This window comes from Argiope bruennichi, chromosome 6 (assembly GCF_947563725.1).
Source record: "Argiope bruennichi chromosome 6, qqArgBrue1.1, whole genome shotgun sequence".
Taxonomy (NCBI): domain Eukaryota; kingdom Metazoa; phylum Arthropoda; class Arachnida; order Araneae; family Araneidae; genus Argiope; species Argiope bruennichi.
In genome coordinates this window covers 3,445,616-3,589,794 of record NC_079156.1, presented here as the reverse complement: position 1 = coordinate 3,589,794, position 144,179 = coordinate 3,445,616, and the positions used below count along the sequence as shown (strand labels likewise).

General features: G+C 30.1%; 10 protein-coding genes across 13 annotated transcripts in view; 8 read left to right on the top strand and 2 right to left on the bottom strand.

Moving 5' to 3' along the window:
- The window catches only part of LOC129971428 (39S ribosomal protein L9, mitochondrial-like), a 26,405-nt gene extending 26,043 nt beyond the window's left edge, over positions 1–362 (top strand). Inside the window, exon 7 of the mRNA XM_056085182.1 lies at positions 115–362. Coding sequence (XP_055941157.1) covers positions 115–336 — 222 coding nt within the window. The 3' untranslated portion in view covers positions 337–362. The remainder of the gene's footprint in view (positions 1–114) is intronic.
- Positions 363–8,043: 7,681 nt separating this feature from the next.
- Positions 8,044–24,690, bottom strand: LOC129972454 (uncharacterized). The gene is made up of 3 exons (XM_056086596.1): positions 24,578–24,690; positions 19,395–20,146; positions 8,044–11,348 (listed from the first exon to the last, which is right to left on the bottom strand). Exons 2-3 carry the CDS (start codon positions 20,137–20,139, stop codon positions 10,897–10,899), a joined length of 1,197 nt encoding a protein of 398 aa, XP_055942571.1. The 5' UTR covers positions 20,140–20,146; positions 24,578–24,690; the 3' UTR covers positions 8,044–10,896.
- Positions 24,691–24,973: 283 nt separating this feature from the next.
- Positions 24,974–43,135, top strand: LOC129972283 (uncharacterized). Its single transcript, XM_056086366.1, has 7 exons — positions 24,974–25,114; positions 33,368–33,426; positions 33,698–33,801; positions 33,910–34,059; positions 36,271–36,422; positions 40,023–40,099; positions 42,177–43,135. The coding sequence occupies exons 1-7, from the start codon at positions 25,087–25,089 to the stop codon at positions 43,119–43,121; spliced, it is 1,515 nt and encodes a 504-aa protein (XP_055942341.1). The 5' UTR covers positions 24,974–25,086; the 3' UTR covers positions 43,122–43,135.
- Positions 43,136–46,176: 3,041 nt separating this feature from the next.
- LOC129971246 (uncharacterized) lies at positions 46,177–49,180 on the top strand. The gene is made up of 3 exons (XM_056084839.1): positions 46,177–47,076; positions 47,296–48,100; positions 49,140–49,180. Exons 1-3 carry the CDS (start codon positions 46,177–46,179, stop codon positions 49,178–49,180), a joined length of 1,746 nt encoding a protein of 581 aa, XP_055940814.1.
- A 163-nt stretch (positions 49,181–49,343) lies between these two features.
- Positions 49,344–50,360, top strand: LOC129971245 (uncharacterized). The gene has a single exon (XM_056084838.1). It carries the CDS (start codon positions 49,344–49,346, stop codon positions 50,358–50,360), a length of 1,017 nt encoding a protein of 338 aa, XP_055940813.1.
- A 48-nt stretch (positions 50,361–50,408) lies between these two features.
- On the top strand, positions 50,409–51,365 carry LOC129971244 (uncharacterized). Its single transcript, XM_056084837.1, has one exon. The coding sequence runs from the start codon at positions 50,409–50,411 to the stop codon at positions 51,363–51,365; it is 957 nt and encodes a 318-aa protein (XP_055940812.1).
- Positions 51,366–55,868: 4,503 nt separating this feature from the next.
- On the top strand, positions 55,869–56,732 carry LOC129971242 (uncharacterized). Its single transcript, XM_056084836.1, has one exon. The coding sequence runs from the start codon at positions 55,869–55,871 to the stop codon at positions 56,730–56,732; it is 864 nt and encodes a 287-aa protein (XP_055940811.1).
- Positions 56,733–56,774: 42 nt separating this feature from the next.
- Positions 56,775–58,160, top strand: LOC129971241 (uncharacterized). Its single transcript, XM_056084835.1, has one exon. It carries the CDS (start codon positions 56,775–56,777, stop codon positions 58,158–58,160), a length of 1,386 nt encoding a protein of 461 aa, XP_055940810.1.
- A 524-nt stretch (positions 58,161–58,684) lies between these two features.
- LOC129971240 (uncharacterized) lies at positions 58,685–59,008 on the top strand. The gene has a single exon (XM_056084834.1). It carries the CDS (start codon positions 58,685–58,687, stop codon positions 59,006–59,008), a length of 324 nt encoding a protein of 107 aa, XP_055940809.1.
- An 8,526-nt stretch (positions 59,009–67,534) lies between these two features.
- Positions 67,535–131,890, bottom strand: LOC129971187 (glutamine--fructose-6-phosphate aminotransferase [isomerizing] 2-like). Of its 4 annotated transcripts, none has more exons than XM_056084735.1 (18): positions 131,571–131,890; positions 129,320–129,427; positions 126,580–126,669; positions 125,805–125,930; positions 123,886–123,944; positions 122,688–122,816; positions 122,556–122,617; positions 121,511–121,593; positions 120,633–120,656; positions 116,027–116,230; positions 115,780–115,872; positions 115,079–115,272; positions 113,898–114,018; positions 110,592–110,749; positions 96,267–96,509; positions 92,815–92,967; positions 92,370–92,546; positions 67,535–68,088 (listed from the first exon to the last, which is right to left on the bottom strand). In XM_056084735.1, the coding sequence occupies exons 1-18, from the start codon at positions 131,575–131,577 to the stop codon at positions 68,035–68,037; spliced, it is 2,085 nt and encodes a 694-aa protein (XP_055940710.1). In that variant the 5' UTR covers positions 131,578–131,890; the 3' UTR covers positions 67,535–68,034. The 4 variants fall into 4 exon arrangements, with proteins under 4 accessions (XP_055940710.1, XP_055940712.1, XP_055940711.1 ...); XM_056084736.1 differs by lacking the exon at positions 67,535–68,088 and adding an exon at positions 88,715–89,051 and having other exon boundaries at positions 131,571–131,888; XM_056084737.1 differs by lacking the exon at positions 120,633–120,656 and having other exon boundaries at positions 67,536–68,088; positions 131,571–131,888.
- Positions 131,891–144,179: the final 12,289 nt, after the last annotated feature.

Sequence of the window (144,179 nt, the reverse complement as noted above, 5' to 3'; positions counted from 1 at the left end):
ATACAGTACAATATGTATGAATAATGTATTTCTTGAGTTGACAGGAATACAAATAATGATTTTTTTTTTTTCATCTTGATATTTCATTATAAAATACTTTTTTTTAATCCCCAGATCAATGACAGAGAGAGAGTGCCTATAAGATGTAGACTTTTTCATATCAAGCCAGGTATGGAAACAGCCAAATTATCTGATGAACTCTACTTAGACAAATATGAACCACTTTTATCTGAACAAAAAGAACTACTAGAATCTATGCCTATGCCAGAAATCTTGGATGATATTTCTGCAAGTATTTCTTTAGTAGAAAAGTACAGAATCAGGTATCTCAATTGAATAAAAGACTTTTTTTATATATATAAGTTTTGCAGTATTAATGTTCTGAATAATTGAAACAAAGAAACATTGAGGTAAAAAATTTTTAGAAAAGAACTTTATTGTGTGAATTGCTTTTAGATTATTAAAAGAAAAAAAAATGTTTATTTAGTTATTGAAAAAACTTTATAATTTCTTATATTGTGAAAAAAATAAATCCACTTATGCTAACTTTCCTCTCCCCACTCTCCATTAAACAAGGTGGCTAGCTGACTGAAAATTGTCAGAGAATCCCAGAAGATCAAGGAAACTTATTATAAAACTGGAAATATTTTTATAAATCAGTAATTTTTATCGAATATAATAATTTGCAGGTATTATTTTATAAGTACATTGAAACACTATTGGCAACTAATAAAAATCAAACATTTACTGATTGTCTTAAACAAGGACCATCTGCTCATGGACCAGGCTGCGAAAAATTTATATTTACATTCCTGAGCGTTCGAAATTTAAAATAAGTATTTTTGTCAGTGCTATATTGGTAAATTCCTTCAATTCTGAAGAACAATTTCTTGTGCATCTAGCTTATAATGGTTTCTAATTAAAATTGTACTGACTGTTTTGTGTCTATTATTTACCTTACTTTTATATTCTATATATTTATCGAAAAATTTATTTCCTTGTCCCATTTTTTGCATTATTTATGATATTATGATAATTTGGTTATTATAATTAATATCTTATTAAAAATAATTACTTCATTGTTTTTAGATTAAGTCGTAATTGAGGCAAGGTTTAGCATTAGCCAAAACAGTTTAGGTACAGTAAAACTTGATAAATTATCATTTGAATGGAAAAGAAAGATTTAGCTGTCATATGAAATTTATTGCATGTATATATAAATATTGTTACGAAGTGATAAAAACGTATCCCTGACATGGCGACTTGGCGGGAAATTTGGCGGTCTTGGCGACAAATGTTGGCGACCTTGGCGTCGAAAGGAATCTTCTAGAAGACTCCAGATGGTCCCAACATTATATCACCGAGACCAGTTTCTCCTTGAAACTTGGAGAAAGTTCTGGGACTTTCCCAAGATTACGTCACTTCCTGTGGGAAGGCTATAAAAAAAAACAAGCACTAGAGACCGGGAGGTCTTGGAGGATTAGACAGCAAGAAAGCTGCTGAACTAATGACTAGTGATTAAATGTGCTACGATTAATTGACGGTATTTGTAATAGAAGAAATATTTTGTAACATTTTGGTGTCAGAAGTGGGAATAGTTGGATTTTCCTGTATATGCCTTGGACCAGAGGAATGGATGAAAAATTCACAGAGCTACTTGCCATAATGGCAGAGATAAAAGCTGGACAGGACGTAATGAGGAAAGACCAAAAGGAATTGAATGATAAGATTCAGATGCAGGTCGAGAGTCAAGTAAAAGGAATTAAGGATCACGTTAATAGTTGCGTAGAGAAGATAGAAGAAGACGTCCAGAGTGTCGAGAGGGAGATTGGAGTAGTGAAGGACGAGGCTCGAACCAATATCGAAGCAGTTCAGGAGAGGATCGGCAATCTCGAGAAGAGACTTAGTGAACTCGAGGACAGACCAAACAACTTCCTACCAAATTCAGAATTCTCGTATACCAGACCGACAGTTAAACCATTGACATTTGATGAAGAGACATCATGGACTGTTTTTAAAACCCAATTTGATGTTGTCAGTTCTACAAACGGATGGACAGATGTTGTAAAAGCCAGCCAACTTGTAGCATCTCTCCGTGGATCAGCGGTGGAGGTTCTTCAAGGAATTCCATCTGAAAAGCTGACGGACCTAATGACAATTGAAGAAACCTTAGAATCCAGATTTGGGGACAGCCATCTAACCCAATTTTACAGAACACAGCTGAAGACAAGACGACAAAAGGCAGGAGAAAGCCTTCACGTTTTGGCCGCAGATGTGCAGCGATTAATGAGCCTGGCATACGCTGAATGCCCTCGGGATGTTCGGGAAAGCCTAGCAGTGCAGTATTTCGTCGATGCCATCAGAGACGAAGACACACAGCTTGCAACGAGGCTAACAGATGAAAAAGATCTAAAATCAGCTCTAGCTTATAGCATGAAGTATGAGGCTGCAAAAACTGTTTCCCGGAGTCCCAGATGTGTCAGACCGATTGAGATTCAGAATGAGGCCGGCAGGAAAAGTGATGACAAATTTGAATCACTCTGCAGTTTGCTGGAAAAGTTATTGAACAGTCATGGTGGAGAAAAGAATAACATCCCTCGCCGAAACTCGAATGTGACTTGCTGGAGGTGCAACAAGAAGGGGCACTTACAGAGAAAGTGCTCGGTGGTTATTTCCAACCAGGGAAACTAACTCATGGCCGTCTTGCGGGGCGAAGGCTGCCTTTTCTGAATGAAGCCCCTGAAGAAGGACTGAGAGTTTCAGCTCTTAGTGGAAATAAAAATGGACTTTACTTAGAAGGACTTATTTGCGGCATCCAGTGTATGATGTTGGTAGATACGGGAGCAAATGTCACACTTTTAAGAACAGACTTGGCCCAGAAATTAAAAGAACAATTTTATTACACAGCTCCTAATATTTCTTTAAAGACTGCTACAGGTGAAAATGCGAAAATACATGGCAAATTAGATGCATCCATTGAATTGGGATCAAGAAAATTTCATCATAAGATCTACATAGCTGACATCACCGATCCCTGTATTCTAGGTCTGGATTTCCTTCAAAAATTTAACTTTACTGTAGACCTTAAGAGAAACGAGATACGGACAGCAGGGGAAGAAATTCCTCTGTTTTCAGCCGATGTACAGAATTCAAAGTCATGTTCTGTATTGGCCAAGGAGAGAACTTTAATACCGCCAAGATCTGAATGTCTTATCCAGGGGGTTTCTGAAGTTTCTGCACCGTTCAGGTACGCCGTAACGGACTTTCCTAGTCAAGTTTCCCAAAAGGGTGTGCTTGTGGCGGCCTCACTGGTTGATTTGAAGACGGAAGCCATACCCGTTCGAGTATTGAATCTGAACAATAGATCCAAGATCGTGAGCAAAGGAACTGTTATTGCGTCATGTGACCAGTTGATGGATATCGTCGCTCGTCCTCAAGAGTTTTCTGGAGCACATCCTCCGATAATTTTGGAGAATCTTGAAGGACTTGATGAACAGCAAAAGAGAGAAGTAAGAAAATTGCTTAATGAATTTCAAAGCTAGTTTTCGATCTGTGACTCTGATGTTGGCCGGTGCAAAATGGCACAACATAGAATCGATACCGGTGACCATCCACCAATTAAACAACACCCCAGGCGATTGCCCCTTGCAAAGAAGGAAGAAACAGAGAAACTAATTAAAGAAATGGTTGACAACGAAATAATTGAGGAAACGTCTAGCCCTTGGGCTTCGCCTATTGTTCTTGTCAAAAAGAAAGACGGATCGACAAGATTCTGTGTCGACTACAGGAAATTGAACGAAATTACTAAAGAAGACAGTTATCCTCTACCGCGAATAGACGATACCCTGGATGCTTTGAACGGAAATCAATGGTTCACGACGCTGGATTTGAAAAGTGGATACTGGCAGGTAGAGATCCGACCTGAAGATAGAGAAAAGACGGCCTTCACCACCGGACAAGGCCTTTGGCAATTCAAGGTAATGCCTTTCGGACTTTGTAATGCTCCTGCCACATTCGAAAGACTAATGGAGACAGTATTACGTGGACTATCGTCTGAAGCCTGTTTAGTGTATTTAGATGACATCATAGTAGTAGGACGAACATTTGAATAACCTTCGGAAAGTATTCCAGAGACTACAGAAAGCCAACCTTAAGTTAAGCCCTAAGAAATGCTGATTCTTCCAAAAGCAGGTAGTTTACCTCGGACATGTTATTTCAGCAGAGGGAGTTAAAACTGATCCACAGAAAATTAAGGCAATAGTCGATTGGCCTCGTCCAGAGACAGTGCATGATCTTCGAAGTTTCCTTGGGCTGTATACTTATTATCGACGCTTTGTAAAAAAATTTTCTACAATAGCAAGACCTTTACACAAATTAACTGAAGCTAAATCTAAATTTAATTGGACAGACGAATGCGATAAATCTTTCAACAGTTTAAAGCAGGCTTTGACAACTTCCCCTGTCTTGACCTACCCTCGGGCTGACAAAGATTTTATATTGGATACGGATGCTAGTAATGAAGGAATAGGGGCTGTGTTATCCCAGAAGATTGGAAATGAAGAACGTGTCATCGCTTACTTCAGCAAGAGCTTGGGTAAAGCAGAAAGAAATTATTGTGTCACACGTAAAGAATTACTAGCCATTGTAAAGTCTGTAGAGCATTTCCATCACTATCTCTGGAAATTTCTTCTCGGGACTGAAATGGCTTTTAAATTTTAAAGAACCTGAAGGTCAGATAGCTCGCTGGATTCAAAGACTTCAGGAGTATGAATTCGAGATCCAGCATCGCAAAGGGATCTCTCACGGAAACGCAGATGCCCTCTCTCGAAGACCCTGTAGGGAAAGCTGCAAACATTGCACGAATGCGGAAAAAAAGTTCGGAATGGAAACGGATATTTCCGTGAACGTTTTAACAAAAACAACGGTGGATCCCTGGTCTTCAAGTGAGATACAAAAAGCACAGTTGGAAGATCCCGCTATTAAGCCAATTTTGAAGAAGAAACTAAATTCGGCGGATCGACCATCTTGGGAAGAAATCGCTCCGGAAAGTCCGGCAACGAAGCGATACTGGGCTCTTTGGGACTCCTTACATCTGAAAGACGGTGTTTTATACCGCAAGTGGGAGAGTGACGATGGAACCACCTGCCGATGGCAATTAATTCTCCCAAAGAGTAGAATTCCAGAAGTTCTGCAAGAGACCCATGACAGCCCAAGTGGAGGGCATTTTGGAGTCATGAAAACCTTGAGTAAAACAAGGGAAAGATTTTATTGGGATCGACTTCGCGTTGACGTTGAAAAATGGTGCAGGGAATGTCATGCTTGCGGAGCCCGAAAAGGACCTAAAACAAGAACGAAGGGTCGTTTACAACGGTATAATGTGGGAGAACCATTTGAAAGAATTGCCTTGGATATCCTAGGACCTTTTCCTGCTACGACAAAGGGTAATAAGTATGTCCTGGTGTTAATGGACTATTTTACCAAGTGGCCCGAAGCAATTCCCATTCCAGATCAGGAGGCCTCGACTGTAGCTGGAGAATTACTTCGAAGCTGGATCTCATGTTATGGCGTGCTTATGATTTTGCATTCTGATCAAGGAACAAATTTTAACTCCGCTCTCTTTACTGAACTTTGTAAACTTTTGGGGATTGAGAAGACTAGAACGACGGCGTTGCATCCCGAGTCCGATGGAATGGTTGAAAGGTTTAATCGAACAATTTTAAACAATCTGTCTTTATTCGTTTCGAAAAATCAGACTGATTGGGATGTACATCTGCCACTCTTTCTCTTAGCCTATAGGAGCGCAGAACATGAGGCGACCAGACTGACCTCAGCAGAAATGCTTTTTGGTCGAACGCTGCGATTGCCCTGTGATATTCTCTTTGGACGACCGAGTGAAACACCTTCCTCGCCGAATGAGTACATGAACAATTTAGAAGCGCGTTTGGGAAGCATACATGCTTTTGCCAGAGAGCGAATTAAACTGGCCAGCGAAAGAATGAAAATTCGTTACGACTCCAGAGCGACCGACCACCAATTTAAGGAGGGTGATCTAGTCTGGATGTATAACCCGAAGCGACGGAGAGGTCTGAGTCCGAAGTTACAACAGAACTGTGAAGGACCTTATACTATTGTCAAGAGATTAAACGATGTCATCTACAGAGTACGGAGGTCGCCGAATGCCAAGCCAAAAGTCATCCACATTAATCGGCTGGCTCCGTATCGGGCCACTGATCATAGTTCTATGTAATGAGACTGTCCGGGTCGTGCAGTTTTCGAAGGGGAGAGCAGTGTTACGAAGTGATAAAAACGTATCCCTGACATGGCGACTTGGCGGGAAATTTGGCGGTCTTGGCGACAAATGTTGGCGACCTTGGCGTCGAAAGGAATCTTCTAGAAGACTCCAGATGGTCCCAACATTATATCACCGAGACCAGTTTCTCCTTGAAACTTGGAGAAAGTTCTGGGACTTTCCCAAGATTACGTCACTTCCTGTGGGAAGGCTATAAAAAAAACAAGCACTAGAGACCGGGAGGTCTTGGAGGATTAGACAGCAAGAAAGCTGCTGAACTAATGACTAGCGATTAAATGTGCTCCGATTAATTGACGGTATTTGTAATAGAAGAAATATTTTGTAACAATATACAATATTTTCCCCAAAAGTGTCCCCCCCAGAACTGTAAGTTATTGATATAATTAGCAAAAATGGTTTTGTGTACTATGGGAAAAGGCAGCCGAACTAAAACCTAATTCCTGTTACTGTCATGATTTTAATTTTTAATAGATCTTTTATTTAAAGGATATATGTATATATAGCTATACCCCTCTCCCCCCCCTTCTTCCTTCAAACACCAAATCGATCATACCATGTGGTACAAAAGCGAAAGTATTCAAAACTGTTTAAACTGAATATAAAATATTGACCCATTATTATAATTCCGAAACTATTTGTTTTAATTGAATAATTATTTCACAATAATTATTCTTTCCACTTCTCGGAGATCTTTTTGTTGTGTTATTTGCAATAACATCTAACCCTTTATATTTCCATAAAACATTTTTTATTTTGTTCATTTTTAAACATTATGAATGGAGATTTACTAAATTCTTTACATGGACGGATGTTATGGACAACATGAAATTGCTAATATTTTGTGTTTGTTTAAAATTCCCCATACATTCAACAAAATGCTCTATAATTTAAATGTAAAATTAAACACAAATTAATTCGTTTGATGCGTTATAAGTACACATTTTTCAAAAAAAAAAAAGAGATTTAATTTTATTTTTTTCACACTTTTTTGAAATTTATCCATTTTAATTTTTTTTTCCATGCAATAAATAAAATAAAAAAATCAATGAGCAATTTTCCACTTTTTTCTCTGTTTAGGGGTTTAGCCAGCATTCAGGCGATTTTTTATATGTATATATATATATATATATATATATATATATATATATATAATTATATTTGGGGAGCTAAAAGTCAATGTAATTTTGATATAGATATTTCATTTTGTATTTTTAAATGAACTTTTTTTGTAGTAAAATTATTGCTCAGTTTTCTGAAATGTGTATTGGTAAACAATATGGAGAGGAGAGAACCCACTGAAAAGAAACAAATCACTTCATTCTTAAGCATACTTTGATAAGTAAATTTGGCAAGCTGTTCGGAGGTATGACTGGTAAAAGTTGGTCTAGATGGGCACGTGTTTTCTACTGTTGGTTAATATACTCGCAAAAAAGGGAAATGTTTTCAGTAAGTAAAAATGATAGACCATCTCCTCTGAACATTATATGTTATTTTACATTGTTTTTAGTTAAGAGACTAAAATAATAATTACAGTTAAGAATATATTGTGCAGTAATTCAAGAACACAGAAGTTATTAAATGCATTCAAAAAAGATCAGAAATGATGGCTACCCTGATTATAAAGCTAGTATGCATACTTGACAAACCACCATGACTGGATTAAGATAAGAAATCTATTTTAAAAAACAATCCATAAATAGCAAATAAAGAACAGCATTTATAAATAATCAAAATAAGCTTTTATTTTTATAAACTCTTTTAAACATATCATCAGCATATAGTAAAACACAGGAACTTATTCCAGATTAAATACAAGTATTTTTTTAATATAAAAAAAAGCTTCTGACTAATAGCATATAAACAAACACAATTGTTAATTTTTACCCTATATCCTAAATGTACAAGGCACTGTTGGAAACTTGCATAAATCATCTAGTAACCCTGGATCATTTGTGTAAATCCTTGCTTGTTAAAGGTAATTTCATAAATTAGAAACTTATTACAATAGAAATCAAGATACCTTAAGGAGAAAAAAAAATATTAAATGAAATGAAAATTAGTAATTGTAGGACTCGACATCTGTAAATACCAAAGCTCATTGAACATGAGATCAAAAATCAGGTCATCAATGAATTGAAAATATTAATATTATAGTTTCAAAAGTAAACTGAATTATATATTAACATAAATACAATAAATCACAATCATTTCACAGTACGGTTTTTAAAAAGGAAATTGTAAATGAAAAGGTTATAAGAAATATATTTAATTGACAAACTGCATATAAGCCATGAACATTAATTATATTTAAACAGAAAATTTTAGATACTTTGATTAGTTGATTTTCATCAGCTTAATGTCAAATAATATCTTCAAAATCAATTCTTGATGTAATGCAGTTAAAAGGGATTCTGTAACATCAGTTTACAGTTCTATTTATATTAATAATTATGCTCTAATAATGGAAGTAGAGTTACAATTATTGTTTTATATGACAGAAATTTATATTTTGTATAGAAATAATTGCATGATAAAGTTGTTTTATATTAAAGATTATCAACTGAAAAAAATACTTTAAGAATAGATCGTTGTAATGAAACATTTTGTCTAAATTATAATTAACATATTGATTCCTCCAAGAAATTTTTGATTTGAAAAATAATTTGTGGCATTATTAAAAGAAAATTTTGTTCAAATTTTTAAAAATCAATGAAAAATATAATCATTAATCTAGTTCAAAAAGTGGAGCAATTGTTTTTATTGATAGGTTAATGCTAAACAGAATTTTGTCAATTTTTAATGGATAACATGATCAAAGTAATTTCAAAATTCATTTGTAATAATTAAATGTAGTAAAACATAGACTATGATTCTTAAAATAATAATCATCATTTTAAATTTTGAATCATTATTAATTTTTCTTTTAAATAAGTAATTAATTTTATAACTGTTAAGAATCTCGGAACCAGGAACCTGCCAATCCTTTTTTGTAGTAAACGAAGGTAAAAATAAAATTCCAGTTCATAAATTTTGAGACATTTTTTAACCGGTTAAAAAAAAAAAAAAACTTAACTAGATAACAAAATAATACTTTTTTTTTTCTTTCCTATCAAATTAAACAGTCATAACATGCATATGTACATGTCTCTTTTTTTATAAATGAACATTCTACATTACATAATCATGTAAAAGTATAACTAATTTGTATCTTTTTCAGATCTAATATATATAAAAATCATCTTAATAATCATATATATAAAAATATAGAAACTTAAAAAATATTGGTCCCATATATGTCATGTTACAAATAAAACAATGGGCTTTCCAAAATTATTACCAAATCTATTGATTATTGGATAGAAAAAACAATTAAATCAACTATTATAATAATTAACATTTAAAAAACAATATACTTATTTGAGAATAGCTCAGTTACTTAGATCTAAAAAATTGCTTAAGAAATAATCACAATTTTTTCAACATGGAAACAAATAAATGATCATTATTTAAAATGATATGAATTCTCTCAATGAAACTTTTTTCTTCAAAAAGAAAATTCATATTGCAGATTAAATGCAGCAAAATATTTCATTCATTTTTAGCTTTGAAATGAAATAACTTCTAATTGCATACTGCTATAAATGTGGCCAATGAGAGTGGGCTTAAAATTGTTTTGCCTTTTTCCCCTTTTCAATGCTTTCCAAACCAACCATCTTGCACAACGAAGGAATATATATTCTAATTAAAAATTAGTATTTAAAACTTGAACACGATTTCTTCAGATACAATCCTCAACATTAAAAAATCTTGGATATCTAAGTACAAATCATATTCAAGTTTTCCTAAATTATGGAATAATAATAAAAGATCTGATTAAAAAAAAATCTGAAAGTTGTGTTCAATGCAATTTTTAAAAATGGTTATTTTTATTAGACTTTGCTACTCTATAACCTCTAAAAATTCGTACTTTGGAAACAATACTCATTAAATTTATTTTCCATGTTTTTTCAAGTTTGTAATACTAGCTTAAAAATTATTTCAATTCAGAGTTGAAGATTGATTGAAATTTAACGGATTAATTATTAGATTCACATGTAATAAAAACATACAAAACTGAAGAAAACTATTTTGTATTAATAGCATGTTTAAATTTTTAGATTATGATTCTTTAAACACATGAACTGACTATTTCAATTGGAATTCAATTTGACAGTAAAAAAATAACAAAACTGAACATTACTAGGTCATTTTAGGGCAAAAAATACAAATTGAGGAACAAATAAATTATTACTTTTTAAAAAGGTTATTTTAACTGATTATTACACAACAATTCAGTACCGACTAAAAACTGATTAAATGATGCAGATATTTTAAATCTATAATTAAAAAAATTAAAATAAGTAAAATGTTTTAATAGATTTTAATATCTTTGGAATATCTAGATATATAATGCAACATATAAAAGTAACTATATAAAGCAATTTAGCAAACTGTTTTTAAAAAATAATTCTATATTATTGTATATGGATATTATTAAGATATAATATGCAACAATGGCATTCACCACAGGTTTTTTGTTTTTTTTTTCACACAATGACATACTGATCAAGTAAAGAAGCACTTTCTCTCTCCAGGTGATTTACAACATGCTCTTCAAAGTCAGTTTGTGAAATGGATGCCCTAAAAGTAATTTGACAAATAGGGCAAACCTTTTCTGAATCTTCAATTTTCATTGCTGAAGCCACTTCAGCTTTATCTGGAAAGCAGTGAGAGCGATCTGAAGAGTTCAGATCTTTTGCAGTCACAGTCGAATCTTTTGGAAAAACACACAAGTCTGGACTTTTCAGAAAATTCTGCACTTTTCTAGCCATTTTCTTTGCATCACTTGTATTTTCAAGTTGTTTACTAAAATGAAGACGATAATCCTCTGCTGACATTCTTCTGGGGTTAGAAGAGGCCAAACTCTGTACATCAGCATATAAAGAGTCCATATCTCTGGATTTATTAAGGAATACCTGATCTTGCTTAGAAAAACCACCTAAAATATTTTCAAAAATATATTTCACAAAAATGTTTAATACAAATAATTTTTAGTCAATTTAACAAATATTTATTATATACAAATATTCACAGCTGTGAGCTACAATTAAACAATTTTTTTTTCAACAAATCTGAATGACAACAAATATGCAATATGAATGACTTTCTCACCCACTCTCTCTCTATATATATATGTATATATACATAAGTTTCAGATCTGACTGAGGCTGTGATAGTTTTTTTTTTTATTCAGATTAATATTTTTTTTAACAAAAATTATTCAAATATCTTATATTTCTTTGTTTTGCATCATTAATCATGTCTTGGAAGATAGTATACAAATTTATAAATTTCCACAAAAAAAAAAAAAAAAAAAAAATATTTTTTTAAAAACTTTTTTTAAATGTTAATTAAATTCTGGATTAAAATTTATCTATCTGTATCAATAAAAATAAGTTACTAACAAAGCTCATTAAGCTTTTAGTTCCAAGAATTCTTAATTAATATTTAATAAGATTTCTAAAAATAACTACATATTAAATATAAACTACATATTAAATATACCAAGTAAATAACACAAAACTTATTTATTTCAACATATAATAAAATAACTGAAACAAAGCAATTTCTATTTAAAATACATATTAGTATTCAAAGATGAAGAAATCAGAAGGTTTTGTTGATATGTACAATACTACAATAATGATTTTTCAGTTTCATTCACTTATCTAATCATAATATATTTTTAAGAAAAATCTACTATTCTGACACACTTTCCTCAGCCCAGTTTTAATAGCAAATCACAGGACCGGCCATCTGGTGGGTGCTATGCAGTGGGCCCCACCGTAATTAAAAATTAAAATGGTGACGTTGATTTATGAATAAAGAAATCCCCTTTAGACATGTTAAGACAGAACGGCACGACTTCTGGGCGCTAGTGGTGGCCAGAAGTCGAGGCTAAGGCTAAGTTCAAATGGACTTGTAAATCATCGCCTATATACTTTTTCCTGCATCTAATGTAATATTTTTTATGTGTGCATCTATTGTGTTTGTTTATATTAAGTTCTCAAGCAAAAAGTAAAACGAAGATAAATTAAATGATCAATTCCTAGCAATGCACATTGCATTACTGCTTCAACCAGAACTTCAACTTGACCGGAATGAAAAGAATTAAGGATGAAGTTTAAATGTAGCAATCGGCAGATTTGGATATATACGAAGCTCATATTATATATTAAAGTCTTTTGCAAATGTGTAAAATATTGTTAATATAAGATAAATAGATTTACAATCGCTTACCTTACCTACTAGGCAATAGCTTATAATATAGCATATAATAATTTGATAATTCATTCTGTAAACTGCTAAATACTGTTAGATATAACCATGTCCACACCAAGGAAATATCCCTCTGGGTGTCAAAAAAGAAAATTATCAGAAAAGAGTAAAGAAAAGCTAAACTTTAAGAAGTCAGAAGTAGATCTGTTTTTGTTTTTTTGCTACGAAGCAATTCTGGCAAACATATTGCTTCAACTTCAGAAATTACAATTCAAACTTCAACTGGAGTTCAGCGCAAAGTACACAGTCTAGCAATGAAAATGTTGAAATGGTGAAATTTGATGAAGAATCGTGTGTTTATACAAATGTGACCGAATCAGAAAATAATGACGAAAATAACAATAACAAGTATGATCAAGACAGTATAAATGATCCTGGTTTATGGTCAAGGGTTATAACTGATAAATTTAGAATGTTTGGTGTTAAAATGGGACCTGTGCAACACAAAGGAGTGTTTGCGAAAAATGCTTAAGGTAGATCATTTTCCACTACCTACTACTTTAAAAGAATGCGAAATGGTTAATTTAATCCAAAAGAAGAGGAAATGACCAAACTGCACGATTTATAGGTGGCTATAATAACTGGAGAAAGCTGTCAAATGTAATCCAAGATCTTGAACACTGTAGTTGTCATATTAATCTGTTTATTGCTTGGAAAGAATTATTAAAATGACTAAATTTAAGTTCGACTATTGATAAAACAAATCAAGTTAATATATGTAAGGAAACGGCATGACTAAAATTACTATTTAAAAAATTGATGTGATTCTATTTTTAGCGTGTAATAATCTTCCACTTCAAGGAACTCACGAAATAATAGGCAAGTCTAATAATGGAAATTTTTAAAGTTTAATCGAATTATTAAGTAAATACAGTCCTGTGCTAATGGATCATATAAACAAAATAATAAATTCTAAAAATAGAATTGTGCATCATTTAGCACATAAGTCACAAGAACAAATTATCTCTGCATTAGGAAATGTCCTTAACAAAATTACACACGATATAAAAGCAGCCATGTACTATAGTATCCAAATGGATTATACTCCTGATATTTCCCATAAGGAACAAACTTGAATCATTATTAGATATGTAACTTTTGAAGAGAAAAGTTAACTATAAATTAGTCATTATAAGGTTTATTGAAGTAACTGATCTGACTGGTGAAGGACTTGCAGAAACTCCATTGGAAAGATTAAGTGAACTTGATTTAGATATTATGAATTGTAGAGGGCAAGCATACGACAGCTGTTGCAATTATGAAAGGGAAATGTAAAAGTGTACAGTCTGGAATACTTTCTCTAAACCCGCTTGCAATTAACGTACTTTGCCTATCACACTCCTTTAATTTATTAATTTGTGATGTCGCTTCCAGCAGTATATATATTTTTTTGTTGTTGTTTTTTTATATTGCTTATTTTCTGCATTACAAAAATATGGGAAATTTTACAAAAACATTTAAATATTACTCTTAAAACAGTATATGACACTTGTTGCAAAGCCAAAATAGATTAAATTATTTCAAGCAAAAACAATTGTTCTTGATTGATTTAATTTAATTTGGTCTATAAAATTCAAACAGAAATCCAAAATTTAACACAGTATTCAACGAAACAAGAGATAGCCTGGAATTTGAATATTTCAGAACATTTTCATAAAAAACGAATTCCAAAAATATTATTCTGAAATACCCGAAGTTAGAGAAAACACGGTACAGGATAGATGTTATTTTTAGTACTGTAATTGATACTGCCATTGTACAGATAGAAAATAGATTTAAAAGTAACTCAAATAAATTAATGATGAAAAAATAATGCTTAAATGCACTTGCTATACTAAGCATCGAAAAAGAAATTGCAAAATTCTTTAGTTTTCCCATAGTAATTAATAATGAAAATAAAATAATGCATTAATAATATGCGTTCGTGGTTTTTTTTTTCACTTTACAAAAAAAATTAGGCTCCCAAATGGCTTCTTGCACCGGGGCTCCTTCATAGAGAAGACCAGCTCTGCCAAGTCTTTCCATAAACAGAAAGAAATTTGTAATTTCCAAAATAAGCAGACAACTTGAAATTAATAGTATAAGAAAACAAAAAAGATGGAAATCTACTATATGGAGTATAGGAATCCTATTAATTCGTCTCAGTAGCCTACAAATATTACTGTATGTGGTAAAGATATTAGAGAAGTAGATTTTTTTCTTCTTCTATATATAGAATGGAATAACAATCAATAAATCTTTTATAGTTTCACTTCGGCCATATAATAAAACAATGTAAGCAATATATAAAAATAGTATAAAGTTTTTAATTACTTTGAAGAAAGCTTTACCCACTGTTTAATTGTAACACTGTATAAGTGACAAATATGTTTACCACTGTTGCAGGGGGGAACAAAAAGCAATCAAAAGGGAGAGAACTTGTTTTCAAATGCAGGGGTGTTTGTGCTCCGGGGAAACCCCGGAATTCCGGGGATTTTGAACTTCGATCCCCGGAATTTCCGGGGATCGTCGTTCAAAAGGAAGTAGGAATAATAATGAATTATTTATTTTGATCTGGGTAATTTTGTTTGCTTTTAAAGCAGAAAACGCAAGGTCAGTGTGTGTGGTGAAAACTTTTCCTTTCTTTCTCCAAAGGCAGTGATAATGCGTGAAAAGGGGGGAAAAACTTCTTTTTTGTTCTTTCCTTATTGCGAGTTATGACTCATTCCCCCGGTTCTCGGACATTCTCTTCTGGATTCTTTTCGGCAAGTAGGCGCGGCAGAAAAAAAAGGGGGAGACTTCGTTCGACCAGATGTGCGATAACGTGACTCTGGGTTCAAAGGTCTTATCTCTACTGGCGTGGTGCCAATAAGTAGAGAAGGGGGATTTTTCGCCGTATTAGCTATTTGTCATTGATCGCTTCGGAACTTTTTTTTCTTCGCTGTGTAAAATTTTCGTTTCATTTATTGATGCACGTGTAAATTTTTCGTTTCGCTTATTGAAATATTTTTTTATTTATGTACGCAAGAGAATTTCATTTAGAAATTTCAGCATATGAAACAGAAATTACCCCTTAAAAATTCATATCTAATTAGTTTTACAGCATTAGATCCAGAGCTAAGAGGTAAAACCAGTACAATATTAGCTTTTGAAAAATTATCATCTTTTATGTCCCATATTTTTAGTGATAATGAAAAGTCAAAAGTAGAAGCTGAAATAAGGTTATACCAGAGTGATATTGATATCACCAAAGAAATGCTCTACACATCTGATGAAAGTGGAAATCAAGTCAAGTGTACAATTGATAAATATTGGTCTAAAGTTTTTAATTTAAAAGATGATTTCACAAATGATTATAAGTATCCTACATTGGCTAAATTGGTCAAAGCCTGCCTTAGCTGCTTCCATGGCCCATTAGTGGAAAGTGCATTCAACTTAATGGATACACTTGTCACTGACTATAGAACCTCTCTTAAGATTGATTCCCTAGATGCAGTGCAGACTATTAAATATGATTTAATGGCTTCTAAAGAAACCTCATGTGAAAAATATGGCTCAAAAAATCCAATGACTGATCCAATTCACAAAGATCTCTTACTGAATATGAACAGAAGTTGGAAAACATATCAAGAGGACTTAAAAACATGTATTTCAGATGAGTCACCTATAAAAGTCTCTGAAAAACCTTCTACATTAGCAGAAAAGCAAACTGCTTCTACCTCTGCATGTGCAGTTCTCGAGGAAATTTCTTCAACTGTAAATGAGGAAAATAAAAGTCAACCTTCCTGCAATTATGAAGTTCACCACAAAAGAAAGACAAGCCCACAAACATCAGAAAATAAAAAAAAAGCAGCAGAAATTAGATAATTTTTTTTAAAAGAATTAATTCAGGTAATTTAAAAGATTTGCATAAAATGTAGTAGTTTATATGTTTGAAAATTTATGGTTATTAATTTTGCAAAAAAAGTAATTCATTGAACTTTTATAATTAGGTCATTCAATACTTCATAATTGTAATTTTTCATTTCTCCCCCCCCCCTTCTCGAAACTCCAAAATGCCGGTAGTAAGTCCGTAAAAGTTTCCGGGGATTTTTTGGGGTCCCACAAACACCCCTGCAAATGAGAAAGGAAGATTGCATATGCCATCCCCCCTTAAAAAAAAGACACTTTATTTTCAGAAGGCATTTAAAATTTAATTTAATATGTAATTAAAAAAAATTAAATATACTTGCATAAAATGAACATTATATATATATATATATATATAAGGTAAGGTGACCATTTTTTTTTAACCTGAAACCAGGACAACATGAATTTTGACCAGCCACGCCCAAATTTTATAAATTTTTATCAAAAATTCACCCAACGGCCAACCTATATACCTAAGTAAATAAAAAACTTTTAGATATCAAAAAATGTTGCGTTTATTTAAACACAAGAAATGTGAAAACTAAAATATGATTTTACAATATAAAAATAAAACATAACATGATAAGCCATACCTAATATAATAACATAATAAAACATAAGGAGTTATTTAATTTAGTTTGTTTTTTTATATTTTTCTGAGGAGTGAATTGCGTTTTACAAATTTTTGTTTTCCTGTATATTTTCATAGAATTCCATACAGGTTGCATTTAAATTATTTTTGACAATCAACAATGATTTCAAAGTTTCCACTTGCAATTGGGTTTTCTCGCTAGTCCAGATGTTGTTTAATAAAGAAAAAACCCGTTCAGTCGGTGCATTAGTTCCTGGCATACAGAGGCAATACTCTACCAATTTGCCAATATTATTGGACACATCATTTTCTTTAAAGGCTTTAAAAATTTCAATCCACCTATCTGATATCAAAACACAATTTTGTTTCCAATGCCCAAGTTTCTCATCTGTGGTGTAGCGCTGAATGAAACAGATTTCATCAAAGAGCTCATCTACAATTAAATTTATTTCCGGATAATGTTGAATTAAATAGTCACTGCATACTTGAACCATTTGATGCATAGGTTTCATGTTTAATGTAATCCAATTAAATTCTCGATTCCCTCAAAATGGTCTTCCCATTCTTCCAGATACTAAGCCGTCTTCTAGACTTTTTAAATTTTGTCGAACTTGCAGGGGCAGAAACACACTTGCTATCCTGTCAGCAATTTTGGTTTTAAGGTCCTTATAAATGATATTTGTTTCCAACATAGAAATATCCTGTCCTTCTATCTTTAAAACCGTGTTATGAAACATTGACGACACATTATGGAGAAAGAAAAGCCAAGATTCGGTTTCAGGATTCTCAAAATAATTTTTAATAATTGTCGGAGTTTTTTCATTAGACGCAAAATACGATTTTAATGCAGGAAATATTTCCAACACGCGCTCAATAGCTGGTCGTAACGCTAACCACCGCGTAGCACTGTAACCCAAAAGTTTTTAATATTCTAAGTCTACAAAATTCTTTTAATACACTGACGCTCTCAGTATAAATGTAAAAGTAAGAGTAAATCTTGGTAATTAAAGTTTGTATATCAATTGGAAGGCAGTCCACCGTTGTTTGTATAGAATTGTTTAAAATATGCGCTGAGCAACCAATTCCCACAAGCTCCCGTCCGTCCAAAGTAGCTTTTAGCTTGGTAAAAATATTATTTTTCCCGGCTCTTCGCATGCCTCCAAAGTTAATGTTGGTGTTATCGGCACAAAACTCTAATATCTTGCTTTCTAAATTATGTTTTTTTAAGACCTCTACAATATATTCGGTAACTATGTCAGACGTTTCTCCTGGCAAATCCTTTACTTCAATAATTTTTACCTGTATTCCATTCTTGTATGAAAAATATCTGACAAGTAAAAGAATAAGTTTAATTTCTTTGTGATTTGAGGCGTCTGAATACACTGATATAAAACTTACGTTTCTCAAATCTTCATCCAATATTTGATTTGCATAAGGGACAAGTACATCGGGGATTATAGCTTCGCATTTGGTCCTAGAGCATGTGAATTTAGCATTGAAATATGTCTTAATAAGTTTACAGGTACAGTCCATTGATCGAAAAGATTGATAATGCATAACTGTTCTGTATGCCCACAAACCTTCAGCTGCAGCTATTTTCTTCTCGGCAGTTTCAAATTCTTTTTTCTTAAAATATGATGTCATACTCGAACTTACAATTGCTGCTGACACTGCTCGTTTGTGTTTAACTGTTTTTATGTGGTTTCCAATGTCGCTTTTCCCACTATTTGCAATAGAAAACGTACTTCTACATATTTCACAATATACTTCACTAGGATCAATATTATTACTTTAATAAATGCATATTTTAATTTTAAATCATCATTAAATACGCACTTTCGTCGTTTTGCCGCCATGATAATAATAAGGTAGGTACATCACAGTAGTTAGTATATCAGACCACCACTGGATTGTATGACGTCGTGGCGGTCCTACTCATGCGACACCTGACGATATCACATGGAATTATCAGGGTTGCCAGTTCTAATTTTATTATTTTTATTTTATTACTTTTTTTGTTTTAATGTTTTCTAATCTAAAACCAGTACTTTTCGTGTACTGATTTTGTTTAATGACTAACCAGGACTTATGCCCCGAAAACCAGTACTGTACTGGTAAAATCAGTACGAATGGTCACCTTAATATAAGGAATAATACACTAGATAATTGAATACATTATAAATTAAATCTTTATAAAAAGTCACAAGAAAAAAATTTGATACTCACCAGAAATAACAGTTTGAAGAATCAATTCTAATTTCTTTCTCTGCTCAAGAAATTGTTGCTTCATTGACTGTGCCTCACAGAGTAAATTAGAAAGTTCTATTTTTACTTCTTTATTATCTACATCTGTTTCATTTGAAATGTCTTGTGAATTTTCTTTTTCTAAAGCATGATACTGAACACTCATTTCTTGGAGTTCCCTCATTTCATTCTTCATTTGCTGGAGCATTTTCTGTGAAACCTCCCTCCAATCTTCTTGTGGTGTCAACCCAAATTTCCTAGATTCGAGAACTTGTGGCCGAGACCCTTCAGGTTTCAAAGAACTTTCCAATGAACTGCATTTATTAATGCTATAGTTAAGTTTTTGAAGTAAGCATGCTCTTTCCTTTTCAACATTGAAACTTGTAGATTTTAAATGCCTCTTTTCATCTTCAGCTTGCATCAGACGATCTTCTAATTCTCTAGTCTTTTCTCTCAATTTTACTACCATCTGATCAAGTTCTTTAGATTGCAGTTGGGCACAGTCTCGTTCCTTTTGTAAACGCAGAGTTTCAGTTTTCCATCGAATGACTTCAGAAGAAAGCTGAACTTTACAGGCTACTAATAGATTGATATCAGCTTCACCTTTACCTTTGACACCAGGATTTACTCCTAAATTTATATCCCTCGGAAGGCGACAGTTGTAGTTTATTTCAGCAGATTGAACTTCAGATTCTTTTAATTGAGAGTTACTGTCCAACACTTCCATATTGTTCCTGAAATATAAAGCTTATATATAGTATCCAACAATAATCTATAGAAATAGAACTGAAAAATCAATTTTTTTTTTATATATATTCTACAGATTATTTATCTTTCTTACTTCTGAAGTTTAGTGAAGGCCTTTTTTAAAAGTTTAACATTCTCGAAAACTTAACACAAACCTGCTTTTTAAAAAGTAAGCAAAAATTCTTATTTAAAAAAATTACAAAACAATGTTACATATTTTACACTTTAACATGTTCTGGTTTCCACGGAAACAAAAGGGGGGGGGGAGAACAGTTGAAGTAGTTTTTAAACAAATGCAAGAAAATATATTCAGGCTGCCTCAGAATTTAAAATTCTTATTCAGAGAAGTGCTTAAAAATTTTTCTTTAAACAAAAGCAAAAAAAAAAAACATTTCCCTCCCCCTTTTATCACAACTGACTTCAACCCTTTCAGGAATGTGTCATTAATTTTTTTGAAATATGATGAAAAAACACAATCACTGTGATTAATATACATGGATTTTGCAGTTAAAAATTTATTTAATTTGCCTCCTTTGGCAGGAGGTTAGTGTCGTCAAATGAGAACACAGCCCTCTAGAGCATCTCTGTGCAAGAAAATGTTTCAAAATAATTTTGTTAATTCCTTATGACACCAACAGTAATTATGAATATTTTAGGTTGATAGACACTTTTATTCATGTCCAAGGTAATTTTAAACTTTTAAAATATTAAATAAACAAAATATTTTTATTACAGAAATTCTAAAGTAAATCTTATAAACATAAATAATTAAAAAATAATAACTATTAAAATTTAATTCAACTAATAAAATTATCTAATTAAATAAAAATTATCTAATTAAAATTCTAAAAATAAATATTTACAATCAAATTTTATTAATTGTTAATTTTATTGATTAATAAAGTGAAAAATATCAAATAAAAAGCAAAATTAAAACTAACTTATCATTCGGCATGAAATTTCTCAAAGCATGTGAGAATATCTTTTCATCTAACACATAATAGGAAATTATTGTTCATGTTTTGTGGGCATTTTTTCAATATTGCACAGCGAATATTTTTGAGGGGGACAACTGATGGGCATATATTGAAACTTTTTTTTTTTTCTTTTTTTTTATTATTAATCTTTTGATGTAAAATTTTTACATGCTGAATACGATAATAATAAATATAAAACTAATTACTACAGAAAAAGATAGCAAAATAATAAAGCAGAACATGAGGGTGATACATTAGTATCAGTCGAGAAAAAAAAAAAGCAAATCTTAAATGTCAAATGTTTTCTGGCTTCAAGCATGAGTCTCTTTTTCCAGAATCTGGAGATAAATAAACAAAACGCTCCCTTCAACACAGAATCAACATCACATCTTTCTCTGAAAAATATAAAATTACATCTTTCACATGAAGAAAGGCAGCAGAGCAGAAGATAGGCAAGCAAATAAACAGACATCCAAGGGAGGTATCCTCAAATGAGGACATCTGTGAATCAACTAATTTGGTTTGTTTTTAAATTAATTTAAAGATTAAACAAAATTATGATTTTAAAACCTCATGGACATTGTAGGAAAATGAGTGATTTTGATAAAAGTTCATTTCTTATGAAGTCAAAAAAATTCCCAAATTTGAGGCAAAAAATCAAGGCAAAACAAAGGAATTAAATTAAGGCATAAATAAAATTAATGCCTTAAAAGAAATGAAAATTGCTCATGTTGCCATCTGAAACTAAAAGGAGACTAAATGCTATTTTTCCATAAATTTTTAGGATTTTAAAGCCAATATTTTTTTTTTTATAAAAAATTTTAAAATTAGTATCCTGTTTTGCGACACCACCCATGAAAAAGTTAACAGTGATAAAGTAAGTGACTCAATGATTTTAAGAAGCAATAATTATGTTTTAAATTATTATAGTAAAAATCATTGCTATAAAGTGTGTCAAACTAATTTTTCAAAACTACTAAAGAAAAAAATGCATGCATTCATTCAAACAAAAATTTAATCTTTGATAAGCTTTTTTTAAACCTTTAAACTAACTAATTTTTATGCAATAATATGTTTTATTGTTACGCTGAAAACTTGTTAAAATTCTACTTTTAATTATACCTAGAATTAAAAATTTGAAAAATCCATTCTTAGTGTGTCTCCGATATGCAAAAAATAACTCCCTAAATTTCACGATTCTAACTTCAATGGTTTATGCTGCATGTTACACAGGACAAACCTTTATATAAAAAAGAGATTTTCAACATTCTATAAAGGAAAAAAATTAATATAAAATTATAAAATCTGAATCCTAAAAAATGTTTCGAAAAACCTTTCTTTAATTTCTTTAAAAAAAATTTAAGTATCAGATCAAACAATTTTTTTTCCCTTAGTAAAAACTAAAATTTGTCAACAAATAACAATTTCCAACTGGATATGGACATTTTTAAAAAAATACATAATCAATCACTGAAAATGTATGGCTTCAAGTTAAAATCTCATCTAGATTTTATGTGATTGACTAACATAATTATATACTGCAATTAATTACAATTCAATATAATGCAGTAAAATCTCTTTGTTCGAGGGATTGCTCTAAGTCAACATGTTAATGAAAATGATGATCAAATGTGTAATATTATACATTTCATTACACTTCTCCCATGTTAGATACATTTCTTTGGTGCACCAAATTCATCACGCTTTCTGACTGATCAGTTCAATATATGTATTTTTCTTTAAGAACAAATAAAAGGTTAAACATATAATTACTGAGCATAATTTAAATAAATTCAACATGGAAAACAGTAAAAATTATTCAAACATTCTTTGTATTACAATATATATGGTACTGTATGTATCTCGTAATGATTCTTTCGGATTATTATTCCAGTATTTCAATAAATGGAAATGCATGTTGTTGAAGAGAGAGAGAGTGGGAATAAAGGGATCATTACACATTATGTGTTGTAACTCCTGGATTCTTTCTCCAAATTTTTCCCTTTCATTAGTTTTCTTTCCTTATACAAATGGTAAACAAACCTTTATGACCATGCTTTTGAATTATAATTTTGAACATCTGGGGAATCAAAACTAAACAAAAAGCTTTCTTCCCATTTCTTGAAAAAATTAAATACTCTTTAAGAACCTTTTCTCAAAATCAAATATTTAAAGTGGTTTTCAAATTTAAGCACCTTGATGCTATTATTATTGGACAATCATTACATTTTATCATTGGGAATGTTGCAACTAAAAGAAAACAGAATCGACAATTTCAAAACAAAGAACGATTGCTATCTATTACCCCTAATAATCAAAGTTATCTCTTCCTCAAGATGACAAATTAGTTCTGATCATAAATAAGTCTACCAACAGCATAGATATTAGTCCATAAATCTCTGTAAGCGTTTTAAAGATCAAAATGCTTTGATAAAAGTTTTAAACTATATTGCCAAATTTTTAAAATAATTGATTTTTAGAAGTACATTTAAAAGAATACTGATTATATCAAGATTTCTGATAAACTTAAATATGAAAAATATTTTTAATTTTAAAATTACCAAAAATTATATGCATCCTTGAAAAGAAGTTAATATGCCTATCTTATGAATCTACATAGATTTCCTGTTTGAAATTACTTTGTTTTAAAATGAATACATGTTTCCCTCAAACATTATATTTAATTGAACTTAAGATTATAAATATCAAATAGCATACCTACATTATATATGAAAAGTTAATATAAAAAGCAAATTATAGGCAAATGCTAGCACATTTATTACACTTAAAAAAAAAAAAAAAAAAAAAAAAAGGAACCCAAACAACATATATGAAGTTTGACAGTTAGATCTTAACGAAGAAGCTACCTTTTTGAAGTTGGAAGTAAATTGTGCAAAATCTAAAACAATAGTAACAAATAATTAATGATACAAGGATAATAAATACAAGGACAACATTTTCACAAAAATAGAAATGAAATATGCACTTCTTTATTAGTAATTTTCGGAAAAGAAAAAGTTAATTCAATCAATACAATTTGCTTGATGCTCTCTATTCATGCACGTTATAAAAAAATTGTAAATTTTTCCTTTAAAGGGATAGATGTTTAAAGAATTTAGATATTCGAAAATCAGATATGGCATAAGCTAATTAACGAATTAAGTTAATCAATTTCATGTATAAGAACTTATGGCAGATTATAAAAAAATTATAATATCAAAAATATTTTTTGCTGATGAAAAAATAAGCATATTATAGTATCTTATATAATATATAAAATATATATGTTGACTTTAATGTTTTGTCGTTTGACAGCACAATTAAAAACGTATCAAAATAAGAATGAAAGACAAACTCATATATGCCTTTCATGCAAAAAGTAGAGCATATTTAATCAAAATTGCTAACAATTTCCGAAAAAATTACAAACGTTACTCATACCTAATTTGCTTTTTTCATATATTTATTGGTTTCACTTTGCTTGCTCTAGTTTTTCTAAACAATAGTAGAGAAGTCGATTTCGATGGAAAAAGTAATGTATATTTAGATTTATCGATTATGGGTTCGTAAGTGAAATGCATTCGCGGAATCTTATATCTGGGAAAAAGAAAAAAAGTTTATATTTCACAAAAAAGCATTCAAAAATTTATTGACAAAATTTTTAATCATTTCTTGATTAAATATAAAAAAATCCATTGTTCGCTATTCATTGTGATAATGGTAAATCATTCAGCATTATCCGATAATAAATTTATTTCCCTAGAGCAAAAAAGAAATTACATTCATTTTTCATTTTTGATAAAGATATATATTTTTAAAATTTATTTGGGTTTTTATCTTGAAAGTATAATTACATTGCTAAATTCTAATTTATATACTTCTACTTAAATTTCCTGTTACAAGATCTTTTCTGTTTTCTTCTTTCACGTGGTTATAAAGTAAGGATAATCATGCCGAAATCTAAAAGGAATAAAACAGGTATTTTTTGTATTTTATGGTTTAAAATAGAAGATCCTTTTTTAAAAGTATATATTTTAAATAATATTCTAGGATTATATTCGACCGAGCAAGTTGCATTGTACATATGTTGTTAAATGTCTTATAGTACGAAAAAGGTTTGATATCAAGTCATCGCATCACAGGTACATGTTTTATTTAAAATCCCAGGATTGTTATATGATAGGGAAAAAAAAAAAGGCATGCACCAAGCGGAATTTAGACAGCATTTCAGAAACTAATAGCGTTCATCATTAAAAGCTAAATCAGCGATGGAACGTTATGTACGATAGAGTATTTTTTTACAGACTACATCGGAATTTCGCATATATAGCCGGTTGATATATGTAAAAAGATTTTTCCAGTGCCTTAAATGTATATCGCAAGAAATTAATTATTATAACTGACAGTGTCATTTCTTGAAAATTCATCCTGCATAGTACAATTGTCATGTTTTTCTATCTTCTGACAACAGTTTAACAAATAATGTTGCAAATCAAACAGATGGTTTTTAAATTAAAACATTTATATATAATTTTGTTTCTCAGGAATGCAAAATAAAGTTTTAAAGATGGTTTGGAGACTTCTTATTGAAGTAAAATGCAACATCTATTTCATTAAAATAAATTAAAATCATTTTGTATGTTTTTGAATATTTTTTTAATATTCTGCCGTTTAAATTAAAATTAGTCTAGGTGCAATATGCTGATTAAAGAATTTTTTCTTTTACATGTTAACCATCAAACAAAATATGTGCATATAAGAATGTTATTAGAACAATCAAAATATAGCCATTGGTAATTTTTTGTGTAATACTGAATGTCTCTTAAATAAATTACTGAATAGTATTTAATAGGAATAATAATTGGCTAAATTTTATTAATAGAATACAGAAAAAAAATTTCTATGCTCAGGATTTTGGATTTCATTCATGAAGCTTGAAAAAAGATCATTATTTGGTATACCACGACCTTCGTAAAACAACGCCTCACAACTTATTTGTGACGTCACTCGGGTAGGTTGATTGGCTGCCATGAGCAGAATCCCGTTTTCTTTCTTGATGTTTAGGTATATTTTAAATTCACTTAAAAATAACCTATTATTAATATTAAGACATTTATCTTGCATAAAATTGAAAAATTATTCATTTTTCCCCTGTATCAATAAAAGAAAAGGCATGGTAAAAAATCTTAAGGTCCTCTATAGCTTATTGACCATTTAATAACATTCAAACTTCATTCAATAACATTTAAATCACAATGTAAATTTATTAGATATATACATTGGGGTATTATTGTTAGTTTTTCTTGCTTTAATAGTTTTTTTTTATTTCATAAAAAATCGTTTTCTTTTTTCCCTGAAAATATTTTTTAAAGCTTAAAATTAAATTAGTCTAATACTTTTTAAAGCTTTTGATGATTTTTTTTTATTGTAGTGTCAGGTAATACGTGTATTTTATAAGTTAATATATAATTGTTTACTTCTCAAATTACTTATGAACTTTCAAATAAAATATTAATGTATTTAATATAAAATTTAAATTTTACACCAACTAATTCTGTTGATGAAAAAGAATTACTTTCACAGCTTGTTTTTTCACATTAAGAATTGCTTTCATTTAATATATTAGTAATTCATACAATTTAATAAACTAGCTTTTATTTTATCTGATTTTACATTTCAATGCATTTATAATTATTTTTAATTCAATCTGTAGAAATAGTAAAAAAAAACACAAATGAAAAAAAATCACACACTATTTGAATCATAACATTTTATTTACAAAGAGACAATAACAAAATACATTTTGTTTTCCGACTTTATTATAAATTTCACAGAGACAAATGAAAATATTTATAATATTAAATAAAGTTAAAATACAAACTTACAAACTACTTCTAATTTGGAAGAAATTAATAAAGAATGACTTACCTTAGGAGCTTGAGGCCTAGACAAATAAAAATTATTTTGTTTGCTTTTTGAATTATACTGCATGTATTTGATTTAAAGTTTTTAAATTTTAAAATTAAATCTGAAAAAGTGTTGATTTTTTCAATCTCCTCTCTTTTTGTTATATCCTGGAAACTGCTATTTAAAGCTGCTTTTAAGTTTTCCCATTTTTTTTACATACTGCCCTATCCATTGGAGTTTCTCTTCTTGCTTTTGATTCTGAGGAAAAGTATGAGAGAAAATTGAAGGTACAGCATCAGGTACAAGCCTAGAAAAAAAGAAAAAAAAAGTTAAATTCTTTAGATAAAAAAAATTAGTAATTTATTAAAACTTAAAATCAAAAACAGAATAGATATTTTCTTAAGACATAAACTAAAAGCTAACGTATGTTGGACTGTATTAAAAAAAATCATATTGAGTATTAAATAATAAAATCTTAAATCAACAGAAACATTCATTCATCCAAAATAAATACCTAGTTCAATATTATGTTGGAATATCTATAGTAATTATTTATACTACCATTCAAGTAATACAATATTCTACATGAATTAATCAAATGATTTTACTCAGTATGAAAAATGGATTTAAAAACTGCAACTTTTCATTACTTTTGAAAAAAATTTCAGATGTTTTGTAAAAGTTGCATTCATTTATAATTAAATATTCTGAATAACTAATGATATTTAAAAATAATAATAAATATTAATTGTTTTATATATAATCTGATGATTTATAGATAAACAAATAAAAACTACATTTTCTAAACCTATATGAGCATGCAATTCATATTGTTTTTACAACAATATCTAACTTTTTTACATAATATTTTAGAATAAAATATAAGTTTAATCTGCTACATTCTATAATCATAATATATATAATTAAGTTTATTATTCATTAGATGATTTAAATTTTTTTTATAAGAGCATAATAACAATAAATCACTTATGTACTTTGTAAGATTTTATTGATAATTATTAAAAATTTCTAAAAAAAAATTGCCTTTTATACTCTAGTGGTACTTGAATAAGTTCTCCTGTACTGGTATTAAACGCTTCTCTAACTGTTAAAAACTGATTTTCTTGAAAATGTATTGCCCAGACCTAAATGGTAGCAACAAATATTAGGCCTAAATCAGATGTTAAAAAATATGTATGAAGTATAATTAAAAAGATACAGAAGCAAAACATTTTAAATATTAGGAACAAATAAACAAAAGACTATGAGAAGTAACAATAAAACAAAGAAGTTTTTTTATTTAAAAGTAAACAATACCAAAGTAATTGGAAGCATAAGCAACTAAATGTAGAGCAAACAAAAATGACAGAAGATAAATGGAAGTTATATATAATTTTAAATGTTTCGTATTTCAAAAGAATTAATTAACTAACTAAAAATTGTACAAAAAAATCAAACTAACCTTACTATATTTAGTTGGTACGAAATCGTCCCGCTTTATTGCAGAAATCCATGCTCTTCTAGTGTTTTCATCGTTTGGAAACGAAAATACGGAAATATTGGAGCTATCTTTTGTGTAATTACTTTTACAATTGGGAACACAGCATGCACTAGGCATCTTCATGATGATAAATTAAAATTAATATGCAAAAAGATCAGAAAACTTTCAAACAAAGCCAATAACCCATTTACGATATCGACTATCGTTTTCTACAGAATTCATTCAACCTCATGACGTCATGGGCTGAAGCGTTGGGAGTTGTGAGACCTTGTATTACGAAGGTCGTGGGTATACTCTGTATATTTTTGGCACTAACAGATCTCTGTGCCTAATATGCATAAAATAGCTGCTGATGATGAAAGATGATTGTTAAAAATGTGACTGTATTTCAAATGCAATAATTTAAATGTCATTGTGTTTAAAAGTGCTGATATTTAAACCATCATATTTTCCACATTGACAGCTACTTTTACTGAATGTATTTCATATAGTACATATCAAATATTTCAAAATTTCTTTTTATGATCTTTAAACAACAGATTTACTGATAATATGCAAATATTAACTCTGCATTATATTTATTATTATTGCTATTTAACAAAAGTTATTTAGGTCAATATAAGTGTAAGGAATGCATGGAAACAATTAAAATATTTGACTTCAAACTAGTAAAATTATATGAGTTCATAAGTTGTTAAAAATTTTTCTTTGAAAAACATTTTGCAGATCACTGTTTAACTATATATATATTATGGTGAGGATATTTAATAAGAATATAGCAAAGAGAGGAGGGTTTACTTCAAATTTTTTGTGAATGGGAAACTTCATCATAATTTTGAAGTGTCTAGAGATTGCAGCTGAGTTAGCAGTCAAATTGAAGAACAATTTATATTGCATTTTGAAAAGTACTTCCTAATTATACCAGAGTTTAATTCATTTAAATTTATTGCTAAATGCAACAAAAAAAAAACCAAAATTATCCACTTTTACATTTTTCTGCATAGATTGTCCACTTTTGCCATTTTTAGTATAGAATAAAAGATAGTCATTAATTGTTTGGAAATATTTAGTGGCATGAAAAATGATATTCTTGAAAGTCTGGAAAACATTAATAGCATCCCTCCCCCTCTTCTTCTTTTAAAATGAAAGATTTGTATGCCAATATTAGAAAAGATTTTACTAGATTTTGGAGCAGAATTGAAACGTTAAAAAACTTACTATAGCATGTGTATTTTCTATTGGTGGTTCAAGGTCACATTTTCTACTGCATTACTGGTACCAGACAACCAATAACGAGGTAGAAAATGTGACCTTGAACCGCCTACAGAAAATACACAGACTATAATTTTAAGAATATTGCCGGAAAACTGCTTATTGGTTTGAAATATGAATGCCGTGATGTAGCATCTACTTTAATTTGTTTTAGTTTCATTTCAAGTTTTAGATATATTTCATCCCATTTATATATTTAGCAGAATTGTTAATTGTTTAGATTTGAGGAGATTTCATTGAAATATTGAAAAGATTTAAAAGACTTATCAGAAATTGTGGAAAGTAATTAAGATAAAAATTGTATTTCTTTGATGATACAATCCCTCTACCAAACTATTCTAAAATATTTTCTTAAATAAAAATATTAAAACTAAAGAACTCAAAGAAGTATATATTACAAAATAATTTATTTCAACTAGCTGAAGGATTTGAAAAAAAGTTGAAAAATGGATCTATGATTGGCACACATCAGTAAACTAAAATTTAAAAATAAAAATAAATTGCAAATATATTTTTTTACACGGCACAAATCTGCAAACAGACTGATTGAATAGAACTAGATTTTCAATGCACTGGAATTAGAACAGATGATTTTAATACAATAATTGAAAATGCAAATTGAAGATATTTTAATGGCATGTGCTATTTCTAATCCATTTGTTAAAATGTAAGTAATTGTTTTTAAAAATATTTTGTATCTCTCTGTTGCAATTTGCTGTTCATTCTGCCATATACTAGTTAAAAGTATAGTTAGAAATTCTAAAGGAACTAACATTTTTTTTTAATGACTTTCGTTTGAATTGAAGAGTGAATGTGTTTGGATATTTGGCAGCCTTGTCTGAAAGTAGTATCTAGTAATTGTTGCATGGTGATTAACAAAAGGGTGCTTACATTTTGATTTCAAAACCCACAAGGCAAGATTCAATTTATTATCCGAAGATGAGCATAACAAGTATCCTTAGTGCCCTTCACTTAAACATTTAAAAGGGGTAAGCAATAAAGTAATTACACATTAAGAATGAAAATACCTTGTTTAAATTTATTATTTGCACTTCTATAATATTTTATGAGGGTTTTTTATGGGTTTTTCTAAAAAATAAATCCTTGAAAAAGTCTCAGAAGTTTTTTCTTCATTAGGAATGAGAGCCTCTTTATGCATTAACCAGTTAGATATGCTTCTCCATTGAATATGTCTGGGTGCCATGAATATGATGATATCTTTTTTTCTAATGTTGAAAACTTTTTAATTGATCAAACTATTGTTTATCCTTTTTATTTCTTCTAGTATTTATAATATGTCTGTTGGTGTTTTTATAAGAGAAGGCTTACAGGGTGTCCAGCATCATGAAAAATCCTTTAAAAGTGTTTAAATTTGAAAGCCATTTTTAAGCACCTTAAAAGTGCTTAATTTTCTCGAGAAATGCAAGGAAGATATTCCTTTTTGTTTCCATAGGCTATGAATACGATAAATCTATAAAAGTAATACATTTTTATTTACTGGATATATCAAAAAAGAAAACCAGTGATAGGAAAACATTCAGTGAAAGGGTACAGAAGTTTCAACCCATGTTAAGAAAATATTTAATTAACTTTTTTTTCACTCCTTCTTTTTTTCAACAATGGGCACCAGCGTGTATTGGAATGTTTATTCAAAAAGAACGAAATACGAAATATGCCGTTCTGATTGCAACTAGAAAAGCATTTGAACTTCTTTTACAATTAGTTTTCTAAATAGTGAATAATTTATTTTAGTTGTGCCTGGTGACTCTATGTTCAATTCTTTATGTGTTCTTAAAGACTATGCAGATTAGCTCCAATTGATGAAAAATAAGACAGTATGGTGTGTAAATGAAATAGATACATGAAAGATATTTATGATATTTAACTGCTTTTATTCTTATTACCATAAAGTCTCATTGCATATTCAGTCATCATTTTCGTTAATATATTGTTTTGAGCAATTTTGAACGACTGCAAAGGGATTTTGTTGTACGGTTTTTTTATTATGATTGTAATTACCTTAGTCGACTGTGCAAAATCTTGCGAGTTGAAATTTTAATTTGAAGACGGAAGGTTTCAATAATTTCTTTTGCAGTGTACTTTTCTAAATGTCCCCATTCCTCTGAAAATTATCATTTGTTGAACCAATGTTGTCAAATGATAGTTTTTTTTTTTTTTAATTCTGCTAGGTTTGATATTTAAAATTTAAAAGAAATAAAAAAAAATAGTTGTTAAAAATCCTTTATAGTTTAGATTATATCATTTTTTTAAAGTTTTTTTCTCTCTCTCTCTCTTTTTTTTTTTTTTTTTTTTTACTTGCAAAATTTTTCTTTCTTATTATATAAAGATTTGCCTGATTAATACGGAGCATCACTGAAATAATGGACGTGAAATTTAGCGGGTAATTACTTTTTGGATATTAGAGGCTCCCTAAGGATAGATAGATTTTTGTCATTTTAATTTTAAAATTTCGGTTGAGAATTAGGGAAGGGAAGCAAAGCAGTCAGTTACTTTTTGTATATGCTTTTTTTTTAAATGGTCACATAAAAAAGTAAAAATTATTAAGACGTAAATGTTATTTTACTGAATTTTTTCTGATTTTTTTTTTTTTTTTTTTTTTTTTTTTAATTTTTATCTAAATTTAAAATGATTTTGATAAGAATCTGTCAGCATATCTAATATTAATAAATTAAGTTTTCTGAGCTAATATGTAATTTATCTTTATATATATATATATATATAATTAGCAAAAAAAATAATTATCCGATATCTAGTGAAATTAATTTTATGAATCCATTTTTGTTGAATTTACCAATTATTGAATCTTTAATGTTAGTAACATATATTGATTCTATTCAGTTTGCTCTTAATTCAAGTTTTCAGAGTTTCTCTGTATTAATTATTGCTGAAAATAATATTGCCAATCTAAATAAATGATGAGGCTGTGTTCAATGTCCAAACATCGATTAAAATTTGAAAAGTTATTTTTTAATCAAAGATTAAAATTTAAAAACAGATATTTTTTATAAAAACTGTAATTTATTATAAGAAAAAAAATGCTATGAGTAGAAAATTCTTGAGTTTATGTATTCGTGCATGTACAAAAGTACTTAATTTTTTTCACTAAGGTGCTTAAAAAGTGCTTAAAGGTGCTTAATTTTTGCATTCATTTCACACTATGCACCCTGAACCAGTAGTTATTTAATTTAATTTTTTTACTTTGTAAGATGATTTTAATTAGAAATCCCATTACCAATGAGATTTTCTAATTGTAATTAAAGTTAATTTTAATAATAATAAAATATGCATTTTTGTTCATGTACATCTTTAACTATTTATCTTGATTATACGATGTGACGAGTCCCTCTCACTCTAAAGAATATAAAATTAAGAAATATATATAAAAGTATGATATATAAGAAATCTAAACATATAATGAACTTTCTCTCTTTTTTAAAAAAAAAAATTATGCACATTCTTAATTAGCTGCCATGAATTTTCATTTTATTTTTTGAAAACCATATGAGAAAATATTTATTTTTCTATTTTAGTGGATTTGTCCAAAACTAAGAAGCATGGTTTGGAAGGAAAGAAAGAATTATACGATAAGGTAATATTGTTCTTTATGTATATATGTTATATAAGAATTGTGTAGAATTTTTGGATTTATTTTATTTATATCACTAAGTATGAGATTAATTTTTTTAAAATAAAAAATCTGAGTACTTTGTATTTTCCACTTTACTCCTTTGTATATGTATCATTCATGTATTCTCAGTTGTCATGTATCTTGCAGCTTTTTTTGGAGTTTGATCATTTAATTTTTAAATATAATTTAATATTTTTAAATTAATATTTTGTTATTTATAAATATTTTTCAGATTCAGGCAAATGTTAAAAATTATGCCCATGTGTTTGTATTTTCTGTGAATGATATGAGAAATTCTAAAATGAAAAATGTTCGTGAACAATGGAAACATAGCAGGTAAATGGCATACAATAATTTTTTAAAAAGTTTTTATTATAAATTTTTTCTATTAAATACTTTCTAATTGAAGATATAAATATTTATGTTCTATTTTCTTAATGCTAGGTTCTGTATTGGCAAGAATAAAGTTATGGCAATGGCTCTTGGCCATACACCAGAAGGAGAATATAGACTTAATTTACATAAAATAGCTGAAATGTTGATTGGAGAAAGAGGGCTTCTTTTTACTAACCAGTCAGTTGATGAAGTTACAAAGTAAGCATAATAATGAAATATACCTGTTTCACTGGAAACTCTTATAAAGATTTAGGATAAGAGGGTACTGTTTGTTAATTTTCTCTGCTTTTTGTGTATAAATTCATAATTTATTTTCTTATTGTAAATTATCCCAAAATATCAACATAAAAAATGATACAATAGATTAACAAAATTGAAATCAGTTAAGTCATTCATAATTTTTTTTAAAAATTTATCTTTAAAAAAATCTCTTTTTAATTCTTAGTGAATCCACAACTTTTTTGAAATATATTTTTATTAACCACTACTAAATGCTCATGCTTTTACTAAAAGATTCAGTCTGCACTCAGATATTTTGCTGCAAACTGCACTCATATATTTGCTTTTATTTTTGACTTGAAAAATCAAATGAAAGCAGTTTTTCTTTTATATCCATGATTCTGCCATAATCTACTAAATGTAAAGCAAATTACATTCTTTTACTTCAAACATTTAAAATATCTATAATCAGGAATTTTGTATCTTTTTATAAGATGCATCTTGAAGCTCCAAGATTTCTTGTATTCATCTGGCACAAATTTGAATCTAGTGTCAGATTCGATATTCCAATAAAAGACTGTTAGATTTTCTTTCATTAATATCATTTATTTAAAGAGTAAAAACATGTAAGTTTTAAACAAATTTGTTGCTATACATTATAGTGGTGGAATTGGAAAACTTGAAAAAACAGAGAGACTGTCTAATTTCACCATTTTTGATACAGGAAATAAAAACAAATGGTAACAGACTGTCTGAAAACTTGCAATGTCATAAAAATGATATTCTTAAAGGCTTTTAATTGCTATCAACTGCATTTCTAAGTTTGGGTTTTCAATCGGATTCATTTATTGATTAAAGTCCATGATTCAGTGAAAGCAGAATGCTAAAAAAAGCTTACTAACCACACACACTCACACACACACACAAAAAAAAAAAAAAAATCAGAAATACAGCTATGAGATTTAAAATATAAATGGGAATACTTAATTCATTTTCATTTGTAGAGTTTTGAATTAATCCCATCTGAATTATGCACTTGCCAGGAATATGAGTAATTTCGATCTGAGAAGAATAATCAAATGAGCTCATTTCTATAATTTAAAAAAAAATCTATTTTTTATGATTTGCTGGCAAATGCAAGGAGGTGGGGAGACGAGATTCTATTTTAATAAAATTTAACAACTTATTGGATGGCAGTTCAGTAATACTGGATTTCAGCTGTTTGTAATGTTCAGAAATCAAGTTAATAAATTTTTATCAATATTTAGAAGATCGAAAGTCCTATCAGAAATTGTGAAAGGTAAATAAGATTCTTACGATACTATTCCTTGGCTAAGAAATAGATGAAGAAGAATTTTCCATTAGTAAAAATTTTGAAGACTGCAATGAAGCTGGGAATTTCCAAATCATAAAAGAATTTAAATTAAATGTAAAAAATGTCAATTTTAAATATGTCAAAAACATTTAGGAATAAATATTATAATCTCAATATAAGGAGAAGGAAATGCATTGTACATAAACTGATTTAAAATCAAAGATGGTGAAAATTGGAAAGGGGATTTGTACACTGCAGAAATTTATTAACAAGCTAGTTGAAAAGATAGCTAGTGAGAAATATCTGTTTATAGCAAAATTAAATAGTTTTAAGAGTTGAGGTTTTAACAGAGCAACTTAAAATATAAATATAAAATATTTGAATGGTAACTGTTTCCAGTTCCTTTGCTTAAATACAAATAAAGGTTTGTTGATTTGCATTTGTCTCTTTATTGTTGTCTACATTCTGCCAAACATTGGCCAAAAAATAATGTTACAAATTCTTATGGGATTAGCTTTTTATGAATTTTGTTTCAGCTAATGTGTGAATGAATTTGTGAAGTGAGCAACCAGTTGTAGTTTATGTGAATCTAACACATTAGTAGTCAATACAATTACTAATACTAAAGGCCTAATCTTGGCAACCACTTTGAAATATAAGTATTGACTAAGATGAGCATAAAAATTGTTTTTTTATTTTAATAACTGAAAACAGTAAGCAAGAAATTTAATGCCATGGTGAAAGTATTTGATTTAAATTTATTATTTGCATCTTTATGTCTAATGTATGTAATTTTATGGTCCATGAATTTTTTTTACCTTCTTCAATTAAAGTGGAGTATTTCTTTCTAATTGTATTCTTCTTATATGTTTCAGTTGGTTTCAATCTTATTCCGAAGGAGATTTTGCAAGATCTGGCAACATAGCTACAGAGGATGTTATATTGCCAGAGGGACCTTTGGCACAATTTCCACATAACCTAGAATCATATCTTAGACAGTTAGGTCTTCCCACCACTCTGAAAAAAGGTTTTTTTTTTTTTTTTTTTTAATGTGAGAACATGATGTTCTTTTGGCTTGAGGGTTTTGAAACCTCAAAATGTGTAGGCAATAAATTGGCGATTTATTTATTGGCGAAAATATTACAGCCAAAAATTGATTTTTACATCATATTGAAGTTCAAAATATAATCATTTCAATGATACTAATGTTTTGATCTATAAATTAAATTTCTATTTTAATGAATTTTTAAAAATATAATTAAATCATATTTTTCTACAATTAATTTCTCACAAATTAAAAAGAAAATTTAATCTGCACTAGCATTGCAAAAAAGCAGCTTTTATTAACTTGTTGCCATCACATTTGCAAAAGCTTTGATTAAAAAATAAGTTAATTACTACTGCAAATTAAATCTGGAAAATTGTCACATTTGGCGATTTATCGCCAACTAAAGTTACAACTTGATTTCCAAATTAATCATTCTCTGAATTCTTAATTAAATAATTCTTGACTTAATTAATTTGAGTCATTAACCAGTTTGAAGCAATAACGAGACTGTCGGATTACATATGCGTCAATATTTAAAAAAACGATGGTTCCCCCCCCCCCCCCCATCTCAAAATCGAGCAAGCTTCAGAATTTTGTTTGCCAGCTAGAAAAATTGAAAATGAAGGGTTAAAAAAATTATCATTATATATAGAGAGAGGGGGGGGGATAGAGACCAATAGAGAAGTCTTGGGATTGTTTCAAACTGGTTAATGACTTAAACTAATTAAGACAAATAATGACTTAAAAACTAATAATGTTCTCACATGATAGCTTGTAATTTACGAACACAGATTTCATTAAAAAAATTTTTTCAGCTGCTCTCTTTAATTCCCGATAGAAATACAGCTTCATTGAGTTGTCATAAATAATTTATCTTTATTAAAATCCAAAAATTCAAAACATTTAATGATTTTAAGATTAAAAAAAATAGTTATTTTAAAATATTTTTAAAGTTAAAATTATATTTAAAATTATTTTAACACTTAAAAATTAAATTATAATTATAATTCAAAAGTAATAAACAGGAATATATATATATATATACAAGTAACCAATCAAAAGTTAGAAATATTTTGAAAAAGAAAATAAATAGTTTCGGAATCGCAACTAAAAATTATTTCTTATTCAAACTAAAACCATAAATAGAATAGGAAAAGCAGCATAGTATTTAGAGAGTGCAAATGCAGCTACTTCTAAAACACAGATGAATTGAGACAAAAGTAATAAAAACCAAGTTAATAGGAAAAAATCAAATAAAAAAAAACTTTGAAAGATCTTATTGATGTAGATAAAGGTCATATTATTACAGGTAATTTAAAAATTATTGAATTCAACTCTTTAAGAGAATTAATGGAAAGAGAAACTAAATTTAGATTAAGAGAAAAAATAAACCATAATAAAATTTTAATTTCTATAGCTAAAGATTTGGATATTTTTATTGCTAAATTATCTAGAAAATACCATTGGCCTACGGTAGATTTTGGAGAATGGAAAGTGAGAATTTTGGAGGAAATTAAAATAAAAATGAATACTAAAGAACGCAGGATTTATTTTAGCGAAACATTAAAAAAAGAAATAAAAAATTTTAAAGAAAAATTTGTTATTACAGTTGCAAATAATTTCTGTTTAATTTGTAAATATTATTATAAAGAACTTTTAATTAATGAATATAACTCTAACGCAACTTATATTTTAAAGAACACCGGAAAAAGGACAACTTTATAATTTGTAGTAATAAAGAAGTACTGGATTTTCTTTACAATTACAACGTTAATATACTTAATACTTATGATTACGAAAATTTACACACCAATCTATCTCATGAAAAATTAATAAAGATCTGTACTTTTATGTATGACGAATATTTAAATGAAGATTTTATTCCTAAAAATAATTGGCTAGAGTTATGTAATTTTAATATTATCGAAAATTGCGTTTTTAACGGAATTAATTTTTATAAACAAGTAAAGGGCATTCCAGTGGGAACAGCTTTCTCAAGTGCTTTAGCTTATATTTTCCTACATTTCTATGAGAAAAAAATAATTAAATATAATTTAATAAACGGGTGGAGGTATATTGGTGACCTACTTTTGATAAACTTAGACAATACTAATATTGTTACTAATTGCTATTCAAAAGATTTAATTCTAACAGAAACAAATAAAAATTAACTTGAGGTTACCTTTCTGGATTTAAATATCGAAATTGTTAATGATAAAACAATAGTTGGTATCTATGATAAAAGTAATGAATTCAACTTTAAAATAACAAAACTTTGTAATTATCATTCCAATCTAAACTCTAAAATTTTCAAAAATCTAATTTTCTCACAATTTAACAGGATCAAAAGGGTTTGTAATAACAAAAATTCCTATATTGAAGCATCAAATAACCTCATTAAAAATTTAACTAATAAGGAATATCCCAGAAACTACTGCAATATCAACTTTTTGATTAAACAAGGTATGATTTGGGATTAATCCTTTCCCTAAAATAAGCCCATTGACTTCCCTGTAATATTTGTTCTATCAGTTTTACTACATTAGATCAAAATTCTGAAAGCAAATATATTTTACAACAGAAAGTAAAACATTTAGTTCTGCCACAAGAATTATTCCAAATTTAATTACATGTACGCACACATATGTATGTAATATCTCTTAATTTAAATCTTTATCTAATTCTAATTTTTATATTAAATTAACCCGTACTATTTTTTTCTAAAAAATATTTCTTGATTCAAATCCCAATTTTTTTTTATTTTATTACTTCTAGTATGTGCTCTTAAAGTTGATGATTGCTTACTTTCAGGTTTCAAATATTCTCTTTTTTTTTTTTTTTTTTTAATTGAACATGTAAAAAAGAAAAGAAAAATCCCTAAAAGAATTGCTCTGTAAAAATATCCAGTGAAAAATTTTTGCCCACCTTTTCTCTTCTATACTGGTGTGAATAGATGTGTTTCACTTTTATACCCATGTATAAATCATGCCCTCCCACAGAAAAATAAATTGAAGTTAATTCCAAAGTGACTCCTTGAGTCCTGGTATTTGCAAAAATGTTATATATATGCATAATGTAATGGAATTTCTTGTCATTCAGCAGGCTATACAAAATTTCCTTTATTTAATATTTAATCTAGGATTAATCAAAATATTCGGTTATCCTCTTTATAAGGAATTCTGGTGCAGGAAAGGTAAGAACACTAATTCCATTTGATCATCCAACAGAATACTATCCCCCCCCCCTTTTGATAGTAAAAGATTTAATTAAAAAATATGGAGTTATGAAAGAAAAAGAGAAAATCATTTATGAGAAAATTACATGTTTTGATATCACATGATGTGTATTAGCTAAACAGCCTGGTAAAACGTTTCTATTACAATATTTTTGCTGGAGGAAGAATTTTCAAAAATTCAAAAGGTAGCTTGCTTCTAGCAACAAAGTAAATTTATTTATTTTATTCATTCTGGTATGCTTCTTTGCCTTTTCTATGCTGTTGAAATTTCTAGATTTTGAAAAATGAGATAATTTACTGTTTGTTTTTCAGATATTCCACTTTTTTTTTATGTATTGTTGCAGGTGTTATTCATTTAATAAAGGAACATGTTGTTTGCCGAGAGGGAGATCGTCTTTCACCCGAGACAGCTAGAATATTGGTAAGATTTGAATATTTACCAGAATAAAATATATTTTAATTTCAGAAAAATTTTAACGAGTAAATAAAGCTACACTTTCTTTCTATTATATATGAATTTGTAAATAATTAATACTAATTTTACTATGATTCAAACTGTTCAAAGAGACTGGCTATTAAAGTAGCTGGGAATGCAAAATATTGAGTTTGTTTAGAATTGGCAATAAATCCATTCATAAAAATGGCTAAATGAAATTGATATATGAAAGGCAATCTTGAGAAAATGTAATTAGGTGAACACTCATAATGAAACAATTTTAATGATCAGTTATAATTATTGCTGGGATATATATTTATTACGATAATGACATCTTTTCTTGATATAATTGATGTTAGATAACACTCTTCCAAAGTTCATTTTTATTTTGCATCTGATATATTGCTACATCATTTCATGTTACAGTCATGTATATATGCATTATTATTTATTTTTCCTCATGTAAAATGCATATTCATTGTCGAATAACAGTATATTAGATTGAAATATGCTGATAAAAAATTACAATAAATGTATGATTATTTAATATACTAGAATATTTTCTAATATACATATTATGTAAAAGAGCTTTATTTCATTATATTTTTATGGCATCTGTAAACAAAGTAAAATATGAAAAATGCATTATAATATTGCCAAAGAATATGAAAATGTGAACAGGTTAATATAGAAATAAATATTTGGAGAAACAAATGAAAATGACTAATTTTATTGCAATAATCAAAAGTATTGTTGAAAAATTTGTAGAAATATTTTTTTTTATTATCAAAATGAAAAGAAAAATTCTACAATAATAAAATTAGATTCACTGAAAAGATAATTTTATAAGACAGTTAAATATTATTTTTAGGTGACATTTCTTGGAGTTATCACAGAGAAAAACCAAAATTTTTATTAATGTTTAACTATTGAAAGTTTCTAAAAAATATTTCCAAGGTGCACATTACATTCCTCCAAGTCGTGTTTGTACTCAGTTGAATAATTATGGTCTTTCTTGCAGATTATCAACCGATATGCATGTACATTAACTTCTATTTTTTTATTTAGGTATTAGACATATTGCCAATGATTCAACTACATATTAATATATTTTCTTTTAATTGAAATAAATCTACTACTATATATTCGTGGTGTGTAAAAAAGCTTATATTATTGTTACAGAACTTCCACCTCAAAATCTGTAAAGACAGTGGGTTCGTCTGTAGAAGTGTTTGATGACACAGTCAATAGGCCTCAATAACAAATAAAAACGTTTATTGACATGAATATATATAGAAAAAACACTGCCAAGATATATACAAGCAATACACAGCAGCACACTTAGAACAAATAGTAGTTTGCAAGTTGTAATCAGTATTGAACAACAACAACAGCACTCAAAGTGACCAGACAGAACTCAGCAGGAGGAGGGAATCTAAGCAGTTATTCACTAAAATCTTTCCAAATGTCTACTATTCTCCACTGCCTCCTCTTGCTTTAGCTGTACCCAATTGCCGATTCACCACTATACAACTGACTACTTCACACGACTCCAATTACACTTTCGTAACATTATTTTAAAATTCAAAGGTCAATCTATTTATTATTAAACATTTTGATGCACAACTTATTTACTTATCCTTTTATCTATTAGTTTTAATTTTTTTTCTCAAAAAGTTGCATTTGTGCAGTAATTATATAATCATAAATAATATAATGGATTCAAGCATATTTTAAAAAGAATAATTGATATCCTCATTCAGTATTATAAAAAAAAATGGAAAGAATGAAATTTTTAGTTTTACTTAAATTGACTAACACATAAAAAAGATAACGAAAAACGCTCAGAAATATGAAATCATTTTTAATCAATCCACCATTCCTCGATTTTTTTTGCAAGCATGTATCAATCGACTAGTTGTGTATATGATACCACATTCAAATTCAGTTTTCTTTTCAAAACTGATCTTGCTTACCATATTGTATCCATTTCAAAGTATGTAATGCAGTTTATCTGTTGTCACCTTTTTTTTTTATTTGTTTATTTTTATTTCTTTCACAGAAACTTCTTGGTTATGAAATGGCAGAATTCCGCATCAAGATTTTGAGTGTGTGGTCGCAGGATGGGACTTTCATCAATCTTCAGTCTAACTCATGTGATCCAGAAACCAAAGAAAATGTTGCAAACACTCAAAAATCTTTCATGAAGGAGGATTCTGAACTGGCTAAGGATTGCCTTTTGCTTGAAGATGATAATGAAATGGAAGTTATTGAAATTGATTTTGATGAAAAAAGCGAAGTTTCAAATAATTTTGAAAAGGAGACAAAATCTGAAGATCTTGAGGAGGAGATAATAGAAGTGGAAGTAGTGAAACCACAAAAACCTAAAGGAAATAAATCTTTTGAAGAAATCGAAGAAAATTCCAGCGATGTCATACCTTTAGAGAATAATGTTTCCTGTGCTCTAGAGGAAAAACAAGAACTGGAAGGAGTAAAATTAAATTGCAAGAAAAACAAAGGAAAACAGTTTGATGTCCATGAAACATCAGAGAACCACACAAATGCAAAGGAAAATGCTTCTGGTAAATCTGAAAATGATGTAAAGGATTCCAACTCAACCAAGCAATTAGAACATGTAGAAATGGAAGTGGAAGAAATTCTAGAATCAGAAGTGGAGAGACTGAAGAATGATTCTACTGTAAAAAAATCTGATAAAAAGAGGGAAAAGACTGTGAATAAGCAAACTGCTCAAGAAACAGATGAACATCCTAATGATGGTGCCACTAATAATGAGGAAGTTTCATCTGAAGAAAAAATAATTGATAGCGCAGCCATTTTAAATTTAACCAAAAAGAAATTGGAAGAATCTGTAGAGAAACCTAAGAAGTTTTCTCCCAAAATGACGCGAGCGCGGGCTGCTGCGGCAAATAAGAAAATAAAAACACCAGAACCAGTAGAAACGAAGAGAACTACCCGAAAAAGGAGAAATGTAAATAAAGATGAATAAATTGATTTAATTAAGTGCTTTAGTCTCATTACTTATATGATTATGCGAGGTTGGCGCTATTTTTGGGGTTACGTTCTGGCCTTTTTAACTACTGTTGGTTCTTTATCGCTCCTTTATTGTTGCTGCGTTAAGATGTCATCGCCAATTCATGCTGACGGAGGGGCCGAAAGCACAACACAGCGTGTTTTGTAATCTTACAAGGTTGAGATCGTTCGTGAAATAAGCTGGTGACATTCGTTTTGTTTACTGATTCCCTATTATGTATCATTTATCTGTGTATGTTACTGTATTTTGATCTTTCCTGTTCATTTCCCTTGATTTTTTCCCCCCTGCTATACATAATTCTGCTTTCTTTATTATTTTCGATTCAATTTTTTGCGTGCATTCCATTTTACTGCATTTATTGATTTTTTTTTTTTCCTTCTATATTTTTGTTAATTTGCTGCAGCGTCATCGGAACCTTACGACTGGAAACGCTATTGCTGCCATTCGGCCCTAAAATTTAAAAATAAACTTTTTATATATTTTATTTATTTATTTATTTTGGCTGTTTATTATTTATCAATGCTGTTCCTAGTAGAAGTTTCTGAAACTATAATGTAAAACAGGAGTTGTCAAACTGCGACGCAATTTTCAAAAATTGTATTAATGGCAACCTTTCAATCTCTGCGCGTTTACAAAAAAAGGTTTTATGGGCCAAAAAGGAACTTTTGCAGGAATATATATATAGCTATTGGTAATTTTTTTTTTTTTCTTCTTCTTCTTTGCTTTATTGCGTCAACATTGAACAGGGTTTTCATGGCAGCGGGGAAAGAAAAATTAACTAAGAAACAGAGAAATGTGAAAATTTATATAAGAACAGGAAAAGTGCTGGGATTTTTTTTAGTTCTCCCTCACCCCCATCCACACCCACCGCATCTAAAAAATGTCGGTCTCTAAACATTGCAAGGATAAAATATCATAATCACAGCTTTGAAAGCGTAATACCATCATTCGCGACTGTGTAATCTATTTCGAGATTTTTTTTTTTTTTTTTTTTGCCAAATTTCGATTTGAGTGAATGTTCTTTTTCCATGAGATTCCCAAATTGCAGCTAACGAGCATTCACGAAACTGCTGCGTAATAGAATATAATAAATTTCTCTAGCGGGAATATGAAAAACTCAATCTGCAGTAGTATTTAGTCATTCACACATGAGTTTATTGAATGATTTATTTATTACTAGCCGCCTTTGACGATCAGCCGGTTCACCAATCTTAATGCTCGTTAAAATTTTAATAATTGAATATTTTATGTAACTCCTACTTTAATAGTTTCTTCATCAAAATATTTTAAAACTACAAATTTTGATAGTCATATAATTCATTCATAATATTATAAAGGCCTTCAACCATAACGTAATACTAATATGTATCTCTAATTTTCTTTTAGCTCCCTTAGAATTTATGCTTTAAATTAAAGTGGAAAGAATTAATCTGCAATTAATATAATAATATTTTTTACTGAAACAAAGCATTTTTTTATGTGATTACTGATAACAGAGTCACTGAGCGTTTAAACTTTATGAGCACTAAAGAATATCTTTCTTAATTTATGTAATATCTCAAGAATTTGTCAAAGATTCATCATGAACAGATCGATTAATTAACAATGTTTAATATTAAATGCATCAAACACTAAGAAAATAAAATGAATCGTTTAAAATAATCGGTCGAAAACAGGTTTAAAAAAACTACTTAAAAAACGATGTACTTAAAACTATAAGCATATACAAAAAATATATATAACTAACATAAATCCAATTTAATTACAAAAGCATGCAACTAACCTAAAGATAATTTAAATCAAGAATCATCCATTGAAATATTGTCAAAAGTCAGAACACAATGCGCATGCGTGAATTTTTCTACGCCAGTTGGGGTAACGCTTTGCCGATTAGACATTTTTAATTTCCTTTATTCTGTGTTATTTTAATTCAAAAGCACTTCAGAATGAATCTGAAAGATTGATTAATTAACAATGTTTCATTTTAAATGCATAAAACATTAAGAAAATAAACAGAATCGTTTGAAATAATCGGCAGAAAAATGTTAACCCTAGCTTCATTACTTTTTTTTGGGGGGGGGGAAGCTGAAGTCTTACTCATTTGGCGGTGGGGAAAATGGAAGATTTTTTTGGCGGGAAAGTTAGTTTTTAATGAATAATTAAAATTCTAATTAAAAATTCAAAAAAAGGGACCCCAGGTGCACATTTCCGATCTCTAAGGTATACATGTACTAAATTTGATAGCTATAGGTCAAATGACCTGGCCTGTAAAGCGCCAACACACACACATTGAGCTTTATATAAGTATAGATTTGGGAAATTGGGAGCTTATTCAAAGTAGATAAGAAAATTTGAAAACAATGAGCTGTTCAAAATCCATTTTCTGAGTATTGCATTTTAAGCTAGTCATATGGGAAAACAAGAACTTACATAGCAAGAGAGGAAAATCTGCAAAAGTGCCGTTTAAAAAAAATGTTGATCATTATTAATCGACAATTAGCTATTCTTTAATAAATTGATTGGTTCTTTATTGTCATTTTACTGAAGTCAGAAACAGATTGTCACGTTGATACTCTACTTGATTATTATCTTTGTTTTTTAATATTTTGTAAGTTCTGAATGGCAACTGTAATAAAAATGGAATTATGTTATGGTATTTTGAGAATGGCTTTTCAGTAGTTTCTTACTTTGATGATATTAATAGGCATGATTTACGCCATAAATATATATTTCTGAGTGAAAAGTTGGGAAGTTAAACAAAGAGAGTATATATTTGAACTATAAAACACTTTTGTGTTAATGTGAAAGAAGAGAAGTTTCATCCATTTTATGACTACACAAAACATCGAGTTTTAATATGCTTCTGGTTCGTAAAGTGCGAAACGGAACATCTGGCGTCCGCGACAGGACTCGTCTGCTCATTACTGAGTGAGTTTTATTTCGTTTATTTGTTTATCTTATTTTGAGCTGAGCATTTATGGTTTTTGTATTTGAGCATTTATGAGCTGAAATGGAAACCGCAAAGAAAAATAGAACTCAGCAGAGGAGATTGTTTATTAAAGCATGTAATGAGTTCGATGCTGAAGAAACAAATTTAGAAACTTCTGATAAAATAATCAAATTAAAAATTATCGAGGAGAAAGCTATGTTAATGATAAATTCTGAAGACAATGTTAAAGAGTTTCTTTTTTCTGAAAACGTTGAAGATGATGTTATAAATAAAGAGATAGATGAATCTGAAAGCTATATAGACTGTTGGCGGTTGTTACAGTTGAAACTGCAACAACTTTCAATTGCAGGGATGGAAGAAGTTTCGTCGAATTGTGGTGTTTCTCAGCAGAATACATTATTACGTTACCCTAAAATTCAGTTACCTACGTTTAATGGAGATATAAGAAGCTGGGTAAGTTTTTGGGGTCAATTTGAGAAAGTCGATAATGACCAAAATTTAGATTTACATGATAAATTTGCATATCTATCCCAATGTATGGAAAAAGGAAGTGTCGCTGAAGAATTAATTAAAAGTTTTCCACCAGGAAGAAACAGTTATGAGAAAGCTATAGAACAATTGAAATTACGTTATGGCCGAGAAGAATTACTTATACAAGTGTACGTTAGAGATCTTTTATCATTGGTTCTTCAAAAGCAGAATATGTTGAAAAAATCTCTGAGAAATCTTTATGATTTATTGGAAACAAAGCTCCATGCGCTTGAGATATTAGGAGTAACAAGGGATAAATATACGGCGATGCTTTTCCCACTTGTTGAGTCTGCTTTACCTCAGGAAACACTTCTAGGCTGGGAATGGTATAGATCTACAAATCGTAGATCACATGATGAAGAAAATCAAAATAGTAAAACTACTACAAAAACTGATCTAGATTCAATTCTTGAGTTTCTTCAAGATGAAGTACAAGCAGAGGAACATATAATTTTAGCCTCACAAAATTTTGGATTTGATACCAAGCCTAATTTTAAATCATTCAAGGAAAAAAAGGTTGCAAATAATAAACACAAATATGGGGACACTCGTCAAATAGCTAGTGGAGCTGATCTTTTAACTTCGTCGAAAGAACAAAGACAGTGTATATTTTGCCACAATTTACATAATTCCACTGACTGTTTGAAGGTACGGAAAATGCCGATGAAGGGCAAAGAGAATCTTGTTGAGAAATCAGGTTGTTGTTTCCTGTGCTTAAAACCGGGTCACCAAGTTCGTAAATGTTATTCAAAAGTAACTTGTTTAGGCTGTGGAAAAAGATATCACATTATACTCTGTCACGACATAAACCAACGAACATCTTTCTCTACTGGAAAAGAAACTGCAGAAGTAGATAGTCTTCCGAATGGTGATCAAGCGCTTGCAAATGTATCCAAAAGTCCTAGTGTTATGCTACTAACCTTAACTGTTTTCATCAGAGGTGATGGGAGAAAACGGAAGGCAAGAGCCATCATAAACACTGCTTCGCAGCGCTCTTACGTTTTAAAAAATACTGCTAGAGAGATTAAATATAAAAGGGAAAGCTGGGAATATCTTCAACATTCTCTGTTTGGTGGAGAAAATACAGGAGTGTGCAAGCACGATGTGTTTACATTGTATTTGACAAGCTGTGATGAATCTTATAACTGTCATTTCAAAGTACTGAGTCAACCTGTTATCTGTGAAAGTGTCCCACCGACAATTCCTGCAAATCATTTAAAGGAACTTAATGGCTATGGTATTCATGTGAACGATGATTATGACGGTCCTATCGAAATATTAATAGGAGCTGATGAAGCTGGAAAACACATTACTGGTGGTTGCAAATCTTTATCTTGTGGCTTAACAGCAATGGAAACACGTTTAGGATGGACCATTATGAGACGAATACCCCAAATTTCTTCAAAAGAAAATGGAATCTCAGTTGCTAATTCTATTGTTACGAAATTTCCGGGTTCATTTGGATAGTGGCAGTTATATGGTGTGGAGAACGCTCAATCAGCAGTAGAAAATAAAACAACGACGTTTATTTACACGAAGACACACAGGACAGCACAAAGACGACAACTATATACAGCGCAAAAGACGATTATCTTCAGCCGAGACGTGCAGCATACAACCAAACTCTACTGCAGACAGTGGCGCACAGCTTAGTTCAGCACTAGCTTCACTTCGTCGCTGCTCCGCTTATCTCTGGAAGGCCAGTTCTTTACCGTCGATTCCGACTACTCTGCCCTAGAAGCTGCGGCCGCCTCCTTTTATAGGTCTCAGGAGGCGGGGCTAGAAGCCTCTCAACCAATCAGGAACGTTCGAGGCTTCTCGATGTTTCGGGTATAATCTATTTTGGCGCCAAAGTCACCAAATTTGTCGCCAAGCTCTGGAACCTCCGATGCGACACCGGACTCCGTCCAGTACAGTTGACTGTAAAACATTCTTTCCGATGGTGGAACCAACTATGCTGGGAAGCAGCATTACAGATTCGTAACACTATGCTTTCTACTACTAGAACAATAACAGAATTGTGGACTCTTGACTCCCTTGGAATTACTGACCCATCGGATAGGAAAACTAAAGAAGTCTGGCATGAATCCGCCAGAGAGCATTTTCTTAAAACAGTTCAGGTTGACAAAGACAATCGTTTTGTGGTACATTTACCATGAGTGGAAGATCATCCTCCATTGCCTGACAATTTTAATTTGGCTTTAAAGAGATTGATCAATACTGTACGAAATTTAAAAGAGAATCTGTATGACGATTATAATCAAATATTTGAAGAATGGGCAAGAGAGGGCATAATTGAGGAAGTTCCTAAACACGAGATTCATTTGCTGGCTCATTATTTACCCCATAGACATGTCGTGAAAGAAAATAGCACGACGAGAATCAGACCTGCGTTCGATGCTTCGGCGAAAGTGAAAGCCTCCCTTAGCTTAAGTGATTGCCCGGAGAAAGGAATAAATCTCGTAGAATTGATTCATACTCTATTAACGCAGTTTCGGATGAACAAGTTTGGAGTCACAGCAGACATCCGTAAAGCTTTTTTACAAATTCGCCTTAAAGAAAATGATAAAGATTTTTTTAAGATTTCTTTGGTATAACAAAAAAATGAGCTGAAATATTTTAGACACTGCCGTGTCGTCTTCGGAATTTGTAGTAGTCCGTTCTTGCTTAATTCCGTAATCCAGTACTATCTAGAAATGATTTTGGAGGAAGCACAAATGGGTAACTCAAAATATCCTGCTGGTGTTGTAGAGAAGCTGAAAAATAGTTTCTATGTGGACAATTGTCTAACTAGTTTACAAACTGAGACTGAGTTACATGAGTTCATTCAAGTGGCTAAAGATGTTATGCTAGAAAGGAAGTTCGACCTAAGAGGGTGGGAGCATAATTATTCCCACTCCTCAACAGAAGAGGTTTCCTGTGTGACAAATAAAATTGTCCCAGTATTAGGCCTGCAATGGTCTTTAAACTCGGATAAACTTTCTGTAAATTTAAAAGAAAATTGTGAAGATAATGGACCTGTTGCTAAAAGGAAAATACTATCAGAAGTTCATAAAATTTTCGACCCTATTGGGTATACTTGTCCTGTTACCTTATACCCGAAATTGTTGTTACAAAAACTGTGGCAAATGAAAACAAATTGGGATTCCGAATTGCCAACAGAAATCTTTAAGAAATTCAAAAGGTGGAGAAATCAGTTGAGTTTACTTAGGAAAATTGCTATCCCTAGACGTTTAATAAAAGATCCTGATAATGCTGGCAGTTTAAGTATACACGTGTTTTGTGACGCAAGCAAAACAGCTTATGCTACCTGCATATATTTAAGGAGTGAAAGTAAGAACTTGACTTCATGTCAGTTGGTTCAGTGGAGTAATGTAGCTCCGCTGAAGGCTATTACAATTCCTAGGCTAGAGCTGTTCGCTTGCTCTATTGGTACCGGACTGGTGCAAAGAGTTATTAAAGATTTAAAATTAGGAAATATTCCAATTTTCTTTTGGACTGACTCCAGTACCGCCTTGTGTTGGATAAAAGGTAGCGAAAACTGGACACCATTTGTATATAACAGGATACGAGAAATTAGATTGGCGAGTAAACCCGAAAATTGGCATTATGTACCTGGATCCATCAATCCGGCGGATCTACCATCCAGAGGTTGTTCCGTTCGACAGCTGTCGGAGACAGAGTGCTGGCATGGTCCTCCTTGGCTCTATTAACCATCCGATAAATGGCCTAGATCTGAATTCTCCGTAAATGAAGAAGGAATGTTGAAGGAAAAGAGAAAGGAAATAGTATCATCTATGGTGAGCCTTCAAAAAACTGACAATTCCTTTATTTACAAGTTTTCGAACTATCACAAGACTGTAAAAATCGTTGCCTGGATACTTCGATTTATTAATAACAGTCGTATTTCTAGGGATGATCGAAAATATGGAATCTTTGATTCCGAGGAAATTTCTGTAGCTGAACATGCAGTTATCAGAATAATACAGAAGGAAAGCTTCGTTAATGAAGAGGATGAAAAGTTGAAAACTCTGAGAGCTTTCAAAGATGGAAACGACATCATCCGGTTGAAAACAAAGATTTTATATCGACCAGATAGCGAGGACTTTAAGACGCCTGCAATTTTACCATCAAAAAATGAGCTTGTAAAGCGTATAGTGATATACTATCACGTAAACAACGTTCATGCCGGAACTCAAATGTTGCTTAACATTTTGAGAGAGCGATTTTGGATTCTACATGGTAGAAAGACAGTGAGATCCATCTTATCAAAATGTGTTGTCTGTAAGAGACATTCTGCAAAGAAGCTTGATATTCTTACTGCATATCTTCCGGAGGACCGAATCCGAGAAGCTGCTGTGTTTGAAATCTGTGGCATTGACCTGGCTGGGCCACTATTTCTCAGAGATAATAAGAAGTCTTGGGCATGTCTCTTCACCTGCGCTATCTATAGGGCTATACACATCGAATTAGTGACTTCTTTATCTACGCAATCATTTTTACTGGCTTTGCGCAGATTCATAGCCCGTAGGGGACGATGCAGCATTATCTATTGTGACAATGACTCTAATTTTGTGGGTGCTTCTAATCTGCTGAGTAAGCTGGATTGGAGCCTTATTGTAATTGACACTGCTCTTCATCCTATTAAGTGGAAGTTTAACCCACCGACTGCCTCTTGGTGGAGTGGAGATCGACTGATCGGTATTCGGAGCGACTGATCGGTATTCTTAAAAGATTATTAAGAGTCTTAGGTCGATCTTCTTTAACATATGAACAGATGACGACGGTGTTATGTGATAGAGAAGCCATAATCAATTCACGACCGATGACATATGTCACGGATAATGATGCAGAGTTGGTTCCATTGACTCCGTCAATGTTCCTGCAGGATATCAAAGTGAGTGGTGTTCCTGATTGTGATAAAGCTGATCACCAGAGTCTTAATCAACGTGTCAAGTATCGGCAAAATTTACAGAAAGCCTTAAGAAACAGATTTCGGTCGGAATATTTGGGAGCTCTGCTTCAAAGACCAGAACGTTTCTGGTCTTTGAAGCAACTACTGAAAATAACTTCTGCCGTAGCAGTGGGTGATGTTGTATTAATTGGAAATGACAATACGAAACGCATCAGTTGTCCACTTGACAAAATAATAGAGGTAATGCCAGGAAAAGATGGTATTACAAGACTTGTAAAACTGAAAACTTCAAGAGGGGAATTGCTTCGACCGGTACAACGCCTATACCCTTTTGAAGTGTCAGCAACAGAGTCAGTTCTAATTCAAGAGAAATTGCCAAGTGCAAAATTAAGTGAGCAACCAATAGTTAGTCATTCAGTGGACTGCAATATTGAACCTTCGGAGGAGGAAAGGAAAACGAGAAGTGGTCGTATCATTAAAATGCCTCATAAACTGGACTTGTGAACTCTTTATATAATTTTGTTATTGTAATAGTTACTATAATTTGTTGTAAGTTAAATTTTAAGATAAAAATTAACTTAGGTGGGAGGATGTCACGTTGATGCTCTACTTGATTATTATCTTTGTTTTTTAATATTTTGTAAGTTCCGAATGGCAACTGTAATAAAAATGGAATAATGTTATGGTATTTTAAGAATGGCTTTTGAGTAGAGTTTCTTACTTTGATGATATTAATAAGCATGATTTACGCCATAAATATATATTTCTGAGTGAAAATTTGGGAAGTTAAACAAAGAGAATATATATTTGAACTATAAAAAACTTTTGTGTTAATGTGGAAGAAGAGAAGTTTCATCCATTTTATGACTACTCAAAACCTCGAGTTTTAATATATTTCTGGTTCGTAAAGTAAAAAGTACGAAACGGAACAGAGATCATCGGCGTTTCTGTGCATTCGCCTAGCGGCAAGATGTGCCGTTCAACTTTCGAGGGACTGGAATTTTCTTTTGTGTAGGATAGACAGCGCCCGTAAGTTCTTTCCATTCTGTACACACGCCTCATTTATGATGGCTTCAGCTTCTGTTGACAGATTGCGAAACCATTTTGTTCTTTACTTACCTTATATTCTACGTTATACACTTTCTGTACAAAGAAGTACTGTAGTCGTCAAAAAATTTTATTTCGAGACTTTGATAATCTTCATTCGTCACAAAAACCTCTTTTATGAATTTCCCGAGACTATTTTTGCAACCTGTTGTCTCAAACACGCTTTGAGTTAGATGGATGACATTTTGCACGCGGTCTTCCACCCGATTTGTAGATTTCTATCAAATTTTGTACAAAATCCGTTTCCAGAAAAATGAATAGCTACAAGATATAAAGAGCTCGATGGTTGTTGAAAGGGTAGATACATTTCAATTTGTGGCGAAATTCCTCTAGGGATGGAACGCCCGTCAGTCTTCACATTTCCATGTATGTAGATGCCATCACTCGCAAAAGCACCGATTCAGTGAAATGAAATTTGGTTTGTGGTCTTTTTACTAAAATGGTAGTTATAGTTTAGTTTCATTCGGTCGGAGAAACGCGCCCAGAGCGCATGCTCATTCTCTTCTCTATACTACGTGCGGGACTCGTTGCATTCATTGAGGTGGAGGGGTGGATCACAGTTTTTTAAGACTTGTGTGATCCAGCTCGTTTCTTCTTCGTGCATCCAATCGATGGAGAAAATGTGAATTGAGTGCCGATAATATCCAAAGTTATTTTAAAATATTGCCCAGTGTTATAGTCCATGACTTATGAATGGTGAATAAATTGATTTATTTTTGCAAATCTTGGTGAACTTTTTATTGAATGAGGATGCATCAGATGTATTGCTTGTCATTTCATTATATACTTTTTTTTATTTTTGTTTGTATATACTTTATTTTTCTGAATATTGGTAAACAGTGCAAATTGTTTATCAAATGATAGGATTTTTAAAGTATCGTACAAATACTGCTGTGAATGCTTTCTTCCATTTTTTTTTAATTCTGAGTATCTTTAAAAAGCTTTCTATATTAAGTAAAACTTCAAAAATTAAAATACTAAACACATTAAATTAAAATGTATGGTTTGATATATTATACAAATACATATTTTTGAAAATAATATATATATATATTTTTCTTTTATGATTTTATGTATTGGTAGTCTCAAAAACCCGAAACTATCACATTTTCATGAATGAATAGTTAAAGCGCGTTTTCATGCGTCTTCGTTATGCCTTCCCTTTGTTCTGTCGGATGCGTTTTCGTTTGCCCTTTTGATCGGCATTGTTTCATTGCGAAACGTGTATTTATTCTTAGTTCATTTTTGCAACTTATCCGAGACTCTTTATAATTCTATTACTAATCAAAATTTGCTACACTGTTAAAGAGATGCCAGTATCTGTCCTCCTTTCTTTCAGCTCATCCCTATTTAGGAAAAATAAACCCCTCCTGGCGCATGGGCATGAGCGTGGAGATTTTCCGTATTTGAAAACAGAGAGTATATATAAAATTGACAGAATTCATTCATTCCATCTTTTTTAAAATTTTGAAAGAAATAATCTTAATATATATAAATGGCGTGTCACGTTGTTTGTCCGCGATGGACTCCTAAACTACTTAACCGATTTTAATCAAATTTGCACACCGTGTGCAGTTTGATCTAACTTAAAAGATAGGATAGCCCTTTTTTTTAATCTTTAATTAGAATTTTAATTATTAATTAAAAACTAACTTTCCCGCCAAAAAAAATCTTTTCATTTTCCCCACCGCCAAATGAGTACGGCTTCATTTTTTTTTTCTCAACAGTCATGAGACTAGGCTTAAGATTTTTCGGCTGATTATTTGAAACGGTTCTATTTATTTTCTTAATGTTTGATGCATTTAAAATTAAACATTGTTAATTAATCGATGTTTCAGATTCATTCTTAAGTACTTTTGAATTAAAATAAAACAGAATAAAGGAAATTAAAAGTTTCTAATCTGCATAGCGTTACCCCAACTGGCGTAGAAAAACTCTCGCATTTGCGTTACGTTTCGAATCCGAATGTTCGAATTATTTATGATCCTATCCGAAAACGTTTCTCAGGAATAAGATATCATTTTCCACAATTATTCTTTAATGCATACAATAAATTTGATACGTTGCAACGGATAAAGTATCACGATCTTATGTTTGAATTTTGTATTACTGTGCACGGTGGCAGTTCTCAGAAATAAGATATTTTATTTGAAAATGATTAATTACAAACGTTTTAACGGATCACTGATTAATATAACATACTAAAATTCTGCATTTTTTTTAATTATAAAGAAGTTTGGAAAAATACTTGGAGTTGCACACGGATAATTATTACTTTTCGTTTTGAATGAATTCCGATTCTTTATCTGACTGTTTACTAAGAAAAATGTTGTACGGCAATAACATTTGTTACCTTCATTGAATTTTCAATTAAATGATTTTATTTCTTTTGTTAAGGATATCGTAAAAAAGGTAAGTGAACGAGCCAATAATAAGTTCCTCTAATCGAATAATAAAAAAATATTAACTCATTTGTATGCTAAATGAAATTTAATCTTTTTTTATATAAATTATTGATAATAAAAAATGGTTACAATAATCGTTTCAGTTTTTCATTTCTTTATTAATAAACTGCATGTACGTATCAAGTTATGTCAGCTATCATCAACTCAGCTATCATTCACTTCAGCTACAATGCTTATCATTATTTAATAAATGTTTCTGAAACTGATTTCATTTTGTAAATGTATTTTGAATTATTGCAACAGACAAATGTATCAATGACGGAATAAATCTCATGGCAACTTCATGTGTGGAATATAGAACTTTTTTTAAAAAAAAAAAATCTTTCCTTTAAGCTGAGGAAGCCAGAATCTGTATCACTGAAGTTAGAGGATTTATTATACATCATAAAGAGTTTATACTAAGAAGGAAGGTATTAAGAAGGAACAAATTATTTGCTCATTATTTGACAGTCACAATTATCTGTTAGCTCCAAGCGATTCTAACAGATGGCGGTATCTTTCTTGGCGATTCGTGGCGTCCGTGAATAGAACAGAATTCTGCTTTCGAAGAATTCAGAACTATAAAATGGGCAGGTACGAATAATTTAAATTACTGCTTATGAGTTACGATATGAAGTTTACGAAAGTGATTTAAGTTTCAGAAAGTATATTCACTTTATTTTCTTCTTCATAAACAGACATTAAGAATTTATTACGAATCATTTTAAGAAACTATTTTAAGTTTTCATGTGAATATGGATGCTTTGAAAACAAAACGAAAGTCGTTAAGAACTTCATTTACGGCTACGGCGAACAAGTTGAAGGAATGTTTGACGAAGAAAGAAGACGCCAAGGATGGCGATAAGCTGCGCGCATTGAACTCTCAGTTACAAGATAAATTCTTACGTTTAGATGAGATTCAGAATGAAATTTCGTCGTTACTTTTAGAAAATACTGACACTGCTGCCGAATACGAAACTGATTTTCAGGCGGCAGAGGATTATAGAGATAATTTTCTTGAGCTTAAATCCAAGATAGAAACGCTATTAAATAAAGATTCTGGGTCTTTTTTGGAACGTTCTTCCGATTTTGATGTGGTAAAATTAAACTTACCTAAATTTGAATTAAAGATGTTTTCTGGTGATCCTAAGGAATTTTTGACATTTTGGAGTATATTTTCAAAAATTCATGATTCTGAGGAACTGACTGCTATAGACAAATTCCAATATTTATACCAGTCTATGGTGCCTGATTCGAGAGCTGCTAGATTAATTTCCAGTTTCCCAATAACAACTGAAAATTATCCAAAAGCCGTCAAACAGCTGAAATTAAGATTTGACCGGGAAGATCTCTTAGTGAAAATATATGTCCGCGATCTCCTTTCACTGGTTCTGAAAAATGCTACGATTGGAAAGAATGCCCCTGATTTAGCCACCCTCTACGATATGCTGGAAACAAAATTAAGAGCATTGGAAAGCTTAGGGCGCACAAAAGAAAAATTTGCTGACTTTCTAGGGCCATTGGTGGAGTCATGTTTGCCAGAAAATGTTCTGCGAGCGTGGGAAAGGAGTAGAATTTCGGAAAGTACTGATGATGCTACAAGTCAGAGATCCCTGTAAAAACTTATGTGCTTTTTACGCCATGAAGTCGAATCAAAAGAAATGATACGTTTAGCTCGTGAAGGATTCGGTAAAGATAGGGGAAGTGGTGCTATACGAAAAGATTGTCAGAAATCGGTCCATAAAGATGAACCCACTGCGGCTACGTTAACTTCAAGTACAACTGGTGCAAAACTTAATTGTATTTTCTGTGACCGCCCTCATCTAAGCCAAGACTGTCAAAAGTTATCTGATATGAGTTATGAGGACAGAAAATCGCAAGTTATAAGGAAAAGATGCTGTCTCGTTTGCCTTAAGGTTGGACATTTAGCAAAAAGGTGTCATAGTGGTGTGAGATGCGTAATTTGCAAACGGAGACATTATCCATTACTTTGCCCGGATTTACGCAAGGAAAAGGAAAGTAATTTTTCGTCTAAGGACAGAACAGCCGATAATGAACAGAGATCTACAGAAACACTGCTAACAAATCTTCCCTCTGAACATGAAATATATCTCAAAACTATTATGATCAGACTACGAAATAGAGACAAGGAAGTCTGTGTTCGAGCATTGTTAGATGATGGATCCCAGCGGTCCTATATTGAAAAGAATTTAGCTGCAGAACTATTCCTTTCTCCATCTGGAAGAGAGATATTTTCTCAAGGACTGTTTGGCGGAGGAATTTCCCCTGCTTCTGAACATAAGAGATACATGGTAAATATAGAAAGTTTAAATCGCAAATATTCAACTCCATTGTCTCTTCTCGAGCAACAAAAGATATGCTCAACCCTGCCTAGAATACATGACAGAAAATTGCTTTCTGAGCTTGCTTCCAGAGGAATAAAACTTACAGATGTTGGAAGAGATTCACCACCTATACGAGTTCTTCTGGGAGCTGATATACTTGGAAGCATTTTGACTGGCAGAATAGAAGTATTATCTTCAGGAGTATCTGCAGTTGAGACCTTGCTGGGTTGGACAATTTTAGGACTGGGAAAGAAAAAGGAAGTTGTTAACCTAGTCACATTAAGCTTACAAAATATGGACGTGCCTAAAATGTGGGACTTGGAAGTTTTGGGCATTACAGATCCCATAGAGAAGATAAAGGAAAGCCTTCTTGAAGAAGAAACTTTGACCCATTTTAAGGAAACAATTAGGATCTGTGAAGATCAAAGTTATGAAGTGGCTTTGCCATGGCTAGCTGGGCATCCTGCTCCTAGAGTTACTACTACTGCTCGTGGAGTTACGACTACTGTTCCTAGAGCTCGTGAAATTACGAATACTGCTCCTAGAGTTATTACTACTGCTAGTGAAGTTACGACTACTACTTCTAGAGTTACGACTACTGCTCCTAGAGTTACGGCTACTGCGCCTGGAGTTACGACCAATGCTCGTGGAGTTACGACTACTTCTTCTAGAGTTAGGAGTCGGTGGAAGTTGGAATTGTAAATTAAATTAATGACTAATATCATTACCTATTATTAGTTAAGCTGTAATTTCCATGTATTGTATATTATTTTCATATATTACATGTTATCATTTCATTGTATTACGTATATTTATTGCAAACGTCCTACGAACTGCTTCTAAAACCTACTTTGGTGCGATTCAATGGTAGTTTTAAGCTGGATTAAGGAAAAGGAGCCATGGAACACATTCGTTGGAAATCGAGTGAAGGAAATCAGGGATTTGACCAATATAGATGACTGGAGACATGTACCTGGAGAAGTCAACCCTGCTATTCTAGCTACCCGATGCTGTGATTGGTCGGACCTCCTGCAAAGCAAATGGTGGGAGGGTCCCGGCTAGCTGTATAACGATGACGAATCTTGGCCATGTTCTCAGGTATCAGAGACTCCGGATGAAGCATTTCTAGAGCGGCGTAAGACAGTTGTGACAAATTTAGCCACAGGAAACGAAGTTAGATTTGGAGATAGATTCCTGTACTTTTCGAGCTATAAGAAAATTCTCGAATGACTGCTTATGTTCTCAGATTCTGCAACAATATTAAAAGAAACTCTCCTAAGTTAGTTAATTCACTTTCATGTGAAGAGATTCAAAAGGCAGAGGAAACTCTAATAAAAATTATGCAGTCAGAATGGCCCTCTGAAATACGTGAGAAATACAAGGATACGATACAGTTTTTCGAGGAAAATGGCATCCTGAAAGTTCAAACAAGACTGATTCTCAGTCAAGATCCAGAGGACTTTACACATCCTACAGTTTTACCAGACCACCCTCTTCTAGAAAGACTGGTTTTGCATACTCATAGAAATCTCGATGTGGCCGTCCATTAATTCCTGTTAAAAGACTGAATTTGTGAACTGTTTGTAATGTCATATATAAGATTTTGAGTTTGTAATGCAAGTGTGTAATAATTTGTTTATGTTTTGTATTGCTTTAAAGTGTTTGTCTGCAATACAAAAGGTGGGAGAATGTTGCCACTCATTTTATATTTCGCAACTCCCGTTGTCTTTTCTAATTATGTAACTTGTTATTCAGCTAGCAATGCTGGCAACGAAAGAGAAATTAGTGTAGAATTTCATCCATGTTTAAGTTTTGATATAGTTCCTGTACATAATGTAAAATAAATAGTTTTATAGATAAAAGATCGTCTTCAGTCACAACAGTCACAATTATCTGTTAGCTCCAAGCGATTCTAACAGATGGCGGTATCTGTTAACTGGATTGAGTAAGTATTCTAACAGATGGCGCTGTGTTAAAAGTACCAACGTTTCACATAAGCTACAATTTAATGGCATAACCACCACGTGTTGCTGAGGCTAAAGTATAAGTTAAATTTATTTCGTAGTAAACGCAATACAATGAAATTCAATTGTTCTTACTTTTTCAATTTTTGGTATTAGCTTAGCCGACCACGTGTTATTTAGACTGAAGTACAAAATGAATTCATATTATAGTAAAAGTAATACAGTGGAATTCTTCTTGCTTTTTAATTATTAGTGCTTCATTGTTCAACAATCTTTAATTAATATGCATGTTTAAAACAATCATTCTTATGGCGAAGTGTTGAAATACTTCGATTGGCCATAAACATGCGCGTACAATTGCAAAATGATCCATCAGCACAAATATTTTCTGAACAATTACTAGATATTGGGAACGGTAAAATAGAACTGCAACCAAATACGCAATGCATTAAACTGCCAGACAATTTCTGCACTGTTCTTTAGGGAAAAAATGAATTGATTCAGAGTATTTTTCCGAATATACAGAGTAATTACTTGAATCATAACTGGCTCAGTGATCGGGCTATTTTGGCAGCCAAAAATGTTGATGTTGACGAAATTAGCTTCCAAATACAACAGTTGTTACCAGGCGATCTGATGTCTTTTAAATCAATCGATACTGTTGTTGATGAAAATGATAGTGTAAATTTTCCAATTGAATTTTTAAATTCACTAGATATACCTGGAATGCCACCACATACCCTTCGATTAAAGATTGGTTCACCTATTATTCTCCTGCTTAATTTGAATCCACCTCGATTATGCAACGGTACGCGTTTGGTCATCAAAAAGATCACCGGAAATATACTTGAAGTTACCATTTTAACTGGAAAGTTTAAAGGAGAAGTGGTCCTGTTGCCACGTATTCCGATGATACCATCAGAATCTACGATACCCTTCAAAAGGTTACAGTTTCCAATTCGTTTAGCTTTTGCCATGTCTATAAATAAGTCTCAAGGCCAAACAATGTCCATTTGTGGTTTAGATTTGGAAAATCCATGTTTTTCTCATGGGCAACTATATGTTGCATGTTCACGTATAGGAAAACCGTCAAATTTATTTGTGTTAGCTAAAGACAGGTTAACCAAAAATATTGTGCACCGATTAGTGCTAAATTAAATTGAAATTAAAAGTATTTATAATTCAAAATAATAAACATTATTGTCAAAGATTTAAAACTATCTGCCCTACCTACCTCATTTATAAGTTTAAGTGTTACGTGTTTTTTACTAACAACTTTGTAATGTACTCATTTGTTACAAACTTGAATACAAAAAATAAAGAAATTTAAATTTATTTTTTTTTGTATTTATTTTTGCTCAATATCAACGGTAGTAGAAAATCAATCATGGAGGTCCCCATGTTTTTTTACAAATGGCATCTGTGTAAAAAAGCATGGTGGTCCCCATGACTGGTGTTCTCTTCCGTTTCCCTTGAATAGTTTACTACTATGTAATATAACAAAAACCTTAGCCACAGCAACGAGTGGCCGGGTCTGCTAGTTGTTTTATATAATATAGAAAATGTAGTGATAAGAATCAGATTTTCACTTTTCTTTGTATAATTTAAAACCGGTTAATAATTCTACCCATGTGCAGATGATATTTTTACTATGTTTGGCTTGCTAAATAATAATGCCGTTTTGCTGTCGCTGAATAATTTCTTTTATTTTGATGCGATAAATTTAAAAGTGCTTACGATTATTGCCAATATTTTCGTCTCGTTTTTTATTTCTTATTAGTAAATGAAATTTCCTGTTATCATTATGTGGTATTATTCAATCTTGATTTTGTTGTTAGTAACAGTATAAATAGAGATGATTGCATTAAAAGGAAATAGATTACTGTGTGTGTACCACAAGAACACTTATATCTACGTTTATGGCGGTCGCTAAAGAAACAGGTGATGGAAGGAAGAGTTCATTTCGCATAGGTAGAAATTCATTCAAGTTTCTTACATTGGTATGTGTAGTGCCAACTTGGTGATATTTGGTAATATTATATTTTATTTTTGAAAAGAAATTAAAAAAATAATCAACTAAGCTGAAAATTATTTGAATGCTCGGAATATTGAAAATATCTGATATTCCTGTCATATGTATACAAAGAACAATGCAAATCAAATAGAAAAATTGAATAATTATTTGTAGTCTAAGAATCGCGCAAGAAGAAAAAAAAATAATTAAGAAATCTAAAGTAGAATGTCGTATGACAAAAAATGAATAGTCTTCATTTCATTTGTTTTAAATTTATTCAAGTACTTAATATCAAATTCTCCGGAGCAAACGCGAGGTAATCTGTCTAATTTAACATAAAAACAATAACATAATTAATCGTAATTATTTCAGAATTTTTATAAAAGTTTGTTTATATTCTAATATAAAATAAAATGCTCATTGTTAAACATGCTTGAAACTTTCGAAATTTATATTTATTTTATATAAATTTATATTATAAAAGTATATACTATTTTCCAAAACATAAAATTAACAATTGCAACACTATGAATTTTTAAATTAAAAAAAATCTAACTTTGATTTGTAACATATTTTCAATATGCATAAGCTTTCTGCAACATAATTAATTTCGCAAAGTTTATATGTAAAAGTATTCAGAATTTGAAAATAATTCAAGTGTTCATTCAGGTGCTTGCCAGAGGTCCCGGTAAAGAAAAACCAACATCGCTTTACATTATTCGGCGCAAAAAAAAAAAAAAAAAAAAAAAAAAAAAAAAAAAAAAGCTGTAAAAGTTTGTTCTAAGACAGTATTCCAGATGACTATTTGTTAATTTTCCCCGGCTTGAAAAAAGAAATTTAATTATTTCAAAGAAAACTTTTTCTCACGAACTATCAATTCAAATAATATGAGATAAATGAGCTTTTCTTTTCAATGTATGCAGCGTAGCAATAAAGGATCCATAGTTTTTCATTTTATCATTTGGGGCTGAAAATTCTTCACGCCCAATGTCGCTTCAAACTGATGCCAAGAAAAGAAATAACCCCCAGATTTCCGTCCAATTCCTCCTATTCGAAATAGGTTTTCCCTACAGAAACCTGTTTCCATAACGCCCGCCGTAAAGATATATATTTGTCTGGAAGTGTTCTCGTTGTGAACACTCAGTATTCACTCAGTATTCTGCCAATGTTCATGCGATTTTGTATTACTACTTCCAAGAATAAATTTAAATAATTAATTCTGAGAAAAGCCCCTGGGATGAGCGATCATCAATTAGTATGTTGATTAATTTTTTGTACTAATTGGGTAAATGCTTAACATAAATCATGGTTACCTAAAACTTAATGACCTGAAATAAAAATGATTTTTTTTTTCTAAGAATTAAATTCTTATCCTTCATTGATTTTCGTAAGAAAGCAAAGAACATTTTTTTTGTTTCATACTACTACGAATGTATTGTGCAATATATAAAAGTAGAAAATAGAATCATTCTGGAAAAGTCAGGGACATTTTTTTTATAAAATCTGGAAATAACGAAAAATCAAATGCTGGCCATCCTGCTATATCAAGTTTGGAAATCAGTTACTTTTACAAATTCGAACGCATGGACCAGATGAATTAAAAAAAATTTTAAACATGTCAAAGAATATCCATGCGAATATGGCTGTGAGATTTTAAATCTAAGTACTTTTGGATTACTTATAATCCATGGAGCGTTACAGTATACTGGATGGAAGATAGATATCACTCTAAGAGCAATGTATAGAATATTTAAAGATAGCCCAGCTGGATGTACCGATTTCTTGGAAAGTTCTGTTCTTTTCCCTGGGTAGAAAATGCCCATATTTGCGAACGTGTTCTAAAAGTTTTTAAATAGATCCAGCAAAATGAAAAATTGCTCGGATGAGCCATGAATGGGAATATTATAAATGCTTGTCGGAATAAATTAATTCTGCCTAACATTGGCTTCTCTTATATTGCTAATATTTCTCAGTCATTTCATAACAATCGGACCTATGTTGGAGATAAAGCAAGTTTGTCTATTCTTCAGAAGTTGAAGCTGATTTCACTTCAACATGATATTCATTTCCAGTGGATTCCATCTCATGTGGATCTACTTGGTAACGAAATAGCAGACAGGCTGGCAAAGAAAGGAAGCAGCCTAGCGACTTCATCTTCTGCTGAGTTCACATACTTAGAACTGTTCTCTCAGGCGAAATTCCTAAATAAGAAGAATTGGATGGTTCCCCTTACTCATGATTGGTATAGAGCCAATAAGCCGGGGCAGTCCTTAAATCTTCCTTGCGATAGAAAAACCAACACTTGCCTGTCGCGCCTTGCCAGTGGCCACCTTAAATGTCTTTTCTTTTCTCAGGGTGAAAAATTTTATCCTCTTTGCCCGAAATGCTGCCAGCATCAGGCCTCTGCTGAACATATTCTGGACTGTTTAGGATTTCATTGGGGAGAAATTTATTCTTCTCCCTTCCTTGTTTTTGACTTTCTTCTTGTCAACGGATTTTTGGATTTGGTCTGACTCAGACCATGGAGATTAGCAACAACAACATTTCTTAAAAAATTTGAAACATCTGATCAATAGTTAAACAGCCAATGAAAAAAAGGATCAAAAGAAGCATAATCGAAAAAGCAAAAACATTAATCAACTTATTTTTGATAGAACTTAATGATGCTAAAAATCTAAGACTGAAAAAAAAAAAAACGACATCGGAATAATGATTGCTAGTGAGTTACTGCAATTGAAAAATATGTTTTGTATTTGTAAAAAATACTATGAAAAATATTTGAACGCGCGTCCAAAAATTTTGCTGTTTTAAAAGCTGCGTGTTGTTTCAATCTACATTTATTGAAGACCAATGCATTCTTAAGTGAAACACGAATGGTTGATTTCCTTCAATTTCTTGATCCCAAAGCACTAATTTTCTCGGTTGCTCAGAACGTGCAAAGACCCAATTTGAAATTTTCCTGAAAAAAAAAAAAAAAAAAAACTAAAAAAAAAAAAAAATGTATTCAAAGAACAGTTTAATTTAATGAAAAAATTCGTTTGGGTGATTTCTATTCTAATATTTTTAAGTCCAAAGAATTTCCTGATTGTAAAAATAATTCTTGTGTTGCCACATAACTGAGGCTGAGGAAAATGAATTTGGTATCAACAATTATAAGCCTGTTGAAAATTTGAAAAAAGATTCTTATTTCATTTAAGAACTGCTGTATGATGCCATAAACTTAGATGAAAGTGTTTTAATTATTCAGATTTTAAAAGATTTGCTTCAGTATGCTAAATGAGCTCCTGCAAGGTATTGTGAAGCTTTAGGACAGAAAAAAGGTCCAGGGAAAAGAAAAGGAAAGAAAAGAATGTAAAGTAGCATTTGTAATGAAATTGTTGCAAAAGAAAAGAGTTAAAACTCATGATTGGGAAATCTGCAGAACAGATGTCCAAATATACGGACTGGCAAAAATAAATAAATAAAAAAGTAATCTTATTTTGTAATTTTTTTTTTTGTTAAATAATCATTAAATGGTTTGCATCCTGATAGCAAAAGTGTTATTTTGCCTTTTATTTCATCCCAGTCTTTCATTCTTTGCAATGAAAGAGCACGAGAGTGATCAAAATCTACCATCCCTTTTTAATAAGTAAGTTTCTTTTGATAAATTCTAAGCAATAAATAAAGAGATATTTTTTTGTTTGTAAACATAAGCATTCTTTTATTATACTATTATTTCGAATATTGTAAAGTTGTTGCCTCCTTTCCCTGCTTTTTCCACTTTATGAAATATTTGTCGTAAATTACAAGCAAGATACCTTTTTAGCAGATAAGATATGCGTAACTAGAAATCCATTTCAAGAACATAATTTTAAATCAATAAACATTTGAAAGTTTTTAGAAAGTTACACTGAGCTGTTTGCATCGGAGAAATTGAACTGATTACTGATTTTGAAATCTTTTTTTATTTGGAAATGGTGAAGATTTTAGTTAAAATAAAATTTCGCAGGAAACTTTGAAATTCATTACTTTAAAAAGATATATATTTTACGAATTCAATACTTTACTTTCACCGGAATCATTGAATTATTTCTATTAGATCCACAGTTATAATTCAATTATTTCTTGGCACAATCATGGACAAGAATTAAAGAAAAAAAGAAAACAGTGATTTAAGTTTTTGCTCTTACTGCTAAATAATAATTATAAGAAATTAAACATATATTTAAAAGAAAAAGAAATCAAATTTAAAATTAAAAATAGTGATACTATATGCTATATGAAAATACTTAATGGTTAATATAGTTTTATTTCTTCTCTAGAACTGTAGATTTTAATCATGTGAGAATATGATGTTGTTTTCGTTTGAGGTTTTTGAAACCTCAAAATGCGTGGGCAACAAATTGGCGATTTATCTCTTTTGAGGCATCAATTTTTTGTTTAGAGGATTATTAGGAAATAATGCAGAAGGTTGTCAAATTTGGCGATTTATTGCCAACTAAAGTTACAACTTGATTTCAAAATTATTCATTCTCTGAATTCTTACGAATTGTCTGAATTAATTTAAGTCATTAAACCGGTTTGAAACAATCACGTGACTATCAGATTACGAATGCGTCGATATTTAGAAAAACGATGGTTTTTTTTCTTCTTCCCCCATCTCAAAATTGGTCGAGCTCCAAAACTTCGTTTGCCAGCAAGAAAAATTGAAAATGAAAGTTAAAAATTTTTTATATATTTATATATATATATGTGTGTGTGTGAAGTAAATTAACTCCACCAGAGGGTGCTCTGTGTGAGACCGAGAAGGATGCGACCGGAAATCGAGAAGACGAACTGGAAGAGCCGAAACTGGAATTCTTACGTAGAAGAATTTTTCTGCAAATGCCCAGTGTACCACGCATAGGTGGGAAAGATCGTGACCTCCGAGGGAGAAGGCCTGCTGGCTGGTGTAATGAGTCATCACGGCTAGGCGGATGCTCCGAGAAGGACGGAGATTAACATAACGCGTAACTTGCGATGTATAGCGTTATGCTTCCTCGACAGTTTTCGTCAAATCTCTAAATTATCAAATAATTGCATAGATATTAATTAAAAAATATTACTTTCTATTTAAAAAATTGACATTTAAATAATTACAATCGCGGTATGAGAATTTCCGATATTGAATATCACATTTTCTTAACAATTTTCGTTATTAAAAACACATTCATCGAATTATTAAGTACGTGTATAATAATTGCTTATTTACGAATTATTTATTATGTGTTGTGTAAAATAGATGTTTACATTAAATTTTCTTTGAAATGATAACTTTTTAGTTATCAGTTATTTTATTTTTTAAAAAAGGAAGCTAATTAATAGTAAAAGATTTACATGTAAGAAATAAAATTTCTGGAAACAAAAAATTTGATTAGTAACATAATGAGATTATTCATTCATTTTTTTATGCTTTATATAAATATTGGATTTAAAATTTTTTACTAGAAATGTTTGTTTAAAAAATATATAGCAAATCTATGAGCTGTACCTGTATAAAGAAATAACATATTTTAGTTAATAAATATGAATGAATTAAGAAATTATAAAATATGAACCAGATGAAGACGCATATTAGTAAACATTTATTTATTTCAACATAATAGCAAGGAAAAAAAAATACAATTATTCAGAACTCATACATATACAAAATAGAAATACTATTAAAATGTGATTAATAAACCATTATTTTTATGTACTATATAAAAAAAAAATACAATTATTTAGAATACATATATCAAAATAGAAATATATCAGTAAACATTTATTTATTTCAACGTAATAGCAAGAAAAAAAAGCAATTATTCAGAAATCATACATATACAAAATAGAAATTCTATTAAAATGTGATTAATAAACAATTATTTTTATGTACTATATGAGAAAGGTTCATTACTATATGAAATAGGTACTATATAAAAAAGGTTCATTAAAGGTACTATATAAAAAAGGAGTTAAGGTTTACACTTCATCAGATGAATTACTCAAGAAAAAACTCAAAGAAAAATTTAAATTTGTCAGTAAATACATCTTCTGAATTTTTGATGATAGATTCAATAATATTAATTTTGACATTCAATGAACATGATAATCTATCACAGGGACCCTGTTCATAATAATCAAGAATATCAAATATTTGATTTATATTATTAACTTTAATTGGTAATGGGAATTGCTCGTGTTTCAAAATCCTTTCTCCCATAAATGATGCATTTAAAAATAGATCAATGTTTATACTTGCAGCATATGTTATGGTAGGAATGCCATCATTAACAAATAGGTGGATAAAACATATTTTCATTCTTTTCAATAATAGTCCAAACGGAAGAAAAGGTATGGTCTTCAACACATTTTTTAATTCATTAAAATTAGTAAGTTGTCATAGTTGTGTTTGGAATTTAAGTTTTCAGTAATGGAACGTTCAATTTGGATTTGTTCTAATCGTTGCCTCTTTTTTGAAGGACTCTCTCGAATTGAGGATGTTGATGATGACAAATATGTTGGGCAGCCAGGAAAAATACCTGACACATCATTTTCTTTCAGTCTGGGCTTCTTCAGAGGAGTAAATAGTTTTCCCATATCATAAAGTAGTTCTGTAAAGCACTTTACCATCTTTAAAATGTCTTTCACATACCTGAAAGAAAAAGAAAAAAAAATCGCTACCATGTAGAATAACTTTTTATATTTATAAACCTACAAATCAAGAGGAATTTTTTTTTTTTAAGTTCTAAAAATGTTTTAAATTACTGCTTGAAAATCAGTTATTTTCATGCTTTATTTTTAAAAAAATAAATCTGAGTGGCCTATATTTTACATTAACAAAATAGTGAAGCGAGAATTGAACTAAAATTAATGCATCTTAAATAAATTTTAATTAAATCAGAATGACAATTTTTTTACAAAAATTAAGACTGTAACTAACACAAATTATAATATTTTACACCTAAAAATAATTGAAACTATTTCAAAATATTAAAACGTATTAATTGTCAATGCTAATTTTTGCTATCCTTAGAATTCTTTGTAATGGTAAAATTTTTTCTTGGAATTGCATGCAGCAATTTCTCTCTCTCTCTCTCTCTCTCTCTCTTTGTTTTTAAGAAAAGGTAAAGTTTACCAAAAAAAAAAAAAAAATGATTCAATTAAAGTAAAGGTTTAAATAAAGTAATATATATTTCTTTGTTTATAGATATTCATAGTGATGTTAATATACATTGTAACTGTAAAAATAAAACTCACTGTCATGATTAAAAATACTTAAGAAATAATGGATGCAACTTTATAAATTATAAGCAACTAAATAGTAAATAAAAGATAAGCTTGCGATTAATTGATGAAAAAATTTAATAAAGCATTATTTAAACAGAATTTTTACACCAAAATTATGAATAAGAATCGAATAAGTAAGAACCCTGACAGGACTATCATAGATAAACAAATGATAGTCTAAAAATTGATTCGATTTTTGACATAAAGAAATAGAGATTTTGTATAAATAGATTACAGGTATTTATTCTTATTTCATTAAGTTCATTCGTAATCAACGCTACTTCATTGAGAGAACAAATAATATTGAAAAACTAAATCGTAATTATAATCTGATGTTAAAACAGAACGTGATGAACAAATAGGCTTAACAGTAAGATTCAATAACACTTTAAGTTTATATTGAGGATTATAAAAGAAATACACTTACCTTCTATAATTTGTATCCTAAACTTGCTTTTGCGTCTCATCCATTTCAATATATCACCCTCTTGGATCATGAAATAAATATAAAAAAAATGAAGGCTTATAAACGCCTGCCGTCGTTCACTTCGCGCAGAGTGACGATTGTTAAACAGCTTCTCGATCGACCAGCAGCGATGACTCATGCAGGAGCGACTGGTAGAGCCAGCAAGCCTTGTCTCTCGGAGGTCACGATATTTCCCGATATTTTTTTTTATAGGAAAAAATTATTTGTTCACAATTATAAGTTAACTTCCTGAATCTTTTAGAAATTTAAATTTTTTTTCCCCTCCACAAAAATATCAATATATTCTAGCATATTTTTTGGCTTAGTTCCAATTCTCCATATAACAAATTTATTTCCTGTTTCACTTTCATTTGTAGATTTTTCTAATCGTTTTGGAGCGAAATGAAAGCTTTCCCCCGCATACATAATAAATCCTTTCCGGTTTAACATTTTGATTTTTGTTTCGACGGAATGATTCACTTTTCATTGCCTGTTTTTGAAACCCTGATGCTTTCGTTTCATTACTATGTACTTTAGAATTTCTGACTTCATTATTTACCCCGAGATGAAAAACATAAATCACATTCACGACCTAACTGAGTTGGCGGAAACCATGTTTTTCCTTCGCGAGTACCTATGCATTCTTCAGTTCTGAAATCCAAAGTTTCGTACAATTTATCCGCAACAATTAGATGACGCAATTTTTTAAAATCTCTTTTTACTCCTCTTACCTGGCAATAGTAATCAAATGTTGCAGTTAATCGCTATGCAAATTGTACATGCGATTCGCTTGGTAAACGTTGAGCATTTTTAAAATTACTAAGACATTCTCGAGGTGTCGGCTGAAATTCAACTTGAAATAACTCTTTTAATTTTTCATAGTCCGACAATTCCTCCTCAGTTGCATACGTTAAAACCTTATTAGCTTTCACCCCTAGCAAATTAATTAATATATCAGCTTGTAAGTCTTTAGGAACTTCTTTAGTAATAAATGCTTTTTCTAAGGAAGTAAAAAACAAATGCAATGCCTCGGGTCTCTCAGGAACAAAAATTGTTAGTGTTTTAATACTTCTTATTAAATTTTCAACACTAAAAAGCACGTTTGATCGCTCACTAGGCAATGATTGTTTTTTCCATTTTTCTAGCTCAATCTCCTTCTCGATTCGGGCCAATTTCATTCTTTCAATCTCTAACTTGGATTGTTCAGTAACTGCCTTAGCCGTCAGATCCTCAACGATAGATTTGACGACGCCACGGACAAATTCTTGATCCATTTTGAACACATCAGAATTCTCAATTAATTTTTTAAGTTCCAAAATTTTAGCATTTTCTGGCACAATTACACCGTGTTCTTCGGCAAGTATTTTTAAACCACATTTCTTTAAATTATTTAAAATACTCATTTTCAGAAATATAGCAGACTAAATATAAAACAAAAGTAACACAGTACCTTTTAAAATTTGCTGGTCACCGGCTCCAAGCCCCCATGGTTGTGAGTGTGATGGGTTTTAATGCATCAGTCCACTTGGATTAGCTTAATCTTTTTATTCTTGTTTAACAAAGGATGATTATGATGATTTTTACAAAAGAATTCAATGATGCAGAAGGAATTTATATTACATGAAGATGGACAGTTGATGTTGTTCAAAGAATATTTCCGTGACCTCCGAGAGACAAGGCCTGCTGACTCTACCAGTCGCTCCTGCATGCGTCATCGCTGCTAGTCGATCGAGAAGCCGTCCCTCTGCACGTTTACTGTGCGAAGTGAAAACGACGGCTGGCGTTTATAAGTCTTTATTTATTTATTTTTTCTATTTTTCTATTCATTTCGTGATCCAAGATGGTGTTATATTGAAATAGATGAGACACAAAAGCAAGTTTAGGATACAAATTATTGAAGGTAAGTGTATTTCTTTTATAATCCTCAACATAAACATAGAGTGTTATTGAATCTGTTACTATTAAGCCTATTTGTTCATCACGTTCTGCTTTAACAACAGATTATAATTACGATTTAGTTTTTCAATATTATTTGTTCTCTCAATGAAGTAGCGTTGATTACGAATGAACTTAATGAAATAAGAATAAATACCTGTAATCTATTTATACAAAATCTCTATTTCTTTATGTCAAAAATCGAATCAATTTTTAGACTATCATTTGTTTATCTATGATAGTCCTGTCAGGGTTCTTACTTATTCGATTCTCATTCATAATTTTGGTATAAAAATTCTATTTAAATAATCTCAAGCTTATCTTTTATTTACTATTTAGTTGCTTACAGTTTATAAAGTTGCATCCATTATCTCTTAAGTATTTTTAATCATGACAGTGAGTTTTATTTTTACAGTTACAATGTATATTAACATCACTATGAATATCTATAAACAAAGAAATTTATATTACTTTATTTAAACTTTTATTTTAATTAAATCATTTATTTTTTTGGTAAATAAACTTTACCTTTTCTTTAAAAAGAGAGAGAGAGAGAGAGAGAGAGAGAGAGAAAGTGCTGAATGCAATTCCAAGAAAAAATTTTACCATTACAAAGAATTCTAAGGTTAGTGATAATTAATAAGTTTTAATATTTTGAAATAGTTTAAATTATTTTTAGGTGTAAAATATTATAATTTGTGTTAGTTACAGTCTTAATTTTTGTAAAAAAAATTAATGTCATTCTGATTTAATTAAAATTTATTTAAGATTCATTAATTTTAATTCAATCCTAGCTTCACTATTTTGTAAATGCAAAATATAGGCCACTCAGATTTATTTTTTAAAAAATAAAGCATGAAAATAACTGATTTTTAAGCAGTAGTTTAAAACATTTTTAGAACTTAAAAAAAAAAAATTACTCTTGATTTGTAGGTTTAAAATATAAAAAGTTATTCGACATGGTAGCGATTTTTTTTTTCTTTTTCTTTTAGGTATGTGAAAGACATTTTAAAGATGGTAAAGTGCTTTACAGAACTGCTTTCTACGATGGGAAAACAATTTACTCCTCTGAAGAAGCCCAGGCTGAAAGAAAATGATGTGCCAAGTATTTTTCCTGGCTGCCCAACATATTTGTCATCATCAACATCCTCAATTCGGGGGAGTCCGAGGCCGTGCACGAAAAAGACAAGAGCGCTACCTAGAGGAGGCCATTAACATGAGAAATTTAGCTGCTGTGACGTCACAGCGTAAAGCCTCCATTTGAGTGCTTGCGATTGGAATGCGCGCGTGATTTAAGGAAATACATACCGAAATTCCGGTGTATTCTTGGATTAACTCATTCTAAAGTAAGTTTTTTAAATTTATGTTAATTGCATACAAAAATATAATCTAGTTATATTTTAGAGTTAACTTTGATTGCAATATTTTTAGATATAAAGTTGTTTTTGTATTTAATCACGTGGTGACAAGTCTAATTTGATGCTTTAATTGTTGATTATATTATCTCTACATTATCGTTTATTTCATTATGTAATTTAAGCATTTCTTAGGTTCTTCTAAAGCTTAAAAATTTCAATAGCTTCTTTTAAATGTAAGCAATTCATAATGGTTAGAAATTAGTGTTACTCTCTGAGATCGGCTAAGCCTAAAGTACAGACAAAATCAACTCGCTTGTGCAGGCCGAGCAAAACGAAATTGTTCGGCTGAAAATTAACGGACTTTTTCTCTTTATGTAAAGTATACATAATTTTTAAAATTCAATTGTGGACTAAAGAAAATTATAGGTTTTTGGAGGAAATCGCTAGAAAATTGTTCAGAAACACAGTTATTTTTTAAACATACAGAATGAAGAATTTTAATTTGAAATAATTTAATGAAATATTTCCTATATTATTTTTATTACAGGTAATAATTTAAATTTGTCGAGATCCTTGAACTTAATGCTAATTTAGCTTTTTTAATTTTAGTTAGCTTTAATCTTACATTTTTTGTAGAACCTGTGCCCCATTATTAAGAATGACCAGCTTAGAGCTTAAAACTTGAAAAGAAAACTGTCAACTTTTTTTTAGTAGGATAAACTTTAGCAAACGAAGGAAATAGACCTACTGGGGAACCCGCCTTCGCTTAATATTTCTGAAAAGGGGTAGTGCATCTGGAAACAGTACCCCCAGGGTGATGTGGAAAGCTGTTTCTAACAATTTAATTAGAAATTTATGTAAATAAAATTAAATAATTTATCGTTTTTGTGTATTTTTTCTCAAAACACTGGATTATCCATCATCAAAATTTCCTGCTTTGAACTAATCTTTTTAAAATTGATTTTTTAATGAAATATCAGTTTTTTGCATATGCTATTCTATGAATATGAAAAAAAAATGTTTTTTGGTTTCTGGTACTTTTTCTCTAAACAATGGGTAATCTACTATCAAAATTCCTTTCTTGCAATTGAAATTTGTGTCAAAGTCTTTTTAAAAGTGTTTTATTTTACTTGTACTATTCTTTCAAATATTTATTTTAATTGATCGTCGATGTTAAAAATTCTTTCAGTAATAAGTAACTGCCAAAACCTTTGTACTTCTGTTGTGTTTCTGTAATTTGAAAGGAAACTTATGGATTTAAAGATACAAATCCCCTATTCATTTCAAAGGTATTCTTAATCAACAAGAAAATAAATGTTTAGTTAAAGAGGTTTTATGAATTCTTAGTTTTTATCGGCTATTCATTCCGAGGTTAGTTTGAATCCGTAAAAAAAGATGGAAAAATTACTATCGAAAGACGAAATAGTTAGTTTCTGCATAGGAATAGCGTTTCCTACATCACCAACAGAGCTAAGCAAAGGCTTTCGACTGTGACGTCACGAATTCAACCTTTCGGCCTCCTGCATAGCTACTTCTGTTTATCTTTTTCGCGCACGGCCTCGGGGAGTCCTTCAAAAAAGAGGCAACGATTAGAACAAGTCCAAATTGAACGTTCCATTATCGAAAACTTAAATTCCAAACTGAACTATGACAGCAAGACTGCATTTATTAATTTTAATGAATTAAAAAATGTGTTAAAGACCATACCTTTTCTTCCTTTTGGACTATTATTGAAAAGAATGAAAATATGTTATTCATCCACCTATTTGTTAATGATGGCATTCCTACCATAACATATGCTGCAAGTATAAACATTGATCTATTTTTAAATGCATCATTTATGGGAGAAAGGATTTTGAAACACGAGCAATTCCCATTACCAATTAAAGTTAATAATATAAATCAAATATTTGATATTCTTGATTATTATGAACAGGATCCTGTGATCAAGTTCATTGAATGTCAAAATTAATATTATTGAATCTATCATCAAAAATTCAGAAGATGTATTTACTGACAAATTTAAATTTTTCTTTGACTTTTTTCTTGAGTAATTCATCTGCTGAAGTGTAAACCTGAATTCCTTTTTTATATAATACCTTTAATGAACCTTTTTTATATACTACCTATTTCATATAGTAATGAACTTTTTTTTATGTAGTACTTATTTCATATAGTAATGAACTTTTTTTATGTAGTACTTATTTCATATAGTAATGAACTTTTTTTATGTAGTACTTATTTCATATAGTAATGAACCTTTTTCATATAGTACATAAAAATAATTGTTTATTAATCACATTTTAATAGAATTTCTATTTTGTATATGTATGAGTTCTGAATAATTGCATTTTTTTCTTGCTATTATGTTGAAATAAATAAATGTTTACTGATATATTTCTATTTTGTATATATGTATTCTAAATAATTGTATTTTTTTATATAGTACATAAAAATAATGGTTTATTAATCACATTTTAATAGTATTTCTATTTTGTATATGTAGGAGTTCTGAATAATTGTATTTTTTTTTCCTTGCTATTATGTTGAAATAAATAAATGTTTACTAATATGCGTCTTCATCTGGTTCATATTTTATAATTTCTTAATTCATTCATATTTATTAACTAAAATATGTTATTTCTTTATACAAGTACAGCTCATAGATTTGCTATATATTTTTTAAACAAACATTTCTAGTAAAAAATTTTAAATCCAATATTTATATAAAGCATAAAAAAAATGAATGAATAATCTCATTATGTTACTAATCAAATTTTTTGTTTACAGAAATTTTATTTCCTACATGTAAATCTTTTACTATTAATTAGCTTCCTTTTTTAAAAAATAAAATTCCTGAGAATTAAAAAGTTATCATTTCAAAGAAAATTTAATGTAAACATCTATTTTACACAACACATAATAAATAATTCGTAAATAAGTAATTATTATACACGTACTTAATAATTCGGTGAATGTGTTTTTAATAACGAAAATTGTTAAGAAAATGTGATATTCAATATCGGAAATTCTCATACCGCGATTGTAATTATTTAAATGTCAATTTTTTAAATAGAAAGTAATATTTTTTTAATTAATATCTATGCAATTATTTGATAATTTAGAGATTTGACGAAAACTGTCGAGGAAGCATAACGCTATACATCGCAAGTTACGCGTTATGTTAATCTCCGCCCTTCTCAGAGCATTCGCCTAGCCGTGATGACTGATTACAACAGCCAGCAGGCCTTGTCTCTCGAAGGTCACGGAAATATACAGGTTAAGACTTGTTTTGGGAATGAAGTTTCTGCTCCAACTGCAACTTTCTCATTTGCTTTTAATGAAGAATGTAAACCCGTTGAGATTGAGGCAGTTATAAGTGATCAATTAGTAATGGAGGGAATGTCTGAGTCTTATGCAACAAAATGAATTGGCAAGCACCGGAAATAAACAGGTAGATTCTATCATTTTTTGCGGCTGTAATTGAAAGCGAATCACTCGATGTTAGACCTATTTTTGATGATAGTTTGCGTGATCAAGTTTTGCAATTGATAAAAAATTATGAGCCATCTAAACAACCTCGAGAGACTGATTTACGCTTAAATGTTGTACTGAAAGACGATATTCCAGTATGACAATGGTCTAGAAGATTACCGTTCGCAGAGCAAAAAATTGTCGATAAACAAATAGATGAATGGTTAAAAATGGGTATAATCAAACATTCTTGTTCTGAATACGCGTCCCCAATTCTGTTATGCAAAAAGCGAGATGGTACACATAGGTTATGCGTGGATTTCAGACAACTGAACAAAAAAGTAGTTAAAGATTCTTTTCCTATGGCTCAAGTGAAGGAGGTTCTCGATCATTTAGGAGAGGCAAAAGTTTTCTCAACCTTAGATTTAAAAAATGGTTTTTTTCATGTTCCAGTTGAGGAAAAATGTTCCAAATATTTGGCATTCATTTGTCATGCAGGTTTATTTGAATTTTTAAGGACTCCATTTGGTTTGTCCACAAGTCCTAGTGTATTCTTAAGATTCATATATCACGTTTTCAGGGATCTAATTAGGGATAATACAATTGTAATTTATATGGATGATTTCATTAAACCTTCACGCAATGAAACAGAGGATTTGGGAAAACTTAAACGCGTTTTAAAAGTGGCTTCTGAATATGGATTAGAAATTAATTTTAAAAAGTGCCAATTTTTAAAATGAAAATTGAATTTTTAGGCTATGTTATTGAAGAGGGCACAATTCGCCCTTCATCAAATAAAACGGTTGCCGTTAAAGATGTCCCTGAACCTAAGAATGCAAAGCTTCCTAGGTTTCAAAGCATATTTCAGAAAATTTGTGCCAAGTTATTCAAAAATTGCAAAATTATTAAGTGATTTACTTCGTAGCGGTGTAGAATTTGAATTTGGATCATTACAAATACAGGCATTTCAACTCTCTGAAAGAACTTTTGTGTCAAAGTCCCGTACTCCACATTTTCCAGCAAGGGAAACCTCTTGAATTACATATGGATGCTAGTAGCCGTGGATTCGGAGCAGTTTTATTACAACGCTCAGATGATGAACAACTACATCCAATTCATTATATGAGTAGAAAGACATTAACACAGCAAGAAAAACTATCAAGTTATGAGCTAGAGGTGCTACCGATTATAGAAGCATTGAAGAAATTTCGAAGTTATCTCTTGGGAACAAAATTTAAAATAGTCACGGACTGTGATGCATTTCAAAAGACGATGGAAAAGAAAGACCTGGCGCCTAAGATAGCCCGATTGGTATTATTTCTGGAGGAATTCGAGTGCGAAGTAGTCCATAGAGCAGGTCAACAAATGAAGCATGTAGATGCATTAAGCAGGAATGCAGTGTGCATGGTCACCCGTTGCCAAAGCGAAATTGCATCTAAGATCGCAACTGCACAAGAAGCTGACGAACGTATTCAATTGCTGAAAACTCTGGTTGAGAAAGGACTCATAGATGATTACCATATAAAAGAAGATGTCTTGTACGTACAAGTGGATGGGCGTGAACTCATCGTTGTACCGGAAGCGATGGAACTAGATATCATTCCCGGGATCCCCAACAAAAGGACACTTTGCTCTGCAGAAAACTGAAGATTTGCTGAAAAGAGACTTTCATATCTCGAACGCAAAAAGGAAAATAGAAAAAAATCCTAATGAATTGTGTTGAGTGCATAATCTGTAATAGAAAAAGAGGCAAAGTAGGTCTTTTTAATCCAATTCCAAAGGACAATACTCCTTTGAACACATACCATATAGATTTTATTGGTCCCTTACCATCTACAAGCAAGCATTATCAACACATATTTACGGTAGTAGATGCTTCCACCAAATTCACTCCCTTTGAGTTGATGACAGTTGTGAAGATGCGATACAAAACGGACCTAAGAATCAAAAAAATCCTAGATCAAGAATACTTGCACGCCATGATTCAAGAAAAAGAAACAATTCGCGAGGAGGCCAAAGCAAATATCTTCAAATTGCAAGAAGAGAACCGACGGCAATATAATAAACATCGTAGAATTGCCCCACTCTCTAAAATAAACGATTTGGTAGCAATTAAAAGAACCCAGTTAGGAAGAGGTCTGAAGCTAAGACCTAAGTTCCTTGGACCTTACAAAGTGGTCAAGATACAACCACATGATCGTTACGACGTAGCAAAAGTAGGATCTCATGAATGGCCTGAGGCAACTTCCACTTCAGCTGATCACATGAAGCCCTGGACTGATGCAGTTGCAACTTGAGATCAATACATTTCTTTATTTCATCATCACCTTTTTTTTTTTTTAATTTCTATTCTTTGTCTTCAATATCCTCTCTGTTTTTTTCTCTCTCCTTCATTTGTGTGTTTCAGAATTCGGAGGACCTCACATATCGATATCCGAGCGATGTGGTAAATTAACACCACGAGAGGGCGCTCTGCGTTCTTCCGGTGATAGCCAGCAGCCGGAGGACAGAGTTCAGAGTTCACTAAACGGGTGGAGAGAACGGACGTCCGCCGAGAAGATGCGACTGGAAATAGAGAAGCCGAACTGGAATTCTTGCGTAGAAGAATTCCTCTGCAAATGCCAGTGCACCACGCGCAGGCGGGAAAGATCCTTTGAACAACCGCAACTGTCCATCTTCATGTAATATAAATTCCTTCTGCATCATTGAATTCTTTTGTAAAAATCATCATAATCATCTTTTGTTAATCAAGAATAAAAAGATTAAGCTAATCCAAGTGGACTGATGCATTAAAACCCATCACACCCACATATAAATATACAGTTCGTCAACGGATTCTGAGACGACCACATTTCGACTACTCCATTTTTTTAAGGGGTGACACGCGGAACGATGAGTGCATTTCCGGAATTCCCTTTGACCTTGGATTTTCCCTATTACGTACTAGTAAATGTAGACATCTCCTCCTTTCATGTTTCCTTTCACCCCTATTTTGAAGAATTAAACCCATCCTAACGCATGCGCAAAAACACGGAGGGTTTTACAATCCGTTGCTGAACTATATATCTGGGGGCACAGCAGTGCCCCCGCCAAGTCGAGCAAAAACAAGCGGCACGGCCGTACCCTCCTTTTCTCGAAGCAGTTCAGGCCATTTTCGACCCCCTATAACTTCGTTGTGTATAAAACTAGAAGCATGAATTTTTAGTAACCAAGCAGGCATTATATAAACACGGTATATTTCAAATTTGAACCAGTAGTTTAAGAATTATAACTAGTCGAAGTTTGTGAATTTTGTCACTGACTGACTGACCGATCATCAAAACTCTAAGGCACTTCTAGCAGATATAGAAGCTTCAAATTTAGAATACAATTAGTGTTTAGTGTATAAATCAAGGAAAAACTAAAATATGCGTGAAATAATGGACAGATCGATAAATTTCTCGAAGTTTCGAGCATTATCCATTTTGTCGGCAAATTCGTCGCCAAGTCGCCAAATGGTCGCCAATTTTGTCACCAAGCTCTGGGATCACTGGCTTGGCATCCGACAGCATCCAATACAGATTACTGTAAAACGGTCTTTCTTATGATGGCACTATTTACGCTGGGAAGCAAAATTACAGGTTTGTAACAATATCAAATTTGAAATAATTCAATTTGAAGCTGTGGAAACTGCAAACGCAACTGGTGACTTTCAGAAAATCAATCTGGTAGAAGAAGAGCAAACTGATTTTCAAAGTATGATCGCAAAACTTAATGCCGATTAAAAAAGAGTCTTCGATATGATCACAAATAAAATGGACACAACTGATAATAACGCTGACGTTTTACGCTGTTTTGTGAGTGGAACTGGAAAGAGTTTTTTAATAAAAACTCTGAAAGTTTGGGTTAAGACGCATTTAACAAAAAAAGTGGCGGTTAGTGCTCCAACAGGAATAGCTGCATTCAATGTGAATGGATTGACTATACATAGACTATTGCAACTGCCTGTAGAACACAAGCAAACACCGAAGTACAAGCCACTTTCTGATGAAATGCTCCAAATTCTGAGATCAGATTTGAAAGAAGTAGTGTTGTTTATCATAGACGAAGTGTCGATGATATCCGATGTTACTTTAACATATATTCATTTACGCTTATCTGAAATATTCGACACAAGCGACGATCAGAATGGGTGTTTGGAAAAAAACTTCTTGTAGTTTTCGGAGATCTCTTACAGCTTCCGCCGGTAAGAGAAAAGTCATCTTTTGAAAAACTATCAACTGCTGAAACAAACAAGTTGTTAAGTTCCCTCAGTATACCGAATCTGTGGATTGAACTGTTCATATACGATGAACTTACAGTTAACATGCGACAGCTCAATAATTCTGACTTTGTTGAAATGCTAAGTAGAATAAGATTAGGTGTGACTACACAAAAAGACCGCGACTTACTCTCGACTAGATTAATAACTCTCAAATCCAATTCAAATGAAAACAGATTAATTGAAATAATTGAACACCTCTCGAAACTTCCTGATGATACCGTTTGCTTATTACCTACAAAAAACATGTGTCAACAATTAAATACTGCGATGCGTAAATCTCTTCCACATCCCGAAATAAAACTTACAGCTGTAGATAGCATAGATTGCCCCAGATACTTAACAAAAAGAGCTCGTGAATGCATAAAAAAATATAAAGACGATGCTTCTATGACTGCAGGCCTGGAAGAGAACATAATTATAAAAATACGAACAAAAGTCATGTTAAGGCGAAATATTGACGTGAGTCTTGGTTTAGTTAATGGTTCTATCGGTATCGTGCAAAGATTAAAGGTTGATCCTGAAAATACAAAAATAATTAAGAAAATATACATAGCATTTAATAAAGAACATGTTTACGAGCTTAGTCCGGTCAAAACTAAATTTGAAATTATTAATAGAGCTTATGTTCATCGCGAATAGTTTCCCATATGTATATCCTATGCTATAATTATGCACAAAAGTCACGGCCTAATACTAAATAATGCACTGGTGGATATCGGTTCTGCAGTATTCACATCCGGTCAAGCTTACGCGGCACTTTCGAGATTACAAGTCAGGATGGCTTACATCTAATAAATGTTAACTTCATAAGTATTAAAGCGCAGGAATCTTCAATTTGTGAATACAACAGACTAAGAAGCATTTACCGTCCAGACTTGTCAAAAATTGTAACGTCAAAGCTTACGAGAAAAACCCATAGAGACAGGGACTGGGCTATGAGAAAAACTGTAGATGAAGCTCAAGAAGTAGTACCGGAAAAGAAAAAGTGGAAGACTACATACAAAAATAAGAAAAGGACTATCTACAAAAAGAAATGAGATGCCATCAAAAACATAACGTGTAAAAAAAAACCAAGTCTTGCAACTCAGTTCTTCTATCGTAAAAAGTTGTGAGATCCATGTAATACCAAGTCGGTCAATTTATTCAGTTCATACTAAAAGGTCCTTCTGTCTTAAGTTATTACGTAATTAGCTAACCTAACAACATCTTATAGTGACCATATCAATATTAAAAATCTTTTATGGTTTAAATAAATAGATTGACTTGGCAATCGCACTAAACAATCTAATATAATATATTAATGTAATCTAATTTAATGTAAAGATAGATTGTGTTTTCATGCGATGGCCAAGTCAATCTATTTATTTAAACCATAAAAGATTTTTAATATTGATATGGTCACTATAAGATGTTGTTAGGTTAGCTAATTACGTAATAACTTAAGACAGAAGGACCCTTAAGTATGAACTGAATAAATTGACCGACTTGGTATTACATGGATCTCACAACTTTTTACGATAGAAGAACTGAGTTGCGAGACTTGGTTTCTTTACAAGTTATGTTTTTGATGGCATATATATATATATATATATATATATATATATATATATATATATATATATATATATATATATATATATATATATATATATATATATACCTTATCAAAAATACCGGTGCAGCTTTAGAATAATACATTGAATAATGCATGAACGTCGTTTGATTTAACATTCTTGTTTCAAATTTTCTTCAGCACCCAAGAAAAGAAGCAACATTTTACTAATCCAATTTTTTTCCCCCATTAAAAGAATTGCTTTTCTCCATGAGTAGAATTTTGAGAAAATATTAAAAATTAACCACTTGTTAACGAAAAAGAAAACGGAAAACTAAAATTTCTGCACCAGACATTCTTAAAATTTTTTTAAATTTTTAGAGCTCATTATTCAAACATTTCTCACTAATTTAAAACTTGAAAGATAAATTTATTTCTTGATTTTTTTTAAAATTAATTTCTTCCCAGATGAGTTCAAAGATTTTTTTCGCCGATCCACTGCTTTCCTCCCTGATAAGACAGAGTCAAATTACACAAAAATCTATCTCTAGCAACTCATTTGACTGAACACGAAAAATTCAACTTTAAGATCAATCACAACCGATTCTTTTAGTCAAAATCTTATACCTCAACTGCATTCCAACAAGATTCCAACCCTGAACTATATCCAAACATAATTTTTTTTAACTTAAGATGATGATAATAATAATAATAATAACAAAAAACAATCGATTCACTTTTTTCAATAGTTTTTCAAAATTACGAAGTGACGTAGTCAAATACTGATTTCTGTCAGGTAAATTTTGCATTTTAATGTGAAATAAATCAATTTATGATGATATATATAGCTTGAGAAACCTAGATATAAATTGAAATAGTCATCCTTGTAGAATACACAGTGTTACGAATCTATAATGCTGCTTCCTAGCACAGTTAGTTCCACTGCAGGAAATATAGCTTTACAGTATGCTCTATTGCAGGCCGCCGGACCAATGATCCCTGGGTTTGGCGAAAAATTTGGTAACAAAATGGATGATATTGGAATCTTCAGGAATTTTGCTGAGAGGACCAGTAGGAGGCATTTTAAGTTGATTGTTCGAGAACCCTGTTCCGGAAGCTGTGCCCTGTTCCGGAAGCTATAAAAGATCGGCAGAATAAGTCGAAGTCAGTCAAATAGTTAGAGTTGAGTAACCGAAGAATTAGTAGGATCAGTCCAGCGAAGCGCAAGCGCAGATCAAACGATTAGTGGATTGAGAATTGAATCGTGCACGAGGTTTGGAGACCAGGGTCGGCCATCTGAGGGGTGCAGCGGGTGCTATGAACCCGGGCCCGCGACTGAAAGAATTAAAAAAGTGTTCTGAACAATAATAGTAATTACACGTACTGAAAGTACATAAGTTTGTTTCCACGTGGCGGGCTGAGCTTCGACTGACGCCGTTATTAGGTAATGGTCGCAGTGATACCTATAAAAGCGGGGTGGGGGATGGGGGTGGAGGAAGTTGATTTATGAATAAAAAAATCTCCTTTAGACATGTTAAGACAGAGCGGCGCGACTTCTGGGCGCTAGCGGCGGCCAGAAGCCGTGGTTGAGGCTAAGTTCAAATGGACTTGTAAATAATCGGCTATATACTTTTTTCTGCATCTAATGTAATATTTTTTATGCGTGCATCTATTATGTTTGCTTATATTAAGTTGCTCAAACAAAAAGTAAAACGAAGATAAATTAAACGATCAATTCCTAGCAATGCACATTGTATTACTGCTTCACCGTCCTTGACCGGAATGAAAAGAATTAAGGATGAAGTTTAAATGTAGCAGTTGGCGGATTTCGATATTCACGAAGTTCATAGTATATATTATAGTCTTGTGCAAAATATTGTTAATATAAGATAAATAGATTTACAATCACTTATCTCACCTACTAGGCAATAGCTTACAGTATAGCATATAATAATTTGATAATTCTTTCTTTAAACTACTTAATACTGTTAGATATAAACATGTCCACACCAAGGAAATAATCCCTCTGGGTGTCAAAAAAGAAAATTATCAGAAAAGTGAAAAGAAAAGCTAAACTTGAAGAAGTCACAAATAGATTTGTTTTCTTGGCTACGAAGTATTTCTGGCAAAGAAATTGCTTCGACTTCAGAAATGACAATTCAAACTTCAACTGGAGAAGAAAGTTCAGCGCAAAGTACACAGTCTAGCAATAAAAATGTTGAAACGGCGAAATTTATTGAAGAATCGCGTGTTTATACAAATGTGACCGAATAAGAAAATAATGACGAAAATGGCAATAACAAATATGATCAAGAGTATATAAATGATTCTGGTTTATGGTCAAGTGTTATAACTGATAAATTTAGAATGTTTTGTGTTAAAATCGGACCTGCGCAACACACAAAGGAGTGTTTGCTAAAAATGCTGAAGGCAGATCATTTTTCACTACCTACTACTTTAAAAAAATGCGAAGTGGTGAAACTCAACTTCGCAGCTGGTTAATTTAAGACGCAAGACTCCAATTTGTTGTATACTATATAGTATGTTTTTGTTGTATACTAAGAAAGGAAAAAAAAAAAGAAGAAATCCAAAAGAAGAGGAAATTACCAAACTAAACGATTTATAGGTGGCTATAATAATTGGAGAAAGCTGTCAAATGTAATCCAAGATCTTGAAAGTTGTAATTGTCATATTAATTCATTTATTGCTTGGAAAGAATTAAAACGACTAAATCTGTGTTCGTCTATTAATAAAACAAATCAAGTTAATATAAGTAAGGAAATGGCACGACTCAAATTACTATTTCAAAGAATTGTAGATGTGATTCTATTTTTAGCGTGTAATAATCTTCCACTTCGAGGAACCCACGAAATAATATTTAAGTCTAATAATGGAAAATTTTAAAGTTCAATCGAATTATTAAGTAAATACGATCCTGTGCTAATGGATCATATAAACAAAATAATAAATTCTAAAAATAGAACTGTGTATCCTTTAGCACAAGAACAAATTATCTCTGCATTTGGAAATGAAGCTCTTAGCAAAATTAAACACGATATAAAAGCAGCCATGTACTATAGTTTTCAAAGGAATTATACTCCTGATATTTCCCATAAGGAACAAACTTGAATCATTATTAGATATGTAAAATTTGAAGAGGTTTAACTACACATGAGTCATTTATAGGGTTTATTGAAGTAACTGATCTGACTGGTGAAGGACTTGCAGAAACTCCATTGGAAAGATTAAGCGAACTTCATTTAGATATTATGAATTGTAGAGATCTGGCATACCACAAAGGTAGCAACATGAAAGGGAAATATGAAGGTGTATAGTCTAGAATACTCTCTAATTCCCGCTTGCAATTTATGTACCTTGCCTATCACATTCCTTTAATTTATTAATTTCTGATGCCGCTTCCAGCAGTATATATATTTATATTGCTTATTTTCTGCATCTACAAAAATATGGGAAATTTTACAAAAACATTTAAATATTACTCTTAAAACAGTATATGACACTCGTTGCGAAGCCAAAATAGATTAAATTATTTCAAGCAAAAACAATTGTTCTTCATTGATTTAATTTAATTTGGTCTATAAAATAAAAACTGAAATCCAAAATTTAACACAGTTTTAAACGAAACAAGAGATAGCCCGGAATTTGAATATTTCAGAACATTTTCATAAAAAACGAATTCGAAAAAGATTATGCCGAAATAGCTGATGATGAAGTTAGAAAAAACGCGGTAAAGAACAGATGTTATTTTTAGCATTGTAATTGATACTGCCATTGTACAGATAGAAAATAGATTTAAAAGTATCTCAAATAAATTAATGATGAAAAAATAACGCTTAAATGCACTTGATATACTAAGCATCGAAAAAGAAATTTCAAAATTTTTTAGTTTTCCCGTAGTAATTAATAACAAAATCGAAACAACGCATTAAATAATCAAGCATTAATAATATGTTTTCGTGTTCGCATTTTTTTTTTTTTTACTTCATAAAAAAATTAGAGCACCAAATGGCTTCTTGCACCCGGGCCCCTTCATAGGGTCTGTTGGAGTTAAGTATTGAAGCAGCATCGAGTCGTGTGTTGAGCAGCCAGTCGTATAGTTGAACACAGTTAAAGCGAGGAGGCAGGCATTTGGTGAGACCATATTGAATAGTATTTTGGATTCCCTCATCCTGCTGAATTCTGTCTGGCCGTTTTGTGAACTGTTCTGGTTGTTTACTACCGATTACAATTTCTGGGCTGTTGTTCGTTCTACGTGCTGTTTGTGTACATCTCGGCAGTGTATTTATCACATCTTCGAACTAATAACCTCATTATCTGTTATTGAGGCCAGCCAACTGTGTTACCATACACCCACTACTGCGAACCCGTTGATGGCGAAAACTTATGACAAAAAAGTGATCTGCCATTTCTCTTGGCATAAAGGGACAGAAAGTTTATGCTATTAAAGATCCCAATCGGAATATTTCGTGTCCCATACACAAAATCTTCGTTGCTGAATGATTCCCTTATTGATTTACTATCCACATATATTTTGAAGCGAAAGCATTTTTTTTCAGCTTAAATGTTAAGGTAAGAAGATAGCGAAAACTGGGTATGTACACAACAGGAGACGGAACAAGAGTAAAATAGCACATCTATCAAAATATGAAAATTAAACGTATGTTACTGAGGACGCTATATATGCATAAGAGATTTTGTAAAAATATTTCATAAGCAATCATAAGGATGAATCAGGTGGTCACCTAAGGATGTTCATTGAACATATAGGATTAACGTGTCAATATTTTTCTGAATACAATAAATAGAAATACAAACACACTTTCCCTTCTTTTAATATGTAGTCTGATTTACTTAACAGATTGAGGTACAATTTGAAATAATATTACTGTTTTGCTAAATATTATGCTATATCAGCTATATGCTTGCAATAAAAATACAATAATCGACGATCAATATTGATATCGTACCGAGATTCATTAGAAGTTTTGAATAAAATATTTATTTTTATGGACTAATAAAAACATCATTTTATTTCTCAAAATATTCATATAAATCCCTAAATGACTGGAATTATTTTAAATCACCAAAAAAAGGTTTTTTTAAACATTTTGTTTTTTTTAAATTTTAAGCAACCTATCAAATAATAATAAAGATGAATGCATGTGTACCTGTGTGTGTTGGCACTCTGCAAGCTAGATCACTTGACCTATAGCTACCAGATTTGGCCCATATATACCTTGTAGAATAAGAATGTGTACCTCGGAGTGATTTTTTTTTTTGAAATTTTTATTAAACATTAAATTGAATTTCGGCGTTTTTCCATGATAACTTCCAGAAATATAATGGTACAAAAACGAATTTTGCACCATTTCGAATTTTAAAAACTGTCTATTTAATGATACATATTTAATAATCTTGTAATTCTTTCCCCTAAATTTTAAGTTCTTTTTGCATAATTTGCAACAATAGATTATATTGTTACATTAAAATTCAACCTGTTTTCATTGTTTCATCAAATATTTAATCCTATGCTTTTCCAAAGAAACCAAAGAAAAATGATTCTTAGTAAGCATGTAATTTACAAGACGAATAAAAAAGTGCAATATTAATATTGTGAAAGTTAGAAAATGGATGAACCGGATACTAACGTTTTTAACAGTGCAATACATCATAAGATGGTTTCCATAAGAAAAGTTCACACACTCAATGAATAGATCATATGGAAAAAAATTAAAATAACATGACTTTAATGCTTGACAGTTAGTTTGATGGAATAGCCGATGTAGTTAGAGCTAAATGATTTAACTGAAATTAAATGTAACCAATATATCCATCAAGCCAACAACAACAAGATTTACATAAAATATGCAAATGTGTTTCAAAATTTCATACTCTCTTTCAGTATTTGAAACAAAAATTTTTAAAATAAAAACGCATAAAATAAATCTTAAAATTAAAAATTTAAATCTGCAAAAAATTAGACTGATTTAAAGATTAATATCAAATATAAGCAAACAACTACATTATGAATTTTCAATTAACCTTCACCCTTGAACTGAAATAAGTTTTCAGAGCCACATTAGATAATGCATACAGAGAGAGCCATGATAAATGTTTTCAAAATCATCACACTTAATCACAGATCATAATTTTATTGTTAAAAATTGGTATTTATTAGGTGTTGATGCAACTTAATTTTTACAGAAGTGGCCTTCACCTTTCAAAATTCAGTCTCAAGTATTTTAGAGATATCGTAAAAATTTTTTTAAAGTTACGGTTACCCCTCAAGATTATTCAAGGCTTTTATTACTATTTTGCTTCATTGTGTTCTCCACAGATGTTCTCACTTAAAAAGCCCACTTCATTCCTTTTCCAGGTTTCTTTTCAATAAAAAATTATAGTGTGATCTGCAATGAAGTAAGCTATCCTATTTCACCAAAAAACAGCATGAAGAATTATTAAAAGAACAAACGTAATTTCTTTTGTGAAAGTAGTATTTCTTTTTATAGTAAAAATGAATACATTTCTGATCAAACATTTTTTTTTTTTGTATGAATGATTTGCATTGATATTTAAAAACAATACACAAGATTTTTCGTTCATTAAGTGATAAATACTCATTTCATATAATGCAATTTCACACTCATATGGTAGGTTCCATTACTTACACAAACTTGCATTTACATTTAATGCATCTATTAGTAAAACTAAAATTTTTGAATTAAAAAATCTATTCTCATTTTTGAAATTTCTTTTTTAAAGAGAAGTTGAAAGTGAACTATTTGAAATGAATGCTAGTAAAAATTTTAAAAATAAAATTAAAATATCTATGAAGACAATGAAAAAGAAAGATTACTAGAAGTAAAAATATAACAAAATTACTTGATTTTTACAAAAATTTTTATTTTGGGAAAGGTTAAAGAAATTTCTTGTTTCATATCTGCACATCCATATGTGAATAAGAGATGATTATTTGTAAATGCAACCATTTTTTTCAATGTCAAAAAGAAAGTTTTGGGAAAAAATTATTTAAACAGACAAAAGAAGTTATATAGCATTAACACTTTCTATCTATAGCCCAAAAGAATATTTTAGAAATTTCAAAATATAAAAATGTTTTTAAAAAATCAAGAAATATTTACAATGTAATGTTTTGTTTTTTTTAAAATTTTTTTTATTCAACAGTAACAGACTTGGCTAAGTTTCGAGGGCAATCGACCTGGAAAAAAAATATATATACTTTAACAAGGAAAATAGAAAACATGATTATGCACCTATATTTTAATGAATTCCAATGCTTTTCAGTTTTAAATTTAAAAGTATTTTTATAGAAAGTCAAAAAAATCCCTGCATTTTCCCTGTATGTGTATTCAAGAGACGAGAAAATGTGCAAATATCACTCAAGTGCTAATTATGATGCAATATTTTTTAAGAAGTGGAAAAAGCAAGTAAAGAAAGAAAGAATTTGACATTATTCGAAATAATAGCATATTAAAAGTAAGTTTATATTTACATTAAAAAAATAACAATTATTCTTTATTATCTAGAATTCAGCCAGACAAAATTTATATATATTGGGGGAGGGAAATTTATTACCTCACATGCTCTTTAATTGCAAGTCACACAAAATTAAGGACTATAGTGAAATAAAAGAGAAAAATGTTTTGTGTTTTATAAAAGTCATTAAATGATTACTTAACAAGAAACATTACAAAGCAAGTTTACTTTATTCATTTTTGCCAATTCATTCATTCATTTGGGCATCAATTTGTGCAACATTTGAAGATTTTCTAGCCATCAGTTTCATGGAGGTAATCCTTAACCAATAAGGCATGACATTATGGTACAACCTAATGTACATTTCTTAGCTATTTCACTTTCAGTGAAAATACTTTGAATGCATTAAAGGACGAATATGGCACATGTTTTAAAGCTCATAAAAATCCATATTCAAATTATTGTTCTTGAACTAAATGTTCAAAATCGGTCGGAAGTTTAATTTGGCTTTTTCAGATTTGACATGTCTTTTCCTGTATTCCTTTTATCCAACATCAATGATGACTCTTTTGAACTGGCAGACAAGTCTCGTATGTTTCCCTTTTTGGGCACGATACTTAGGTGTATATTAGGTATATTATTAGGCACATATTACTTAGGTGTATTATCTTCTTACAAAGCGAACTGCACGCAACAAATGGATTTTGCAGAATTTCTTCAGCCAATTCAGCAAAATCAGAATTGTCCTTTAAAAGGACCATTTTTTTCTAGTCATCTGATGTTAAAATATTTTTACGCTTGAAATTAGAATAAGAAAATGGATTCATCTAGCATATTAGACAAATTTAATTTCATTAATTAATTAATTTGGTTAATTAATAATTAAGTAACAAATCAAGACACATTTTGTGTAAGATAAAGAACTGAAGCATCTAAGTTTCTGTCTTTGTAAAAAAAATTGTCAGAGCTTATGCCAACCTACATAATTTCATATAAATATTGATAAATTTGGTGGGAGCATACTTCCCACAGCCCAAAAAGGGTTAAATATGGATTTTGAGCAGCTCATCATTTAAAAAAAAATTCTCTAATATACTTTGAATAAGTTCATAGTTTCTTAAATAGTAAACAAATCAATCAATAACTCAAGTTCGTAGACTAAACACCATCGCGCTGCTCTTCCACAGCTTGAAACATTCCCACCAGAAAAATGTACTTATTCTTTCATGCAGTTACATTCTAGTGCATGTTTATTATCTGCAATTCGGGAAACTCGTGGGAAAAAAACAACAACTGTTGAGCAAAATCGAAACTGAACTGATCTATAGAGGGGGGGGGGGGAGGGATAGAGTATGAAAAAGGCGAGTTTCCATATTACACAACCACAAGTAATATTGTTTCATTTTTGGAAGTCATGACTACGATCTTTTATTCTTGTAGTATTTCGGGATTGGCACTTTTTAGATGGAAAAAACTTAAAATTGAAACTTAAAATTGCCTGTACTTTCCCAGTGTTTACGCCTTTTTTCAAATTTCCCTGCATTTTCCAGATTTTTAAATTTTGTGCATTTTTCCAGTTTTCCAGATGGCATTGCAACCCTGCTAATTGCAATTCCAAATATTAGAATTGTGAAAGGAATACAATACTTCAGACATTACAATTTCATTATTGTAATGTTAATATTTTACAGTTTTTGCAATTAATGTTTTACTATGTTAAAAAATCGTAGATCTGTAGGAAATAGCTATTAAAAAGATATCAACTTACAAGAATAAACATATACAAACAAGTATTCACTATTTCAACGATACATTTTAAAAGAGTATTCTTAAACATACAATTTTTATCTTTCTCAAGTGGTCAAAATTTGGCAATCAATTTAGTGAAGAATTTCACTGCAGAAGTGAATGATTTATTGTAACATATGGAAACATGGACAGAATTCTAAAGTTAAGTTAGAAACGATTGTTTTCCAATATTTCAATTAACATTTTACTTCAAATGCTAACATATATTTTAAGCTAAAACATTTCAAAAGTTTAACCAAATATCTCAGTATTCAAATAAAACAATCACATTTACCCAAATAAAAAAAATATTAAAGGAATCATAGCATTATTGAACAAAATGCTTTATCTCTCAGTTTTAAAATAATAACCACATTTTAAACTTTATTTTTTTTAAAAAAAAGCATGACTAACAATGATCATTGTTTACTATTAATAAACTGAACATCAAATGTTTTATGACCTAAAAAAAAAGCTCTTTAAGTAAATTATCAGACTAAATCAATCTTGTGACTTCACAAAATTAGGAAATCACTTATGCTATAAAAGAACACTTTGTAGTATAATCCAAAGTTATAACACATAGAAGCAGATTCAATTAAAATAAATTCATATGACAAAATTTACAAGATATAAAAACAGTATCATAAAAAGAAATGATGAAATATTTTAAAAGATGATATTTATCATCTTTTGCTTTTGTAGAAGAACTTGAGAAAGCTTTGGTCCAGAAATTAATTACCAAGCTTATTTTTATACAATAAAGATGAATCAGGGACTTGTTCATTAGGGTTGCAGCATCGTATGATGCATTTTCAAGACTTATTTTTAATTTTATTGGTTATTTTTACACACTGAGAGTTGGATTAATATCAAATATATATAAATAATAGAAAATGAAGAAGGAGAATTAATGAAGAAATATGTACACTTTTGTTCTCATTCTTTCCTTTATTAAAGCCATTCATCAAAAAATAGATAGGATAATAAATTTTTAAAATACAGTTTAAATATTCACAATTACAAATTTTACACTACTTACAACTAAAATGTTTTTTTTTTCCTTAAGAAATAATTTTTTAAACATTGCTCATTTCCAAGTTGCTTAGATACCATTAATATTACCAATAAACACGCAACAAATATTTAGCTTATGTGCAATCTATTCCCAATTTCTGCTTTTACTTATATTCATTCATGTCGGTATCTCTATTCATAAATCAAAATAAAACAGAGACAGAACAATACTTACATTACATTCTCTGAGAACAGCTATGTGATAAGAGAGTAATTGCAATGGAATAACTGTGAGAATGCCCTGAAGACAGTCGACAGTGTGAGGAACTTCCAGGAATTTAAATGCATGTTTCTGAGTTTCTATATCTCCTTTCTCACAAACAATAATAGGTCGACCACCCCTTGCTGTTACCTGCAGAAATGAAAGAGAGTGTGAAAAAGAGCTTCCTTCAATTTGCAGTCATATAATGTTAAAATTTTTTTCGCTTTTCTTGATTATCACTTAAAACGAATATTTATTTTTATGTATTTTTATTATAATTGCTTTGCGTCCATCCAAATCTGAAGAGTAAGGAAATTCCCCAAAATTGGATATTCCATTATTTTAATAAAACTGTTTAATTTTTATTCCCAAGTGCTGTTTCAGAATTGAAAAGTATTGATATGAAATAAAATCATACCTGCTGAAGAGCATTCATACATTTGGTGTAGACAGGATCTTTTGTTACGATCATGACAACAGGCATTGCATCATCTATAAGAGCCAGAGGTCCATGTTTCAGTTCTCCAGCCAAAATACCTTCAGAATGCATATAAGTAAGCTCTTTGATTTTCTGCAATAAAATAAATTTTTCAAGAAATGAAAGTTTAGAATAATCATAAAAAAACAAAAACAAAAAAAGCCTTTTCAATACAATGTAGCAATTTTTAAAAAGAAAAGCTAAAAACAATAGAAAATAACAGTTTATCTAAAAATTTAAATAATTAAATTTGAAAATCTAAGCACAATTTTCAATAGTTTTAAAATGACAACAAGTAAATTTATAATTTCTATAACAACATCAATTTTCAAATTAATAAATATTGTTTAGCATTAATATAGTGCAGAAGGACTTTTAAAATTTAAACAGACTACATTGATTTAATAAAGTAAACACTACATGAACTCAAATGCAAAATGATCAATACATTTATTTTCTTCATCAAATAATCCCATGAAGCAAAGACAAGAACAGAGAGGTTAAATAATTTTCATACTGATCACACAAGAAAGTGAGATTTACATCAGTCACACTATTGACATGAATTGTACACAATGAATTTTCCAACATAAACTCACCATATGAATTTTAAAAATAAATAAGACTAAAAATGTTGCATTATAGATATGAAAAATTTTTTTTTCTTCTGATATACTTTATGGTAATTATTGTTAATAGCTTACAGCAAAATATTTATTCCTTAATTCGACAATACCTGGATTTTATTTTGTTTATATTTATATATACAGTAGGACTCAGATTTAATGAGCACCTATTCAGCAAATTTCATGATGAAATGAATTTTTCTTCTCTATTAAGATGAAGGCAAAACCCCTCATTTAACGAATAATAAACCCCGAATAAACAAATGATTTCAACAGTCTAATTTTTTTTATTAGAAAAATATTGGATTGGTTTTAAAATGATTATAGCATCCTTCTTGCCTAGAATGAGTAGGTTATGACAGTTTCATATAAAAAGGATAGAAATTTCCTTTCTTATTGCTCAATGCAGATAGGCGAAGAGTATTGGACACTTGGTTTACAAATCATTTGATTTTTGTAACATTGTAAAGAAAAACAGATTGCAAGACATAAAAACTTTTTTCATTGGGAGAAGAGTTTGACGTGTAGATATTCAGTGTATTTTTAGCTCCTAAATAAGAAGTATACAATTTCTAACCATGAATACTTTTTGTAGTTGCTTATTAGGAATATTTCATGAAGTAAATGTAAAATGTTTTCATTTTTTTTTTTTGATATTGGATCCTGATATTATGAATAATTTACAATTTAACAAATAAATTGTAGGTTTCCGATGAATTTGTTGAATTGGGGTAGGAAAATAACTTCAATTTTCATAATGATTATACCGCTTAATGATTTTTTTATTCAAATTTTTAAAGATTTTTGATGAAAAATTAAAAAGAAATAAAATTAACTCAAAAGTTAATTATATACAGTTTCTTTTTGCTAAGAATATCAATAGAAACAATAAAGACTTTTTTATAAGAGATGCCACCTTCTTTTGAATTTGATAAATCAATTCATTTCTGTTACAAGTCAAGAGAGTCTATCTTATCTTTTTATATAAATAAATCTTCTTCAAATACATGAAATTTTTGAAAACAATTGCTCTTATGCAGCTTACATTTTAAACATTTGATTTCTTGATATAATTTGCAATATCCTCTCCCTCCCTCATTTTCTTAGGTGCTGTTATGAAAAGATAATTTGTAGATGACACCAGATGGTTATTTATACAACTGTCTTTAGAAAGTGCAGATTACATACAGAAATAAGGAAAATATTTAAATAAAATTTTCTTAAACAACTATCTAAACTATCTAGCAGATAAATTTGTGCCCCAATTTATGATTAATTTATTGATGAGGTCAATGTTTTTAAAGGGGGTGGGGTGGAAGACTTCAGACATTTTTAAACAATGAAGCTCCAAATACAAAGGAATGATCATCTGTAGTACCTCATCTTGAGGTTTGACAATAACTGTATAAGATTCTTTCCGTCAAAAGATATGTATCAAGTATGAAATGATGAAATTTCTAACTATTATTAAGTTAGTGAACAAAACATACAGATTTCTATAATTTTATGAATCTAAGATTTCTCAGTGTTATGTATATAATATAAATTATGTACAAAGTTGCGAAAATTTCATAAGTAATTCACCATTGTAACAAGATGTAGAGAATATAAATGAAGCAAATTACATCTTTTGCAAACACAAAATTACAGATTTCTTAAAAAAAAAAAAAAAAAAATATGTGTGTGTATTAGTGTTCAACAGGATAAACTACAAGACACAGAGTTACCAAATATAGTACAAATGAATTTTGGAGACTTGAAACATATACCTCAGAATGATTTCTTTTAAAATTTTATTAAAAAAATGTGAGACTTTCATATTTTTACTCATAAATACGAAAAATATTATAACACAAATATAAGTTTTACATAATTTAAAAATACAAAAAATTATGCTTCCAAGCTATGAATTAAACTGTTGCATAGTTTTTTTTTTGTCTAGTTTTAAGTAATTTGGTTAAAAAATGTTTTTTTTAAAACTTATTTAACATCAATATATTTCATTAATGTAAAGAAATTTTAATCATTTTCTATGTTGCTACAAACATTTCCTAGATTTTTCTTCCATTCTTAATGATGAACGTATAAAAGAAAAGCCCCCCCCCCACACACGAGTAGGCTTCTGTTTCAAAGTAGGTTTTTAACAAATTTTCTGAAATTTTGTTATACTGACAATAAAAGTTTTAATTCACAAGTAAGCAATAATGAAATATTTTTTAAGTACGCCCAGTTTTAAATAGCCTCAGGAAGAGCATTAGGTTTTGAATTAGGCAAAATTTAATCACTTCCATTTCAAATCAAAATTCAAATTTTAAGGGACATGATAGAAAAATAGAATGATGCATAGCATAATTAACAGAATAGTGTGAGCTTCTAAAATAATATATGTTATATGTTTATTAAAATTTGTAGTTTGAAAAGAATTTGTTGAGGAAGTCATTAAGAGCAAGCAACATAAAATATTCATCAGAAAATTCATTAACCATAAGTTTAGGAAACAGCTGGTCAGCAAAAGTGACTAGTATAATATATAATTACAATATAAATATGATAATATAAAGTTGTATTCATAAAACAATAAATAACTTAATATTAATTAGCCTAAAAAATCTAATTTAAATTTTAGAGTTAACAAAATAGAAATTAAAAAAAAAAAGGTAAAAATAAAACAATCATATCAAATAGTATTAAAATGGATGTATTTTGCTAGTTGTACTTAAAAGAAAGACTTATTAGAAGTCTTTGAAACTTAGAAGAGAAACCTACTAGTGCTCCTTCCATGCAAGTGGCATAATTATAACCCCTTCCCATGACTAAAACAGACTTCTTCTGGTAAAGTTCTTTAGATAGTTCTAAGACCTCATTATCAAGGCTCAAAACTTCTTTAATTTGTTCAGGAAGAACTTTTAACCCTCGGATGATCTCGCTGCGCCTAGGCTGCATAGATATTCGGTCATCTGACATCACCAAGGCAAACATCACAAGTGAAAGAAACTGGCTGGTATATGCCTGTAAATATATATAAATATTTCTTTTGGCATGACATTACCAAATAAATATAACAACTTGTACTCCTATTAAAAAACGCTATTAATATGAAAAAAATAACATTTATATAGAAAATATAGAATATATATATATGACCAACATAGTAAATGTAAAAAGGAATAAAAAATACAATCAAAATAATAATAATAATAATCCATCCTGAAGATTTTCTCAAGGGTCACCCTCAGGCAGGGATTAAAAAACAAGGGATTTTTTCTGTGAGGGGGTTTGACTTTTTGTCCAACAGTATTGACCCCTCGTGACCCGAAAATCCTCCGAAATTGAGGCCTTAGAGATAAACCATTTTTTACAGAAATAAATCAACAAATTACAATCTCCAATTTAAGCGAAAATTACAATAACATAACTATAAAAGAACACGTACAACTAACAACTACTTTTGGTAAACTTATATAATACTAATATTGTTACTAATTGTTATCCAAAAAATTTAATTCTAACTGAAACAAATAAAAATCAATTTGAAGCTACCTATCTGGATTTAAAAATCGAAATTTCTAATAGTAAAACATTACTTGGTATCTACGATAAAAGGGATGAATTCAACTTTAAAATAACGAAACTTTGTAATTACCATTCTAATCTAAACTCCAAAATTTTCAAAAATTTAATTTTCTCACAATTTAACAGGATTAAAAGAGTTTCTAATAACAAAATTTCCTATATTGAAGCAGCAAAAAATCTCATTAAAAATTTAACTACTAATGAATTTCTTCGAAACTACTACAATATTGAAATTTTAATAAATGATGGTTCGTTTCTAATCTTCTGACACAAATAAAAATAGACTTTCCATTACATATTAACTAATAGATGGTGCTGAGACCTTCCAATTTTTAATTACTTTGAATGAAATGGAAGCATTTCTAAGCAGGAACAGAATAAGATGTGGGAAACAAGAAAGAACATGATGGGACACTTTGTTTGGTAGATGTTTTAACTGCTACTGGTATGTTCTTTCCTTTTTGTTTTAATAATTGATTGTGAGTGTTCTTTTATAGTTTATATTACGTTATTATAATTTTCGCTTAAATTGGAGATTGTAATTTGTTGTTTTATTTCTGAAAAAATGGTTTATCTCTAATGCCTCAATTTCAGGGGATTTTCGGGTCACGAGGGGTCAATATTGCTGAACAAAAAGTCAGATCCTTCAAAGAAAAAAAATCCCTTGTTTTGAATCCCTGCCTGAGGGTGACCCTTAAAAAGGTCTTCAGGATGAATTTTTTTTTTTTTTTTGTTTTTGATTGTACTTTTGATTCTATTTTTATTCCTTTTTATATTTACTAAGTTGGTTATGTTCATCTGTGTTTTTAGTAGTAGCAGCATTAGCGCTCTCTAAATACAACTGTGCTTTTTTAGTTTGATTCAGAAGTAATTTTTTTTTATTTTTTTTAGATTGTTTCAAAAATAGTTTTGCAGCGGCCAAACAGGCGATAAATGACTGTTTGTTTCGCCAACTGGCGATAAGCATCAATCATACCTTTGGAGATGAACTTTGCTCTCCAACGGATACGAGTGACTCACTTCCTGCCTTCGCCAGCTGGCTTAGAACGTCTGTCTCCTGCTGGTCGATGGAATTACGGCCAATGTATCATATTCTATATTTGTTAACTTAATTTGTAATTAAAATTTATTTTTGTTATTTACATGGCTGGCAGTTTTCATTAAGTAAAAATGTTTTAATACTTTAATTTAAAGTAAATTTGGCAATGCGTGTTAAACCACGCACCAAAGTTTTTAACTGGAATTTTCATAATGCTTATATTTTTCATTATTTCTTATATAAGTAATATTAAGAACTGTAAACTTGTTTCAATTAAGGAATAATAATTGTTCACGCGAATGTCACTTAACGCCAAATTTGGCAATGTTAAAATTACGGCAACCTTTTTACCCGCCCTTCCGGTCGAGTCTTTCAGGGGTTCATTAGAACGTTGACCCGCATCGGCTCCCGCAGAAGCTGTGTACAACTTCAGTTTGTAAGGCTTAACAAAGCCAACCGCAATGCAATACCGCAATCAGCCATGTATCATATGATCTACTCACCGCAAAAGGAGTGTATATAGTGTAAATAAAGAAGTACAAGCAAAAGTACAGTCCACTGCTCACTTCGAATCACCATATTTATGGTCCGTGCAACCGGAGGAATTACTAGTAAAAATAATCATGGCTGATGATCAAAGAGCAAAAATCACATCTCTTAATAGAAAGAGAGCTTACTCTAATAAGGAACTTTTATCTGCTTCGAACTGTAATTCTCATTCTAATGAAGCATCAAGCAAAACAGAAAGCATTAGTTTCAGACTGCCTGAAATTCCGCTGCCTAAGTTTTCTGGTCATTACCAAGACTGGCAGAATTTTAAAATTCAATTTGAAAATATCATTGACAATAATGATAAATTAATTGAAAATCAAAAATTATATTATTTAAAATCAACTCTTAGTGGTGCAGCCGCAGAAATAGTGACAATAGAAGAGACCTATGCCTAAGGTGACCATTCGTACTGATTTTACCAGTACAGTACTGGTTTTCGGGGCATAAGTCCTGGTTAGTCATTAAACAAAATCAGTACACGAAAAGTACTGGTTTTAGATTAGAAAACATTAAAACAAAAAAAGTAATAAAATAAAAATAATAAAATTAGAACTGGCAACCCTGATAATTCCATGTGATATCGTCAGGTGTCGCATGAGTAGGACCGCCACGACGTCATACAATCCAGTGGTGGTCTGATATACTAACTACTGTGATGTACCTACCTTATTATTATCATGGCGGTAAAACGACGAAAGTGCGTATTTAATGATGATTTAAAATTAAAATATACATTTATTAAAGTAATAATATTGATCCTAGTGAAGTATATTGTGAAAAATGTAGAAGTACGTTTTCTATTGCAAATAGTGGGAAAAGCGACATTGGAAACCACATAAAAACAGTTAAACACAAACGAGCAGTGTCAGCAGCAATTGTAAGTTCGAGTATGACATCATATTTTAAGAAAAAAGAATTTGAAACTGCCGAGAAGAAAATAGCTGCAGCTGAAGGTTTGTGGGCATACAGAACAGTTATGCATAATCAATCTTTTCGATCAATGGACTGTACCTGTAAACTTATTAAGACATATTTCGATGCTAAATTCAGATGCTCTAGGACCAAATGCGAAGCTATAATCACCGATGTACTTGTCCCTTATGCAAATCAAATATTGGATGAAGATTTGAGAAACGTAAGTTTTATATCAGTGTATTCAGACGCCTCAAATCACAAAGAAATTAAACTTATTCTTTTACTTGTCAGATATTTTTCATACAAGAATGGAATACAGGTAAAAATTATTGAAGTAAAGGATTTGCCAGGAGAAACGTCTGACATAGTTACCGAATATATTGTAGAGGTCTTAAAAAAACATAATTTAGAAAGCAAGATATTAGAGTTTTGTGCCGATAACACCAACATTAACTTTGGAGGCATGCGAAGAGCCGGGAAAAATAATATTTTTACCAAGCTAAAAGCTACTTTGGACGGACGGGAGCTTGTGGGAATTGGTTGCTCAGCGCATATTTTAAACAATTCTATACAAACCGCGGTGGACTGCCTTCCAATTGATATACAAACTTTAATTACCAAGACTTACTCTTACTTTTACATTTATACTGAGAGCGTCAGTGTATTAAAAGAATTTTGTAGACTTAGAATATTAAAAACTTTTGGGTTACAGTGCTACGCGGTGGTTAGCGTTACGACCAGCTATTGAGCGCGTGTTGGAAATATTTCCTGCATTAAAATCGTATTTTGCGTCTAATGAAAAAACTCCGACAATTATTAAAAATTATTTTGAGAATCCTGAAACCGAATCTTGGCTTTTCTTTCTCCATAATGTGTCGTCAATGTTTCATAACACGGTTTTAAAGATAGAAGGACAGGATATTTCTATGTTGGAAACAAATATCATTTATAAGGACCTTAAAACCAAAATTGCTGACAGGATAGCAAGTGTGTTTCTGCCCCTGCAAGTTCGACAAAATTTAAAAAGTCTAGAAGACGGCTTAGTATCTGGAAGAATGGGAAGACCATTTTGAGGGAATCGAGAATTTAATTGGATTACATTAAACATGAAACCTATGCATCAAATGGTTCAAGTATGCAGTGACTATTTAATTCAACATTATCCGGAAATAAATTTAATTGTAGATGAGCTCTTTGATGAAATCTGTTTCATTCAGCGCTACACCACAGATGAGAAACTTGGGCATTGGAAACAAAATTGTGTTTTGGTATCAGATAGGTGGATTGAAATTTTTAAAGCCTTTAAAGAAAATGATGTGTCCAATAATATTGGCAAATTGGTAGAGTATTGCCTCTGTATGCCAGGAACTAATGCACCGACTGAACGGGTTTTTTCTTTATTAAACAACATCTGGACTAGCGAGAAAACCCAATTGCAAGTGGAAACTTTGAAATCATTGTTGATTGTCAAAAATAATTTAAATGCAACCTGTATGGAATTCTATGAAAATATACAGGAAAACAAAAATTTGTAAAACGCAATTCACTCCTCAGAAAAATATAAAAAAAACAAACTAAATTAAATAACTCCTTATGTTTTATTATGTTATTATATTAGGTATGGCTTATCATGTTATGTTTTATTTTTATATTGTAAAATCATATTTTAGTTTTCACATTTCTTGTGTTTAAATAAACGCAACATTTTTTGATATCTAAAAGTTTTTTATTTACTTAGGTATATAGGTTGGCCGTTGGGTGAATTTTTGATAAAAATTTATAAAATTTGGGCGTGGCTGGTCAAAATTCATGTTGTCCTGGTTTCAGGTTAAAAAAAAAAATGGTCACCTTACCTATGCCAGTTTGAAAAATACTCTGAAAGAACGTTTTGATAATAAACGCTTATGCGTTCAAAGTCATTTCAATGACATTTTAGCTTTAGAAATCCATGCATCCGATTCGGCAAAGGGTTTACGAGCTTTTTTGGACAATTGTATTAAACATGTTCGAGCTCTTAAAATTATGGGTTTAGAACTAAACTCTTTTTCTGAAGCATTATTGATTAATATTTTGATGAAAAAACTAGATAGAGAATCAAGAAGACAATTTGAACTTTCTTTGGTATCATCTAATTTACCTACATGGTGCGAATTCATTGAATTTTTAGAGAAAAGGTGTCTTGTCCTTGAAAACATTCAAGGAAGTATTACCGCAAAATCAAAACCGCAACAAGAATCATATAAAAAATCACATTCATTTTTTGTAGGAAATGATTCAAAGAAAGCGTGTATCACATTTAATAAGCCTTTACACCCTTTATTTAAATGTGAAGCATTTTTAAAATTAAATCCTGTGTCTAGATTGAATATGATCAAAAATACGCATTGTACTAATTGTTTATCGGATTCTTAATAGCCTTCTTCACGTTGATTCTTCTATAAGAAATAAAAAACAACAGCAAAAAACCTCAACCAATAAATCTAGTGATCATCAAAATACTTCAGACTCTAACTCAAAAGCTTTAGTTAAAACATAAATATCTCCTTCTCTCTGTTCGCAAGATCAACGAAAAACAAAAAATGCAAATGCATCTATTTTGCCTACTATTATTGTTTATATTAAAAACGCTGCTGGTCAGAAAATACCTTTACGAGGCATCTGTGACACTGGGTCTCAGAATTCATTTATCACTACAGAAGTCGCAAATAAATTAGCACTTAAAAAATATAAAAATAATATACCGATTTCCGGTATCAATGGAAAAACAAGTCAGTTACATTCAAAAGTGTTTGCAGAGATTTCAAATAGCGATGAATCATACATCACAATAGCTCAGTTGCTCGTCATTCCAAAAATTACTGAATGCATTCCTTCAATAAATAAAAAATTAGAAAAACAAAGCTTACCGGATGGATTCAATTTGGCCGATCCTATGCAAGGTCAAAGGGCAATTGATATATTACTTTCAGCTTCTTTCTTTTTTTGATATATTAATGCCAGGGAAATATATTTCAGATAATCTGATTTGGTTGAATTCGCGTTTTGGATTTATTGCTAGCTCTGCAAAGGAAGGAGAGTCAGAATTTAATCATAAATTATGTGGTCTTGTTACGGAGAATGATAACTTAGAAAAAATAATGGAACGATTTTGGCAAATCGAAACATTACATGAAAATCAATTTTCTTTAAGTGAAGATTTAATTTATTGTGAGAAACATTTCAAGCAAACATACAAACGCAATGAGGAAGGTAGATATATTGTGGAAATGCCAATAAAGGAGAATCCCCCTGTGTTAGGTGAATCAAAACAAATAGCGCGAAATCGTCTAGACAGTTTAATTAAAAGGTTAAACAAAAACCCGCACATGAAAAAGCTCTATTCTGAATTCATTGAGGAATATGAAGCTCTTGGTCACATGGAAAGAGTAATGGAAGATGAATTACCAGAAACTAATTATTTTTTACCTCATCATGGAGTCTACCGGGAAGGATCTACAAGCACCCCTCTAAGAGTAGTCTTCAATGCTAGCTCCCCTAGCTCTAATGGAGTTTCATTAAATGATTTATTGTGTAAAGGTGATGTTGTTGAGGACATTTTTGAATTAATATTAAGGTTCAGGACACACAAGTTTGCCTTTACATTTGACATTCAAAAGATGTTTCGTCAGATTTTAGTTGTGCCACATCAAAGAGACTATTTACGAATTTTATGGTTTGATGAAAACTCTCATCAAGAAGTAACATTTAGATTAAAAACTGTGACATATGGCACTTCATGTGCACCTCATCTTGCCATACGCACCATTAAACAATTAGCTTTAGATGAAGCGTCGGACTTTCCGTTAGCATCGGAAATGGTTTTACGCGACCTTTACATGGATGATGGGATTACAGGCGCCCCGGATATCCAAACTGCTCAAATTCTACAACAACAGCTGATAAAAATGTTCGCAAGAGCAGGAATGTCCTTACATAAGTGGACTTCAACCTCACAAGAACTTTTAAATAGTTTTCCAACTTCTAATCCTGAAAACACTTTTCCCATAGATGAGCAGGTCTCAAAGGCTCTTGGCATGCATTGGAAGCCTTTCGAGGATTTATTCATATTCACAGTCAAGTATGAAAATGAATCTATGCTCACGAAACGAACAGTTCTCTCAGTCATTGCCAGACTCTACGACCCCTTGGGTCTGCTGGGACCAGTTATCTCTAAAATGAAGATTTTTCTCCAAAAATTGTGGTTGCAAAAACTTACATTTGACGACCCTCTTCCTCCAGCCATTGGTAAAGAGTGGAGTCATTTAGTTCAATCCCTTAGGGCTCTTGAGCTGGTAAAAATCCCAAGATGGATTTTAAATGAAAATCCTGTAAAATTAATTCTTCATTGTTTCTCAGACGCCAGTGAAGCCGCATATGGAGCAGTTATTTATCTACAGTGCATCAGTGCCAATGATATAGTCACATCTAGACTTGTATGCAGCAAATCTCGAGTCTCCCCATTAAAGACTGTCTCCATTCCCAGATTGGAACTTTGTAGATGTCTTCTCGCCGCTCAACTAAAGGCCAAGGTTGAAAAAGCTTTACATCTACAAATTGATAGCGCAGTGATGTACACAGATTCTACTATTTCCCTAGCCTGGATTCAAACACCACCACATCGTCTCAAGGCATTTGTTGCAAATAGAGTGGGAAAAATACAACAACTGACGCAGAACAACAAATGGCAGCATGTTTCCTCCACTTTAAACCCCGCAGATGTGATATCAAGAAGACTAGTTCCAGAACAACTGATTGACAACTATTTATGGTGGATTGGACCAACTTTCCTTCAAGAACTACCTGTTTCTGTGAACTGTGCTGACCAACAAATGATTGATGCATCTCAAGATTCTCAATTTTTATTGGAATTCAAGGACAATACCACTCACTCCTTAGAGACTTTAAATTCAGATTTCCTTACTAACTTTTTCAAAATTAGTAATAAGTATAACAAATTAATACGTGTTTTCAGTTTTCTCCTCAGATTTCTAGGAAACTGCAGAAACAAGAAGATGAGGGTTCACTCTCCTCAAAGGAAATCGAGGAAGCAGAATTTAAATTAATTTCCCTTGTACAACAAAATGTTCTTGCTGATGACATCAAAAACTTAGCAAGTGGTAAACAGGTAAACCCTTTTAGCAAATTAAAAAGTTTATCCCCTTTTTTAGAAGAAGGTTCTAATGTAATTAGAGTAGGAGGCAGACTTAGAAATGCCGACACACCATTTCAGGTAAAATTTCCTATTATTTTACCTAAAACTCATATCCTTACTAAATTAATTATGCAAAGTATTCATCTTAAAAATTGTCATACTGGAGCCCAAACTTTACTTCATTTAGCTAGACAGATGTATTGGCCCATTGGGGGCAGAGATATAGCTCGCAGTATTGTTCATAACTGTATTACTTGTTCCCGATATAATCCTCACCTGTCTATTCAAAAAATGGGTGATTTACCCGCAGAACGTTGTAATCCTTCGTTACCATTCAATATTACTGGAGTGGATTTCTGTGGTCCGTTTTTTATTAAAAATAAGTTTCAAAGAAAAGGACCTCTTCAAAAAATTTATGTCTCAATTTTTGTATGTTTTGTAACGAGAGCAGTACATTTTGAAATTGTTTCAGACTTAACATCAGATTCTTTCATAGCTGCCCTAAAAAGATTTATGTCACGAAGAGGCAGAATTTCTACTATTTTTACAGACAATGGTCGTAATTTTGTAGGTGCCAATAATGAGTTGAAAAGACTATACAAGATAGTTAGTAATCCAGATAATGTGTTAGCAGATTATCTAAGATCAGAAAAAATTAATTGGAATTTCATTCCCCCCTTATCGGCGCACTTCGGTGGAATTTGGGAGGGAGGAGTTAAGTCCTTTAAATTTCATTTCTTAAGAGCAGTAGGCAACCTAAAATTGACTTATGAAGAATTCCTAACTGTAGCAAATCATATAGAAGGAATTTTAAATTCTCGACCTTTAACACCGCTTTCCTCAGATCCAAATGACTTGCAAGCTTTAACCCCCGCACATTTTTTAGTTGGTAGACCTATTTCCGCAATTGTTGAACCAAATTTAACAGATTTTTGTGATAATGCCTTGAAACGTTGGCAAAGGGTAACTAAAATAACCCAATATATTTGGTTTAGATGGCATAGAGATTACCTTAATCATTTACAGCAAAAGTCAAAATGGTACTTTCAAAAGGACAACATTAGTGTCGGTACCACGGTAGTAGTCAAAGACGACAATGTCCCTCTTAATTCTTGGTTGTTAGGACGTGTTGTTAAGGTTTTTTATGGTAAAGATAATATTATTCGAGTGTGCCTTGTTAAAACAGCCAAAGGGACTTATAAACGCCCAATTACGAAATTAGCCATGTTGCCAATTGAAACCTAAATGTTCATTTATTTTTTGTTTATTGTATTGTCTTTGCATACTTATATATCTAGTAGTTTGAATTTAGTTATTCTGTAGTATTTAGTGTCTTCATTGTATTTTAATGTGTATTTGAACTTTATGTATATATTCTTTCATACTGAATTTTGCATTTGTTAATTTAACTTTCAATTTAAGATTTATTGTATTTCTATATGTATTATGTGCAACGTCTTTGTACTTTTGAGAGACATTGCACGGTCGGGCGGTATGTTCACGCGAATGTCACTTAACGCCAAATTTGGCAATGTTAAAATTACGGCAACCCCTTTACCCGCCCTTCCGGTCGAGTCTTTCAGGGGTTCATTAGAACGTTGACCCGCATCGGCTCCCGCAGAAGCTGTGTACAACTTCAGTTTGTAAGGCTTAACAAAGCCAACCGCAATGCAATACCGCAATCAGCCATGTATCATATGATCTACTCACCGCAAAAGGAGTGTATATAGTGTAAATAAAGAAGTACAAGCAAAAGTACAGTCCACTGCTCACTTCGAATCACCAATAATTAAGATGTTTAGTTAATTTTGATTGTAAGAGATGGCGAAGCCAATCAATAACTGAAATATGTTTCACTCAGCAATGTTTGAATTTTAACATTCAATGAGAGTTCCTCCGCATGATATCACAGGCCTTAAAGCATAGGTTCCCAAAGTGGTCCAGGTGGATCCCCAGGGGTCCATAGGAGACCACACGGGGGTCCACGTAGACGTGAAAAGAAAACAGGGGTTCACAAGTTGTAAGTGGGGGTTCACGAAAAATTTTCTGGTTTTCATAATAAAGAACAAAAATTTTGGCTTGGATTTACCTATCAACGTAGGCAGGTAGCATCATTCACTAGGTAGGTACTCAAAAATATTCGAGACTCAGTTCAAACACAGAATTGAATAGAACAATAGATAATAGTACAAGTGTACACCACATGTCGAGACTTGCAAAGTGTCACTCGTGCGCTCGCTCGTCCAGGATGCTTGTTTAGACCTGCAGGGATGAAATGCGACTTGAGCTGTGCTCGCAATCTATATTAGTATAAATACGAATGCCGAAATTGTATTGATGAAATGAGCTCTGATGTAGAAAGCTTCTTGTGTAATTATCTGCAAACCACTCATTTTTCTATTCAGTTGGATGAGTCTACTTTGCCTGGTAATGAAGCATTATTATTGGCATATGTTCGATTTGTTATGGACGAAGAAATTAATGAAGAGCTGCTATTCGCAAACACTTTGAAATCAGACACTAAAGGCGAATCGATATTCAATGTCCTGAGTGATTTTTTTTACAGAAAAATCTATTCCATTTACAAACAATATTTCGGTGGCAGCAGATGGAGCTCCTGCCATGTTCGGGCGATATCGTGGGTTTATAAGCCATCTTAAAAGAATAATACCAGGACTAATTGCAATTCACTGTGTCATCCACCGACAACACCTTGTAGCGAAAAATTTGAGTGACAGATTGCACCAATCGCTTCAATTTGTGATGAACGCAGTTAATAAAATAAGAAGCAATGCTTTGAATACCCGTTTATTTGCACTAGTGTGCGATGAAAATGATGAAGATTTCCAACGACTGCTCTTACATACTGAAGTACGCTGGTTGTCGAAAGGTGCATGCTTATCGAGATTTTACTCACTTTTCGAATCAGTGATAGAGTGTCTGGAAACTAAAGCACCAGATTTAAAAGAAAATTTGATCAAATATAAAGCGGACATTGCGTACTTGGCAGATTTGTTCATAAAATTCAATGACGTTAACTTGCAGTTACAAGGGGGCAGCCTTAATTTAATAAAAACAAAGGGTGTAATTTCGGCTTTTCTTGGTAAATTGAAATTAATAAAGCAAAATCTTAGTCGGCGAGAATTCTCCCAGTTTCCGCACTTGTCAGAGATAGAATGTCTTGATGAGGATATTCAGACATACGCTCAACATATAAATACCCTGCATGATGACTTCAAAAATAGATTTGAAGATATTCTGACGATGGAAATACCACCATGGATCATAATCCCATTTGATGAAACGAAAGAGGCGAATGTGGTATTTACAAGAGGAGCTACAGTAGAAATGCAGCAGCAGGGGGTCTACTGAAAATAGCAAAACTTTAAAAGTGGTCCATGTGAAAAAAAAAGTTCGGGAACCTCTGCCTTAAAGGCTTCCGAGAGAAGAACGCTCAATTTTTTCGCCGAGAATAAATGTGTGTGGTATGACGCTACTTATGTGCTATGTTTTTTTTAATAAATAAATAAGCAAAACCCTCTATAGGTCTTGACCATGTTTGGCATCCTTACCTCACAGGTGAAAAATGATCTTTATTTAAACTGCCTTATCCCCTTTCTGTAAATAATCTAATATTGTAAATATTGAAATTTTTAATTCTATTTAATCTTCAAAAATTGTTAGTTTTTTTTTTTTTTTTTTTTTTCGAAATTCACTTTACCCCTAGAAACCATCCTATATATTATTTTGAACATCAGAGTAAACAAAAAGAATTTACTTTGAAAAATGACTGTATAATGCACACTTATATAATAAAATTAACTGAAGTATTACAAGGAATTTAATTCCAACAATGTCTTTAAACTAACCATTCAATTGTAATTAATAATGATCTTTATGAAATTTACAATTGTAGTTTATTCCAAACTAGAAAAAAAATATTCTTCTTTCAATATTAGCACTGTACTTGAATACTTTTGACCAATACAAAGCTATATTGAATTTGAAAGCAAATATGGCAAAGAAGAACAAACAAACATGACAAAGAGGAATAAGGATGCTTAAGTTAGTTAAATTTACTTATCACATCATTTTTTCCTAAAATATAGTGATAAGTTATAAAATATTGTGATATGGCAAGTTATTTTTAAAATCAGTTTTTGTAAAGCCAGAAAAGAAAAAGTTAAAAAAAAAAAAAGATTCTAAAAGCAAATAATTTTGATTACCCTCATACCTTGCTAAATGAGTATCTACCAAAACAAGTTATTCATATAATCAGCCAAACAAAAAAAGCTCTCTTAACAAGCCATGTTTTGTAGATCAAAAGACAAAAAGATATCCTGATGTCATTTGCAGGATGGGGTATCAGTCTAAATTGTGCGTTTTTTTTTAATGAATTTTTATTTCTGTGTGGAAGAAACTTAGGCCAAATAAGATTGTCGAATGTGACTTTGTGAGGTTTGAGCAAGTATCTGAAGCCATAATTCACAAGAAGGTTTTACGAGTGCTAGAGGTGGGTAGCAATGACATCTATGAACTAATGGAAGAAAAAATTATTAAAAAGATTATGGAATTGCATTCTGTGTCGCAGCAAAAAATCATGGGTGAGATTTGTAAGGGAAGGAGAAATAATAGTCTCAGCAGAATAATCTTCCAGTGAAATGAGGGAGATACTGAAAGCATGAGAAATTATTACATCATATGTTTGGAAGCACTACCCTAATTGGGCAGTAAGGCTGTGTCTCATTTTTGCCAAATTTTAAAGTGAAGTGAAAAATATGTAGACAATTTTCTAGTAAAGAAAACTAGAATTATAAATTGTAAATTACATGCATTCATTTGAGTATTTTTCTTTCAGAAGGAAATGCATTGTTTCATTTTATACAGAATTCTATAGAGAAAATTGTGCTTAATAAGCGTTTAGTATTACGAGATTTGGGAATGAATTAAGTTAGTTAAATAAGGTTTCACTACATTTTGAAATATTATATATATATATATATATATATAAATGCTAATATATATGGTACAAAAATTGTTTTTATCACATATTGTTAAATGGTGACAGACAAATTTTAAACATATTACTATATGAACATTTCAGATTATTGAATTGAATGTTATTATAGCAGCAGTTAATTCAACGATTCAGTAATTAGAAGTTAAAAATTATTATTAGAAATGCTCTGGATAAGATCATGAAAAATTTGAATGGATCAGAAGAAAGCAGATGTAATATAGTAATAATAATAATAATCAAACAAAGTCCAATCAGGCATGAAGATAGACTTAACCATTTCCAGGTAGATAATATTTATGACTTACCTATGGAAATCGTTGATCTCATCTTGAAAAACTATTGTCTCACAAAAATAATTTTTGTATTATTTTAAAACTCAAAAATTTTTTTTAATAATATCAGCATCATTTCTGTATTATGTTTCCTTTATTTTTAATGATTTTTTTAAAAAATGTACTACACAATTTGTTACAATTTCTAATCTTATGAAATTTAAACTCATCCATCAAAACATTAAGCCATGTGATTGTGCCAATGTAAAACTAAGATTTAAAAAAAAAAAAAACCCTTTTTATACATTAATTCCAAAGTTAGAATTTTACTTATGTTTTTATTTGTATTTCTAAATTTGCACACATTTAAACTTTTTTTGGATTATTCAATTAACGTTTATCAGTCTTACGAAATAATAAGGTAAAATGGAAAAAAAAAAAAAAACACTACATTAATAACAGCTAAAAAGTTATAATCTGGGTGAATAAAGCTGGTTTTAAAGGCAGCTAGTTTAGCAAACTTTATTACCTTTGTGCTTGCAACTCCGATTTCAGGACCAGCATTGATGTGGATTCCACAGTGGCTTTCCCGACAGATGCTACTGCCAACAGTATTTGTTACACCCACAATAAGTGCCCCACGTTGCTTGCAATACCTGAGAGCTATTAATGTATCTGCTGTTTCACCTGAAACAAAAGTTATTCAATAAACAAATTTTACTTTGTTTCTAGTTATTTAAAATATTTTCCATTTTCAAATTGAAAGAAGCATAACTAGAAAATACAATTAGGCACATTAGAAAAAAAAAAAAAAAACTTTGTACATACATGCATAAGCAGACCTATCTGTTTTCTAAATAACGGGCATTTTCTATTTTAGTTTAGTTTTATTTTCTATTTTAGTTTTTATTGAAATTTTTTAAAATATATTTTAAATTTTAATATTTATTTCTGCTTTTGGCATATTGCCTTCTTGTAAAATAAAGGATGTCTTTTTGGTTTGACAAGAAATAAATAAAATAAAAATGATAATGCAAATTATCATTACCCAAAAGTTAAGTCAACTTTCATAAGATTAACAATACAAATTTGTGACATTTCCAATTAATTTAGATAGACACATCATTCTGAAAATAGTGACACTGATCTAGAATCATACTATGATCAAAACATTTTAGAAGGATCTCAACAAACACACTCGCTACATTAAATATCGAAACTGAATTAAAAAAGCAAGATGCATTTACAAAAATTGATGAAATTCAGAGCTTCTTGCATTTGAATTAAATATTTTACCCAATATATGGATGTCTATTAAACTTTCAGTCCACAGTTTGAAGGTTTATGATGAGTCCCTTAATGAGTAGTATTTGTCAATGTATACATAAAAGTCAGATAAGATTCGACATGGCCAGATTGGAAAGTAAATTTTCTCTTGCACTATCTTGCCATATTTATCAATCTAATAAATTTTATTTGAAGCCTTAAAAAAGAAAAAAATAAAGCATTCCTAGATGAAGACTTAGTAAAAACAGACAATAAAATTGATGAAGAACAATTCCATATTTTAAATCCTCTAATTATCCAATAATCAAATTTCTTTTTTTAGACCAAATTTTTTTTAATAGAAAAGAACAGCAGCGTTTAGAAATATTTAAATTATGAAAAATTCTTACCATCTGAAGTTCAAACATAAAGAGCTATTTTCAACATTTAACACCTCCAATATTTAAAGAAAAACTGTTTTTAAAGAAACTTTTGTTTTAAACCTAAATGTAATTATTTTAAAAACTTAATAGAAAAATCCAATTGAATATTTTGAAATAAATGAAAATAACGAAAATTATTTAGCATTTCTTGGTTTTAATTCACAAATTTAACTAGCAGGTGTGGTCTCCTAAAAATTTTCTTGTATACTCTCTAAAAAAGGTGTTATCCATTTTTCTCAGCACAAAACTAAAACTTGGGTAAAGTCACAAATGCTTTGTATGGCACTGTTGAACGATAATGGAATATTTTTTGGCTTAAGTTTAGCAATTTTGCTGAATCTTTCATGTGATCGTTGGCAAATGTTTTGGTGTTTAATGCCTGACTTGTAGTTAATAATACTCAACATTTGAATTTGTGTTTTGAGTCCAATTTTCCTACCAACTAGTTAAATAACTGGTCCCACCCTTCAAAGTGAGACAAGTTAAACAGAATTTGGCATAGAATTGCTAGTCATAAAATCCCATGAATTTAATAATATATATTTTATAAATTAAAGTCATTGTGTTTTTGAATTAATGGATTTTTTTATATGCTTGTGAAAGTAAACACTGATAGATGGTCAAATTGACATATTTTGTTCCTGTTTTATGGGTATCTATACTTATGATGCCACATCTATGTATCAAATTTTATCCATCACACATTTTATAGTTATAGGGTTAATTTATATTTGGAAATCAGTCAGACATATTTCCTCTGAACGGAGTTCTGACCTTTTGATCTACAGTCATAAAATTTGGTACATGTATACTGTGAAGGGTGGGAATGAGCAATATTGAAGTAATACATTTGAAATTTTAATTAAAAAATAAGCTGAATTTTAGCAGTTTTCCCATGATAGCTTCTGAAAGTAAAACTGCATTAAAGAGAATTTTACAATATTTTAAATAACAAAAATTTAATGATACCAATTTAATAACTGTGAAAAGCTTTGCTGAATTTTGACAAATTATTAATTTTTTGCTTAATTTCTAACATTAAATTACATTGTTGTCCTGAAGTTCATAGCCGTTTCAACATTTCATCAAATATTTAACTATGTAGTTTTCTTCCATTTTTGAAAGCTAAGGAAGAAAGATTTTGTTTAGTATCCGAGTCTGTGTAATTTACAAGACACATGAAAAACTGAAGTTACAATGTCGCAAAATTTAGAAGAAAAACAGGATTTTTATGTGTTTAATAGACCTGTGATGCTATGGGACTGGTCTCCATTAGAAAGGTTCATGTACACAATAAACAGAACTAATGTAAGACAAAAATAAAATAATAATGACTTTAATATCAAACAATTTGGTGGAATTATTGACATGAATTTATATCTAAAAGATTTATTTGAAAAAAACAAAAACAATTAAGAGCCCTTGTGAATCAGCTGTCTGCCTGAGGCAACTAATATCATAATATTAATATAAAAAAATTTATTTGTATTATATCTTAACTTTACTACTGCTCTGAAATTTATATTAGCCTGAATACTTAGTATTCATATGCCTAAAGATATTTTTCATGATTGAAAATAAAAATGTACTTAAAATCCAGCAACAACCAAGAATGATTTACTTCCTAAAACATTTTATCAATTATATCTGAATGAGATAAAAAATCTGAAATATGATGACAAACAAATTTGTTTTAAAAAATATGTAAGAAAATGAAACACAAATTCTACATTAATTTTGAAATGAAAATGTATTTTATAAATTTATAAAACAATCAATTGTGTTACTTGCCTTATTATTATGTTTATGGCAGAAATGTTAACTTCAAAAAATAAATAAATAAACAATCATTTAAATATTTTCCTAAATCTTTAGTACTCCAATTTCCACAATACATTTAATATCAAATGCAATAAGCTACTATTTTGTTGCTATAAATTTGTTTCAAGACCTGTGCAATGAAATCTACAAAAGATCCTGTTTTTGTTTGAATCAATCCTGTTATTTCTAAAAATACCTAAAATTAAGTGGCTTGTTATTTTATTTTAAATAAAAAATGAGCTTTCTTTTTGATATCTTAAAGTTAATACAAAATTAATAAAAATATGATTAAAAGAAGTCCTTACCAGATTGAGATATAAAAAAGCATACATCATCTCGAAATATAGGAGTATTCCGATCCAAAAAATCACTAGCAAGTTCGACCATAACAGGGAGTTCTGTTAATTCTTCTAGAATTTGACGAGTCTGTAAAATATTTGATGAGTCAAATATTTTAAATTGAAAATATAATGTTTAGTGAATAGTATATTTCTATTAATTTAATCTAACTGTAATATGTTGGCATGGCTACTTTATAATTTCAGGTTAATAATTATCAAATGTAATTCTTAAAAATACTCAGATTAAATAAATTCATGCTTTGAAACTTCAATAGTTACATTGATAGTCGTACGTTGTATGTATTTATGACCAAACATAATACATATGAACATTTATACATATTCATACTTTTATTTCCATAAAATCTTAGGTCTAGTGGATTAACCACAACATTTATAATTTATTATGTTACAATTGGCTATCATTAGGGCATATTAATTTCAAATGCATATAGTGACAAAAAATTCATACAAAATGAATGTTAGATTTTAGTAAAATACAAAATTACACTAAAATGCAATATTATTTCAAATGATAAAATATTTGAAAACTAAACATGCAATGTTTATCCTATTATTAGATATATTAAGAAACAGATTTGCAATGCTTTTAAAAACTTCTACATTAGATTAAAACATTATCTGAAAGTAAAATAAAACCTAAAAGGTTCATGATAGTAAAATCATCGATGCACATGAATTTTTAGCTACACAATCCGACATTTGCATCACAGATGCCAGCTTCTATAAGATACAGGAAATTATTTTTAAAAAATGAAATTATCTCAAAATACCTATTCTAAAATTTAATCACATTCCTTTTTTAAACATTCATACTTCTTGCTTGAATAATTTGTATTCAATTTTAGATTATGATATTTTAAACTCAAAATTTAAAATCTCTTTCTTATAAAATTGAATTAAAATTTGTTCAAATATTGTATTAAAATAGGTGAAATAAAGAGCAAAATTACAAATTTGTTAAAATGTGTTAGACAAATAAAATCTTACCAAGCATATAACATATCAGAACATACATTGCAAAAAAAAAGTTCATTTGGCTAATTTTTTTTTGTTGTTGTTTATTTTCACTTTCTAAATATTTGGGAAAAAATGCCAATTCTTTTTTAAAGAATAGAACTTACTGCAATTGCACTGTGATAACTTGTACCACAACCAATGAGAAGCAATCTTCGACATCGTTTGATTTCAGGTAAGTAGTCTTTAATACCACCCAATACAACAGTTTCTTTATCCAAGTTTACTCGACCACGCATCGTATTGAAAACAGATTCAGGTTGTTCAAAAATCTCTTTTTGCATGAATGAACTATAACTGCCTTAAAAGAGGAGAAATATACAGTATTAACTTCATTACTTAAAAAAAAATATGGTCGATTAAAATGTTTATTTTAATAAAATTTATTTCAATAACCTAAAAAAAAAAAACTCAAAAAGCAAAATTAATACTCACAATATAAAAAAATGTAAAACAATAAGAATAGAACAATAGGACTAGAAAGAAAAAAAGCGATTTTAAAATCTGCAATTATCTAAAATTCATTTATATAATATATGTACAGTAATTTCAGGGGAATACCATTATGCTACCATTTATAAGGTTATATTTTAATTTATTGTCTATAGCATAACGATTTATTTAGAATATTACATTTTTTATTAATTCAAAATTACATAGATAAATGTTTCATAAAATAAATTTTATAATTAGGGAGAAAAGGTCTAAAAGAGAAGGGGAAAAACCCCTCTAAATAAATTGAAAAAAAAAAAAAAATCTGAATCCACTAACAGCATTAATTTAATATGTGAAGAAAACACACATTTACCTTTCATTATTTCTTGTATGGCCATTTTTAGAGTGATTATTTCTCGAGCAATTGACTCATCCAGAGCCCGTTTCAAACGATGAATAGTCAAATCTGCAGAGAGACAGTTATTTAAGAACCTATAATTTGTTTACATATTTTTCAAACACATTACACGGCTGAAATTTTTTATACATGTCATTAGTCTCAAGCAAACGAAATCTAACGAATTATTAAAAATGAAATTATTAAAAAAATGTTAACTCACTTCCATCTTTGACAGCTGCTACATCATCATCTTCCAAGAAAATTACCCTATTTGTATGTTCAATAATGGCACTTGCATCAGACGCAAAAAAGTATTCCACTTCTTTGTCTTCACCAATAGGGTGAAATTCAGTTGTGGAATCGGATCTGTGAAGACCCGTGGCATTCAGTGTTGGCAAAGGGGACGCCTGAAGAGAACGGAGATCTATGTGCAATGAAAACTTTTTAATTCTATTTTCCATCAATGTAAAAATTACAATAAAATTCAAGTATGATAGGCAAGAACTTCAAAAATACGGGAAACAAATGACAATCCCCTTAAGATAAAAATTTCTGCTTTGTTTAAATTATGTCCCTATTTAACATTTGATAAATGATAAATTAGTAGGTATAAAAGACATCCTATTATTAGAATATCTATGCTGAAGTTAAGAGATTTTTGTGGTTTCTCCATATATATGCATTGAGCATATGAATCTCTATGAAGAAGTCACTAAGTTATACACTTCTTTTATTGTCACATTATAGACTTACAGAACTGCTTTAGGGAGAAAAATCATTATTTTGTACTGTTATGAGGCAAATAAAAAAAAGTAGAATTATTGCATCTGAATACAAGAGGGCAATACATTAACAAAATAAATATACAGCATTATAATTCTTTATTTAACTATATTTTAAGTCCGTTAAAATTTGCATATCATACTGTGATGTAACTGATTAAGTTATGACACACAGTCAAATCTCTGTATATTGAATTTGAAGATTGTTGCAAATAAATTTTATCTATTGATATTTCGAAATGTAAAAATATATATTGCAGCAATTTAATTTTTTTAAATCAGTTTCATACTAAAAATAATTACATGCAGTAAATTAATTAGGATTAAAAAATTAAAAAGTAAATTAATTAAAAAAATGAATAATTAACAACAGTCTTTCAAAACTATTGATATTGTACAAGTCAAAATTTTAGACTTTTATCATATCTTTAATTTCCATACAATTTTCAATACCTTTTATTAAGGCAAGCTTCTTCAATTTTCAAGGTTTTTGTTTACAAGCCATATTAAATTTAAGGTAAGAAATTCCAGTCAGCAAGAATTTTTATTGCTGTAAAAATTGATGTAACTTTTTTCTTCTTATTTTACATTCCTACTTCTGAATGAAATATGTGGTTGCTTTTTGCTAATGACTGATAAACATAATTATAATTAAATATTGTGTGTGTGAACATCCCCCCCCATTATATATAAATTTTATTCAATATATATGCTATATCCAATATACATACTGTTTCTCTACAAAAAAATTCAAAATTTCTCAAAAGTTTGATACACAGATCTTTTAGATACATGGGATTTTTAAAGTATATCTATAATAATAATTTATTGTAATCCAAATATATGCACACCAATTATCTGCATACAATTCATGTTTATTTGAATTAAAAAATTTTTTAGAGGCATTTGATTGCTTAGATACAATTTTCAACAACAAAGCCACAACAATTTGAAAACACTATGAAATTATAATGCTAAACTGCAGATAAAGAAAAGATTGTTCATCATCTAGCTTAATGCTTATTCTCAAATTTTATTAGAATTAGTAAATAATTTCAGCATTACAATAAAGCTTGAAATCAAATTACTATTATTATCTTTAAAATCAAATGTGTTAGTTTTCAAAATGTTCTATATCATATATAATGGACACTTTTTAAAATTGGTTCATAACAGTGATGCAAGCAAAAAAAAATCATCTTTCAATTTAAAAAATTATAATTGATAAAATTATAATAGTTAACATTTTATATATGAGTGGAAAAATAAAATGTTTTTTCTTACCAATAAAGGATTCATGCATTAAAAAAAAATGGAAGAATTGCACAAGACAATTTTGAATGAGCATGATAATGTTTAAAATTGTCAAATTTGAAAATAGTTTGTTTACCAAATAATTTGTGAAGAAAAAAAGGACTACAAATTAGAGATGCATTTTACTACCAGCTTTATAAATAATAACAAAAAGAAAAATTAATTTTAGTGGTTAATAAATTATCTAGAATACTAGTATCAAAATGGTATATATACCCATTTCGGGGTAAAATATATTATTTCTCTAAAGAATTAATATATGCAATTGAAAAATTTGTACTTCATTATATATTTTACGATTAAGGTGAATGCCTATTTGTTAAACAATCTATATTATGTAAAACTTCTTAACACTAAAATATTTGCATAGTGTTATCCTTATAGTTTAAAAATATTGACAAGAATATCCCAAATGGGAAGGAAAAAAACTCAGGAAATTTTTTTTTTTTTAAAAAACAAAAGTGTACATTACATTACATAAAAAAATCATTATTTTTAACTTAAAATTGAAATTAAATCTCTCAAATCTTATTACAAAGAAACTGATATGCAGGTATTTTGTTTTTGGAAAAACATCAAAAGTTTCATAATAAAGGATAATTTTCAGCACCTCATTCATTAATGTACTATAAGCAACTTTAAATATAATTATCGATTTTATTAAGTTGGATGCAGCATATGTAACGAATATAAAATAAAGATAATAGAATTTTTAGAATAAATTTTCATAGCATTAAATCACTAAGCACATCTAAGTTAAAATGGTTATTATTCTATTAAAATCGACCATTTAACTTGTAATCAGTAAATAGTTAAAATGGAATATATATTTTATAGTCATTTGTAAAATATAGCATTTTCTAACTTCTAAAATATATTAATATAGTTTAGTTGATGCTTTTTAAGGCCAATTAATAATAATGCCATGTCTATTTTAATAACCAAAATAGACATGGATAATAAAACAGAGGAATTGTACATTAAGATTTTGAAAAAAATCAGTGTATTTCGAAATAATTTTTTTTTTGTTTTAAAAAGCAATACTGTATATATTATATAATGATTTTTTTTTTCATTTTTAACTAAACTATCTTTCCTCTTTCTCTTTTTTAACATGAAAATAATTTGTTTTAAAAATGTTTCCTGTTGAGAATAAAACATACTAATAATTAAAAACTAGTTTGTGCTTTCTGTTACCAGTGACAAAATTATACAGTACTAATTTAATAGAAATTTATACAGATTATATCTAATTGTACAAATTTTCTTTGATAATACTATTATACTATTTTCAAAAGTATACATAAAAAAAAATGCTGCAAAATAATACATTTATTCTAAAGCAATTCAACCTTAACATAATTCATTTGTAATTTTAGAAATGAAAATAGTGAAAATACTTATAAAATAAGAGTTTTTAAACCATAAATTGTTTCATAATATACAAAGTAAAAAAATCTGCTGTTTTCTGCTTTTAATGCAAAACAAGCTTTGTATATTCAATCAAGATTTTTGTTATGTAGTTTTCCTAAAACAGTATCAGTATGTATCTTTTACTTAATTACCAAAATAAAAATACTCAAATCTGTAAATATACATTAATTACAACAATTAATTTTAGAAGTTCCACATTCTTTTGGAAAGTATATCAAAAATATTGAAAGCTTATACAAATTTGTTAAATAATTCTAAGCACTGATTATTGTGGAACAAGGAAGGCATTGTAATATGCAGTATCACAATAATAATTTTTATATTGTTTCATTCAAATTTTAAAATTCATTTGCTATACAGCTGCTTACAAAGAAATGTAAATTATTTTGCACAACATGAGCTTCTTTTATAAGCATTATATGAATGTCTAAAATATATTAAAAGTCAAAGCTGAAGAGTCACAGCGAAAAACGGTATAATTTTGACATTCAATTCTTTAACTACTTATCAAATTTTGTGATAAGTTACATTTCCAAATTGTAATATCTTATTTATGCATCAAACCATAAACATTTTGTGATACCAAAGCAACTAGTTCATTCACAAAGTTTAATTCTGTGCTTATATTAGAGATACCAGGTATTCTTTTAATACAATTGAAATATTTATTTATATATGAACAATTGGTGATAAAGGCAATATTTATGTAAAATTATAAAATTGTGTAAATAAAATAAATCTTTTTAAATGACTGCCTTCTCTCTTTAAAAATTTATTTTATTACAAATCAAAATCCCAGATGAAGATAGCTAGAGTAATTTTAAAAAATTGAATTTGAGCCTTCATAGACACATATTTCAATATTTTAACAAATATCTTTAAAAAACTACGAATAACAATATATTCTTTATAAATAAAATTGCATTTGTTATACTGTTGTTTGATTGTACTTGGTTATTCCTCTGACATGAAGGTAATAAACTAATTAAGACATTTATTTATTTCCTGATAGAATTGCAATTTGCTAACATACAATTATCATTTATGCTTCAATCATATTTTAGTTATTCAGCATGTTTAAAACTTTAATATATTATTTTTTTACACATTATTATTTTTTTACACATTATTATTTTTTTAAAATTAGAAAAGATAGCCTGGTACAAATTTACAAGCGCATTTCTTTTTTTTTTTTTTTTTGAAAAAATCTTTCAAAGACCAATACTAGCCTAAAACAGTGAAATGTGGAGAAAAAAAAAAAAAAAAAAAAAAAAAGAACTGTAAAAACATTTGTACCTTGTTTGCTTTGTTTGTCCAAATCTGGTCACGAACATAGTTGAAAAAAGCATGCATGGAAAGATAAGGATGACACACACAGTTAAAAATGCACAGAACTGATGAAGATACTTGTGAAGACTTATCAAATTTTAAACAGCCTGCAACAGAGTCTGAATAGTGTAGAACACTTACTCATTGCTGCTGAATTAATTACACTGAACTATATGAAAAGGAATATCAACAAACTATAATTCTGCTAATAACAATAGTAGCATGCTTTTCAGTGGAGAACCATATGCAAAGATATTTAAAGTTTAAATGAATATACCAAGAAATAAAAGTATAGATGTTACAAGTAAGAATATAAAGATTTTTAGAGATTTTGAAAAAAATCCCAGAACAACTTTCAAAGTTAATCTCACCTTTTTTACCATTAATATACAATTATTCAAAAAATTTTAAAAAGTAATTTTGTAACCTCTAACAGAAAAATATGCATCCTCACTTGAGACTTTAAGAAATGAATATAAATACCACAAATTTATTGTTTACCTCCTTTAACAATAAAATTTCAGTATTTACATTTCAATCTAAAAGAAATTTAAGAACTTAAAATGAAATAATTACACTAAACACAAAGGATAACTATTTTATGCATAAATAATTAAAAGTTCCAAATTTTGAACCAAAAAATTAATAAAAAAAGTTGCCAAAATAATTTGTTTATATATAATTATCAATGTCTTAAAATAACAAATCTGAAAAATAAATATTAAAAAAAAAAAATGCTAAATGACTAATCTAAAAACAACTGCAGGATTGTAAAAGAAATGTACTTAAAAAACAAAATAAATATCAAAGATGCTAAATTATTTCTAAAAATCCAGTGCTCATACCCTTACTACTGTACAAAACTGGTATGTAATCAGTTGCTAGAGTAGTTTTGCTTTTGATGCCTACAAGAAGAGGACTACCTCGTCTAGAAAGGGAAAAATAATAATTACATTTCATATTTAAATTTAAATTAAATACAAAAATAACCATTAATGAAGCAAAAATGATTACAAAATTATTTAGAAATGCTTCAAATAAAATGAATGAAGTCCTCCATTCATTCAAAATGAAGTATTTAATTACAGAATTCTTTTTGTAGATTGCTTTTCAGTAGACAGAATAGAATGAATACACTAAATCATCCAAGATTTGAGAGCTTCCGAGATCAAAAATAAAAATGATTCTAAAACTGATTATTTTCAGACATTAATTTGTATTCAATTTCTTTATGAAAAAAGTCAGAAGAAGATAGTTTTATTATTCTCTTTGCCAATAGTATAACAAGAAAAAAATGATGCTTTTGAATATTTAAAAGAATTTTTAATCTTGTATAAGATTGCAACAAAACATAAAATTCTTATTCTCGGTTAAATTTTAATTCAGGAACTTTGATTGTCATTCATGAAAAGAATGACAAAAAATGAAAGATAAATCAAATGAATTAAGTAAAGAATTTTTTAATAAAAATAATTAATTTTAGAAAACACACACACACCCTTGTGCCAGTTTTGTATACCAATTTACCAATATATTCAAACATTAATGGAAAGGTAGAAAAATTATTAAAATCTTCAATATTTCACTGTAATTTAATTTTCAAGCAATTTAGTAAGACGGTAAAAATATGATTTCCTTGAAAACTAGCAATAGTTTAGTCTAGTAAAATGTAATTACAATCAGTATAATGCTATAAATTATAAGCCACATTATCAGAGCTACCACTTTCCACAAAACTTAATACTAATTTATAATTATTGTGAAACTTACAATCATTTATTCTAATATAAAAGAGAAGATATTTAGTTATTTATTTAGCATTTTATTTAGTTTTACTGATTATGGTAGAAATTGAAAGAAAAAAAACAAAAACATTCTAAATGAATTTACCTGCTTGCCACACATTCGTTAGGATACTTCCGACTCTTAAAAACTAAAGCGAATGCTCCTTCCTGAAATATAATTAATGTTATAAAAATGCAAAAATGCCAAATATTAATAGAAATGCAATGGGATACTTACTAGTTGTTGAATAACTTGTTCTACCAACTCTCTGAATGACAAATGAGGATTGTTATTATGAAGATGCTTGATCAGTTTAGAAATAACTTCCGTATCAGTTTGAGATTCGAATTCAAAGCCATGATTCATCTGAAATTATACACCAAATTCAACAAACTTTACAGAAATGATGAGTATTCATTAATCATTTGATTTCCATAGGGTATTTGAAAATCATTTTGAAAAGTGCCAAATGACATGGTCCGGACTCATTTTATGCCTAGTGTCATTATTATGATATTTCTAAATTAAATTATAGATATGCTTATTTTATTTCTGTAAAAAGAAATACAAAATAGTACAATTGTTTCTATCATCTTTCATACATTTTCTTTGACAATTTTCAAATAAATCAACATTTATAGGTCAAAATCAAATGTAGTGGATCTGAAATCAGAACAAAGAGGCAGTGTTGGGTATAATTCAAAATTTTAAAATAATTCCAAATTAAGTTATTAGTCAAGTGCATATATTTTATAAAAAATGTGTTTATTTGTATAAACACATTTTTAAATAAATGTTTTTATTTTTTATTCAGGTTCATATGTCTAATATTAATTTTATGAAATATATGGTGTACTCAACCACTACTCAAAATGTAATTACTAACAATTCTGAATAAGACCAGAAACTGTACAAAAGCACATTCGTAACAATGCCATACATAATAAAATAATCAAAAATATAATGCATGCAGTAAAGAATAAAGAAAAAGAATACCGCAATATTTTTGGAAAATATAACATGTATGTATCTACAATATTTTTATTACATTTGGAATACAGTTATCAAATGGAAAAAAATAATAAATTACCTAAGATGATATAACTTATAGTATTTCAAAGTTTTATCAATTTTTAAAACTATGGAATCTCCAATGATGTATAAAAAGTCATTTTAAATAGAACGAGAGACATATATTCTATTTACAAGACTGTTGATTTGATTTTGAACTAAATATACATTTAAAATTTATCATATTAAATTTCTAAATGTACCTTTTGAATTAATTGTTTAGATTTTATCAATGCTAATATAATGATTGTTTTCTTTTTGTTTTCAAATTAATAAACAAGCAATTAGTATAACATTACAATAATTAAAAAAATATTCATTGCACAACATTTACAACAATACAGAAAAATACAAGTCAACTTACTAGAAATTTCTTTACATCTTTGTAATTAGTAATTATGCCATTATGCACAACAAGAAAATCTGAAAAAGTATTTAAAAATATTCTACATAAAATATATTAATAAATTAAAAAAAAATTCTTTTAAATTAAAATCATTTAACATAGATAAAAAATATATAATTTTAAGATAAAATATTCTGGTGACACATTTTATGATTATAATTTAACTATTTTCATATGTTATGAAATTAAATCAATTTTTTAGCACTGTAAATTCCAGGCACATGGTTTTAAATTCTAAACATTGTCTACAAATTGTTTAAGCATTTGAACAACATAGTCCAATTTATTTCTAAATTATGCATTATTTTAATTCTTTTAATAGGATACATTTTAAATCCTATTTAAGATAAACACTTGCATTAAAATATTGAAAGGAATAGAAACATATCAAGATAGGGAATATAAAATAGGTGTTTTTTACATAACAAAACTATAAATTTAAAGCATTTTTAAATTTTATGAATGATATATAACTATAATGTAACATATATCAGATTAGTTATATACTATCATATTGTTACAGATCACTGGGTTCGTCTGTAGTGAGCATATCGTGTGAAAATACACTCAGCAGGCCTCGGTAGAAAACAACAATGATGTTAACACAAAGACGACAACTACATACAGCTGAGACATACACACAGGACAGCAAACAGTAGCCCACAAGTAGTAATTGACTACAGTACACAAAGCGGCTAGATAGAGTCCAGCAGAAGAGGAAACCCTTGAAGCTTTGCTCTATGGACTCTCCAAACGGGTGAAGTTCTCACTGTGGACTCTCTATGGACTCTCCAAACTTTAGCTGTATCCAACTGCCAATTCACTACTACACGACTGGCTACTCCACACATGACACGACACTGCTTCCAATTCACTACTACACAAATGGCTACTCCACATATGACACGACACTGCTTCCACAATAGACAACAGCACTCGACACACAGCTCGGCTCAGCAATAGCTTGGACTCCACACAATGCTGGGACTCTTCCATTGCTTCACCATCCTCTCGAAGACTCGATACTTGATTACTTGCAGCTTGAGACTGCCGTCCTTTTATAGTTCCTGGGAGGCTGACCGAGAATCTTCTAGGCCAATTAGGCGTATCTCGGTTCCTAATGGATGGATCGTTAAAATTCTCAAAGTTTCCAGCATTATCTATTTTGTTACTCAATATTCGCTAAGCTCTGGGATCACTGGCTCGGCACCCGAGCAGTATCCAATACAGATTATTGTAAATCAGTCTTTCCGGTTATAGAACTAACCGTACTGGGAAACTGCATTGCAGGTTTGTAACAATATTCTTATTAACTACCACAAATTCTTACGTAACAAATTAAAAATTTATCTCTTCAACTTGCAATGGAATCAAACAGCTTTATGTAAAAAATAAATATCTATTAAATTCAAATAAATTGCTTTAAATATAACTTTCTCAATAGTTTGCATAAGAAAATTAATTTAAAATTTCAAGAAGTGATAAATAATAACATTAATACTTGTTTTATTATAAATTTACTCTAGATATGAAATGAAATATAAGCCAATTCAACACTTTATCACTAAAATTTTTAAATATCTAATTAACATAAAATTTATACCTAGCATATTATATATATATATATATATATATATATATATATATATATATATATATATATATATATATATATATATATATATATATATATATATATATATATATATAAATTAGCTACATTAGTTAACATTTCCATAAAAGAAATGGTAATTTTTTTTCCTATGAAATTCTATGCCAGTAGAATGGAATACATGAAATAAAATGTAAACAAATTTCAATCATTCCATTCACAGAGACAAATTTGGGAAGGAGAACGGGGGGGGGGGGATCTTTACCATTATGAGGATCAGATCGTTGAGGGTGACTGTTACAAGCACTTGGTGCACCATGAGTAGCCCATCGAGTATGGCTGATACCAACATGCATGTAAAATTCTTGATTGAAGTCAATGTCCGTTGAATCTAAAAATAATAGAAAAAAGAAGCTTAATGAAAATAAAGAAAATGCAATTATGGGCTGTAAGTTTCAATTTCAAAGGTTTTTTTTTTTTCTTGTTTAGGTAATTTTAAGAGAAAGATAAAATGTTTTTATCTTTTTAATACATATCAGACAGAATAATTTGTTAGATTCTAGATTGTTATAATGAATTTCAATCATTGTAAGAGTCCTATCATTATATTTTACTTTTGATTCATTCCAACAGATTTCAAAGTAAATAAGGGGCAGGGGGGACTAATTTTGCAAACAATTTATTAAAAACAAATTCAAAGAAACCTGTGCTTTAAATTAAGTTAAGTATTAACAAATTTAAAATTTTTAAAAAAGCGGGGGAGGAGACTCAAGTCAAATTAACTTAATTATCCTCTGGCTCAACATATTATTAACATGCTATGCAATATTATGGATTCTTTTCTTCCCTTCTTTTGAATGAATGTATTACGTTACTGGTCACTTTTCTAGACAGATATTGATAAAAGACAGAAAATTAATTATAAATATCTGTTTCAATGGTTTGTCATTAATTTTTTTTAAAATAGCATAATTGAAATTACTGTAGCAAATGCTATAAAATAGTTTTTTTTTTTTTCCAATTCTAAAATATAAAATTACCCCAAATTTCATTCTCTAACATTTTCACTTTACCACTTCTTCTGATAATTTGAATAGAATTTCCAGTAGCATCTGCATCAAATGCAACACCTGCACAAATCAAACAAAAAAATATAATTCAAAAAAACACTAAACAGTCAAAGTAACATTTGTAAAAATGCATTAATATACATACATGAGCTTTAAATTTTTATGTTTTGTTTCTGTATGCATGATATGAATGTGAAATATGCTATTCTTTTAGCTTGTTTTAATCAATGAATTATCCAAAAAACAAATGAACATTAGGAATAAATTGAAATGAACATTAGGAACCATATCAAATTCCGATTACATTAATAATATGGCTCCAAAAAGCTCAGAATATGATCAAATAAGTATTTACAAATTCTGAAAGCTAAATTATATACTTTTTCAAACCAATCAAAATTTTAGCCAGTTTTTAAATAAATTAAAAAAAGAAATATCAATTAATTCTTTGCAACATTAAATCAATAAGATTAATATTCATGAAAGTAAAGAAGGGTTCATTTTAGAGTTTTCAAGGTAAAAAATATTGTATACGATTTGTTTTAATTCATATGAATTAGTATGAGAGTTTTTGCTATTATGTGTCTATCATAATAATACTTATTTTAAAAAAAACATGGATATGATGCATCATTTAGAATGACAAATCAGACTTGACTCAAGAATATAAAGAGTAATATGGAACAAAGGAATTTAAGAAGTGTATACAGGAAATTAATTTGTTTCAGTGCTTTCTAAGATAATTTAAGATTAATACTCCATTTTCCAGCTACTTTATATTTTCATCATCAGCAGGGTAAAGAGATAATGATGTTCATCTGAGCCAATTCTACACTCCTATAAATTTTTATATTTCACTAGAAGATACTTCAAAGATCTAATGCTAAATCTATTTCAGATGAAAATTACAGAGAAATTTTACACATGGATGCTATGATTTGAAAGAGGATTAAACAAGTCAAGAGCTGTTTTAAAATGAAAAAAATACAAATAAATTATATAAAATTATATGAATCTTTCACAAATGCAATCTATACTTATATAAAGCTCAATGTGTACGTGTGTGTTGGCACTCTACAGGAAAGACCATTTGACCTACAGCTACCAAATTTGGTACATTTATACCTTAGAGGTCGTGAATGTGCACCTGGGGTCCCTCTTTTTGAATTTTCAATTAGAATTTTAATTATTAATTAAAAACTAACTTTCCCGCCAAAAAATCTTTTCATTTTCCCCAACGCCAAATGAATAAGGCTTCAGTTTTTTCCCCCAACAGTAATGAGGCTAGGGTTAACATTTTTCGGGTGATTATTTCAAATAATTCTGTTTATTTTCTTAATGTTTTATGCATTTACAATTAAACATTGTTAATTAATCGATCTTCCAGATTCATTCTGAAGTACTTTTAAATTAAAATAACACAGAATAAAGGAAATTAAAAATTTCTAATCCACATAGCGTTAACCCAACAGGCGTAGAAAAATTCACGCCTTTGCGTAACCGTAACTGGCGTTGAAAATTCACACATGCGCATTGTGTTCTGATTGTTGACAATATTATCAAAAGATGATTCTTGATTTAAATTATTTTTAGGTTAGTTGCATGCTTTTGTAATTAAATTGTATTTATGTTAGTTATATATTTTTTGTATATGCTTATAGTTTTAAGTACATTGTTTTTAAAGTAGTTTTTTTAAACCTGTTTTCGACCGATTATTTTAAACGATTCATTTTATTTTCTTAGTGTTTGATGCATTTAAAACTAAACATTGTTCATTAATCGATCTGTTCATGATGAATCTTTGACAAATTCTTGAGACATTACATAAATTAAGAAAGATATTCTTTAGTGCTCATAAAGTTTAAATGCTCAGTGACTCTGTTATCAGTAATCATATTATAAAAAAATGCTTTTGTTTCAGTAAAAAATATTATTATATTAATTGCAGATTAATTCTTTCCACTTTAATTTAAAGCATAAATTCTACGAGAGCTAACAGAAAATTAGAGAGATACATATTAGAGAGACTGTAGGACTTTATAATATTATGAATGAATTATATGACTATCAAAATTTGAAGTTTTAAAATATTTTGATGAAGAATCTATTAAAGTAGGAATTGCGTAAAATATTATTAAAATTTAAACGAACATTAAGACTGGCGAACCGGATGGTCGTCAAAGGCAGCTAGTTCACAATAAACAAATAATATTCACATTAACAGACTTTATAACAGAACTTTAAATAAAGCTAATGAATAGCTATATATACATACAAAATTTCTTTCAAAGTTACAATTTATATGTCAAACTGAGTCAAATTCTTTCTACTAGTAGGTTTTTCACATCATTTAATTACAATTTAACTACAGAATCTTTATAATTCATATAAATGCAAAAAAAAAAAAAAAAAAAATTGGAAAAGGTCATTATGATGCATTATGATAATAAATTGTACTGTTTGGCATTTTAATCCAGATATCCTTTCAAATACATGTGAATCAATATTTACAATAAATATTACTAATAATTCATTCAATCCAGTTTAAGGCAAACAATTCTTTAAAACATATATAAGATTTAAATTTAATTAAAAATCAATTACTTCCATATAAAAAATTATAAGAAAATATATTAAATTTTTAAAACAAAATATAATATTTAATTTTATCAGTACAGATAAAAAAAAAACTAAATTATTAAAATATTACCTGCAGAATCATAGCCTCTATATTCCAAACGTTGCAGACCTTTAATAAGACATTCTAAAATTTCTCGTCTAGTACGAGGCTCTAAATAGTTCAGATATGCAAAGATTCCTAGAGGGGAGATAAAAAACAATGTAAGGGAAAGTTGGGAGGAATGGGACAGATTTCAAGAAAAGAATTTTAATCGACTAGTTTAGATTAACCAAGAGTGGTTTATAAAAATCTAACACTATTTTCTTTAATTTATTTTTAAAAATGCAAAAACAAACAATTGGCTTTTATTTGGATTATTAAAAATTCCCATTCAATGTTTAAAGGTTTTAGACACGCCAAATAAGACCCGATTTTGAAATCTTCAATGGTATATTGGTACATCTTGAAAACTTTTTTCTTTTACAGCCATTTCCTCTGATTGCAATATGCTATTAACATAATTTTCTCTTTATGGATGTTTTTTCTTCCATATTTGTGGAATTTTTACATATAAAAACTATAATTTAGAGTGACAAAAGCTGTAATGAATAAATTTTATAATTAGCTACATTTTTTCATTATTTAATATTTATTATATTATATTATTATTGTATTATATTTACAGTAGAATTTCTTTTAAATGAAATTAAATGGTAAATATGATTTTAGGTAAAATAAGTTATTTATTTATTTATTTACTTTTTGTGTGAAATGATGTACAGTATGTATTCATACTTTATCTGATACAATTAGTAACAAAAATAATGAATAGTAAAATATGTTTAGAGACAATAGTGCTCTTAAGTATTTTTTTTTAAAGAAAATATACTTGGAATATGTGAAAATATACAGGGTACTCGCAGATACACTGGAATGAAAAGGCGGACACACTAAAAAAAAATGGTCACAGAGTCGCACCCATTGCTGAAGTTCAGAAGATTTAATTTCTCATTATCAGAAAACCTCACTACAAAAAAACTAGTCACATTTTCCAAAAGAGCAAATATCAAGAATCTATTGGAGATTGTCCTACCATGTTTTCCTTTAATCCATGGTTCAAAAATAGAAATGAAGTTATCTTAACTGCACATCTTTTAACCCAAATGATCATAACTCCAGCTTTGTTGAATTGATTTGATCTACATAATTATCTTTGTTGCCGAGTTTGTAATCTTGAAAATAATATGGAACATATCATTTTGTTTTGTTCCAAATACACAATTCATAGGTCAAATCTTTTTCCAAAACTTAATATTGATCTTCATTCTTGTTCTTCATTTAAAATGTTTATTCAAAAAGCTGTTTTCTAATAAGCAGCATCTTCGGATCCTTCTCCAATCTCTTAAGAAATTTAATATCTAATGAATGCACTCTTTTAGCATTAGGGGATTGGCCTTTGTTGTCAGATATACCATTCTCATCCCATTTCAATAAATCAATCAAACAAATTTTTGAAAAAGAATGGAATTTTATTTTACACTTTTTGTTTTGATTAACGAAAGCTCGGCTTTCCCATTGTTGTACATTATTGCTTTACATCATTTAAAATATATAATATAATAATGTATATTAATTTATAAAATTTAAAATTTGCTCATTGTAAAGAAATTATAAGAAGCAATATTGTGCAAAATGTTCATAGAGAGTACATTTGATTTCTTCTCATTTGTTTAGCTGATTTTTACTAACACACTAAAAAAAATCTTCTGCATTACAATCAGCAATAGTTTAGTTAGTAGTTTTTTTTATGACAATCTATCTGAATGAAATATGTCTTCTCAGTCTGTTAAAATTTTAAAAGACAAAATAGAGGTTGTATTTTATTTATTTATTTATTTGAGATTAGTATAGAATTTTATAAAGATAAAAAAAAATCATACGAAAAAATATTTTCTCTATTTTCCTCGAATAAATAACATTGATCTGTCCAACAAACACAAGTTCAACAATAAATTGACAAAACTAAAAAAAACAACACCAGAATCTATTAATTTAAATGCAACTACTATGCAATGTTTGCTTTCATGATGATTTTCATAAGAATTTATAACAATATTCTTTAAAAGTGGTAAATTCATAAGAGAAAAATAAAGTTAACAATTAGGAACTGCACACACAAAAAATTTGTTTTCGATAACATCATGTATACATCCACTGTATTAATTCGTAATCTTCAATATACATTTGTGTAAACATAATGGATTCTTTACAATACAGTTCGAATATTTTTATAATTCTTTCATATATATATACTAAGAGAAATAAGAATATATAAACTCACCACACATTCCTATTCGAAACGCCAAGCAAAGATATATTAAAAACTGAATATGGTTATAAAACAAATTATTATGCAGTTCAGTCAGTACCGGCAAATTTCCTTACAAAAGAACAACTACGCGTTTCAGAAATTAATCAATATGACGTTAAATGACAGCGATGTACAGAGTCTGATTAGTTGATTGATTGATTGAATGAGGGAGTTAAAGGATTTTTAGCAACAAAGGCTGTCATCTGAGCGTTCAACAAAATCTCCAATTAATAAATGCCAAAAATTTTCAAGTGTTGAAGGAAAATATGGAGAGACAGTTTATCTGCAAAAGCTTTGCTCGTGAATTGTTTAAAATTACAAGTTGAAAGAGAGTTGAGGCCCAACTTCGACCAGGGACAACGTCTGATGCTTGAATATTTTCGGCAATGCAGTAAGATATGATTCCAGAGTGGCATGTTTCGCAATTTGCTTGATTCGACAGGTTAAAACGATGTAGAAGGCCAGGTGTAATTAGTGTTTCCGTAGAAATTCTAGCGCAAATGATACCTTCTCTTCTATTTCTTGTCCATTTAGCAATATTTTTTATGTCTGGGATTTCTCCAAGAATTTCATAATATTTGCTCTGTCTATAGCTGCCTATTGTTTTTCTTTTTGAGATTTGTTTGATGCGTGAGGTGATGTCTTCCGATGCAATCCATTCAATGCTTGGGCTGATTTTTGTTACTGCTTTTGCGATCAAGTCCGCTTTTTCATTCAATAATATTGTCTAATTCGCTGGGATCCATAGAAAAGTAATATGTTGATTAATCTGAGATTTTTCCACAATTTTATGAATGATGAATGGGGATTTATATGAAAATTTTTGAAGAGCTGTAAGAACTGAAAGGCTATCTGTAAGAAGAAGTAAAGGTTTCTCAGGAACGGTAAGATAGTCAAGAGTCTGGCAAATTGCAAGAGCTTCAGCTGTAAAAATTGAATTGATGTTGTGGGTTCGAAAGGCAAATTGAGACAGATCCGTAATGCGGGAGATTGAAGTTAAGTTTTGCGATTTCGAAGCATCAGTTGCGATTATGAAACATTGTTTGAAACCCTTTTGTAGCGTTTCTTGAAAACTGCCATTAATAGCTGAGTGTGGGAGAGATTTGTTTTTGGGAAGGGTAGTTTGAAATAATAATACCGCAATTTTCACTTGGAAGTTGTAAAAAATGTTGATCAGAAATAATGCGATTCCAATTAATGTTTAGTTCAGAAAAAATTTTATCCTCAAAAATTTTGCCTGTTCAATAAGAGCAAGATTGAAATGTTCTAAATCTAATTTGTAGATGGCGGAGAAGGAACTGATAGAAATCTGCTTAATGAGAAATTGTAAGGATAAACATTTGATTTTTTCACTGAGAATTTCCTGATTGGAGATGTAAAGGAGAGCTTTATTTGGTGTCCACTGTGGAACATCAAGTGCAATGCGAAGTGTTTTGGTTTGAATAATATTACATGCTTTCTTGTGAGTTTCTGGAAATTGGTTGATAATTTGACTGGCGTAAAAAAATAAGCTGCAAATGCTCTTGTCTGTGATTGTGATTAAATCTTTTGTTCTTGGGCCATAATGTTTATATACAAAACCCTTTAATGCATTCATTTTTTTAAATTTTATTGAAGATCGATCCGTTTTGATTTCTTTTTGAAAAAGGAATTCCGAGAAATGTAATTGAATTTTTCGATTGGATGTTCGTTCCTGCTAGTGAGATATTTGAGTGGGTAAAATTGATTTTGGTTGAAAGATCAGCTATGTAACTTTTCCTGCATTAACTGAAAGTTTCTGATAATGCACACCATTAATGTACGTTTTCCATTGTTTTTTGTAATTTTTTTAGAAATAAGTTCAATGGAGTCAATTCATATGATGTAAAAGTCACGTGTCTTGAACGTCTGCGCATGGCATTTAAGTTTTCATCCCAACGCTTTCGTCGATGAATCTGTCATTAACGTTCTCCGCTAAGTATAAAACGGATTTTTTTTTTTTTTTTTTTTTTTTTTTTTACATTTGAAGTTATAATTTTGAGTTATTTTCTTTCCTCTTATTATATGTTAAAAGATGAAATACTAGTGTGATGCTAGACGCTTTAATGGAAACACAAGAGTGTGTGGTGAATTAGTATGTGCGAGGATAGAACCTGGGACCTTGTGGTTTGCAGTCCAGTAACATGACCACGATACAAAAGCAATTGCTCGCGTAGCGTAGTTGTTAACTGGCTTATATGCTATTCACTACAAGTGAATGTTATGATAAAAAGTTTCTTTAGTTTCCTTTCAACAATCCTGACTTGGAATTTTAGCTTTGGAATTGAAGATTTTGAGCTTTCTTCGAAGGCGGGGATATGCTCCAATAATTTTGAAGAAATCATTCAGTGTGTGCCCATTTATTAAATATAAAAAAACTGAAATCCAGAGTTGTTCCAGTAATTGTTTAGAAAAACCCTTCGAAGAAAAAGAAATAAGTGATTTGCCATCAAAAACAAATGAGGACAATCAAACAAATCTAGAGTGCATCTCTAATTTATATTATTGACATTTGATGAAATTTCTGATAATTTTGAATATGCTTAAAAGGTTTTAAAATGTTTACATGAATATTAAATTGCATTTTTCCTGCAAAGTCTTATCTAAATTTAATTGATGCAAGTAAACAAACTCCTGTTGCAAAAAAGTATCATCCCTAACTTAAAATTAACAACCACAATAATGCTGAATAAATTTCGTAAATATTTTTTATTAAGTGAATCCTTTAAGAACTACTGAAAATCCAACTTTCTTATTGACTGTTATCATCATTTATAATTGATGTATTTTAGTAAAAATGCTCTTAATTTGATAAATTGAATGCTACATATAAGAAATATATATATATATCTTAATATATATAAATTACGTGTCACGTTGTTTGTCCGCGATGGACTCCTAAACTACTCAACCGATTTTAATCAAATTTGCACACCGTGTGCAGTTTGATCTAACTTAAAAGATAGGATAGCCCTTTTTTTGAATTTTTAATTAGAATTTTAATTATTAATTAAAAACTAACTTTCCCGCCAAAAAATCGTTTCATTTTCCCCACCGCCAAATGAGTACGGTTTCAGTTTTTTTTCCCCAACAGTCATGAGGCTAGGCTTAAGATTTTTCGGCTGATTATTTAAAACGATTCTATTTATTTTTTTAATGTTTGATGCATTTAAAATTAAACATTGTTAATGAATCGATCTTTCACATTCATTCTTAAGTACTTTTGAATTAAAATAAAACAGAATAAAGGAAATTAAAAATTTCTAATCTGCATAGCGTTACCCCAACTGGCGTAGAAACACTCACGCATTTGTGTTACGTTTCGAATCCGAATGTTAGAATTATTTATGATCCTATCCGAAAACGTTTCTCAGGAATAAGATATCGTTTTCCACAATTATTTTTTAATGCATACAATAAATTTGATACGTTGCAACGGATAAAGTATCACGATCTTATGTTTGAATTTTGTATTACTGTACACGGTGGCAATTCTCAGAAATAAGATGTTTTATTTGAAAATGATTAATTACAAACGTTTTAACGGATCACTGATTAATATAACATACTAAAATTCTGCTTTTTTTTTAATTATAAAGAAGTTTGGAAAAATACTTGGAGGTGCACACGGATAATTATTACTTTTCGTTTTTAATGAATTCCGATTCTTTATTTGACTGTTTACTAAGAAAAATGTTGTACGTCAATAACATTTGTTACCTTCATTGTATTTTCAATTAAATGATTTTATTTCTTTTGTTAAGCATATCGTAAAAAAGGTAAGTGAACGAGCCAATAATAAGTTCCTCTAATCGGATAATAAAAAAATATTAACTCATTTGTATGCTAAATGAAATTTAATTTTTTTTATATAAATTATTGAAGATATGATAATAAAAAATGGTTACAATAATCGTTTCAGTTTTTCATTTCTTTACTAATAAACTGCATGTACGTATCAAGTTATGTCAGCTATCATCAACTCAGCTATCATTCACTTCAGCTACAATGCTTATCATTATTTAATAAATGTTTCTGAAACATCATTCATTTTGTAAATGAATTCTGAATTATTGCAACAGACAAATGTATCAATGACGGAATAAATCTCATGGCAACTTCATGTGTGGAATATAGAACTTTTTTTTTTAAATATTTCCTTTAAGCTGAAGAAGCCAGAATCGGTATCACTGAAGTTAGAGGATTTATTATACATCATAAAGGGTTTATACTAAGAAGGAAGGTTTTAAGAAGGAACAAATTATTTGTTCATTATTTGACAGTCACAATTATCTGTTAGCTCCAAGCGATTCTAACAGATGGCGGTATCTGTTGACTGGATTGAGCTAAGTATTCTAACAGATAGCGCTGTGTTAAAAGTACCAACGTTTCACATAAGCTACAATTTAATGGCATAACCACCACGTGTTGCTGAGGCTAAAGTATAAGTTAAATTTATTTCGTAGTAAACGCAATACAATGAAATTCAATTGTTCTTACTTTTTCAATTTTTGGTATTTGCATAGCCGACCACGTGTTATTTAGACTGAAGTATAAATTGAATTCATATTATAGTAAAAGTAATACAGTGCAATTCTTCTTGTTTTTTAATTATTAGTGCTTCATTGTTCAACAATCTTTAATTAAAATGCATGTTTGAAACAATCATCCTTATGGCGAAGTGTTGAAACACTTCGATTGGCCATAAACATGCGCGTACAATTGCAAAATGATCCATCAGCACAAATATTTTCTGAACAATTACTAGATATTGGGAACGGTAAAATAGAACTGCAACCAAATACGCAATGCATTAAACTGCCAGACAATTTCTGCACTGTTCTTCAGGGAAAAAATGAATTGATTCAGAGTATTTTTCCGGATATACAGAGTAATTACTTGAATCACAACTGGCTCAGTTATCGGGCTATTTTGGCAGCCAAAAATGTTGATGTTGACGAAATTAACCACATAACCTTCGATTAAAGATTGGTTCACCTATTATTCTCCTGCGTAATTTGAATCCATCTCGATTATGCAACGGTACGCGTTTAGTCATCAAAAAGATCACCGGAAATATTTCCGGTGATCTTTTTGATCTTTCTTGATTTGATCTTTACTTGAAGCTACCATTTTAACTGGAAAGTTTAAAGGAGAAGTGGTCCTGTTGCCACGTGTTCGGATGATACCATCAGAATCTACGATACCCTTCAAAAGGTTACAGTTTCCAATTCGTTTAGCTTTTGCCATGTCTATAAATAAGTCTCAAGGCCAAACAATGTCCATTTGTGGTTTAGATTTGGAAATCCCATGTTTTTTTCATGGGCAACTATATGTTGCATGTTCACGTGTAGGAAAACCGTCAAATCTATTTGAGTTAGCTAAAGACAGGTTAACCAAAAATATTGTGCACTGATTAGGGCTAAATTAAATTGAAAATAAAAGTATTTATAATTCAAAATAATAAACATTAAGATAGTTTTAAATCTTTTATTAATAAACATTAATAAAAGATTTAAAACTATCTACCCTACCTACCTCATTTATAAGTTTAAATGTTACGTGTTTTTTACTAACAACTTTGTAATGTACTCATTTGTTACAAACTTGAAAACAAAAAATAAAGAAATTTAAATTTATTTTTTTTGTATTGATTTTTGCTCAATATCAACGGTAGTAGAAAATCAATCATGGAGGTCCCCATGTTTTTTTTTTACAAATGGAATCTGTGTAAAAAAGCATGGTGGTCCCCATGATTGGCGTTCTCCTACCGTTTCCCTTGAATAGTTTACTACTATGTAATATAATAAAAACCTTAGCCACAGCAACGAGTGGCCGGGTCTGCTAGTATATATATATTTCTTATATGTAGTTTTGAAATGTTGAATATGTTTTGAAAATACATGTCACTTAGTTAAATATATAAATGCAAGAGAATTATTTACTAAGCAAAATTACATGAATTCTGATTTCAGTGAAGTGTACTCTGCTTCTGCCCAGATTTTTACTTGTTCTGAAATAATCGACAAGATCAACAGATTTGCATAATGAGTTGCAAGAACTTCATGATTCTGTAAGAAAGAAAGAGAAATTTATTCCAAAGAATATTGTTGATGATATTAAAATGAGGGCATTGACAGGTTTCACAAAAGAAAGGTTTTTCTCTCTATATATTCTTTTTTGAATTCTGAAGCAGATCTTCAAAAACTGAATTTGTAGAAGTGTCCCGTTGATTATATGCTCTGTTCATTGTTAAGTTAAGAATTGGAATTTCAAAAGAATTTGTATCTATTTTGTTTGAAATTTCAGATTCTACGGTTTCAATGTATTTTAATTTTGTAACGACAGTTTTTTTTTTTTTTAATAAAAAGTTGAAATTGTTACTTGTATTTCCTCCAGAGTCATTAGGTATTGAACTATGACGAAAGAGTTTCGTTCTGAAAATAAAGACTCCAGAGTCATTATTGACTGCACTGAATTTTCTGTATGGAAACCTTACAATCCAGTAAAACAGCAAATGATTTTGAGTTTTGATAAAAAAAAAAAAAAAAAAAATTAAAAGATATGATGATACCTTCAGGAGCCATCAGCTTCATTTTACCAATATACTGTGATAGCATATCTGACAAGGAACTTTCCATTAAAATTCGCCTGATGCATGTATTAGAATGGAATGATTTTTGTGATTGCAGAAAACAGATTTCTTCCAACTCCTCTTTTTATGCTATTTAATTTCTATCTATCTGTATATATATCATGACCTTATTCTTGTTTATTAAATTTACTGTATTGTATCTTTTAGTTTCATTTTATGATATTCAATCAATGAAACTATATCATTTGAAAATACATTTTAGAAATGTTCTGCTTTAAAAGTATATTGCTCAAAAGTATGTTTTTATTGGTGATAAAAAGAATTGTTGTTTAGTATCTAGGACAGCGTTTCTCAACCTTTTAGTATTCGTGACCCAGTTTTCAATCATAAATTTCCTCGCGCCCTCCGCTTACAGTAAAATGTATACAACAATAATGTATATTGAATATTTTGGATTCTGTTTTTAAATTATTTTTAACTAACTGCCAAAACAAGAGTAAAAGCGAGCCAACGTTCGCGAGAAACCACATCTTGCTTTTTGGACAAGTGGGCGGTGAACAGATAAAGCGAATGAAAGCGGAGAAAATTTAAATTTGTATTTGAAATGAAAGCCAAACAGGGAGATAACGTTAAAAGAATATGAAAGTAGAAAAATTCGTCAATGAAAGTTAACCTAGACGGGGTGAACTAAATTAAGAATCTGGGAATACATTTTTTTCGAATAATAAAAGAAATAAAACAGAAGCATGGTAAAACAAAAGTGAAAAAAATAGAAATGTTTGCGGAAGGGAATCCACACGACCGATGCCGTCTCGAGCATGCGCGGAGCAAATGTTTTCTCATAGAAAGAAGGAAAATATTCGATAACGCAAGTTTCAATTCCAGCCAGTTTCATTCAAGTCGATCCTTTTATCGCTATAGAATCTATTGTAAATTTGTATGTTATATATATTTTCGTGTTAATTGCAATTCACTATATTAAATATTCACGGCAGCAGATTTATCCAGATTCATGAAGAAATTTTTAAGCGTAAGTAAGCAAGCATTAGACGATAGTCAAGCATCAACAAGTACACAGACGAGCGTGGTTCCGAAAATAGAATCAAGGAAATATTCTCAAGAATACTTAAATTTTGGGTTTACCAGTACTGAAGTAAATGAAGAAGAAAGTCTCCTGTGTATCATTTGCTCAAAAATGTTGGCCGCAGACAGCATGAAACTTAATAAACTTAAACGACATTCGGAAATGCTTAATAGTGAGTACGTCAACATCCCCAGAGAATTCTTCGAATTAAGATTAAAATCATATAAAAAGCAAAAATCTTTTGTTAAAGAAACTTTGTCTGTGAATTAAAAAGGCTTTAATTGCATCTTACAAAATTCATATAAAATAGCTAGATGTAAAAAACCTCACACCATTGGTGAAGAGCTTATTTTGCCAGCAGCAATTGAGATTGTAGAAACTTTGTTTGGAGATAATTTTTCAAAAGAATTGCAGTCCATACCTCTTTCAAATGATACTGTTACCTGTCGTATTGGCGATATAGCTGAAGATGTACATTGGCAGCTTTTCTCCAAGTCGCGTGACAAATTGTTTTCAATACAGCTTGACGAAGGAACATATAGTAATAAAGATCTCATTTAATTGCCTATGTTCGAATTTGTGATAATATGTCATTAGTAGAGGAACTACTTTTCTGCAACCCAATAGAACTCAAAACATCAGCGCTCGCATTATTTGTTATTTTAAATGATTATAGAATGTAAAAATTGCGTTGGAATATGCACCGATGGTGCTCGTTCAATGTCTGGAAGATTCCAAGGTATACAAGCACTTGTAAAACAAAAAGGGCACACTCAGTGCACACTTTGCATGATCCACAGAGAAGCTTTGGCTTCGAAAGAAATGAATCTTGTGTTAAATACGGTTGTAAACATAGTTAATTATATAAAAATGAGACCCCCTGAAATCGAGAATCTTTTCCGCACTTTCTAAAGACATGGATTCAGTACATTCAGCACTATTTTATTGCGATGCAAGATGGTTATCACATGGGAAATTTTTTCAACGTGTTTATGAATTAAGAGAAGAAATCGCAATTTTCCTTGAAGAAGAAAACAGACAGGAGGTCTAGAATTTTCGCGATAGTTGATTTGTGATGAAATTCAATAAACTTGAATCTTTAACTCCAAGGAGTACTTGGTCGACATATTCGAGAGATTAAATAACATGAATCTTCAACTCCAAGGACCAAATACACATATATTGGATGCGAGTGATAAAGTTAATGCTTTTTGTAGAAAATTGGAATTGCGGAGCCGAAAATTTGCCGATTCGATTACTTATCGCCAAATACAAATGAAAAATGAAGGTCCCACTATCTCACGACCTATGTATGAATCTCAACTTGTTGACAGTTGTTCTGTATGCGTAATTTCTTTTCTTCTTTTATTGCTGATTTAATTGCTTCTTTAACAGAAACCGATATTTAGCAAAATTTGCCGATTCGATTACTTATCGCCAAATACAAATGAAAAATGAAGGTCCCACTATCTCACGACCTATGTATGCATCTCAACTTGTTGACAGTTGTTCTGTATGCGTAATTTCTTTTCTTCTTTTATTGCTGATTTAATTGCTTCTTTAACAGAAACCGATATTTAGCAAATGTTGCCGGTTCGATCACTTCATCCGAGTACTAACAAAAAAAAGAAGGTTCCATTATTTCGCGATATATGTGTTCTACAATGTTGAGAGTTGTTGTCTAATATGCTCTTTTCACATTCCTTGAATGATTTTGATATGCCTCCCATGTAAAATAAATTGAAGTTAATTCTTAGACTTTCTGTTTTTCGGCCACGCATCTGAAAAATTATGTTTATATACATACAAGCCGCCTTTGGCGACCAGCCGGTTCGCCAGTATTACCGCTCGCTATAATTTTCAATGAAATATTTTAAGTAACTGGTCTCTTAATAGATTCTCAAATAAAACATTTTGAATCTTCAAATTTTGATAGTCATACCAAACTTATACTTTTGTTTAGATCGTTTCGTTCAATTTACTATATATATTTTGCTAATTTGTTGTCATTTCCAGTAAAACTTCAACTTTAATTTAAAGTGGAAATGATGAAATTGCAATTAATATAAAGATATTTTTTAATAAAACCAAGCGTTTTATTTTATTTATCATCTTTATTGTTATTTATTATTATTATTATTATTGAATATGAGTATTGCAAACATAATCGCTCGGTATTTAAGTCTTATGTGAACTACAAAATATTTTTCATAATTTATGTAATATCTCAAAGAATAATTCAACAAAAATTTCTCAGATGCAGCATAAAATTGAGTTTTTAGTTTTGCTTTCAAAAGGATTGAAATGAATAATAATATTTTGTTCCGGCCTATAAATATATTTCAAAAATTATGAAGTCTAAATTTAGTGCAGTAAGGTATCATATTCTGAGAAATATACTGGACACACCAAATTTTAAATAAATGAATGAATGTTTCTATTTTCCACGATCAACTAAGACTTATTTATGAAGTTTTGAATGTTAAAAATTTGGAAAAATTCAACATTTTCATAATCTTAAGCCAATTAATCTTGATAAACCTGCGCGCTGATTGGCGTATTTTCTTTGAAACGATCGATGGAAAATCTAAAATTATCCTTTTTTTATTGAATAGTGATATTCAAATTTTCATAAATCAGTCAGTTTAAGTGATTGATTTAGTTGATTGGAAATTAACTCTTTTTATTTAAAATATTAGTGTTTCAAGTACATTTTGTTAATCGTGATTTCCACAGCAGGAGCTTTATGTAAAATCAAAAATTCGTTATTTATTCGAGCATTTATTGAATCAAGTTACATAAAATATAATCATTTTCCATTTAGACCATTTTATCAGATCTGTGTCTTACAAAAGGTTTACAAATTAGCTGTGTGGCCGTGATTTGAATGGATATCCTGTTCATATTAAACAAAACTTGCCTTAAAATAAAACTGATTTATTGGATTAATAATATAGAGAGTGTAAAAGATCATAAAATAATTTTTCTTGAATTTAGAAAAAATAATATTTCATATTTTTTTTTTATTTCCTACAGACACGTGCCGAAAATTATATTTTTGCAAATTTCATTTCCAAAGGGATTTAACTTATTTTTAATTGGAGCTTTAATCAATGTGATGGCAACAATTTGAAAAAAGCTAATTTTTTCCCATGAATGCGAAACGTTCTCGTGCAGCTTAAATTTTATTTTTATTTTGTACGAAAAAAATTGTTGAAAAATATAGTTAAAATATTTATTTAAAAATTCATTAAAAATAGAAATTTAACTTTAAGTTTAAAACATTAGTATCATTTAAAAGATAAATTTTTGATTTTAAACTTCATGTAAAAATCTTTTTTGTGCGGTAATATTTTCGGAAGTTATAGCAGAAACACGCCAAAATTTCGCTTAATTTTTAAATAAAATTCTAATTAAAAATTCGAAAAAATAACCCCCAGGTGCACATTCCCGGCCTCCAAGGTATACACGTGCCAATTTTGGTAGCTGTAGGTTGAATGGTCTGGCCTGTAGAGCGCCAACACACACACACACACACACACACACACACACACACACACACACACACATTGAGCTTTATTATAAGTATAGATGAAATGTTCAAGATGTCTTTGGATTTTTTCCCCATTAAAAATAACAGAAAATAACAGATTAATGATGACGCTGACTCATCCAGTCGAGGCGGTTTATGTAAATCAGGTTAGTTGTGAAGCAGAAGCTGATATTAGATCCGTCAATCGATCCAGGGGCATGCTATCGTTATCTGATCGAGCATTAGTGGGTAAACCTTTCTATGGTGATGTGGTGAATCCACGACTAGAACATTGCGAATGTTCTGTACTGTGAATGGAATCAAGGGAAATAAAAGCCCATTTCATTGAATGAGATCCTAATGGGCGCTAAATGATTGGCCAATGATCGCTATGCTCGGGTAAAACTCACCCATATTTCCGCGATGTAACCATTGCGTAGAGGCAATATCGGACTCTGACCATATGGCCTTTGAAGATCGCGTTTTAATCGGGGCGAATTTCCACGGCGACTTTGTGAAAAGGGTCATTTCAAAGTAATCGCCCCATAGTAGCCTCGATGTCTGGAAAATCGTTGTAGGTGGTGTTATGCGAATATATTTTAGGAATTTCCCATGAATCATCTGGTGTGTATTTAATTTTGAAATTCATCCAGCAACTCGAGCTATCATTTCAAGAAACTTGGTAAGTGCAAATTATTTTTTATTATATACTTGTAAATAGCATAGTATTTACTCTAAATAGTGAATAAAAAAGATTATTTTTGTTAAAGCCGTTCAAACTTGTTGATTACCTGAAACATGGAGTTGCACGTGATATAATTAGTGTCAGGTGTAAGCGACCGTAAAGCAGAATATAGTTAACGATCCATTGTTAATCTCTCTATTTCATTAAGTGTGGAAACTTTATTTTGTTGATTGATTTATCGTCATTTATTTTCTTGTTCGTATTTTTTTCAAGTGATTTTATTTCTTGTTAACTTTTTATTTCGCGTTTTCTTAAATTATTGCAGTTATTTTTCCTTTACATTTACAATTTCTTTCTTTGTGTTAATAATAATTTCAAATATTCAAATGAAAGAAGTTTTAAAAAGTATTAAATTAACTTCGTATTAGAATTTAAGAAGTGATTTTGAAATAATATTTAAGTAATTATTTTTATTTTGACATGAGGCTAAAAAACCTTAGCAGAATATATTTATTGTAAACTTCGAAAAAACAACAACATTTTCTTCAAAACATGTGATTATATAGTTATATTTGAATACTCTTATATGAATAGTTTATAATTATTTCACATTTCATAAAATAGTAGCAATTTTACCGCCATTAATTTGAGTCATTTTTTTATCC

Excerpts from the sequence above, each read along its gene's own strand:
- LOC129971242 (XM_056084836.1), top strand. The coding sequence starts at position 55,869 with ATGGATGCTTTGAAAACAAAACGAAAGTCGTTAAGAACTTCATTTACG.
- LOC129972454 (XM_056086596.1), bottom strand. The coding sequence starts at position 20,139 with ATGGAAGTGTTGGACAGTAACTCTCAATTAAAAGAATCTGAAGTTCAA. Across the intron at positions 11,349-19,394 it reads TCTTCAAACTGTTATTTCTG|GTGGTTTTTCTAAGCAAGAT; the intron begins GTGAGTATCAAA and ends AAAATATTTTAG.
- LOC129971244 (XM_056084837.1), top strand. The coding sequence starts at position 50,409 with ATGTTGAAGGAAAAGAGAAAGGAAATAGTATCATCTATGGTGAGCCTT.
- LOC129971240 (XM_056084834.1), top strand. The coding sequence starts at position 58,685 with ATGACTGCTTATGTTCTCAGATTCTGCAACAATATTAAAAGAAACTCT.
- LOC129971246 (XM_056084839.1), top strand. The coding sequence starts at position 46,177 with ATGGAAACCGCAAAGAAAAATAGAACTCAGCAGAGGAGATTGTTTATT. Across the intron at positions 47,077-47,295 it reads TTGAGTTTCTTCAAGATGAA|GTACGGAAAATGCCGATGAA; the intron begins GTACAAGCAGAG and ends GACTGTTTGAAG. Across the intron at positions 48,101-49,139 it reads TATTGTTACGAAATTTCCGG|TTTCGGATGAACAAGTTTGG; the intron begins GTTCATTTGGAT and ends CTATTAACGCAG.
- LOC129972283 (XM_056086366.1), top strand. The coding sequence starts at position 25,087 with ATGCCGAAATCTAAAAGGAATAAAACAG. Across the intron at positions 33,427-33,697 it reads AGAAAGAATTATACGATAAG|ATTCAGGCAAATGTTAAAAA; the intron begins GTAATATTGTTC and ends AATATTTTTCAG. Across the intron at positions 40,100-42,176 it reads CCGAGACAGCTAGAATATTG|AAACTTCTTGGTTATGAAAT; the intron begins GTAAGATTTGAA and ends TTTCTTTCACAG.
- LOC129971241 (XM_056084835.1), top strand. The coding sequence starts at position 56,775 with ATGATACGTTTAGCTCGTGAAGGATTCGGTAAAGATAGGGGAAGTGGT.
- LOC129971187 (XM_056084735.1), bottom strand. Across the intron at positions 122,817-123,885 it reads AAGATGTAAAGAAATTTCTA|ATGAATCATGGCTTTGAATT; the intron begins GTAAGTTGACTT and ends GTATAATTTCAG. Across the intron at positions 92,968-96,266 it reads CTTGCATGGAAGGAGCACTA|AAAATCAAAGAGCTTACTTA; the intron begins GTAGGTTTCTCT and ends ATTTTATTGCAG.
- LOC129971245 (XM_056084838.1), top strand. The coding sequence starts at position 49,344 with ATGATTTTGGAGGAAGCACAAATGGGTAACTCAAAATATCCTGCTGGT.